Source organism: Macrotis lagotis, chromosome 3 (assembly GCF_037893015.1).
Source record: "Macrotis lagotis isolate mMagLag1 chromosome 3, bilby.v1.9.chrom.fasta, whole genome shotgun sequence".
Taxonomy (NCBI): domain Eukaryota; kingdom Metazoa; phylum Chordata; class Mammalia; order Peramelemorphia; family Peramelidae; genus Macrotis; species Macrotis lagotis.
In genome coordinates this window covers 40,192,994-40,337,172 of record NC_133660.1, presented here as the reverse complement: position 1 = coordinate 40,337,172, position 144,179 = coordinate 40,192,994, and the positions used below count along the sequence as shown (strand labels likewise).

The 144,179-nt window shown below is 37.2% G+C and overlaps 1 protein-coding gene and 1 pseudogene across 3 annotated transcripts; both read left to right on the top strand.

Moving 5' to 3' along the window:
* The first annotated feature begins 1,478 nt into the window (after positions 1-1,478).
* Positions 1,479-2,366, top strand: LOC141519096 (hypoxanthine-guanine phosphoribosyltransferase-like; annotated as a pseudogene).
* A 42,773-nt stretch (positions 2,367-45,139) lies between these two features.
* Positions 45,140-131,219, top strand: CNOT6L (CCR4-NOT transcription complex subunit 6 like). Of its 3 annotated transcripts, none has more exons than XM_074228550.1 (12): positions 45,140-45,159; positions 85,332-85,453; positions 86,517-86,703; positions 87,394-87,479; positions 92,083-92,172; positions 96,825-96,893; positions 99,788-99,945; positions 101,447-101,601; positions 114,500-114,651; positions 117,303-117,530; positions 122,807-123,009; positions 126,599-131,219. In XM_074228550.1, the coding sequence occupies exons 1-12, from the start codon at positions 45,143-45,145 to the stop codon at positions 126,809-126,811; spliced, it is 1,680 nt and encodes a 559-aa protein (XP_074084651.1). In that variant the 5' UTR covers positions 45,140-45,142; the 3' UTR covers positions 126,812-131,219. The 3 variants fall into 3 exon arrangements, with proteins under 3 accessions (XP_074084651.1, XP_074084652.1, XP_074084653.1); XM_074228551.1 differs by lacking the exon at positions 45,140-45,159 and adding an exon at positions 49,702-49,766; XM_074228552.1 differs by lacking the exon at positions 45,140-45,159 and having other exon boundaries at positions 85,365-85,453; positions 86,521-86,703.
* The last annotated feature ends 12,960 nt before the right edge of the window (positions 131,220-144,179 follow it).

Sequence of the window (144,179 nt, the reverse complement as noted above, 5' to 3'; positions counted from 1 at the left end):
TTGTGATGATCAGGCCACAAGTGGAGTATTTTGTATTCAATACTTGGTGCCACATTTTATGAAGGATTCTGATTGATTAGCATTCTTCTGGTGTCCAGAACAAAGTTATCAGCTTGGTCTGAGTCCATGGCATATGAAAATTAGCTGAAAAAATTGTGTTTTTCAGACTGAAAGAGAAGTCTTAGAAGATATCATCATGCTGAATGGATTCTGTTTATTTAGAAGACAGAGCCGGAAGTCATGGGTGGAGGTCAAAAGCAGTCTCATTTAGGTTTGATCTAAATTTAGTAGAGATTAAGGGGAAGATAGAGAATTTTGGTTTAGGAAGGGAACTAACCATTCTCTTTATGGTCTCCATCCTCCATGAGTAATACCTCTATTTCCCAAAACCTCCTTTCAGGTCTTCAGAAGATCCCTGCTGATTTTCATTTTAGTCAACACCCCCCATTCCAAGATATGGAAGGCATCAGGGTCCAAAGACTTTGCCTAAGAACATTGCCTCAAATTAAAATTTATTTTTAGTCCCATTCACCAAATTTATTCCCATATGAAAAGTGCCAGGAAGATCCAAATTAATTTATTCTCCTTTGCTTTGGGGGGGGGGTTATAATTATATGTATCAATAAAATCTCTTTGTCACTTGGAGCCCCAACTGATTTCTCTTCCTCTGTATCCTTGGTCATCCAAAGCATCCCTCTTATGGATATTTAACCCCACAGAACACCAACAAAATGTTAATGATGATAATAATAATAATCTTTATACTATAATAATAATAACTAGTATTTAATATCACTCTAAGATTTATAAAATTCATATGTTATCTGAATTGATTCTCTCCAGTATCCTGTGAGGCAGGTGCTAATGTGAGATACATTTTACAGATGAGGAAACTGAGGCTCACGGAAGTTAAGGATCTGAAGTGGGATTTGAACTCAATTTTTCCAAATTTCAATTCTAGAGCTCTTAATCTATTGCAACATGAATGTCACCTTAGAAAAATGTTATTGTTTTTCCCTAAATAATTGCTAAATTCAGAAAACTGACCTAATCTTCAGAAGTTGGGGAATACAGGCCCAGGTTGAGAGTTTCCAGTTTCATTCTCAGCAAATACAACAGCTAAGGCCCCCTCCTCATCACATCCCCCCAATGTGGCAGCAGGAGTAGCACCCACTCTGGGCAGTTTTCCAGTATAGACAGTATCTTGCTCTTTCTCAGTTCTACTTCATCTGAAGTCATTTGTCTGATCAATAAATCTAGGGCATCTCAGTTGAAAGAACTTGGCAGGGGAAGGTGGAGATAATAAGGAGAAGGACCCTTCCTGGCTGATTGGACACCATGTTTTGTTTCTCCATTTCTTCTTTTTCCTCCTTCTTCCTCCTCCATTGTCTCTCTCTGCCATCCAGATTCCCACACCATCATGGTGACTCTTAGTCCAAGATCATGATTGTAGATAATGAATCAGATTGTGCACACCTATGCATCTCACTGAAGATTTAGCAAAGTTATTCATCCCTTGTTGGCTCATCATGGGTAGGACCTGGTGGCTAGAGACTATATCATTACCCTTTGGGTCCTCAAGGGTAGCTATAAATTCTTATATGATTTGCTGAATGATATTAAGCCACTGAACAGGAACAGTGATAAATTAATTCCTAGGACTGTAGAACTGTTATAATGGCCAGGCAACAGAGGATATAAAAGCAATTGATGGAGATGATTCCAAATTTAACTGGAAAAAATATCCTGATTGTTGAAAATATGACTAATAATAAAAGGAATCAGATACGTAGTACTTTAAGGTTTTCAAAGAACTTTTACAAATATTCTCTCATTTTATCTTCATAGTCCTGAAAGGTGGGTGCTATTATTATGGTCATTGTACAAATGAGGAAATTGAGGCAAAGGTTAAGTGATTTTTTCCCAAGGTCAGACCGAACAGTTATTAAGTATTTAATTTATTTGATAAAGTCTAATCTGATTTGAGGCTAGATCTGATCTGAGCCTTCCTGACTTCAGGTCTAGTCCCTCTCCGCTGTGCCTCCTAACTACCTCAAATTGACACAGGTAATGTGGTATAAGTTTTATTTTCCCAGGTCAAGACATATAATCCCAAAATGGTGAAAGTAACCAGCTTATTGATGAAAAGGATACCTCAAAGTGTAGGCTTTGGGGGATTTGAGATTCCAGACACATTTGTCCCAAGACATGCTTTTGACTATGATAAATGTTTCAGGGATTTAAATCATATCCCTGTAATTAGTGAGACCATGAAGCATAATAGCATTCAAAAAAGCTTTAGGGGGGTCTCATCAACTTCATCTCTGAATCACCAGTTAAATTTGTTCAGTGTTCCAGTCCAGTGACCATCTGATCTGTTTTCTATCTTGGTTGTATATACCGTATCATCTCTTCTGTCTTATTTTTTAGAAATGTTGGATAGTTGTTTCAGTTCTCATTGCTAGACTAACATCCACCCTGGATGTATTATTATCACTTTAATTGCTATTTGATTCATGCAACACTGAATTTAAATAAAATATTGTGAATATGAGAAATGCTCAAGGAGGAGACACACACTGCTTTTTAACTGATAATTTAATTTTATATATTAATGAAAATTCAGAGACATACACTATTGCAGCATCAGATGGAGCAGTCAGTTTGAATCTGGGTTAAGTGACTTGCTTAGAGTCACACAGCTAGTAAGAAGAATTTACATTTTTCTTTCAGGAACATTTTACCACTATTGCTAACAAGGAGTCAAAATTGGAGCACAGAGGTAATTTTGTTGAGATGAATAATAAAACAAAAAACCAAAAAAAACATTTTCCCTGAGCTGTCTGTCTCACTCTTACAGATTTCCTTTCTCTCACCCTTGTCAGTTTCTTTTAACATATTCTGAAGGCTATGACATCTGCTTTTGAAGTCTCTGATTCAAAATATTAAAAGCTGTCTCTTTGTTGGGGTGGGGAGAAAGAAGGAGAGAGAGGGAGAGAGAGAAGGAGAAGGGAGAAGAAGGGAGGAAGAGAAAGGGAAGAGGGAGGGCAAGAGAGAGAGAGAGAGAGAGAGAGAGAGAGAGAGAGAGAGAGAGAGAGAGAGAGAGAGAGAGAAAGAGAATGAGAATCATAGTCCATATAGGAATATAGATCAGAATATGTTAAGAATTTGTGGTGGTAGGTTTTTCATTCTCAAAGAGGACTTTGACATCAGGGTTGTGGTGCCATAACATGGAAGTGAATTGGATTTAAAAGGGGGAGAACTGTGTAGAGTCACCCGACTCATTTTCCCCTCTGGAGTATTTGGGTCCAGTGGCCAGATATGAAGCAGGAGATTGGAGATGGTCCTGGATGCAGTGAGAGACCTTGACCTTTTTAAGCTAAGGTCTTTAGCTGATCTCAGTTTAACTGAGGCAACACCCATTCAGTGAGCAAGACTGAGTAAGAAAGAAATGAAGCAAAGAATGGCTTCTTTTACCTAGTCAAAAAAAAAATCAATCTGAGATCTCATCTTAGTTGAACAGCAACTCTGGGTAAAGGAATGCTACCTAAGTAAAAACTTCCTGATTTAAAAGTAGAATAAGTAGCCTAAACACTTAATGATTTCACAGTCAGGGAAAGCCTCAACTGGAAGTCTTCAAGAAAAAAAGGAGCAACCACCTGTCAGGCATCATGTAGAAAGAGTCAGGGGTCCCTTTTAATTTTGAGATTCTGTGATTCTCTGTTTCATGGACTATAAGCTTAATCTTTTTTTCTTTTCCAAGAGATTTTTTTTTTGGAATAAATTTTTACATTTCTATAATCCTTGAATTTACTGGTAATTTCCATTTTTTTTAAAAGATGACTTTTTTTATTTTTACTTATTTATTTACTTTTTCAATTATATGTAGAGATAATTTTCAATGTTCACTCTAGGAAGGCAAATAATCTGATATATATATTAGACAAGCAAAATTAAGTTACATATATATTTTATATTAGTCATTCTGTGAAAGAAAGAGAACAAAAGGGGGAAAACATGAGGATAAAACAAAAAACAAATTTTGAAAAGTGAAAATAGACTGCTTTGCTGTGCATTCAGACTCCATAGTTCTTTCTCTGCATGTGGATGGCATTTTCCATCACAGGTCCTTAGAACTGTTTTTGATCACTGTAATGCTGAGAAGAGCTAAGTCCATCATAGTTGATCATCACATAATATTACTGTATATAATGTTCTCCTGGTTCTGCTCACTTCACTCAGGGTCGGTTCCTATAACTCTTTGCAGGTTTTTCTGAGATTTTCGTCCTCATCATTTCTCATCAAACAATAATATTCCATCACATTTTTATATTACAACTTGTTCAGCCAGTCTCCTGTAGATGGACAGTCCCTCAGTTTTCAATTCTTTGCCACCAAGCTGCCATGAATATTCTTGTACACATGTCTTTTCCCAAAGGATGACTATTTTAAAAAACTTTGATAAAGAAAAGCTGAAACAAGAAGTAAACTATCTTTGGTATACTCAATATTTCTACATTAAATACTACATATTTATAAATATTCAGTGTTAAATCATATCTCTATATATTAAAGGGCAGGATATATTTCTTTTTTTTTCATTTTTTTGCAAGGCAAATGGGGTTAAGTGGCTTGCCCAAGGCCACACAGCTAGGTGATTATTAAGTGACTGAGACGGGATTTGAACCCAGGTACTCCTGACTCCAGGGCCGGTGCTTTATCCACTGTGCCACCTAGCCTCCCTGGATATATTTCCACAATAATAAAACGTATATATTAATAAATAAAACATTGGCTATTTATGGATTACTTATTAACATATATAAATGGTAAATTATATCCATGTTTTAAAGGATACTCTATATTTATACATAACTTTAAAATACATTTACATATAACATTAGTAGATCATATAGTATACATTTCATATGCATATTAAATTATATTTATTAAAGAATAGTAAAGATTTACAAAATAAAAAAGCATATAGAAATGAAGTATAATGTATATATTAATTATATGTAATATATTAAATATGTGTGGCTATTAAATTATACCTATATATTAAAGGATAGCATATATTTATATGATAATTTAAAATATATTTATATATTATTAGTACATCATATTAAATTTTAATATATGTTAAATTATACATTAAGGGATAATATATGTTTACATACTGGTAAAAGTATTTATAGTTATATATGATATACAAATATGTTAATGTTTTAGATATTAAAGACATTAAATTTCATCATCATCTTTTGAAAAATATCTGGCATAGGGGCAACTAGGTAGCGCAGTGGATAAAGCACCGGCCCTGGAGTCAGGAGTACCTGGGTTCAAATCTGGCCTCAGACACTTAATAATCACCTAGCTGTGTGGCCTTGGGCAAGCCACTTAATCCCATTGCCTTGCAAAAACCTAAAAAAAAATCTAGCATATATTCTTTTTCTTTTAATTATTTCCTCTTGATCCTTTATACAGTTTGTTTTTTATATATTTGATTCCACATTATCTCCTCCGTTAGGGCAGGGACTATCTTTTGCTTCTTTTTTTACAACCCAATGCTCAGCACATGAGTAGGCCCTTCATAAATGTTTACTGAATGAATGAATGAACATATATATATATATATATATATATATATATATATATATATATATATATATATATCCCCATAGCATAGAGACACACTGTTTTGTGACATTCCACTGCATTTGGTTCTATCAGTGTGATCAGAAGATGTTAGCATTTTACTCAAACCTCCCAACAAGGAACTTTTCCTTGCTGCAAGTCATGATTTCCAATTCATGGCCATTGATGTAAAATTTAAATATTTTGAATAAATCTGCAGTTGTGTTTAAGAGGGACTAATTCAAACTGTGTTTTTTAAAGAAAAGATATTTAACTTTGTATTGTGTAACTTTGTAAAATTGTATTCACCACTTCCTTCCTTCTCCCTACTTGATACTGACTGGCCTATTGTGTACTGTGGTGCAATAGAGTTAAACCCCATGGTCTTTGGGGGCTTCAACCCCATGATTCAACCTCATAATGTTTGCAATTTCATTTCCTAATAAAAGCATTAATGCATTCTAATCAAACTCTCATCAGAATTCCTATTAAAGTCCTCCAGATTTTCCCAAATACTTGCCAGATCAGATCTTAGTGCCTTCAGACAGTTCAAAGAACATTTAATACTTTATATAAACAATTCTCAAATAAACATCTTTTACACATCATGAAGAAATGGCCATATCCATCAGTTTTCCTAGCTCTTTTTTAGAACATAAAGGAAAAATCAACAAGAAAAAAAATCTTGAGATTTCTTACCTTTTGGCCCAGATGCTAAAAACTTTCCATTTTTTTCCAGCTTCTTGCTCACCTCCTCCAAGGATCCTCTCCCTTTGCCATCTTACAGAAGAGCTCAGTACTCTTTTTTTTTTTTTTTTTTTAGTTTTTAGTTTTTGCAAGGGGTTAAGTGGCTTGCCCAAGGCCACACAGCTAGGTGATTATTAAGTGTCTGAGACCGTATTTGAACCCAGGTACTCCTGACTCCAAGGCTGGTGCTTTATCCACTGCGCCACCTAGCCACCCCCTCAGTACTTTTTCATAGTGGTGATGATCTGTCTCTTTTCCAAATGTGAACAGTAGATTTTTTTTTTAAAGCTTTAAACTCATCTGAGAGTTTCTGTCTCTAGGTAGGGATTAGAGAATTACCAGGGAGCAAAGAATTAGGTCTTTTTCATTATCTTCTTCCAAGATGTCATTGAATTGTTTACTTTTTGTCCCCTGATTAATAAATAATAAAAACAAAACTGTCAAAAATAGCTAACAGTTATATAATGCTTACTATGTTTCAGTCATTGTGCTGTGTCATTATCTTCTCTTTATGGATCCTCACAAGAAACCTGGGAGATGGGTGCTATTATTATCTTAGGAGATGGGTGCTATTATTATTTTCCATAGGTTAAATAACTTGCCCAGAGTCACAGCTAGTATCAGAGTTAGATTTGAGGTCTTTTTTTTTTTTTTTTTGCGAGGCAAATGGGGTTAAGTGGCTTGCCCAAGACCACACAGCTAGGTCATTATTAAGTGTCTGAGGCTGGATTTGAACTCAGGTACTCCTGACTCCAGGGCCGGTGCTCTATCCACTGCACCACCTAGCCGCCCCCAATTTGAGGTCTTCTTGACTGTAGGTTCACTATTATCTATTACATCACCTAGCTAACCCCTTCCCTAGCCACTCCCCTCATAAAAAGGTAGCTAGGTAGAATAGTGAATAGATTTTTGATCCTAGAAAAATTTCCCCTCAGATGCTTACCCTAGGAAGTCGTTTAATGACTGCCTCAGTTTCTTCATCTATAAAAAGGGGCAATAGCAACACCTGCCTCCCAAGGATTGTGAGGTTCAAATGAGAAATAGTAGGCTCTTAATAAATGTTTGTTTCCTTCCTCATTCTGCTGCCCCAAACCTGAGGACGTAGCTCAACCTTATCAGAACCATCTCAGCACACCTTGTTCAGACCAGAACTATCTCTGGTCTCTGGAAAAAGCTAATTATTAAGCTTTTGACATTTGAATTTTCATTTCCAGGAACACAACTTCTATTAATAATATTGTTGCTATGGGACTATTTAGCCACTGCCACCCAGCTACCTAGAGCAACCAGTGAAAATGAACTAAATTATAAAAGAGAATCAGGCTTAGGGAACGTCACCAGTGACAGTGGCAGCAGATTACAAAATAGGTCTAATTTTGGTTGCTTTTTTGTTTTTTTAAGCTCTACCAAAACAAATGGAGGCAGGGATTAGAGAAGGAGGAAGAAAATGACCTTCAATCCACTGCTACCTCTCAGGGTCTTCCAGTCTGGTTGTGTGTCTTCTATAGAGGATGATGCTGGTGACCCCGAGGAAACCTGTTTGTTTTCTGTTTTCTTAAGTGATCTTTGTCCTATTTCTTGATCTACAAGGCTTCAGCACTACTTCTAACCATATTCATCATTCCTCTTCTCTAACTTCCTTTCTAGAGAAATATCTTATCTTCTCTTTATCAAACCCTAGACATGGCCTAACCATTATTTACATGTCTTTATTTCTGTAAATAGTCATATATGTAACAGTAATTATCATGCTTGAAAACCTGGACAGGTCCATTTCACCCCTCCTTCAGGGTTTACCAGTATCCCATAAAAAAGGTTTGAGAGTGACTAGCCTCTGCCATTGACTCAAGCCTCCACCAGTTGTGTTTGCTCAATTTTAGGGATCCTCCAATCCCAAGTTCCATTTAGCCACTTAAAAGTCAAATTAGCTTTTTTTACAAATGAACATTTTTGTCAAAGGTATGGCTAGCACTGGGGACAATTGTGATAATGGAAAATTCCAAAAGTTATCAATCAAATTTTAGTTTAATAAAATATTGCAAAAACAACTATATATCCTCCCCACTGTGGGAGCTGATTATTTATACAGCTTATTTCAATATTAAATTTTATTTTTATTTTATTTTATTTTTTTTCTGGTTACTTGTAAAAAACAAGTTTAACATTCATTTTTTAAAACTTTGAGTTCCAAATTCTCTCCCTCCTTCCCACTCCATTTTTCAGGGCAACAGTGTAGGGGGTAGCCCTTACTAAACACACTTGAGTGCATGGTACCCAGGCTGTGAGTGAATGAGGTCTTCAGTTCTACATCTGAGAGAGAGAGAGGGAGAGACAGAGACAGAGACTGAGAGAGAATCAGGGACAGACTCAGAGACAGAGATAGTCTTTCTGTACATAGCCAATGGTAAGAGGTTGTTCTTCCACTTTTGTGATAAGGAAACTCAGAATATCTTCTCCGAGAAGCAGGTAACCATGGCCTCTCATAAGGATGCTTTTATCTTAAATTAAATAATTTAATAGGCTTAATTTTTTTTTTTTTACCAAACTCTGTATATATGTTCAACCTTCCTCTGTCTGGTTCAGATGAAAGTAAGGTTCATGGGATAGCTGTCCCCCATCTTTTGCTCTATGTTTATATAATCATTTTCTTGCACACTTTATGTGAAACAGTAAGTTCTACTTGTCTCTTCCCTCTTTATTTCATAGTATATTCCTTTCCCCCTTCCTTTTTTTTTAACCTTAAGATCATCAAACAGAATAAAATGCAACCCAGGTCTATGTTTCTTGAAAAATTAGGGTTCTGAAGGATTCTTTCTTCTCCTCCCCTTCGAATGTAAACACTTTTTCATCATATAGCTCCTTCCAATTGTTCCACTGCATTTATTTTTGTAAGTCTTTCTTGACTTCTGTATTTCAAAAATTCTATTCATCTCTTCATCAGTAAAAGATAAAGTCCCTTGTGCAAGGAAGTGACAGTTTATCTGAGGCATAGGGTTGCTCAGAGTTCTAAGAGAAACAGTTTACTCTGATTTGGAGTTCCAAGACAGCAATTGTTCACTTCTGAATTAGGCACAGACTACTCCAGCTTCCAAATCAGGGACATTTTCATTGATTGACTTTCATGAGTGGAATTCTTCAGCTCTCTATCTTTGCTTACTGACTTCCTTGGCTTCCTTTAGCCTTTGCTAAAATTCTGCTTTGCAGGAAGTCTTTCCTGCATCTCCTCTGTTGATTATTTACAACTTATAATGTTCCTAGTTGTGTGCATGTTCAACTTCATTAGTCTGTGAGTTTTTGAAAGCAGGAATTATTTTTGTCTTTCTTTGCGTCTCCATCACACACATTGTGCTTTCTCATAGAATATACCTTAATAAATCTTGACTTGAATGTGACAAGCTATTGAATAAAGGAGCAAATGAAGTATACAGGATGTTCAAATACGGGAATATAAAGAATTAAAATAATTTTTAGATTAATAAGTGGGGAACTGTTATGATTATAGGACACAAAGTGATTTACCTAATTATAATTAGATGATGAGAATTTGTTTACTAACTGAAACCAAGGTGATTGCAGAGGAACTAGTGTCTGAAAGGACAAGTTTCAAAACTATATTAAAGAAGAATTCCAAAAATTTCTCCATTTTGTTTTTTGTTATTGCTGAAATGAATAAATTTGACTACAGAGGTTTGTGTGTGAATTGTGGGGTTTTGTTTGTGCTTTTATAAATATATATATATATATATATATATATACACACATATATCTCTATACTGTTGCTATATATTTTGGTTATTTAAAATAAATAATATATCATTTGAATAGCTGGGTCTGTATAATGTCAGGACCTTTGTTGGAGTAGTGAAGTACTGAATAGGGGGTGTATATTTCCCCCCACAATAGTTACCTCTAGAACTCTGAAAAAGGTGAGTGGGAATCTATACCTGTCCATGTGAGAGTGGATAAGCTTAAGGCATTGTCTAAGAGGTATGAAGCCCTGCACTGTGGATAGAGAGACATCCCATAAATATCCATTATTTTTTTTTCTGTAGGATTAGACTTGATTTTCCAGATAATTTATTCTTTATCTTTTACCTTTTGGAATATCAGCTTCCAACCCTTTTCTCTTCTTAATGGTGATAGTTATCAAACTTTGCTCTTGACTGTGGCTCTTTAGTACTTGAATTCTATTTTTTTTTCTGACTACCTTTCTTCCTTAATCTGAAAGTACTGAATTTAGACTATGAATTTCCTTGGAACTTTCGTTTGGGGGATTTCTTTTTTTTTTTCTGAGGGACTTCCTTTATTTTTTTTCCTTTTTAAATTTATTTTTTATTCTCATTTTGTACAAATTTTTTTTTACATTAATAAAATATTCTTGTTTACAAGTAAACAAAATACCCCTCCTCCCCCATGAATATAGATAGACTTGTTTGGGCGAAAAAAGTAAAGGGGAGAGAAAAAATTAAAATTAAAAAAATAATAATACTAATAATTGTAGGTATGGCCAGGTGGTGCAATGGACGAAGCACCAGCCCTGGAGCCACGAGCACCCGAGCCCATATCCAGCCTCGTAAACCCAACAATCACCCAGCCGTGTGACACGCAAGCCACCCAATCCCCACTGCCCTGCAAAAACCAAAAAAAAGAAAAAAAAAGACCTAAAATAAAATAAAATAGTAATAATAGTAGGGGTGGGTGGGTGGCAGACAGAGCATTGGCCCTTGAGCCAGGAGCACCTGGGTCCAAATCCAGCCCCAGACACCCAAAGATCCCCCTGCTATGTGGCCCCAGGCAGGCCATCCAGCCCCACTTGCCCTGCATCCTCCCCCAAATAATAATAACAAAAAATGTGCTTGAGTCTTTGTTCCAACACCAACAACTCTGTCCTGGGTGGATCTCATTCTTTATGATAAGTCCATCACAAAAGTTACTTCCATATTTTTCCACCATTGCCATTGCTGATCGCAACTCCCTCCTTTCTTATTTCTCCACTACCATGTACTATATTTTCTCTCTCCTTTCACTCTGACTCTGCTGTAGGGTCATTGAATGGCTCAGCAGACAGATCCCTGGTCCTGGGGCCAAGAAGCCCTGAGCCCCCATACCACCCCTTAGGCCCAGAATCCACCTGGCCCCATGGTCCCGGGCAGGACTTCCAATCCCAGCCCCTTGCAAGAAGTAAGAAAGAAAATGTGTTACATCTGACCACTCTCCCCCCATGGTCCATCCTGTCCTCCTTTACTCACATCCCCACCCCTTCCCCCTGCTCCCTCCTCCTTCTTACTCCAGATGTCTATACCCCATTGAGCATATATGCTGTTTCCTGTCCTAGCCATCTCTGATGAGAGCAAAGGTTCCCTCATTCCCCCTTGCCTCCCCCCTTCCATATCATTGCAATAGTTCATTGTAATAAAAAAAAATCTTATGTGAAATATCTTGGACTATTCCCCCTCTCCTTTTTCTTTGTCCCATTACATTTCCTTTTCTATTGACTCCATTTTTACACCACATTTTATCATCAAATTCAGCTTTCTCCTGTGCTTCAACTATAAAAGCTCCCTCTACCTGCTCTATTAACTGAGAAGGTTCATATGAGTATTATCAGTGTCATTTTTCTATGCAGGAATACATGCAGTTCATCCTCATTAAGTCCCTCGTATTTTCTCCCTCTCCTCCAATCTCCATGCTTCACCTGAGTCCTGTATATGAAGATCAAACCTTATATTCAGCTTTGGCCATTCCAAAAGGAACATTTGAAATTCCCCTAGTTCATTGAAAGTCCATCTTTTTCCCTGGAAGAGGACATTCAGCCTTGCTGGGTAGTTGATCCTTGGCTGCATTCTAAGCTCTTTTGCCTTCTGGTATATTATATTCCAAGCCCTACAAGCTTCCAATGTAGTTGCTGCTAAGTCCTGTGTGATCTGACTGCAGCTCCACGATATTTGAACTGTGTCCTTCTGGCTGCTTGTAATATTTTCTCTTTGACTTGGGAGTTCTGGAACTTGGCTATAATATTCCTAGGGGTTGGTTTTTTGGGATCTCTTTCTCTGGGGGATCGGTGGATTCTCTCCATTTCTATTTTGCCCTCTGCTTCTAGAATATCAGGGCAATTTTCCTGTAGTAATTCTTTGAAAATGATGTCAAGGCTCTTTTCCTGATCATGTCTTTCAGGTATTCTAATAATTTTTAAATTAACTTTCCTAAGTCTGTTTTCCAAATCAGTTGTTTTTTCAATGAGATATTTCACATTTTCTTCTAATTTTTCATTTTTTTGGTTTTGAAGTATTGATTCCTGATTTCTGGTAAATTCATCAATCTCCCTGAATTCTATTCTTTGTCTGAAGGATTTGTTCTCCTCAGAGAGTTTTCTTATCTCTTTTTCCATCTGGCCAATTTTGCTTTTTAAAGCATTCTTCTCCTCAATAACTTTTTGAACTGTTTTATCCATTTGACCTAAGCTGGTTTTTAGCATGCTGTTTTCTTCAGCATTTTTTTTTGGATTTCCTTGACTAAGCTGCTGACTTCATTTTCATGTTTTTCCTGCATCTCTCTCCTTTCTTTTCCCAATTTTTCTTCCAACTCCCTCATTTGATTTTCAAAGTCTTTTTTGAGCTCTGTCGTAGCCTGAGCCCAATTTCTGTTTTTCTTAGAGTCTTTAGATGCAGGAGCTTGTGCTTCCTCATCTTCAGACTGAGTATTTTGATCCTTCTTGGGCTCATTTGCAAAATATTTCTCAATAGTCTTCCTTTTGTTTCTCTGCTTGCTCATTTTCCCAGCCTGGGCCTGGTTTGGGGGTGCTTCCTGAGCTTTTGGGACACTCCCACAAGGGTCTCAGTGTGTGAGGCTCTGTCCTCCCTCCTAGTCTGTGAATGACCATAAGCACCCCCCTCTGCCACAGGGCTGAGGTGGGGGGCCCTGCTGTTCTATGGGGGGCCCTAGACTGTGATCAGGATCTGAATGTGGTCAGAGCCCCAGAGTCCTCTTCCAGGGGCAGAGGACCAAGCGGCTCCACCTGCTTTTGTTTCCAGCTCTGGGCTGCAGAAAGACCAAGCTGCTCCCTGTGTGCCCCGAGAGCTGGGCTCCATGTACTCGCTCTGTCAGAGGTCCCCTGCTGTTTCCCCACTTTGTGCCAGGTGCTCCTCGGGGTGCAGCTCAGGAGACTCCCCCGCTGCTGTGAGCTGAGACTCCCAGTGCCCTGGGGCTGCCTCCGGGAGGCTGAAGTTCTTTGGCTCTGGCGGGCCACCCCTCTGGCAGGCCACCTGTCCGATCCCAGGGAGCAGAGCCTTTCTGCTCTTTTCCAGGTTACCTTGAGTAGGAGAACTGTCTCACTGGGTCCCTTTGTGGGTTCTGTCTCTCAAAAGTTTAGTTAGAGTCCTTAGCTGATGAGTTTTATCAGAGAACTCCTAAGACTGGACCCCTTCTTGTCGCCATCTTGGCTCCGCCCCCTGGGGGATTTCTTAGATGAGATGATCAGCAGATTAATTCATTTTTCACTTTTCTTAGGTAGCTAGATGGTGCAATGGATAGAGCACTGGCTCTTGATTCAGGAGGACCTGAGTTCAAATTTGACCTCAAACACTTGGTACTTACCTAGTTATGTGACCTTGGGCAAGTCACTTTAACCCCATTACTTTGTAAAAACAAAAAAAAAAAAATTTCACTTTTCCTTCATGTTTGACTATTTCTAATAGGTATAAAATCACTTTTCAGGTATAACTCCTTGAAATATTACATTCTGGCCATTTTTGGGGGGTTGTTGTTGTTATTATGGTATTCAGAAAATCTCATGGTTCTCAGAATTTTTCTCCTTGAATTATTTTCCAGTTGTTTTTGTTAGGAGGTATATATGATATGGGGTCAGTGAGCTCAGTCCTTCAAATCTGATATAGAATATTCAGTCAATAAAATCTCCAATTGGATTTTGGAACACGTACAGATGTTGTGACACCAGTTCCAGCCTTTTGGCTATATGGTGAAGAGGACTCTTTTGATTATGAAGCTGGAACTGGAGTACATTCAGTGGGGTGCACAGTCATCAATGTGGCTCTGCTGTTTTGGTCTTTTTGGTTTTTCTGTGCTTCATTATTTACTCATTTCGGTATTAGGATTATTTTTGTCTCTAAAAAGGGAGTTTGATAGAATATTTTCTTTCTCAGTATTTGTGAATAACTTTTATGGTAAGCCTACTAATTTTTTTTAAAAAATAATAATCCTGTGAATCTACCAGGACCAGGATTTTTTTCTTTGGTAATTCCATTAGAGATACTTCTATTTCTTCTTTTGAGATTGGACTATTTAAAATCCCTATTTGGTCTTTTTTTCAGTTTGGATATTGTATATTTTTGAAAATATTCCTTGTATGTTTATTTTTGTATATACTGGTTTATATGTCCCCAGAATTGCACACAAGGCCTGGCACATAGTAGGCACTTAATAAATATTTAATGATTCATTGATTGATTTGAAACACACATATTAATATAGTATTGGTAGAGTTATGATTAGACCAACCAATATTCAAGTACTTTGGTACTGTTCCTCAAAAGTCACTAAATTGTAAATCTTTTGAACTAATGATACCATTACTAGGATTATGTCCCAAAAGATTAAAAAAAAAAGAAAAGAAAATGAGGAAAGGACCCACATCGAACAAATATTTATAGAAGTTCCTTTTTGTAGTGGTAAAGAATTGGGAATCAGCATTTATTTATCCAATAGGGAATGCCTGAACAAATACTTTTATGTTAATTAATGTAATAAAATATCATTACCTTGTAGGAAGTAATGAGAGAGATGGTTCAGAGACCCTAGGAAGACATGGATAAATGGATGCGAGATAAATTGAACAGAACAAGAACAAGAAAAAGAATAATTTATAAAGTAACAACATTGTTAAGTCAAACAACTTTGAAAGGCATAAGAATTCTATTTTGATGATTCAAGAGAACCTGATGACCTCCTAACAGAGAAGTGTTGGGCTCAAAATGCAGAATGAGATTTTTGAGCATGATCCATGAAAGATTTTGCTTTGCTTGACTCATTATGTTTGTTTCAAGCATTTTGCTTTTCTGTTTTTTCTCCCCACTCCCAGGTGGGAATATGTTTTCTTGTTTTTATACATATTGCATATATATATCTATATATCTATCTATATATAGATATATAGATATATTATGACATATGTACAAATTTTTTTAAAAATAGTGATCATTAAGTTCCTTCTCAGAAACTCTTGAGAGAAGTTTTCGGTTATATGGCAGGGCAGCATATTCCTAAAACTATTAAATACATTTCTTCCTTTTCTAGTATAATTAGTAGAAGAAGAAGTAGCTGTTGCTGGGACTCACAGGGGTTCAGGCTACAAGAAGGGGATAAAGTTCTCTGTACCCAGAATACAGGTTTTTTTTTTATACCCTATACTAATTTCATTGTTGGGCAGAACCTGTCTTTCAATAGAGAAAGTAGGCTCGTCATCATCATCTCAGGTGCAGGGGGAAAGTTGCTAGTTATAGTTACTAATTCTAAAAATAGTTATGGGTTTGAAAGTATAGGGTTTTCTCAGAAAGGGAGCAAGTAAAAGAGGCATCTAATGTATCATATGAATTGAGTATAGGGAAGTTCATTTTTTTTTCCTACGAATTGAGTATAGGGAAGTTCATTTTTTTCCTATATGCAGAGAGTAATAAAAAACACAAGAGTTATAGTATGCATCCTATTAAGATTAGAACAGAATTCAGTAGCTTAACTCATTATAGTGGGTATAGTCAGCTGGGAGACTAATATTTAAGTATAATTGAGACAAATAATTTTTACAGGATTAGGCATGTTATATTTCATTTTTCATTGTTCACCCTTGATCTTTCAAGTGGCTTCTCTCTATTGCAGACCTCTCTTTGACTACAGCCCATTCCTGATGCAGGTGCTTCACTATGTTCTTTGTTCAAGGGATAGTACTACTCCTACCTTATTGGTGGAAGATGTCTTCACAACAATTGCAGACTCCCAGGTTTTCCAGGCTCTGGTAAAGGGGCAGCTCAGTGATGTAGTGGATAGAGGACCAGCCCTGAAGTCAGGAGGACCTGAGTTCAAACCAGCCTCAGACAATAATTGCCTAGCTGTGTGACCTTGGGCAAATCACTTAACCCCATTGCCTTGCAAAAAAGTAAAAGAAAAACTGTATAAAAGGAAAGGAGACACAAAAAGGTAAATTCATTTCAGGCACCTTATGAGACTTGTGTTTACCATGTGTGGCTAGGTGAGGATTAGGCAACTGTCCTTCCTGACTCTCTAGTCATCCTCATGTTCAAAATGGGAAGAAAGAGAATGGTGATGGGCTAAGTATAAACATGGAATTTTGACTTAGCAAGCATCCAGGGAATAAAATTATCACTGAGTCACATAAGGCCAAATGATAACCCTAAAGTTCCCAAGAAATCTACTTAAAAGGAGTTTGGGTATGCACTGCTCCACTTTGTTTTCTACCTGGCCATCTGTGCAGGAAAAGGGGTTATCTTTTCTAAGTGGGCTTTGACATGAAAAAGAAATCTTTTAGGGATTTTCATTAGAAATTCCTTAATTGGGGTAGCTAGGTGGCACAGTGGATAGAGCCCTGGTCCTGGAGTCAGCAGTACCTAAGTTCAAATTCATCCTCAGACTTTTAATAATTAGCTAGCTGTGGGAACTTGGGTAAGTCATTTAACCCCATTACTTTGCAAAAACAACAAAAAAAGGAAATTCTTTTATTAGATCAAACTGTTGGTTCACAAACTACATGCAAGAGTAATTGTTCCATCATAAAAAACTGAAAAACATTACAAAAAATGGACATTAATAACAATCTATGATGTATTTGAGCTAGATGATCTGGTTATAAAACTTTATTCTGCCACTTATTACTTGTGGCCAAGCCCCTTAGTTTCTTTAGACTAAGGAAGAAATAGAGACATAGGCAAAGATGTTAAATGAGGCTGAAAACTACTGGGGAGGATCCCTTATGGGTTTGAGTTGGAATAGATGGAGGTTAGGTCCCTTCATTTTCTGTGATTCTGTGGGTTTTGGAAGAGAAAAACAGAGAAACTAGAAAAGACATTTATGTCATAAAAAGACCTGAAACCAAGAGAGATTAGTCAAAGGCTGTAATTTCTGTAGTACTGGTGTCAGCCAGCCACCTGCTCCCTGGGTTTAGACTGGGATAAGTACCCCGCAGAATAGTATTATCTGGCACTTATGTGTTCATAGCTTGGATTCCCGAATTTGCTTGGCTATGTAAAAAAGCAGTTTCTAGAATAATTGGGCTATGCACCTGCCATTTCCTTATTCAGATGAATAAGAAATTTTAAAAAATGTCCTTCGTGTTGCTAATGAAGAAAAGAGAGCTCATGGTAGGTGCTCAGTATTAATGGTTGTGGATTTCTTAAAGTTGGGTAAAATAATTGCTGCAAGTGATCAAGTTAAGCCCCATAGGCATTTTTTCCTTAACAATTTTATTTATTTGGAGTTTTACAATTTTTTCCTCATCTTAGTTCCCTCCCCCCACCCCCTACAGAAGGCAATTTGCTAGTCTTTACATTGTTTCCATGGTCCTATAGGCACTTAAAAAAACTGATGAAAAATTCAAAATAAAAAATAAACAAAGGAAAGAATAACAGATATAATAAAGTTAACAGAGTAGGAGAAAAATTATGAAGTTATTGATCCAGAGAATAAAGATTCCCTTTATTTTTATCTAAATGAGTAAGAAAAATAGAGGCTTACTATGTAAATGCTGAACTAAGATCTGAATATGGAAACTGAAAAGTAGACAGTTTGTGCTTTAGGGAGGTTTCAGCTACAAATCAGATGAAGAGGTCTCAAGGTCCTTAGGATGCTGTGAGAAAGAAGATGGCAATGAATCTTTTAAAATGGCATTTCCTCTGGTAAAATCACATCTGTTTTTGGTGTCAGGCCATTTGACAATGCCAACAACTTTGATGTCAAAAACTCTACTTTTTGGGGTTTTCAGGAGTTATGATTGCTGAGGAGGCAGGGGGCTTCAATGATGGCAGAAGTTTGCTAGATCCATTCTCCAGAAGTGTTGCTCTCCTGGACAATGGTTGCAGGACCTGGGCTGAGAATAGAACCAATGGGCAGGGGTTGGGAGCAGTCTGACTGCAGTTCCCAAGGCTCTTGTGTCCAAAGAACTACCTGTTTCTATCAGGTACTGATGGGGATGCAGTGATCCAGTTGATGGTGATGGGTTTGACACATTGTTTGAAGAATGCCATTCATTCTCCCAACAACTCTATGGTCAAGTTATATTTTGTCAGGAGACATCATTTGGTTTAATTACATGAATTTCAAAAGAATCTCATATCTCAATCAATCAAGTATTTGCTAAGTGCCAATTCCTAGAATATTTTCCTCAACTCCTCACTTTCTCTGTCAATTTCCAATCCATTGTCCAAGGACCATTGATCTCCCCTTTGCCACATTCTAGAATGTGTCCCTTTCTAACCATGATACCACACTACTTCAGGCCCTCATCTCCTCAAGCCTTGAATGCTGTGCTAGCCCAGTGGCAGGTCTGCATGCCTTTAACCTCTCCCCACTTCAATCCATTCTCCATTCAGACTGTAAAGTGATTTTCCTAAATTAAAGTTCTGATCATGTGCCACTCAAACTCCATTGACTCCAGTGGATCCAGTGCCTCCAGGAGCAAATACAAAATGTTCTGTTTGGCATTCAAAGTCCTTCATGACCTAGCTCTCTCTTGCCTTTGCAGTCTTCTTACACCTTACTCCCCAATACATGCTCTTCACTGCCATCCTGGCTGTGCCACCAATAAAAGGCTCCAGCTCAGCCTCTGGGCATTTTCTCTGGCTGTCTACCATGTCTGGAAAGCTCTGCCTCCTCCATGCCATCTACTGACCTCCCTGGCTTCCTTTATCTCTCATCTAAAACTCCATCTTCTACAGGAAGCCTTTACCAACTTCTTTAAATCTAGTGCCTTCCCTTTGTTTATTATTTCCTTTTGAACCATATATAATTTGTATGTGTATATATACATCTCTATCTCTCTATCTCTATCTCTATCTCTATCTCTATCTCTATCTAGCTATACTTTTTTTAAAGCTTACACTCTTTTTTTTTGGCAAGGCAATGGGGTTAAGTGATTTGTTCCAGGTCACACATTAGGTAATTATTAAGTGTCTGAGATCAGATTTGAACTCAGGTCCTCCTGACTCCAGGGCTGGTGCTCCATTCATTGCACTACCTAGCTGCCCCAGTATCTGCTTAATAAATTTCAGATTTATTGATTGATTACTATTGCCGGTTACCATATTAAGGATTAGAGATACAAGTCCAAGGAATGAGATAATCCCTACAACCAAGAAGCTTACATCCTAATGGGAGACACAAGTTCTAATATGTTACACATTATATTTATTATAGTTTAAATTGCACTAAGATTTTGGGGGCACTCTGTATATATATATATATATATATGTATATATATATACATATATATATATACATAATTAAATACACTAAAAAAGCTAAATAAAAGTTAGTTTGAGAAAGAGAGCACAAGTGTTTGGGCAGGACAGAAAGGGCATCATGAAGAAGATGGTGCTGCTTCTGAATGGAGGAAAGGGACACAATGAGGCAATGCTAGAAAGGAAGAGTATTCTAGGAGGACGGGATGGCCAGTGCAGACAGGGAGATGGGAGATGGAGTATTGTGTGTGAAGAAAAGAAAGGGTCAGTATTTGCTGAACTGTACTGTAAGGAAGCGGTAGGAATTTGTAATGAGGATAGAAAGATAAGTGAGAGAGAGTAAAGGTTCAATGAACCTGTGATGTCCTTATTTGGATAAATATAGGCTTCCTTGAGGTGTAGGAAGTGGTTGTAGTCAACTTTATCTGTGCTTAAGGAAAATTGTACTAGCAACACTAGTGTGTCCAGGATGGCCTGGAATGGAGAGAGACTGGAGCCAGGGAGACCAATTTCTAGGTGGAAGGAGATGAAGCCCTAAATGAAGGTGAGTGGAGAAAAGGATTCAGACTCGAAGGATGCTGGGAAAGTAAAAATGGCAAAATCTGGCAATTAATGAGATGGATCAAGAGGGACAGTGAGGCAGCTAGGACAATGTCAAGATGAGGAATCTGGAAACTTGGAAGATTGTAGTGCTGGTGATAGAAGTAGAGAAGTTTGGACAAAGGGAGGATTTCATTGAAAAGATAACAAATTCCATTGTTTTTTAGTATTTTTCATAAGGCAAACAGAGTTAAGTGGCTTGCCCAAAGCCACACAGCTAGGTAATTATTAAGTGTCTGAGACTGGATTTGAACCCAGGTACTCCTGGCTCCAGGGCTGGTGCTTAATCCACTACACCACCTAGCTGCCCAACAAATTCCATTTTGAACATACTTAATTTATTAATTGAAATTTTAATTTTCCAATGACATGCAATGGGAATTTTTCCATATTCATCCATTTGTACATTTATGATTTCCATATTTTTTTGCCACTCTCTCTTCCTTCTCCCTTCCATATGGCAGCTAAAAGTTGTACATGTATATTCCTGTTTAACATATTTGCATATTAGTCATATTGTGAAAGAGGAATTAGAACTAAGGGGAAAGAAAAAACCATGAGAGAAAAGAAAAACATAGAAATTTTTAAAAAGTGAACATAGTATGCTTTGCTCTGCATTTAGATTCCAGAGTTTTTTCCTCTAGATATGGAAGGCATTGTCCATAGCAGGTCTCTCAGGGGGTTTGGACATATTTAATTTAAGATGTAGCTAATACTTCTGTTTTGAAATATTCAGTAGGATATTTCCTGAGGCAGGAACAAAGATCTGGGAATCTTCTGCATAGAGATGACATTGAACTCATTGAATCTGAGTCATCATTTCCATTCATTAATGCTGCAGGTTTATTATATAATTCCTCCTCAGATGAATGACTGTGAACCAATTTCCAGATACTATTTCCTATCTGGATTTTTTTCAGTTATTTTCCAGTATGTCGCATGACTTTAGTTATTCACAGAGCATATCATTAGTAGGTACTCCTGACCTCACTTCCACATATATTTTTCTATAGTCTTCCAGTTTTTACTCTTGTATTGGCTAGAGGGGAGGGAGTGGAAAGGACATAGAATCCCTGGTTTGGAAGAGGTTGGGGAACCTGCTTCTGGAACTGCATGATGATACATCAAGGAAATACTCTGCTCCCCTGTCTGGAACATGATTCCCTAAACAGCTCATTGCAGTCTGCTGATCATGGGATGAGTCACAGAGTCGGCTGGCTCCATAGCCACAACACACTAACCTGCCAGAGTATGGCCTTCTTCTTGATTGATCTTTCCCCCCCTGCCTGGCTGTGCTCTTGTTGAATCAGTGATGGGGGGGGGGGGAGGCCTCTTGCTTATTAACTCAGCTCCTTACTTTCTCACTGTGCTCCCTTCCTCCTTATTCAGTCTGTTGCTGGATCCTGCCTTCCTAATACACCTCCCTCCACACCCTCTTCCTCTTTTTTCTATCTCTGACCATTTGGGGAGCCACACCCTAACATGGGTGCTGTCCATGGGAATAAAAATATTGATTGCTTGTACTTCCTAAGTTATCTTGGGGCTTGGGGGGTGAGGGGGGGGGGCTAGATTTTTTTCCCCTTATTTATTTATTCTATTGTTATTTTCCAAAAAAAAAAACTGGGATAATTAATCTCTTTCAAGAAATCACTTATGATCTCTTGAAGTATAGCTCTGGAAAACCAGGCTTTGTTAAAGATCATTGTGATTCAAACCCAAATCACTCTGGTTCTCACTGATTGGCTAATAAAGGGTCCCAGACTAAGCCTCATTTGCTTATTGTTTGGGTCTTGGTAACTCAGAATGAGGGTAAATAACTACTGTTTCTGTTCTGGCTAGAAATCCTGAGGTTCTTCCCCTCTCAAACTGATTCTGATACCAGTCAAACTAGGTCATCTTTTGCCTCAATTTTTACATCTTTAATTTTCGAATGGGCATTGCAGAGACCTAGGAAAGACCTTAGCTTAAAAAGACCATAAGTCTCCCACTTCATTTGGGGCCATGGTCAGTTGTCCTAACCTGTGCCTTGTCACTAGACCCCATAATTCTGGAAGAGAGAATGAGGTTGATGACTTTGCATGGTTCACTTAAATCCAACTCACTTGAAAGTCAAGACCTCACTCTCATGATGTTATTAGTCATTTTCTAGAAAGAAGGACAAACCACCACCAACATATATCCTGTCATCACTCTGGTGCAGGTCCTTATGCTTTACAGTGGGACTACTGCTACAGCCTGCTGTAGCAGTAGTCCTGTTGATGAGAAAGACTCTAGGCATGGATAACCTGCTGGAGGGGTATCCATGCCCAGATCTGGTCTTTCTCATAAACAGGACTTAGCAACTAAGGAGAAAGGGGCAATTTAAATTTAAATTACATTAAAAAATTAAAAATTACATTTAATAAATTAAAATTAAATTAAATTTAAAAAAGGAGAATGGGGTACTGTGAAAAGATGAGAGATCTCATTCATCTTCATACAGGTCTGACCACAGTCTTGCATGATTCAATTAAATTCCCTGGCTTCCTATTACCTCCAGGATCATATAAAATCTCTGTTGTTTTTAAAGGTCTTCATAACGTGACCCTCTCATATCTTTCCAGCCTTCTTATAACTTCCTCCCCACCCATGTATTCTGGCTTCCATCCAGGATCACCTCCCATTGTCCTGGTTCATATCCGGCCACTGGACCTCAATGACTCTAGAGAAGAAGATGAGATTGGTGACTTTTTACAGCCCCCCTCACTCAAATCCAATTCATGTGCTCATCATGGCATCATCTCCTTGATGTCATGGTCTTCTTTGAGAATGAAAGACAAACATCACAATTTGTATCACAATCCATTGGCCAACTTGCTGTTCCTTGCCATCTCTCAACTTGGAATCCCTTCCCTCCTCATCTCTGCTTCCTGGATCTCCTATTTGCCTTCAAGTTTCAGTGAAATTCTGTAAGAAGTCATTCCCAGTGGTCTCAATAATCTTATTGCTTTCCTTCTGAGATGATCTCTAACTTCATCCTTTATATGTCATTTTCATGTTGTCTTCCCCTTAAATAATGAGCTCCATGAGCTCATTTTGGTATCCTTTGGTCTAGTATAGTATTGCAAAATGAAGACACTTAAATTTCTTGTTGACTTGTCTTGGTCTTTGGCCTATGAAGAAAGGTCTGGTTCTTGGCCTCCTTAGCCTTTGTTCTTTCCTGTTTGAAGGAAGGAGATTAACAGCAGCTGTGACCTTAGGAGATTTGGGTGGTCAGGAGCCTGCAGACAGCAGAGTATGGAGACTGGTGTCCAACCCAGGATTTGTTAGAAGCCAGATGGTAAGGAGTGAGGTCCCAAGTGATTTGCTTCAAGTAACTAGCTCAACAGTAACAAAGAGGCAGACTCCTGAACATGGCAGGATTCTATTAAATCTGAATTTAATCTCCTCAGAACCTGAGGTGACATAGGGGAGATTTAGCTCTAAGTGTTGGGAGGTAAATAGACAGGTCATGATTGTCCTTCACTTCTTGCTATGACTCTACAGTAAAGAGTGAAAGCTAATTGGTGTTCATTGTTTAGCTGTAACTAGGGTGCTATTTGTTGGTGACTGAAGATGGGAGAACATACAGGAATGGGACTTTAGCCAATAGCAGTAGAGAAGAATCAGGTCAGCTTCTCAGGGAGAATCTTTTTTGTTTTTAGGTGTTTTTTTTTGGCAAGGCAATGGGGTTAAGTGCTTGCCCAAGGCCACACAGCTAGGTAATTAATAAGTTTCTGAGGCCAGATTTGAACTCAGGTCCTCCTGACTCCAGGGCTGGTGCTCCTAGCTGCCCCCTCAGGGAGAATCTTGAGCAGAAGATGTTGCTGGCCCTTCTCTGCCTCAGAATAAGCATTTATTTTATTTTTTAATATTTTATTGTCATTTTTTCCAACTACACACATTGGTAATTTTCAAAATTCATTTTTTACAAGGTTTTGAGTTTCATACTTTTCTCCCTCCTCTTCCTTGCTCTCTCCTCCTTATAGAAAACAATCTAATATAGGTTATACATGTACAACTATGTTAAACATAAATATATATTAATCATGTTGTGAAAGATGAATCAAATCAAAGTGAGGAAAAACATTAGAGAGAAAAAATAATACATAAGAAAACTTTTAAAATTTGAAGATGTTAGCTTTGATCTGTATTTAAACTCCACATTTCCTTCTCTGGATATGGATGGTATTTTCCATCACAAGTCTTTTAGAATTGTCTTTGATTATTGTGCTGCTGAAATGAAAAGTCCATCACAGTTGATCACCACCCAATATTGCTACCACTGTGTACAATATTCTGATTCTGCTCACTTCACTCAGCATCAGTTCATGCAGGTCTTCCCAAGATATTCTGAAGTTCCGTCTCTCACAATTTCTTATAGAACAATAATTCTCCATCATATTCATAAGCCACAATTTGTTCAGTCATTCCCCAATTGAAGGTAATTCCCTCAATTTCTATTTCTTTGCCACCACACAAAGAGATAGGAGAGTTTTGTACTTGTGGGGTTTTTTTTTTTACCCTTTTTCTTTGGGATACAGACCTAGTAATGGTACTGCTGGATCATAGGGTTTGCAATGTTTTATAGCCCTTTTGGTGTAGGAATAAGCATTTATGCAGTATTTTTTTAAGGGCCAGGGCCCCAGCTAAATGATTTTTGTAAATATGGTCTCATTTGATCCTTATAACAACCCTGGAACAGAGGTGCTGTTATTCATCTCCAATTTTAGAGATGAGGAAACTGAAGAAAACAGAAGTGGATTGACTTGCCCAGTCACACAGCTGGTAAGTGTCTGAGGCCAGATTTGATTCAGGTCTTCCTGACTCCAGGGCCTGTCCTCTGATCCTCAGTACTATTAACTGCCTCTTTCCCTGGAATAGAAAAGAGAGGCTGCTAGTCTTCTTTCTCAGACCATCACTCACTTTATTCACAGTCATGGACTATTAGTCCAAAAGTTCTTAAGATCCCCAGGAAAAGTAATTCCTCCCAACTTGGTCTCTTTGACAGTTATTGTCCAGTTGTTTCTGACTCATGACCTAGTTTAGGGTTTTCTTGGCAAAGATACTAGAGTGGTTTTGACATTTCCTTCTCCTGCTCATTTTACAATGAGGAAACTGAGGCAAACAGGTCACACAGACTCTAGATCCAGCATTCTAATCACTATGCCATCTAGCAGTCCATCTATTTGATAAGTGCTCAATGAATCAGAAGGCAAGGCTACAAGAAAAAAAATTAACATCAACTGATGGAATATTGCTAGGTGGAGAGCAATGCCTCCAAAGAGGGAAATATGTGTGTGTATATAGCATTTTAGATAGCCTAAGGGAGACAAGACTGGTGGCAGAAGGAATTTAGCTGTTGAAGCTTACTCTGCCATTTTCCTGGAGAGGTTGAATAACAGGTACTGGAGAGAAGCAAGTGTTAACCTTGGGGGTTAGAACATGTTAACACTGGCCTCTCAGGAGATGTTCCAGATCAGTTTGTTCTAGTGGGGTGTAGTTAAATGTATCAGAATATTCAGGTAGTTAAATGTATCAGAATGTTCAGGAAATCTCTTCAGATCTTAGAGATCTCCTTCCAGATAGAAAGTCTAGTTTATGCTTTTGAATAAAATACAGTCTGAACATCTTTCTCTATTTCCTGGAGCCTATAAGCTCTGTTTCTTTGATCTCTAAAGTAACTTCAGTAAACTGAAGTTATTTTCACCAAACTCTCTTCCACAACATACAATTTCTATCTCATCTATCAATAATGTCTTACAGATATTAGCTTTCACAAAATTACAACATTTTAAAGTACCACATTCATATTTTCCCTGTCAGTTCATAATGCAAATAGGACTTATCCAATTCGCAAAGGACAGCACCCCAAATGAACAAACAATTCCATCAATTCCAACAGAGAAAATGAGAAATAATAATAGCAGTAGCAACCATAGTTATGATTAGATTAGGGCAATTATAAAATAGTTGATGTTCTCATGCTTATGGAACAAAGCTAAAACTCTTAGATTAAAAATGCTTAAAATAAGTAGAGATTAAAGCATAATACTGGGGCAATAATGGAGGAAATCCTGTAAAAAAAAAAAGAAACAAAACAAGAAAAGCTTCCCCAGTTTTTCCATTGTTACCAGACAAAAGGGAAAAAAGAAAAAAACAATTATCCTAGACTAGGTTGCCACTTTGTTCTGGAGTTACTGCCACGACCCCTCTTTATACTGGCAAATTGGGTTCTCATAGTTTGGTGACTTTTTCTTTCAGGATCTAGGGCACTCTGAGGGGTCGAGGGCATCTTTTTAATATGGTTTACCAGACCTTAGGAGTATGTTTCTTTAAAGATTATGGATTAAAAGCAATTAGCTAGACTGAAGTAGTTTTTTGGAAGGAGTATTTTATTAAGGTGCAACAGGAAAATAATTGATACAAAATCCCCCCAAATGTCTGCAACACAGTCTTCCCACCAGTCCTTACCAATTCCAGGGACCAGAAGAGTCCTCATAACAAAAGGGTAGGCTCAGTTTCTGGTGGCCTTCCCTTCACAGGATACTCATGTTTCCCTTAAACAGAGTATACAGCTTTCCTTTTCTGTAGGAGAAATACTAAAGTGCATTTCTTCAGTTTCTTCTAGGGAAACTCCTGGAATGTTAATGACAAAGCCTAAATCCTCAGCCCTCTGAATTTCACAAGATCTGCCTTTAGTCTAGGAGAACTGGGGAGTAGGGAGAGTAGGAAGAGTAGAGGAAAAAGGAGAAGAAGACTTTCGTATATAAGAAATTCCTCCTGGGGGCTTAATTAGAATGACTGTTTTCTCTACTGCCACTGAAATTTTCTAGGTTGTGAATTTTATATAAATTCATCTATTTTATGCAAAACCAACTGGGCATGACAAAATTGTTTCATATTTCATCATGTTCAACTTGTATGTGGATTTGATATTGCCAAATACCCTTTTTAACTAATCAGATAAACAGGAACACAAAATTATTCTTCTCAGTTGAGGAACCTCCCATAAAAGTACTGAAGCTATTCAATATGGTCCCAATTTCCTGGTGCTCAAAATATCACTATTAATGATTCACAAACCTGAATTTTATGTCATTCAGTGCTTAGTGTTTGCAACAGAAAACCTTTTAGATCTTTCTTTTTTTGGAGTTCTAATCAAATATAAAGTATTTATTGAATAGCGAAACTAAAAGGAACATATGAGTTTCATGTTTCAACAACAGTACATGTTTCCCAGAGGCAACATCTAAGTGGTCTTTTCAAACATTGGTATTTATCTACTCACTCTCCCAATATATCCAGGGCTATTGTCAGTGGTCTAGGCCTGTGTCTAGCCACTGGATTCTGAGGACTATGGAGGAGAGAATGAGGCAGATGACTTTGCACTGTCCTGCCTCACTAAAATCTAATTCAATTGCAAATCAAGAAATCTTCCTGAAGTCTTGGTCCTCTTGGAGAGCCTGAAGATGTACATGCTACTGTTGTAGGCCTTGTAACAGTGAAACATACAATTTGGCCAACTGGAGAATTCTGCCTAGACATTAATGTGGTTTACCAGTCCATTTACTTGTGGGATTTTTACTCTTTTTTGTGATCCCTTTGGGATACAGACCTAGTAATAGTACTGCTGGATCAGAGGGTTTGCACTGTTTTAAAGACCTTGGGTGTAGGAATAAGCATTTATGCAGCATCTTTTATGGACCAGGGTTCCTGCTAAGTGATTTTTGTAAATATTGGCTCATTTGATGCTCATAATAACCCAGGAATAGAGTTACTGTTATTCATCTCCATTTTTACAAATGAGGAAACTGTAGAAAACAGAGGTGTGGTGATTTGCCCTGAGTCACATAGCTGTAAGTGTCTGAGGCCAGATTTGATTCAGGTCCTCCTGACTCCAGGGCCTGTCCTCTGATCCTCAGTACTATTAACTGCCATTCTCTATTTGATCAACCACAGCCAAAACACTTGGGCAAGTTTCCTCATTTGTAAAATGAGTTGGAGAAGGAAATGGCAAACCACTCTAGTATTTTTCCCAAGAAAATCCCTAATGAGGCCATTAAGAATTGAAATGGCTGAACAACAAAGGCCAATATAGTTGATGGATGGATGGAAGGCTGGATAGATAGGGTCATAGTAAAACAATAAGGTATTCTTGCCCACATGGAGCTGAGAAGCTATAAATGTAAAGATTCTAAAGAAGCAACCCTGCCTTGACTAAGACCAGGGTTCTGCTCCCTTGAATATTCTATAAGAGCAGATTGAAGTTTCTGAGCCTGTTGTTATCAGACCTTTGTTCTCCCAGAGGACCAAGACTTCAGAGGTATCTTGATTTGAAACTAAATTGGATTTAAGTGAGGCAGGACAGTGCAAAGCCATCTGCCTCTCTCCTCTACAATCATTTGAATCCAGTGGCTAGACATATCCATAGACATGGTGTGAAAAGACCATGGGAACACTATAAAAATTGAGTTCCATAGTATCCTGGGACAGTCATTCAACAGTGATTACTAGCCTTTAGGCTATCTGGCCTTCAGTCCTGGATACTCAGGGGTGTTGAATCTGATAGTGTGGGGCTAATAACTGTCTTGATCCTAGTGCTGCTGATGTGGAAGGTCTCTCCAAGTAGGTAATTTGATGAATGACTATCCGGCTGGAAGGAGCATTGTAGGTGAGCTTTTAGGGCCGATCAGCTCAATCCTTAAGAGCTCTGCAGACACCAGGCAACAAAAGTCTCCTCACTGGGCTACTGAGTGCACTTCTTGCAGATAATGAAAGACAGGAGAGAATCACTAATTATATATCTTTGTGCCTCGGTTTAAATTGCTCCTTCTGGGTTGTATAATTGAGAAGTGTTTAATTGCTTCAAAATAGCGGGGATTTTGAATGACACCCCCCCCAAGAAAATGGCAACGCTAGAATTCTTAGCTATTAACTGTCCGAGAGAAATTTTTTAAGCCCATGCTCAAGAGCATTTACCTTACAATGCTGCATGAATGATATCCTTCCAAAACCACATGGGGAAGGAAAGTATTGCTTCTTTAGAATGTTAAAGCTCATCTTTACAATATTTACAATCTTTACAATAGAGTTTCTCAACTCTAAGTGAGGAAAGAATACAGTTATCCCTTCCAGAACTTGACTTTCCCCATGGGGTTTCGATATATTGTAATATATTGGTATGAGCAATTAAATGGTAATTTGGGGGGAGTTTTGCAGAAGGTACAGCCAAGACTCAAAGACCAGTGTATGACAAAGGACTTATGACCAAATACTTAACCCAAATTTTATAATAAGGTACTGTAACTTTTTCTCTGGTATGGAGGGTCAAAAATTTTTATATAGACTTTACCAGATTGTGAGGACTCTGTGCTCTAATCCAGCACTATGAGGAAGGGATCTTGCTGTTGAATGATGAACCTATTTATCTAACTGGTTTAACCATTTGGGAGAATATTTTGGAATTATGCCCCAAAGGGCTATCAAACTTTATATGTTGTTTGACCCAACAATACCACTACTAAGTAGTCTATATCCCATAGAGATCAAAAAGGGAAAAGGACTTATATTTCCAAAAATGTCTATATTTATTGCAGAACTTTTTGTGGTAGCAAAGAATGGGAAACTAAGGAGATGCCCATCAATTGATCAATGGCTGAACATGTTGTGGTACATGATTGTGATGGAATATTATTGTGCTCTAAGGAATGATGAGCAGAATGGTTTCAGAAAAACTTGGGAAGACTTAAATGAATTGAAGTAAAATGAAGTGAGCAAGAGAAATTGTACACAATAAGAACAATATTATATGGATGTTCAACTGTGAAAGATCTAGTTACTTTGATTAAGATAATAATCCAGGGGTGGCTAGGTGGTGCAGTGGTTAAAGCACCGGCCCTGGAATCAGGAGTAGCTGGGTTCAAATTCGGTCTCAGATACTTAATAATTACCTAGCTGTGTGGCCTTGGGCAAGCCACTTAACCCCATTTGCCTTGCAAAAACTTAAAAAAAAAGATAATAATCCAAGTCAATTCCAAAGGACCCAAGGTAAAAAAATGCTATCCACCTCAGAGAGAAAACTGATGAATACTGAATGCAGATTAAAGCATACTTTTTTGCTTTATTTTCTTATTTTGTTTGCATTTCTTTTTTTCAACATGGTTAACAGGGAAATATGTTTTTTGAGGGGGGGTTCTTGCAGGGCAATGAGGTTAAGCAACTTGCCCAAGGTCACACAGCTAGGTGAGTATTGAGTGTCTGAGGTTGCATTTGAACTCAGGTCCTCCTGACTCCAGGGACGGTGCCCTATCCACTGCACCACCTAGCTGCCCCTCAGGGAAATATGCTTTACATGACTTTACAAGTATAATTGATATCAAAGTGTTTGCTTTCTCAATATGTGGTGAAGAGAACTCAGAATTTTAAAAAATGCATATTAAAATTTTTTATGTTTGGGAAGTATTTTACAAAATAAAAATATATTTAGGAAAAACAACCCCCCAAAAACAAACAAAAAGAAAAGTGCTTGTTTTTATCCCTTAACCATTTATGAATTAGATAACAATTCATATCCTCTATATAGACTGGAATATAGAATTAGATGGGCAATTTATTTCATCAGGGTACATTGTCTAGTAAGGTGCTACTTGTGGGCAATGAGTTAGACTTAGATTTATTGACAATAAGATTTTGTTATATCATTTCATACTTGGGGAAACTGCATAGAGCTTTTAAAAAATATTTGTATGAATTCAAATATCAAATAAAATGAGCATTGACATAGACATAGCAGAATAAAAGAGGATTACACAAAAAACTTTAGGTTTCCATTCTGTATAGCTTGTTTTTTAATTGCAGGGTGCTTTGAAAAATCCCTGTCTCATAAACGGTGAGGGAATGGTTTGGACAAAGAGCAAGCAGCAATGCTACTTATGCACAGCAGCCTACAAAATTTTTACTTCTCAATAAGAGAGATAGATAATGGAAGCCAATGGGCAATAGCGTCGGTGTGTGGTCTCTACTGTCTTCAGTCAAAGGGCAGCAATCTTATAGTTGTGTTTGTCCTGTATTCAAAGATCCAGAGTCCCTCAGGGCTCAAACTCAATATAAGTTTTAGGAAAAGAGCCCACATAATCTATTAACTTAGTTAGGACCAATGAAATGACAGCCTTTTCTAAACTACCTGATAAGGAATGAGGAATGAATGGGAGGGTCAGACCCAGGAAACTTAACTCTGAATGTGCCATTCCACCAGAGACTAGGGTTCAGTCTCTGGGTCTCTTAGGGTAGTTGAGGCCATACCAGTCAAACCAAACTTCTAGCTTCCACAAAACCCCATCTTTTAAATACTGGTTTTCTTTGTGTAAGGTAACATTGCTACAAATCATGAAAGTCTGGAGTATCAGAAGAATTTGAACTGCAAATTGACCAAAAAGGCAATGAAAAGACATAGAGTAGGTTTAATAGAGATGCTTTGATATAATCTTGATGATTTTGCATAAGCAGTGGCATAAAAGATACTATTAAGGGCATTTAAGAGTGAAAAGGGAAATGGGATAGGCTTGTAGCAAAAGACAAGCATAAAAGAGAAAATGCTATACTCACCTATCAAATTGGAAATGCTTAATATTGAAATAGTAAATTCTAAATTTCTGTTCATATCTCCATAGTTTTAGAAAAGCATCAATGAGATTGACACAGGGAGAAAAGACCTGTATACTGTAGAGGGAGTTACTACATCAAAGAGAAAAATTTGGTCCTCTTGTAGGTGGTGCAGTGGATAGAGCACTAACCTTGAAATCAGGAGTACGGAAGTTCGAATCTGGCCTCAGACACTTGACACTTAGTAGCTTTGTGACCTTGGGCAAGTCACTTAACCCTGATTGCCTCACATCCAGGGCCATCTCCTGGTCCTGATCCATATTCAGTCATCAGACCCAGATGGTTCTGGAGGAGAAAGTGAGGCTGGTGACTTAGCACAGCCTCCCTTCACTCAAATCCAATTCATGTGCTTGTTATAGCATCACCCCCCCTGAAGTCATGGTCTTCTTTGAGAATGAAGGACAAAAAAACAAAAACAAAAAAACCATCATCTGATAAAAAGGAGGAAGCCTAAACTAAACAAAACTTCTTTATCTGAACTTCCTTGGGGAATTATTACTTCATCACTAGCAACAACACCAGTTCCCTTTAAATATAGTGTTTAAAGACTGTCTACCTGTGTGACTTTTGAGAACCTGACCCAAATATAGAGATTTCTCTTTTCCCTGGCCTCTTGTACGTGAGATCAGATCAGACCATTTTCCTGACAATCCAGTCTGTCTGCAAGTTAAATTTTAGTAGGCTGTCCAAGGTGTAGCTTTCACCAAAGTAGATGGTATTGTATAAGACACCAGAGTATGAAGAGTCATAAGACTTGGCCTATACAGAGATCCATAGAATTACTTCATTTTTTAATAAGCTCAGTTTTAAAGAAATAAATGTCTAGAGTAAGAATGTTTATCAAATTGCCTGAGTTCTTTGACAGCAGTGCCAAATGGTATAATGTTCTTGCCTTTACACTAATAACTGTGCTAATAACTGGGTATTTTCCACTGGAATTCTATTGAGGACAAAGATATTTAAACCTCTCAAAGATGCCATGTTAAATAGATCCCATACAAGAAACTATGCATGCCCTTAGATATGTAGGAAAAGACCCACATATACAAAAATATAGCAACTCTTTTTTGGTGCGGAGATGCCCATCAGTTGGGGAATGACATATGAATGTAATGGAGTAGTTTTGTTCTGTAAGAAATCATGAGCAGATGAACTTCAGAAAGTAAAAATTGTACATTTTCATATACAATGGAACATGGATGGGTTAAAATTTAGAATCTAACAAGTTGGCTTACATAAGATATATATATATATATTCATATAAATATCAAGTGTGCCCATATATATTACATATGTATCCTATTCACAATTCTCTGAAACTTGTCATTTCATCTAACACATTCACATTCTACAGTTCAGAAAGCCCTTCTCCAATTGTCTAAGAGCCAATTGAAGGTAACCCTGTGGATTCCAGTTCTTTCAAATACAGATACATATGGAGAGAGAGAGACAGAGAGAGAGAGAGAGAGAGAGAGAGAGAGAGAGAGAGAGAGAGAGAGAGAGAGAGAGAGAGAAGAGAGAGAGTCATTGAACTATGACTAGTTCAAGGTCACACGGGTAGTATTAGGAGTAAGATATGAACCTGAATCTTCAAGACTAATGGTAGCTTGGAGGCACTTGGAAGACTCCTCTTCCTGAGTTCAAATCCAACTTCAGATATTTATTAGTAAATGACTTAATCTTGTTTGCTTCAGTTTCCTCATCTACAAAATGAGCTGGAGAAGAAAATAGCAAACCACTTGAGTCTTTTTGCCAAGAAACCCCCAATTGGGTTATAAAGTCAGACCTGGCTGAATAACAACTATTTCCTGACTCTACAACCAATTCTCTTATTGTCCTTCCTTTGACCTCAGTTTTATCTGAGGATGAGAGGGTTAGTCTAGACGGTATCTAAGGTCCCAGTTCTAAACCAAATGATTTTAATAAAGAGCAGAGAGGAGTAGTCTTTTTTTTAGTCGTTTTTTTTTTTTTGCAAGGCAATGGGGTTAAGCGGCTTGCCCAAGGCCACACAGCTAGGTAATTATTAAGTGTCTGAGGTCGGATTTGAACTCAGGTACTCCTGACTCCAGGACCTGTGCTTTATCCACTGTGCCACCTAGCCGCCCCAAGAGGAGTAGTCTTGACCATGTATCGGCTTTTGCTACATAGCTTTGAGAGTCACTTCACTTTACTGGATCTGAGTTTCTTTAACTATAAAATGAGTTAGTCCTTAAGTCCCCTTTTCACTTGTGAAATTCTACAATTCTAATTTGGTGGATATTCAGGCATTTTCCTGGATCCTTCATTGAATAGGAAGTTAGTCTGACACTGAAGTCGACTCCTTACACAAAATATCAAAAAATCCTCATTGTCAACCACCAAGGATAAGGCCTTCTTACCACTTATCACTAAAGACGGCTTCCTGTGTAAGACAAAACCATCTGACTAATATCAAATCTGAGCACGAGGGGGTAATGCACCTGAGCCAAGTCTTCCAATGTGGTATTCAAAAGGCAGAGCAGGTACAGAGATAAACAGATCAGAGATATTAAGACAAGAGAAGGACTACAGACTGATTTGAGATACTGGCATAAGGAGGAGCCTTAGCTGAAGAACAGTAAGAGAAGAATCTAAATAGGGAGAAAATCCAGACCAGGCTCCTCACTGATTGCTATAATTGTTCATTTTTAAGAGAAGGGGGTGTCACCCTCTCCTGATTCCTAGTTCTTCCTATAGGAGGGGTTTCAACTACAGTAGGACTGTAAAAACTGAGTTGGTCCTTGAGAAAGATGGGACTTGCTAAGGGCTTCCCCCCTGGGAATATGTTGCATTCCATCACATTTTTAGGTGGAGGGATTTTTTTTTAATTATTCTGCTTGCTTAGAAAAAATGAATAAATTTTATGCTTTATTTCCTAATCTGTCCTTTTAAACTTCCTTCTGTTCTCTCCTATAATCTAAAAAAAGTCTGAAAATATCTGCTTTTATTTTTAACACCCTTTGCTCTCCCCCTCCCAAATCCAATAGAAAGAGAATAAAAAGTCATATAAGCATAATTGAGTGAAATGAATCTACACAATGGTCATGTTAAAAATGTATTTCTGTTCCATGTATCCATTTCTTTGTCCGGAGGTGCTTAACATGTTTCATCCTTCCTCTTTTGGTGGCATGGTTGGTGATTACATTGATCAAAACTTAAAACTATTTTCTCTTACATTGTTGTTGGCCATGCATATATCCCAATACTGCTCAGTTCACTAATTTATTTCATCCTACTCATGATTCTCTGAAATTTGTCATTTCATCTATCACATTCACATCCTGCAGTTCAGAAAGCCCTTCTCCAATTGTCTAAGAGCCAATTGAAGGTAACCCTGTGTGGTTCTTTGCTTTTCTTCCTCCACTTTTAAGCTCCCATTCAGGATTGGGAAGATTGTTTTGCATGAGGCTGTTACCTCCCCATATGAATAGGTGTCTGTGTAAGTTCCACCCCTCTAGCTCTATGTCAACTTTCCTTTGTCCATTGTGAGGTTCATCTGAATGGGATTCCCCAGTCTTTCCTTCTTATTTCTATGTTTTTTCTTATACACCCAATTTATGAGAGAGTAAGTTCTTCAGCCCACTTCCTTCTTTATACATTAGTGCATTTCTTCTTGAACCCTTCTCTTTTATCACTTCAGACCTTAGAACAGAAATAATCTATCCTTAGGGCTTCAAAAAGAAACAATGCTAGGGATAAAAACAAAGAATTAACACTGTAGAAAGTCTTAGCAATAGTCTTTGGAGAGCTGTAGTCTCTCTTTGGTCTCCCATACACTTAACTCTACAAGTTTTGCTCTGTATGGAAAATTCCTTGCCTCTCTACTCAACAAAGTACAAAAAAACTTAATGAATCACTTGGGATGGACAGGCAAACTAATCCAGGCCAAAGAACTTGGGATGTCACAGGACACAGGCAAAGCACCAGTTCCTTTACTGAGGACACCTTCTGAAGCCACCTCTACAGCTTCATAGAAACATAGCTTCTTCTCCCTTCCCCCATTTCAAATCCATGAACCCAATGACCCAGAGACCAGCTGAAGACAGAATCAGTTTTTGTCACCACGCTCCTCTGTTAATGGATGCCAGTCTCTTCTTGTAGAAGTGAATGAACAGCTGGGGCCATTTGATATTGGGTTTCCTTGGCAGGAACACCACTTAATTTTTTTCTCTCATTGGGATGTTTGCCTGACATCACCACACAGCTCCTTCCAATTATTCAAACTTACCTTTTTTAAGATTTCTCTTGGCTTTGTATTTCAAAGTTCCTACTCAGCACTAGTCTTTTCAGCAGAAATGATTGAAGTCTTCTACTCATTGAAGATACACTTCTCTTTTAGGAGTAACACAACTTTGCAGAGTAACTGCTGCTTCTATGCTTTTTGCGATTCTTCTCTCATTTGCGATGGACTCTGCCAAATCTTGTGATTCTTTGACAGTAGATCTTTGATACATGAACTGGGTTTTTTGTTTGTTTGTTTGTTTTTAACTACCCGTGCTATTATTTCTTTGAAGTGGGAGCTCCTGTTATGGCTATGATAATCCCAAGACCTTCCTTTGTAAAGGCCCTTTCAGGAGTGATTAGTAGATTCTTGTACCCTTAATTTACTCTCTGGTTCTCAGGTCTGAGTAATTTTCATTTGTGATTATGTGATGAAGTCTTTGTAAAATGTTTTTGTAAAAGCTAGGTAAACTATATCTATAGTATTACCTTGATGAATCAGTCTATTAATTCAATAAATTAAAAAACTAAAATAAACTTAGTTTGGCAAGAACTGTTCTTTGTTAAAAGAACTGATCAAAGTCAGATAAACTTTCCTGGTAACTATTTACTTTAAAAATTAATTAATTTAAATGTGTCAAGTATTATGATAACTTTTTTATTCACTTTCCCTAAATTCCCATCAAGATTATTTTCTATGTTCATTCTTTACTTTTTTTTCCCTTACATGTTCATAGTTAGGGCTATTCCTTCAATGGGCACTGCTTTTTCTTTCATTTTTCATTACTTCATAAAGTATTTTTCTTATTTCTTTATAATTCTCAAATTTGTTGATTTCAAGAGCACTCTAGTATCTCATTAGATCAGTGTATCTCAATTTGTTTTGTGCCCTGTTCATGATCAAGTCACGCTAGCACAGATGATCATGAAGATACATAACCTTTTCTTTTTTCTTTCCAGTTGTTTGGATCTGACTTTATTTGTGTGAAAAGTAATTGTAATTGAAATTTTATTTTATTTTTCCAATTACATGCAATGGTAGTTGCTTTTTTTTTTTAACATTCATTCATTTGCAATTTTATGAGTTTCACTTTTTTTCTATGTGTGGCAGCAGCCCAAATTGTCTCTAGCCCACAATCATTACCATGTAGACTTGGTGGGATGGAATTGTTTGCCTGTAGGTGGTAAGGAATCTCCAAGTGTTTATGGCTTTAAACCTAGATGGAATTTTTGTAGAGAAGTGGCAACGACAAAGGTAGGCACAAATTGGGCAGGACTGCATGTAGGGTCAAGACAGAGAATTGTCTGTTTAAATGGAAAGCTCAGTAATGAATGGCCTGGGTGGGGTGCAACTGTACAATGTGGGGGGAGGTTTGCTGGCCAAGAACAGGGCAGTGGAGATATCCAGTTATGAATAGTCTAGGACTAGTACAAGGGGCTGAGAGCAGATAGAGATGATATGGGGTCAGTGAGATGCATGAACTCTGTCCATAACACCTTTTATTCCAGGAGTTGGGGAGCCACTTTGATCACTTCCCATTTCCCCCCCTCTTTTGAGTGTTGGAGGCAAGAAGCAAAAGCTATCTTTTCCTTTTTGGTTGAAGGAATTCTTTCTTTAATAATTGGGCTCATTTTTAAGCTATTTGAAATGGTTACATATTTTTTAAAAACACCAAAAATCTTGATGGATATCTAACATGAGTTTGTCTAACTATCAATGAGTGAAGTAAGTTTATGAAATGCCAAACCTAAATTGAGAAGAAATTTTTCCCAGTCTTGGCCGGGTGAGGGACAGAGTCATCAAGAGACCATTTGTTTTTAATATTAATTTTCCAGAGTACATATTTAATATATGTGCATCTCATAAACTAAATCTTTTCCTTTTGAACTTCAAGAGCCAGAAAGACTTAAAAGGAATGAACTGAAAAGTCATGTAGTGTAGGAGGGATGGTGAGGTTTTTGCCTGAAGGTGTTTGGCACTGAGTTGGCTGTAGCTGCTGGTAGCAATACTTGGTGTTGACCCCTGGTCAACTGACCCCTGACACATACACTGGTAATGTGGCCTGTTTCTCATAACTCTCAATCCATTATAGGTATTGCCCACCTTAACTTGGGACTGAAACTGGCATTCAGTAACCCTTCATTTAATAAAACGGTACAATATCGGGCTTATAGTTTATCTTTTATTCTTTGTAATGAGGTCTTGGAGACCGAATAATACTAGCCTATTCTTCACCTTTTCTGCTCTCCCACAGGCAGTTTTCATTCTTACTCCATGAATGCTTGCCCATTTAAAAACTAGTCTACCTTTGCCTGATTCAATTTCTTAGCACCAGGTTCAGACATTCTCAGTGTTTCTATTTCTCTTTTAAGTATGCTTTGAATTTTGCTCTTCTTTTAAAAAAAAGTGGCTTTCCTGGAGCCTTTCCTTTGATTGTCTTTCAAGTTTGCATTTTTCCTGTTTCTTTCAAGTTTTATAGTACTGCATGTTGCTCATTCTTTAACTTTTTGGATAGTGTCCAATCCCAGGTTTGCACTGGAAAGAATGCCATAAATATTTTACTAATAAAGGAAAACTCCTTGCCAATTGTGTTGCTTTTTTAAGAAAAATAGAAAAAAGTTATGAGACAGAATGAAGTCAGATTTCCTAAAACCAAGTCATATAGCAAATATCTAATAAAGTTGACAATATCTAATAAAGTTGCATATCATATTTTGAACTAAGAGTCTTAGGTGTTTGAAGATGATATCAGTAAAGCAGTTTTATCTTGCTGGAAAGGTTACAAATTTTTATTATGAACTAGAGAATCATCAATAAAAATGAGCATCTGTATAAATAACAAGACAAGAAATAGTCTTGCATATGAAACTATGATTTCTTGAATATATATGCCCACCTATACATATGTTACACTTAATTTGATAGAGCCATTACCTTCTTTATCTGTTTCCTTCTAAATTTTCTTCTGGTTTCTTGGGCATTTTTAAAATGTTTAAATGATGGGGCAGCCAGGTGGTAGAGTGAATCTCATAGGCCCTGGAGTCAGGAAGACCTGAGTTCAAATCTGCCTTCAGACACTTAATACTTTCTTAGCTGTGTGATCATGGGCAAGACACTTAACCCCATTGCCTTGCAAAAAAAAAAAAAAAGTATGTGAAAGTATACTACCTTTCCACCAGAGATAGAATTTAGTTTGTGCAAGGAGCTACAGAAGTTTCTTGAAAGTACAACTTAATTATAGTGCTCCTTTATGAAGATTAATCTGATGAACATGACTATTAATTCACATGATTAATAAATAATCATTATACTCATAGCTTACTTTTTTGAATTATAAAGATTTTATTTATTTTGAGTTTTACAATTTCCCCCCAATCTTCCTTCCTTCCCCCCACTCCCCACAGAAGGCAATCTGCCAGTCTTTACACTATTTCCATGGTATACAATGATCCAAATTGAATGTGATGAGAAAGAAATCATATCCCCAAGGAAGAAATATAAAATATAAGTGATAGAAAAATCAGACAATAAGATATCAGTTTTTTCCTAAATTGAAGGTCCATAGCTTATATATTTTAGGCATTCCTTTATGGTTTATAAAAGGTTTTTCCTCACAATAATCTTTTTTTTTTGTTTGCTTTTTTAGGTTTTTGCTAGGCAATGGGGTTAAGTGGCTTGCCCAAGGCCACACAGCTAGGTAATTATTAAGTGTCTGAGACCGAATTTGAACCCAGGTATTCCTGACTCCAGTGCCGGTACTCTATCCACTGCGCCACCTAGCCACCCCACAATAATCTTTAGGGGAAAAAGCACAAACACCATTCTATAAATGAGGAACCTTGGTCTGAGAGAAGCCAAAAAGTCTACTGACTTATAATCAATTTTAATTCTTGTTTAAGAGGTGAGGAGAGGTATCTGGTGACCACTTGACTTCTTTGCTACTTGAATGCCTCTTTCTAGATGGCTGCTGTATTTTCCTCTTTCACATGGGAGTTCTGGACCTGGAGCAAAGTCATCTAATCCCTGTTTGCCTTAGCTTGCTCATCTGTAAGATGGACATAATAATAGCACCTACCTCCCTGGGTTGCTGAGAGGATCAAATGAGTCAATAATTGTAAAGTGCTTGGTATAGTGCTCAGCATACAATGCTGTATAAATGTTAGTGATTATTACTATTTTATAATTAAGTCCCAGAGAATGAATGACCTGTTGATGGTCACATAGACAGCAAGTGATTGTTTGAAACTGAATTACATTCCAAGTGTTTGGATTCCAAGCCCAGTAATTCATTCTCATTATGTCATAATTGAAGCTTATGTCCCAGCAGATGATATAGAGAAAGTCTATAGAGAATTTGCCAAAGTAATAATAGCTGACATTTATATAGTGCAAATTTGGCCTTGATACAAGGAAAAAATTCCCCACAATTAGAGAAAACCCAAAGTGGAATAAGCTGCCTTAGGGAAGTGGTAGATTTTCCCTCTCTCAAAGGTCTTCAAGCAAAGGCTTGATGTCCACCATTTGTTGGGTGGTTACAGAAGGACTTCTCATTCAGAACCAGGTCAATTTGTTTTCTACAATCCTTCCCAATCTTGAGATGCACAGAATTCTCTGAAAAGTCCTTTGAACAGGAATATAAAATACTTTATACAGACACAGTCTCTGTCTTATAACATAGCTCTAGGCGCAATGTCCAATATGTGTTGGATGGCTAATTGACTGAGTCCAGGATTCCTAACAAATCTCATGAGTATGGTATGAAAAATAACATATCACTGGATATTTTCTCAATCTGAGCCCTCAAGGTCCAAGCTATATTTTCTGTGGAGAAATCTCTTTATATTTAATTCACTGGTATGTAATGTAACCTTGTGTTTGTCTGTCCATTCATCTCGACAGCCTTGTCTCTTGTAAGGAGAACAGTGACCTACATTGTTCTACAGGGTCCTGATGGAAGTTGAAGCAAATTTAGGTACGGGCAGGAAAATCTCAGGGAACTCCTTTTTTTTTCTATCTATGATATTGACTTAGGAGAACTCTGAGGAGAAGGAACAGGCTCCCCAAAGGCCTATCAACAGGCTCATGTGGGGAAGAGGAAAAATAGAAGCTTCCACTTACCAGGAAATCAGGAGATAGAAATAGCAGGTCAGTGGAGCAGTAGGAAAGGGCAGAGCAGCTGAGATAGTGACTGGGTCAGTGACATCAGCAGCTCACTGGAGAACACAGCCCAGCAGGTGACAGCAGGAGAAAGGTGGCTGATAAAGAATTAGGAAGCAGCAGCGTAGAAGTTCCAAATGGGACTTGGTCCCAAGACAATGAGTGGTTCAGGCTATACGTTTCCCTCTTGATGGCAGGGGGGCAGATCTATGGCAGAGAGTACCCCTGCTTGTGTGTGAGTAGTTTCTTTATCCTTTTCTTTATTACAGTGGAGGGAACATAGACCCTAAAGTTTGAGGACCTGGGTTGAAATCTTTCAAATATCTGTCAGGGTGACCTTGGGCAAATGCTTTAACTTAGCTTGACCTCAGTTTCCTCATCTGCAAAATAAGGGGGTTGAATTGGATGACTTCCATGGTCCCTAGCAGCTATGGATCTATGGATTTATGAATGTATTCCACACTCTTCTCTCACCTTTACATCTTCAAATTCAATTTCTTTCATGAGCAATTTTCTGTAGGGAACCTTTCCTAATCTTAGCAGCTAATGACCTCTGCCCCTCTCAAATCACCTTTTATGGATTCTGTATAGGTCTAGTTGTGTATGTTTTATTTCCTTCAGAACATCCAGGGCCATCTCCAGTCATCCTGATCCATGTCTGGCCACTGGACTTGGCTGGCCCCAGAGGTGAGGTTGGTGATACAACACCTCTTTCTCAAATATAACTCACTTGCTTGTCATGGCATCACCTCCCTCATCTTCTTTGAGATGCCATGGTCTTCTTTGAGAACTAAGAACAAACATCAGAATGTATGTTCATTGAAGACAGGGGTCATTTCACTTTTGTTTGTATCTCCAGTCTTGTGCCTGCTCAGCTGAGTTTCCTATGCCAAAGGAATCACAGTTCTATTACCTATCCATTTCTACTTGGGGAGTTTTTGGTTTATCTAAGTTTATAGATAAATTAGCTAATTTGTTTTGTTGTTAAAAATATTTTCATTTAAAAAGATGAATATTTTCCTTGAATAAACACTGTTATTTTGCAAGTAGGCTAATAATAATAATAATAATAATTAATAATAATAGCTCACCTTTTATATAAGGCTTTACCAAGTACTTTCCAGTATTCTGGTGAAATAGGTTGGTTAAAACTAGGGTAAAGCAGGCAGAAATTTGCTACAGTCACTGAAATTTAGAGGACACAGAAATTTAAAAATAATGATTTAAAAAACCATAAAATTTAAAAATGTGTTACATTTATGTTTTGACATCATTTGCACTATTTTAGCAGTGATAAACAAATGAGTTTAACACCTAGTTAGCAAAAATAGTTAAAAGTAAGGAACTAGCATATTGAATGCTTCTTTCTCTAGGAATCTATAGACTACGTGAGTTCCTTCTGACTATATCTTACCCCACTCCTCCACCCTTCAACCTTGGGCATTAGACACATGATCTAAAGTCTTTAATCATAGGAATTCTGTCTCAAGGTCTCCCTTACCCCATCCCCTTCCTCTACAGGCCAGTTTCCCAGGGTCATTCCCTACATGAGGTTTTGCATCTTGGAGTTTCTTTCCATGCCTGAAATTCTCCCCTTCTGTTACAATGAATTGGTCTTATTGTCTTTTTTTGGAGGGGTATATTTTTTTAACATCATAATTTCAAGGTTGACAAAAGGATGCCTTTCATGTTGATTTCCTCTTAGAAATAGGTTAGTAAAGTGGGTGTTCATAACCATTTTTACAAAGTTTGAAACTGAGGCAGAGGGAGGCTAATTATTTTAACTCAGATTAAAGGACCTATAAAGTTAGAATAGGGATCTGCATCCAGGTAGTCTGACTCCAAACTCAGTGCTATTTATTTTTTTTTAGATTTTTCAAGGCAATGGGGTTAAGTGGCTTGCCCAAGGCCACACAGCTAGGTAATTATTAAGTATCTGAGGCTGAATTTGAACTCAGATACTCTTGATTCTTGGGCTGGTGCTCTATTCACTGCGCCACCTCACCGCCTCTCAAAAATCTTCTCAAGATAAGTCCCAAAAATAATTTGATAGCAAAAACTCAAGGAATATATTTTTCAAGAGCAAAGAAAAGTCTCCTTCAAACCGTGGGATTTGAAAGTTGGGAGTGATCTTCGAAATCATTTGGTTCAAATCCCTTCATCAGTTTACACATAAGAAAACTGAGAGCCCAGAGAAGTTAAGAGAGATTTGTCAAATGTTTAGCATAGTGCCTAGCAATAATAGGTGATTAATCAATGTTTAGTTCCTTCTTCTCTTCCTTCCTTCTAGTTCAAGCTATCCTAGTTTATAACCTTGGGACTTTGGGGACACCCTCTACAGCCCACAACATTCATCAACAACAACATTAATAACAAAATAGAAACAACAACAAAAGCGTTTATAAAGTGTTTTAAAGCTTACAAGGTTACAAAGCTTACAACTACCTTGCTTTACTAATCCAACCCTCTGCTATGGTGCTTGGGAATGAAACTTAAAGAAAAAGTAATGAAAAAATTCAAGTGGCGTGCTTATCATCTTCCCTGCACAATTAAGGAAGTAAGCACATATTGAGGCCTGGCCTCAATTTTACTATTATGTGTCCTTGGACAAATTACTTAACTGTGGGGGAACTCAATTTCCTCATCTGGGGGGGGGGGGTTAATCTCTACATTTCTTCTAAATCTGAAATTATATTAATAAAGTTACAGTAAAGATGGAAAGAATATTCTAGTCTACTTTGAAAAAGAGAAATAAAATAAAAAGAAAACAGAAATAATCCTTCTCCTCTAAAATTCTTCTTAACCTCTAACCACTGGTCTCCTTAACACAAATACTCCAAGTATAGGCAGGAAGACTTAATATAATCAGGAAATGGTTTATTTTTTGCTGTTGTCATCTTCCTTTTTTTTCCTTTTAAAAGATTTTATTTTGAGTTTTACAATTTTTCCCCTAATCTTACTTCCCTCCCCCCAACCTCCACAGAAGGCAATTTGCCAGTATGTCATCTTCCTTTTTAACTCTCCTACACCACCTTAATAGAGTATCCTTTGGGCCAGTCCTAGAAGCATGTTAAGAACAACATATGGGGGCGGCTAGGTGGCCCGGTGGATAGAGCACCAGCCCTGGAGTCAGGAATACCTGAGTTCAAATCCGGCCTCAGACACTTAATTATCTGTGTGGCTCTGGGCAAGCCACTTAACCCCCTTTGCCTTGCAAAAAAACCCCCATAAAAAACCAAAGTGGGAGGCAGAAAACCTGGGTTTTATCCCCAATTTTGCCATTGACTAACAATGTAACCATTTACCAGGGCAAGATAATTATGAGCACTTTCACTTTGAATGTGTTCTTACTGATCAGAGGCAAACAAATATTCCAAGATGGTAGTGTGCTAGCAGCGATGTTGTGAGCTCAAAAAGCTCTGGTAGTGACAGCAGTATTGACAGGTATGGTGGTGGTGACTGGCAGCAGAAAGACCTGAACCAAGGGCTGACAGGTATAGGAAAGGAAAGGCCAAGATCCTGGAAGCCTGGCTGAAAAGCCCACCTGGTTAGGAGCAAAGTTCCCCTAAGTGGGACTGGAAGAGATCTCCCAGAAAGAATGGAAAGACTTCTCAGGTAAATGATTGGGGAATGCTCCTTTGCTCTATGTGCTCTCTCTCTCTCTCTCCTCCTGGGCCTTACTCATGGTTTACTCTGAGGGTGAGCCCCCTTTCTCCTGTATGATAGCTGAGTGGGAGATTGCTCCCTGGACTTTGGCAGATAGAGAGAATGCTTTGCACCAATTCTTATCACATTAGCTTGGTAAATGCCTTTACTAAAAACTAATAGAGGTTACTACTGGCTGATTATTGATGAGGAGAATACTGGTAGAGACTCTGAGAACAGATAGCACTGGATTATCTCTGGAACCCAAGGCAATAGTTTACTGACTGAGAACCCAATCTGCCCCAGTGACTGTAGATTTGGGGGAATGCTACAGCAGTAGTGGAAGAACCAAGGAGATTAACAAGGAAGGGAACAATATTACAGAGCTAAAGAACTGGTCAATTTAGTCAAACTATTTAAAAAACAACAAATTATTTTGGAAAAGAAATCATCAAACTCATAAAATTATATATTAATTTTAATCCATGAATCTGTGATTATGATTTTTAATTATTATTGACTTATTAACTAATATGAGATGCTAGGTGCTAACCTGGCAGGTAGAAAGTTAGTCTTTTCCATTGAACCAGTCAGCTTAGTCTCTTGTTTATTTACAGTTCCATGGGAAAGGTGAATTCTCAGGATCCTTGCTTTCTTCTGAGGTTCAGAAGTTGTTTTCTCTGTGAAGACTTCCCTAAATGCTCCAAAAACCCTTCTTCGGCTCTACTCTGGCAATATTGTTTGGTGTCTCCATCATACCCTTCTCCTTAAGTAGAATGTTAACCTAGTTGAGGCTAAGAGTTCTTTCATTTTGGTCTTTTTATCTCCATCGCTTGCTATACCCTCTAGTCTCTAGAGATTCTTCAGGGGGGATACATCATTTTATTCTTTACCATTATTTCCATTGATAAAGCCAGTTATCAAATAAGTTAACTGTGCCAAGGACTTTGGTTGGTGAGAACTTTCTTTTCTGAGTCTTTAGCTATTAAGGAGGAAGGGATGTCAGCCCTGGAGAGAACTGACTGGTCTGATTTTCACAAGGGTTGTTCTCCTGGATGAAGACTTTAGAGGTAGGCTGGTGGTATGGTTGTAAGGCTTCAGAGCACAGCTATTTCCAGGGTTCTTGGGCTTCTGCATATCTACCAGTGGCAACTGGTTGGTGGTGGGTATGTTGGGCCTCTTCTCCACTGGGATTGCTTCCCTTGATGATAATTCTGGGATTAGGCTGGAATTAGGACCAGTGGTATGAAAGTGGGAGCCTGCAATTCCCAAGACTTTTGGGTTCTGAGGGACAGGGGTGGTCAAAATGGTGGTGGTTGGACCTGCTAGGCCTTCACTAACTCCAATCTTTCTCTCAGGAGGCTCTGCTGAGTCATCAAGGTTAGTGTTTGTCTATCTCATCACAATAGGGATTTGATCCTATTTGATTCTAAAGAGAGGAAACCACTGGATTTTATTGAGTAGAATGAGACCTATCTTTTGGGAAAATTATTTTGGCACTAGAATTAGAGAGATTGATTTGAAGGCTTTTGTCCAGGGAAGAGGTGATAAACTACACTGGAGACCATGTGATCAGGGAGTAAGTTATTTCCATTTTACAGATGAGGAAACTGAGACCAACAGTTGTTGAGTACTTGGTTTAAGGTCTTTCCTTCTCCTGGCCGGTGGTAACACTGAGCCACCAGCTGCCCAGAGAAGAGATGTATGGGTAAAAAAATGACAAGATTTGTCAATGATTTGAGTATGTGGGGTGAAGGAGAGTGAGTAAGAATAAGACTAATGTCGATGTGGGCTAACAAGGATGATTGGGGATGTTAAGAAGTGGAATGCGGAAAAGTGATAGAGTGAGATGTGTGATATATTGAACAATTTCTCCATGCCTCATCATCCTCTAGTGACTCACTCTATTCCACTAAAAAGTGAAAAATGGGAAAGATATTCACTGATCACTGCCCTAGCATCTGGGGGGTGCCTACATGGGTAGGTTCAAATTACCCTGGGTAGCTAATGCCCATCAAAAGGGGGAAGAGCTTCTGATCTTGCACAGAGCAGGAAAGGGGCTGATCAGGGAAACATTCAGGGATAGAGAAAGGATGACTGGTGGGACTGTGTGGTCTTCCTTTTGGAGACCCCTGTCTAAAAGTTCCCCTTTGTGAATGACATGGTGATTTCATCAAGCCATGGAATATTACAGAGCTTCTCCACTAAAACCATGGACCATTTGTAAAGGATCAAAGCAAATGAATCGAGTACCTATAGTGTAGAATAGGACACGTGTCTGATGTTCAACCTAATAAGTCAATCGTGTCATTAAGTATCTGAGGGAAGCCTTCCTTGGTTTTCTTAGTAGTTGCTTTTAGACTCATTGTAGCAACTTCTATAACATTTGTATGCTAGGAGGGGTAGCCTGAAGGACAGGTCCACAATGTAGCCTTTGACTTCAGAATGGCTGAGAGACCTCAGAGCCCACAACGCTGCAGATAGCATACATGAAGGAGATATGACTTGTGATTTGTGGAGTGGCTGGATTCAGAGGAGAGATAAATGGAGTTTTGAGCCCCTGTTCTCAAGGAGGAATGTAATGGATATTGGCGGTTGCAGTTGGTTCCATCCGGCTGCCAGTTCATAGGGCTGGGTGGGCTGGATATTATAAGGTGAATGAGAACATTGCAAAGATGATATGGGGATGAGTAACTATTACTGGCAGGGTCTGTTTTAACTGATACAAAAGAATTACTTGAGAGTGTTTAAAAGTCAGATACTGTTACAATCTAGCTTTTCGGTCACATAACAAAATAAAATAGAAATGAAAAGTCGGATAAAATGAAACCATCTAGTTTTTCAGGTATGAGAGTTTTGTTTTTCTTTTAAGCAAGGTGCTCTATTTTGGGAGGTTAAGCAATGCTTTACAGAGAACAGGCAATGTGGTTCTCAAGTTGGAGAGTGATTTGTTCAGTTTTGCCGTCTGTAAATCCAAAAAGTAATATTTTTAAGTCTTTCAAACTAGATTGTTGGAGATTGGAGCGCTAATTTTCCTGGACTAACACTAGTATGGTCTAAGTAGCCCCAAGAGATGCGAAGGAACGCTATGAATCCCCTAGCTCAGTGCTGGGGTGGGGGGGAGCAGCCGCTGCCTTCTCTGTCCTGAGGGCTATTTCCATCACTCTAACAAATACACTTCCTGAAAGGAAGGCAAAATATGGAGCAGCTGGGCCTGTGCAACCACGGACAAGATATTCGTTTAGCCCTGGTTAATGATTTACCCCCTCTCCAGCGTGTTTTATTAATAGAGGCAGGCGGGCAGGCGGCGAGTGCGCTTTACAACCAATGATAAAGTTGAAGATTAACTGAAAAACACAATGAGAGCAGTGTGCTAAACAGCATCACAACAGTCACTGGGCATGCACTTTCCGCAGCCGGTAATCAGGGCTGAGTCCAAGGCAGGGTCTGGGGAGGGGGCTTGAATGGAGATCCAGGAATTGATCGTGGATGGGGTACTGCGTGGAATACAATGGGGGCGGCCCGGCCCCGGAGTCAGGAGGGCCTGGGTTCAAGTCCGGCCTCAGACACTTCATAACGACCTAGCTGTGGGCCTCGGGCGAGCCACTGAACCCCACTGCCTGGCAAAGCTGAGACACCGAAAACAGAATGGGGGGGGGGAAGAGCGAGGCTGGCTTCCACCGGGCGGCTGGTGCTGCCCCTTTGGCCTCTCCTGTGTGGGGGCAGGGGCGGCCGGGGCCCTCCTCTGGCTGCTGAGGCGGGGGGCGCCACCGGCCGCCGCCGCATCCCCGGGCCCGGCTCGGCCCGGCAGGGACTGCGGTAAAGGGTTCGCAGTAAAAATAGCCGGCGGGTGAGCTCAGCGCGCCGCGCCGCGCCTCCCCGCCCCCTCGGGGCGCGCGTCCGCCCCGCAGTGCTTGCAACCCACCGGAAGGTCGGCGTGTGCGTGTGCGCGTCTGTGTGTGCGTGTGGCGGGGGCCCGGCGCGCAGGCGCGGCCCCGCCCCCGGCGCGCAGGCGCGGCCCCCGGCCCGGCCCCGCCGCGGGGGCGTGGCCGCTTCCCGCCGGCCCCTCCACGTCAATCAGCCCTCCTTCTCCCACACTCGGCACCTTGTTGTGAACCCGCATCCGCAGCCCGCGCGGGGCCGTCTCCCCTGTGCCCCCCGGCCAGGCTCGGAACGCGGGCGGCGTGCGGGCGAGCGGGCGAAGCGGCCGGCGGCGGGCGCCGAGGCCGCGGCCTGAGCGAGCGGGCGAAGCCCAGCGCCGAGCTCCCTCCGCGGCGGCGGCGGCGCGGCGGCGGCGGCGGGCCCGGGCCCCGCGGAGCCGCCCCGGACAGTCCTCGCAGCGCGGCCGCCCCGCCGCGGCCTCCGCCTCGGGCCTCCCCACGGCCCGGCCCGGCCCGGCCCGGCCGCCGCGCGCCCCCCCCCGGCCGGTGCCTGTCCCCGCCGGCGGGCTGCCTGCATGTCTTGGCTGCCCTCAGCCCCGCCGCCCCCGCCGTCCCCGCCGCCGCCGCGCCGCCTGCCCCGCCCGCCCCGCCGCCGCCGCCGCTGCCGCCGCCCGGAGCCCGGCGCGCTGGATGCAGGTGAGGGGGCGCGGGCCGGGGGCGGTTTGGGCCCGGGCGGGGGCGGGGGCGGGGCGGCGGCCCCCGTGGGCGCGCGCGTGGCGCGTGAGTGTGTGCGCGCGGCGCCGTGGCCATGTGCACGCGTGTGCGGGCCGCGCCGGCCGAGCGCCCCGCACCCCCCGCGGGCCGGGTGGGAGGCCCCGGGCCTGGCGCGGCGGGGGCACCCCATGCCCGCGGCCGGAGCCGCGCCAAGAGGCCATTCATTGCGGACGCCGGGCCACGCCGGGCTCGTGTGTGAACTGGCCCCGGCCTCCCCGGGAGCCCCGGCCCCCGCCTGGCCCTCTGGGGCCAGCACGTCCCCTCCCTGCCCCCCACGGACACACCGGACTTGTTGCTGCCCCAGAACTTGGAGAGCAAACGACCCGAGTCATCTGCGGCATAAACACGTCTCTTAGTCACCCCTGGGAGCCGCTCTAAAACCCGGTGGAGAAACTGCCTTTTTACCCAAAATCTTCCCACCCCCCCCCCTTCCCCCAAAAGCATTTTTAACACTCGTTCATTTTACCTAATCTGAGGCCTGTTGTCTTTTTGGGGGACGTCAGGGAAAGGGAAGAGGACTTGCTGCTCATTTAATCCTCAAAACAGCTAGTGCTGTTATGCTCCGTTTACAGAAACTGAGGCAAGAGAGGCCCAGAGTCTGACTTAAGACCCAGCTCTCTTATCAGCTGGGCCAACCTTGTGTTAGATTGTATTATGTTACTGTTACTATCAGTGTGTCTGGCCTACTAAGTATCAAAACCAGTTGTAATTTATCCGGTTGTCAAGTGATAGATATTTTTGGAGGAAAAAAATTCCAGCTGTGCTGATTTTGTTTCTTTTTTTTAAGTTTTTGCAAGGCAGTGGGGTTAAGTGACTTGCCCAAGGCCACACAGCTGGGTCATTATAAAGTGTCTGAGGCCGGATTTGAACTGATTCCAGGGCCAGCACTCTAACCACTGCACCACCCCCTGATTTAGTTTTAAAGTCATGTGTGGAATACTATGTATCTTTCTGTATCTTTGCTTTTTTTTAGAAGGCCCAGTGTAAAGTCTCAGGTATAGTTTTAGTTTATTTTAACACCCTTTTTTCTCAAATGAACAGCAACAGTTTTAAACATTTTATATTTTTGAAGCCCCTTTTCCTGGTTTGGGTTTTGTTTTTTGACAAATTTTCCTTTGTTTATGAAAAAAATTATAACTAAAGTTATTGATTTTTAACCCAGGAGGTCCATGACGCCAAAAAACACTTCCCAGTAAGCCTGAGGCATTTATCAATACAAATAACCCACATAAGCAATATTTCTTTGTGGGGAAGTTCCTTAATATTTAAGATAAAGAGGTCTTGAGATAAAAATTTTCGAAAATTTTGCTTTTAAAGTATAGGGACAGGAACTGTGATTTCATTGGCTTTGGAAACACCCAGGTGAGGAAATTCCCTCTACCTATGCAGATCAGGTACTTTCTCTGCACCTTGCTCTTGGACAATTGTCTGTAGACTTTAAAGGTTTAAGTGCCTCTTCAGGGTCAGAGGGTGAACTGAAACTAGATCGAAATCCACTTAGAATGCTGCCTCATTAAAATTTTAAAATAACCGGGAAATTATTTTTACACACCCATAATGTACAAATGCATCAAGAAAAGAAATATGGTAGGTAACTATATTGTTCACTTTTGTGGTCATTTTGAGTGAGGAAATCCTTAAAGATTTTGGTTGTATTGAAAACATACCATCATTCGATTATCAGAGGCAGATGAGGTGGATTGAGTGCTGGGCCTGGGAATCCAAAGATCTGACTCCAAATGTGTAAGCTTGGATTAGGTCTCTTAACCTTTATTTACCTTAGTTTTCTCACTGTTAAAATGGAGCATAATAGCAGGATAGTCGTGTGAGGAGCAGTAGGATGGCAAAATAATTAGAATGCTGGACCTGGAATTAGGAAGACTCATTTAACTGTGTGATTAGCTGTGGGCAAAGTCACCTTAACCTGTTTGCCTCAGTTTCCTCACCTGTAAAATGGAGAATGAAATGGCATTCCTTATTTTTCTTAAGAAAGCCCTAAATGGGGTCACAAAAGGTAGTACAGGACTGAAAAAAAGCTGAAGAGAACACCAATAGTGGTGAGGTGCAAATGAGATAGTTGTAAAAAGTGTTTAAGCACATAGTAGGTGTCTAATAAGTGCTGATTCCTTTTCTCTTTTCACTGCTCCCTACTAATCAGGAATACCAAAAATGACATCCTTTTTGTTTATATTTAGTTAAAAGGAATGTGATGAACTTAATAGTTTCTGAAAATTATTAGCAGAGCTTAGGTGAATTAGCTGAATTTCAAGGACCTAATTTAATTATTTAATAGAAAAGTACTCCCCCCTAACAGGGGAGAAGAAAGGTTATCATTGTAGGAGGAATGTGAGGAGATTGTTGGGAAATGCCATTTCTTGAATGATTTTCAAATCAAGGCTAGAAGTAAGTAATGGTATGTTGGTTGTTAGTTTTTTTTTAATCCAGTAAACCATTGAGGTTTCAACACATCACTTATGTATGCACATTCTGACTAGTAATGGAACAGCTTTGTTTGTTAGAAAATGCAAGATGTCAGGTTTCTGTTAATCTAATTTTTTTTTTACAAAATTGACTGTAATACAGGGGTTAGTTGGATCCAGAATTGAGAATCCTTATTCAAAATCATTAATGATAAAGAAGTATAAATAAAATCTTTATATGAGCAAAAATTTTTATCTTGCAATTAATCACATATTAAGCCATTCTTAAACTCTTTCACTTAAATTCTTTAAATCTGTTCCCCCCCCCCTTCTACTTTTTTGGTAGTACATTTCATCATAGTCAGTGTGAATCTAGAAAACAAAAATATTTAAATTTTGGGAAAGGAAAATTCACTAAATTTATCCCAGTGTTACTGAACTATGAGAAAAATGTCTTAAATTTCATTAATGCAAACATCAGACACTTTTGTTAGAAATAGGGGGCTGGGTGGCATAGCAGAATGAGCACTGGATTAGTCCTCAGAAGACTGGAATGCTTTAGTTTTGAATTTTGCTATTGAACCAGCTGGGTCACCTTGGCAATCATTTAATCTCCAGCTTTAGTTTCCTTTCCTAGAAAATGGGCACCTGTTCTCCCTACCTTCCAGGGTGGTTGAAAGGATCAAATAGAGTCTTTCTACAAATGATGTCCTTCAGCAGTTATTATCTGTGTATGGGTCAGGAATTAGTGCTGTGGGTATCCCCAAATCCTTTGGGGGGGGGTCTGAGGTCAAAACTTTTCATAATAATACTAAACTATTTTAATTTTAAATATGTTATTATTATCAATAAATATAATAGCCCACATAAACAAAAGCTCCCTTGAGTATTTAAGTTTTAAAGGGATTTTGAGTCCAGAAAAGTTGAGAACTACTGATCTAGTCTTAACTGATTTGTTTTGTAGATGTTGAAATGGACCTAGAGAAAGTAAGTAACCAAGGTCACAGAGTGAGATCTGCAGAGTATGTCCTTTGACTTCAAATCCTATTTTTCTAAAAATGTCTTATTTTTGGCAATATTGATATATATTTGTAAAAATAAAAAAAATTGAGTACTAATCTTATTTTACTTAGAATTGTTTTTCTGTGGAATTTTGATTGCCATTGAATGAATTACTTTAATTCTGAGAGTTGAAAAGACAAATGCAGTAAAGCTTAGAGATGTTGTTATACAGAATTTACAGTTGTCTATACTGTGGGCTGTTTATTTTCTCTTAAGAGAACCAATGTGAGAATTTGTTGTACCCTGTTATCAGTTAAGACTTTGAATTAAAAAGGTGGAATTTCAAATGTGAGGGTGAAGTTTCTTCTCTTCCCCCCCCCCATCCTAAAGCTTAGATTCTCCTTTTCTTGCAGCAAAACATGAATCTTTAAGAATACACGCAGGGCCTCTCATTTTGGGTTGGTATTTTCACCTGTTGCTGTTTGCTCTTGTTCTCATTCTAAAATAGCAATTTGTGGGCCTCATATTTGAAAGGACAGTTTCAGAGATCAGATAAAATATACAAACATCTCCTCATTTATTCTGTTTACCAGATTACTATTTATTTATCAGATACTATTATAGTACTCTAGGGTGGAAGACCGGGAGACTGTTAAAAGTCTTGATAACAGCTAATGAGGTGATGACAGTACAGTTAGAAAAAGGGGAATGGATGGGAGAGAAGTGAATCAGTTGGAATCTAGAATTGGGAGGGTTTAGCAGCTTTGACTGGATTTGCCAGATCTCCAGGCCAGTGCTTTCTATTTTCATTTTTACCATACTCACTTATATTTTAGGTATTTGTGTAAGATGGCACACACTTATCCATATGGATATGCAGGAAGGCTGTATCCGGAGGTGGAATTCCTGACTTTCTCAAAGGGCAGCCTGGGGGCCATTTTCTCCACCAGGCCTTTTCTGAAGCCAGGGTGTTCTCCTTGGGGGCTGTCTCCCTTGTGAATTTACTTTGTATAATTTTGTGTATACTTTGTAATTATTTGTATACACGATGTGTGTGTCCTCTACCTCTAGTAAGAACAGAAGCTCTAAGGACAGACTGGTACAGAGTCAGAGGATACCACTGGGTCTATAAGTAGTTTTTAAATGCCTTTGATGGACCAGGCATTGTGTGTTTGGGGGCCGGGGGGGATCGAAAGGAAGTTAAAAGACAGGTCTTGCCTTCAAGGAACTCACAATCTAATGAAGCAAGCAACATGCAAACAAACTATATCAGGAAAAAATAGAAAATAATGGAGAGGGGGAAGACTCTAGAGGTGAGGGGAGTTAGAAGAAGCTTCCCAATAGGTGCCATTTTTGATGGAGACTTAAAGGAAGCAGAGTTGAGTAGATATAGGATCATAGATTCAGAGACAAAAGGCACTTAGAGCTATATAGGGTGTGTAACCCCCTCATTTTACAGCTGAAGGATATCTTTGAATGTTTCTCTGAGGTTTTCATTTCAATATTTCATTACATATATATTTTATATACCTGATTATGGGTGTGTATACAGCATTCCAGGTGTGTGAGATATCTTCAGCCAAGAGTATTAGGATGACCTTTGGTTTAGGAAAATCACTTTGGAGAGCAGTAGTCCACATGTGAGCAGGTGGTTGTGCACCGGAGGGACAGCAGAATCAGGACAGAAGGGGGCGTGTTTCAGAGGTGTTGCAAAGATGGAGTCCATAGGTCCTGGCAGCAGATTAGATGGTGGTGGTAGGGGAGAGGAGAGGTTGAGGATGAAGCTGAGGTTGTGAATCTAGAGGCCTGGAAGAATGGTACTGCTGACCACAGTAATAGGGAATTTAGAAGGATGAAAGATTAATGGGTTCAGGTGTTAGACATACAGAGTTTAAGATGTAGTACTGGACATCTAGGTGGAGATAACCTATGGTTAGTGGGAGATATGAGTCTGTGTGGGGGGCAGGAATTAGGCTTCATAAATCTGGGAATCCTTGGCAATAAGGTTTGTGAATCCATGAAAGCCAATGAGATCACCGAATGAAGTAGCCTGGAAGGAGGAGAGAAGGGGGCCTGGCCCAAAACCTTACTTAGTAGGTGCAACCTGGTATATAGAGGGAGAACCTAAACATTAGCATTACTACTGGCGGATATCCTTCACAGAACTCTCCATTGAAACAAAAGTAGGAAGGGCTTGCAACGTGCTCTGCATATTGAGCCTCCAAACAGCCATACTCTTGGAGAAACTGAGGCACGCAGATGAAGTGACTGATTCCAGACTTGATCCATGTGAACACATAGCAGCCTCTAAAAAAAACTTGTTGACAAAGCAGCCACATTTGATAATCTTCTCTCCTTGTATGTGGGCCATTACTTTGTTATGTATAGATAGAGAACTACATTTGTTTTATGCTTTCTTATCCCAACCAGTACTGCTCTTGGCCAGTTAGAAAGTGTAGCCCTTTAAGTGTTGTTTTCATTTGCTTTACTGAAATCACATTTGGTCTTTATGTATCTTTAGGGTTGTAGTTACTTTGAAAATGTTTGTTGATTGATAAGATTGCACTTTTGGTTCTGCTTTTTTTCACTGTTTATTATAGGATTACAGCTGAAGGATATATTTGAATGTTCCTTAGTTTCTCATTTCAATATTTTATATACATGGTTATGGGTGTATATACATACACTTAAATCTTTTGTTTTTGATGAACTATTGAAACCCATGTTGTGTTTTTTATTTTTTTAAATTAAAGTTTTTATTTATTTTGAGTTTTACAATTTCCCCCCTAATCTTACTTCCCTCCCCCCATCCTCCCCCACAGAAGGTAATTTGTCAGTCTTTACATTGTTTCCGTGGTATACATTGATCCAAATTGTATGTGATGAGAGAGAACTCATATCCTTAAGGAAGAAACATAAAGTATAAGAGATAGCAAGATCAGACAATAAGATATCAGTTTTTTCCCTAAATTTAAGGTAATAGTCCTTGGTCTTCAAATTCCTCAGTTCTTTCTGTGGATACAGATGGTATTCTCCATTGCAGAGAGCCCCAAATTGTTCCTGATTGTTGCACTTGATGGAATGAGCGAGTCTATCAAGGTTGAACATCACCCCCATGTTTCTGTTAGGGTATACAGTGTTTTTCTCATTCTGCTCATCTCACTCAGCATCAGTTCATGCAAATCCCTCCAGACTTCCCTGAAATCCCATCCCTCCTGTTTTCTAATAGAACAATAGTGTTCCATGACATACATATACCACAGTTTGCTAAGCCATTCCCCAATTGAAGTACATTTACTTGATTTCCAATTCTTTGCCACCACAAACAGGGCTGCTATAAATATTTTTTTACAAGTGATATTTTTACCCTTTTTTCATCATCTCTTCAGAGTATAGACCCAGTAGTGGTATTGCTGGATCAAAGATGGTCATTATCCTTTCTGGTCATATTGGCCAGTCAGAGAGGTGTGAGGTGGTACCTCAGAGAAGCTTTAATTTGCATTTCTCTAATAAGTAATGTTTTAGAGTATTTTTTCATATGGCTATGGATTACTTTGATCTCCTCATCTGTAAATTGCCTTTGCATATCCTTTGACCATCTGTCAACTGGGGAATGGCTTTTTTTTTAATCTGACTCAGTATTCTGTATATTTTAGAAATGTGTCCTTTGTCAAAAACATTAGTTGTAAAGATTGTTTCCCAGTTTACTACATTTCTTTTGATCTTGGTTACAGTGGTTTTGTCTGTGCAAAAGCTTTTTACTTTAATGTAATCGAAATCAACAAGCATTATATGCAATGGGGATAGGCTAGAGTCATTCCCAATAAGATCACCACTTATTATCATTATCACACCATTATCACCACCACTATTCAATATCGTATTAGAAATGTTAGCTTCAGCAATTAGAGAAGAAAAAGAAATCGAAGGAATTAGAATTGGGAAGGAAGAGACAAAACTCTCACTCTTTGCAGATGTCATGATGGTATATCTAGAGAATCTCAAGAAATCAGACAAAAAGCTACTGGAAACAATTAACAATTTTAGCAAAGTTGCAGGATATAAAATAAAACCTCATAAATCCTCAACTTTTCTATATATGTCTAGCAAGATACAGCAGGAAGTGCTAGAAAGAGAAATCCCATTTAAAGTACCTCAGACAGTATAAAATACTTGGGAGTCTATTTGCCAAGGCAGGCTCAGAAACTTTTTGAAAACAATTACAAAACACTTCTCACACAAATTAAATCAGATTTAAATGACTGGGCAAACATCAACTGCTCATGGATAGATCCAGCTAACATAATCAAAGACAATTCTACCCAAACTAAACTACCTGTTTAGTGCCCTACCAATCAAAATTCCAAAAAAAATTAATGAGTTAGAAAAAAGTTGTAAGTAAATTCATATGGAGAAATAAAAAGTCAAGAATTTCGAGGGATTTAATGAAAAAAATGCAGAAGAAGGGGGTTTAGCCTTACCTGATCTAAAATTATATTAAAGCATCACTCATCAAAACTGTTTGGTATTGGCTAAGAAATAGAGTGGTGGACCAGTGGAATAGACTAGGTGCAATAGAAGGAAATTATTATAGTAGTCTGCTGTTTGATAAACCCAAAGAGTCCAGCTATTGAGATAAAAACTCTCTCTTCAATAAAAACTGCTGGGAAAATTGGAAGTTAGTATGGAAGAAACTTAGATTAGACCAACACCTCACACCCTATACCAAGATAAGATCCAAATGGATACAGGATTTAGACATAAAAAACAATACTATAAGCAAATTAGAAGATCAAGGACTAGTTTACCTGTCAGATCTATGGAAAGGGAAGCAGTTTTTAACAGCTTCTCCGGATTTTCATCTTTGCTGATTTGAGTGTGAGAGAGCTTCAGTCTTGATTTGCATTTTTAGTGATTTGGGGGATTTTTTCCCCACATACTTTTGATCTTTCTATGTTGTTTTCTGAAAACCCTTCATCTCCTTTGACCCCTTATCTATTAGCAAAATGTTGTCTGTAGCATTGGAAAGGAGCAAAATTAAAATTTAGGGAAAATTAGTGGTAATGTGAAATTTCATGTTAAATCTAACATTAAGAATCTTTCACGTGACTATCTCCAATGCTATAACCATGATTTTGACTTTACTTTGTTTTAAAAGTTATCTTGTTTTGCTAGAGAGCTAAATTAGCTCTGTTTGGATCTCACCATTTACCTTTACCTATAACGTTCTGAACAATGAGAGACAGGATGATATATAACACATAACTAAATAACAAATTAAGCCTATAAATAACTTATGATAGGACCTCTGGGAGGACCTTTAAAATCTGAATGAATGTCCAACTATAGTTGGAAGGAATAAGATTGTAGACCCAATAAAAGATAGCTTTTATCACTTAAATGTTGAATGAGTCAACAGTTGATTAAGAATTCTGAGTAGGAAAAAAATTGAGGGTCATCGTTTCTTGGGAGAAATGAGGGAAATTCTGTTATTCCAGGAATAAGCCCACTAAAAACCCTCTTGATGTAGAATAGAATTTTCTGTCAGGAAGATGATGATGAACATGATGATTATCATTATTATTTTGCTTCTAAAATTGCTGGAATTGTTTTGTTGGACAGATTAGACCAAGGGCTGGTGTCCTGTTGTGTCTGGTTCTGAGCTATATTTTTGGAAAAACCAGGCAGATACATGGTAGAGTTTCCATGGAAGGGTGGCAAACAAGATGAGTGAATGGATATTGAGTCTGAGGTGATGGATTTAGGGCTTGTCAAAGTCATTTCTGAGGAAAGATGGGATAGGGGAATGCATGTTCTAAAACTTTCTATCTCCCCTCTATGACTTCTAGTTTCTTATCCCACCCCACTGGTTTTTTAAGAATCTTCTATTAGAAAGTCATCTCCTTGAGCAGAGACTGGCTTCCTTTTATTTGTATCTTTAGTGCTAAGCATAGCACTTAAATATGGTAAATGCTTAAATGATTTGCTTGGAAAAAAAAAGAGGTAGAATGAGGCTGGTGAGTCCTGTATAATTTATCAACAGTGTAACAAACAATAAATCAGACATTAATATAATATGTCATTATCAACATGAGATCACAGTTGAAGTTACCTCTGTCTCTGTTACTGCTGACTTCTCACTTCTGAATACCCAGGCCTAGCTTTCTGGGGATGCCAATTCAAGAGTCTCTTCAAGACTTTTCTTCATCATATTTTGCAAAATGAGAATTTCTCTCATGAAAGAAGTTTTTAGCCTTTTCTTCCCTCTCAGTCTTTCCAGACAGCACAATTGTCTCCAGAAAGATAAACTGCCAGTCTCTCAAGTTTCTATTCCCTTTTAAAGGTTCAGTCACAATATCTATTGTTTAAGACACTCTTGGAAGCTAGTGTTACATTTCTCCTTATGGCCAAACATTTTAAGCCTCCTAAAAATAGCTTGGGGTGCATTAAATCAGCATTAATATCATTTACAATGAACATTGCAATACAAAACATCATTTTGCAGAATGCATTGGGCAAAAAAGAAAGTCTTCTTCAATAATGACAATAAGAATAATTCTGTAATATTGAATCCACCTTAGTGCTCACAACTTTTCATCACTTGGAAGGTGAAGCCATGAATTCTGAATCAGAACTTTCATTTAAGAAGTCCACCTGATTACTCCACTTTGGACCTTGTGACTTCATTGGGTGCTGTCCTCCCCCCTTTTCAGCTTTCTTTGGTGTGTGGTTTTTCTGTATTAGAGGACAATAATGACAAACTTTCTTATTTTGAGAACCAGCACTTAGTTGGACTGCTTGGTACATAGTAGATACTTAGTGTTTATTGATTGTTGACTAAAGTACATAAAGGATGAAGCAATATTTATCAGTAATCACTTTTCCTTCATCATAATTTAGCCTTTTTCATATGTTGATTAGTTCTTCTGTTTCTTATTGACTTTAAAAAAAAATTGTGGGCAGCTAGGTGGTGCAGTGGATAAAGCACCAACCGGCCTTAGAGTCAGGAGTACCTGGGTTCAAATCTAGTCTCAGACACTTAATAATTACCTAGCTGTGTGGCCTTGTGCAAGCCACTTAACCCCATTTGCCTTGCGGAAACCTAAAAAAAAAATGTGCCTAAGACTATTGATAGCTTTGATTTCTTAATCTGAAAACTGCCTTTTCTCATATACTTTGACCATTATCAATTGGGGAATGACTTGTAGTTTTAGAAATTTGACTCTGTCCTCTTATATTTGAGAAATAATGTCTTCAATTATACTTGCTGTAAAAATTGTTTCCCAACTTTCCTTCTGTTTTTGGTTGCATTGGTTTTGGAAAACACAGGCTATTTTTAAAAATATTATATTTTGTTTATTTTTCCAACTACATGCAAAGACAATTTTCAACAGTCATTCTTTTGCAGGGTTTTGAGTTTCACCTTTTTTCCCTCTCTCCCCCCAGGAAGCAATCTAATATAAGTTATACATATATAGCTATGTTAAACATATATCCATATTAATCATATTGTGTAAGAAGAATCTAATTGAAAAGGGGAAGAAACTATATATATATATATATATATATATATAGTATTTTTTTAAAAATTGAAGATAGTAAACTTTGGTCCACATTAAACTTCATAGTTTCTTCTCTGGATATGGATGGTATTTTCCATCACAAATCTGTTAGAATTGTCTTTGTTTATTGTGCTGCTGGAATGAGCGAGTCCATCATGATTGATTATTGCCCATGTTGTTCTTCTGGTTCTGCTCACTTCTCTCAGCATGAGTTCACGTGAATCTTTCTAAGCTATTCTGAAGTCCCATCCCTCATGATTCTTACAGAACAATAGTGTTCCATTCATATATCACAATTTGTTCAGCCATTCTTCAACTGATGTACATCCCCTCAATTTTCCAATTCTTTGCTACTACAAAAAGAACTGTTATAAATATTTTTGAACATGTGGGGAAAACAAAGACTTTTCAGCAAAATTCTATCATTGTATTTCAATTCTTTATAACTTGGTCTTATGTTACTTTTTTTTCTTGAATCTGGTTCCTTGGATGTAATTTTTAAACCCAAAATAATTCGACTGAATCGTTTTTGTTGTATATGGTTATCATCTGAGTTTAGATTAAATCAGGAATTACTCTACTCTGAGCCTTGCCTTATTTCCTAATGAGGAATAGGGAAATCTGTCCTGAAAATTCTCAGGTTAGTTTTGTGATGTAGTAAATTTATACTCAGTACTTCTTATATGTGATATATCATGCTGTAATTTAAGTATACTTCTAAATTTTTCCACTGATAAACCTGCATACTAAATCTTACACATAAAAATATATAGGGAGTATTTTTGTTGGTATTGACACCCACTGTCTTTGAGCAGTAAAGGGGCCAACTCAGTCTGGTGACCAACAATCCTGATCCAGTAGTTGATCTCATTTTTGGCTTGCAAAATGATCACTACTTCTCCATCTCTTTAAACAGGCCTTAAAAAATTATTTATTCTTTTTTTTTTAGGGTTTTTTTTCCCAAGGCAAATGGGGTTAAGCTGCTTATCTCCAAGACCACACAGCTAGGTAAATATTAAGTGTCTGAGGCTGGATTTGAACTTAGGTATTCCTGACTCCAGGGCTGATGCTCTATCCACTGCACCACCTAGCTGCCCCCTTTAACATTTCATTTTAAAAATATTTTTAATCTTTTGTTCATCTTTGTCACTATCCACTAATCATTCCCTCTCCCCCTAAGTAGGTAACCATTCCTTAATAGACAAGTTAAGGTCCACTAAAAATTCTTTATTCTTAGAATCAGAATTTGTTATTTTTTTGCTTTAACTTTTTTTTAGTTTTTTTTTTTGCAAGGCAATGGGGTTAAGTGGCTTGCCCAAGGCCACACAGCTAGGTAATTATTAAGTGTCTGAGGTCAGATTTGAACTCAGGTACTCCCGACTCCAGGGCTGGTGCTCTATCCACTGCACCACCTAGCTGCCCCTTTTAACATTTTCATTTTAAAAATATTTTTAATCTTTTGTTCATCTTTGTCACTATCCACTAATCATTCCCTCTCCCCTTAAGTAGGTAACCATTCCTTAACAGACAAGTTAAGGTCTAGGAAAAGAAATTAGGATATTGGCCTGAGAATTCATATCTTGATTCTGTACCTCTGACCTTATTGCTTTACTACTCGTGGCAAAACTGCTTCATTCTCAATCATTGTTTGCCTACTGCTTATGTCAAAGTCCTGAACTATGATTTGTTGTTATTGGAAACAAAACATGGGGGAAAAGCCATGGACTACTAGCTGAACAATTGTGGCATGTGAATATAATGAGGTTTTATTTCACCAAAAGAAATGAAAACTACAACAGATGCTGAGAAATATGAAAAAGCACAGATATATGAACTGATTAGAGTGAAATAAGCAGAACCAGAACCATTTACTCAGTCACCACAATAACAAAGGGGAGGGGGGAAAAACTCTGAAAGACCACAGGACTACATAGATACTCTGTTTCTGACCTTTTGGATCAAAGAAAAAAAAATATATATAGTTGGCCTTTCTTGGGTAAAATTTAAAAATAGTTTTCTAGAACCCTTAAAATAATTCTTAGTTCTTTAAATAGTTTTCTCATCTACCTGTATTATACCACCTGCTCCAATGATTATTGTTTTCTTCTTTTGTCGACTTTTGTTAATATGATGAATTTAAAATGAAACCTCAGAATTGTTACGATCTTATGTTAGTGATCTGGAGCATTTCTTCACTTGACAAGAAATGCTTGTATATGTTGGTCACTAATCTATTGAGGAATGATTTTTAATTATTAGTTTTCTTGTATATTATCTTGAATATTAATGCTAAACACATCATTTGAACCTTACAACAACCCTCAGAAGTAGATGCTATCAGAGCCCCATTTTACATTTGAAGAAACTGAGACAATCGGAGGTTAAATAAGTGACTTGCCCAGGTCACACAGCTAGAAAGTATTTAAAACAATAAATGTTTATTGATTAAAGTATCTTGAGACTAACTTTGAACTAGCTAGCTAGCCTTTGGTGTTTACATGGACCTAAGTCTTTTGAGTCAAGAAGTCTATGTGTTTATTTTATATTCTAGGATTTATTGGAATTAAAGTTTCACTTAATTTTTAGTTGACTCTTAGGCTTCCTTAGGTTAACCATTATATTTTCTCCAATTAGTGATATTTTTTCCTTTTTTCCTATTGTGTTTTTAATGTGAATAGCTTGTATTTCCAAAGTTGTTTAGTAATAGTGGTGATAGTTTTTCAAATCCTAATCTTATTGGAAAGGGTTACTGTTTCTCCATTATAGATAATGTTAATTCTTAGCTTTTGGTTAAGAGGACTTATCATTTTGAGGATAGGGAACTTTATCTGCATGTTAGCTGGTGGTTTTTATTTTGCTGTATTTCAAGACATTGTTCCTATTTTGTCCAACTTGGAAGTACAGGAGCCACTCAGAGGCTCTATTCTAGTACTAATTGACCCAGAGCAAGCACTCACAAGGTGGTCAGAAAAAGGGTAAAAGCTCTCCATGTCTCCCAAGAACTTTGGAATTAATTGTACTGTATGACATGAGAGACACAGACTCCTGATTGTTCAGATGGTGCGTCCTCAGAACAAGGGTGCTGTGCTCTATGAAGAGCAAAGCAGAATGGCAGCTGCTCAAAAGCAATGTGAGAGGCACAGATTTAGAGAATCTACCCCAAATGCATATGGACTACCTGTGGTAGAGCTCAGCTACAGGCAGACACATTGTACCTAGAATCCAACAAGGTGATGGCAGTTTGATCTCCTCTAGAACAAAGGATAGCCAAGTTTTTGAATTGGATTATATCTGATTCTTATTTGGTATACTCTGCTGATAAAATTTCCTATAAAATAACCTGTACTATTTTTATGATCACTGCTGTATAATACAGTTTGGTGCCCAGATGCTCTATAGTAGTACTTTATTTCTTCTTGTCTCTCCCTACTTCTCACCTCCTCTTTCCTTCTGAGCCTAGAATTTTTGTTTCTCAAATTTTTTTATTAACCATAAAAATGACATCATTATTAGAATAGCACCAAATCTACAAAATAAACTAGATTATTCTACATTATATTGGCCTTTTTATTTTAGCGTAACTTATGGGTGAGAGAACTATTTGAGAAGATCTTTAAAGAAATTATCAATATTGGTTAATTAGTTGAAGACAGAGCATAACTCATATAATAATTTGTAATAAAAATTTAATGCAAATGGTGTTCTGTTGCTATTTCAGAAGGTCCTGAAGAAATACTAGGGATGAGATATCATTTCATTTTCTTCTCTTTTCTAGGTTTTCTGCTTAAGTCATTTGATGTACACTCTATTCCTTAAAACCAGGGCAACAGTTACTATCAACTTGGAGGACCAAGAAGCAAATAAGGCAGTTAGCATGAGAGCCAGGCAGTGGGTTTGAGTTTACAACAAAGGAAATTTACTCCTTTGTGAACTTCAAGTTGTTTGGTTGGCAGTGTGGTTAAGGTTTGAAATCCAGACAGGGCACATTGATTTTCTCTGTTATTTTGGCTGAATGTCGTAGCAGAAATCCCTATTTAAATGTTGTTTCTTCTGCTAAAAAAAAACCTGAATAATTATATTTCACAAGGATTGTTTTATGCTTTTAAATGAACCAAAACATCCTTTTCCTATGAATCAAGCTTCATTTATGGGTTTTAACATTTCTCTTACCTTTTTATGCAATCAGTGTATATTCAGCCCTATTTTTGGGAGAACAACTTTTCTGACTAACATAAAACACACCATGTCTTTGGTAATTGAATGCATGGGTGGTGGAATGGTTAGTGATTCAAGGTCTAATTTATGCCTAAAAGTTAGTCAACTGAATGTGATCAGCACTGGCCCTTGCCCTTTTTTAGGTTTTTGCAAGGCAATGGGGTTAAGTGGCTTGCCCAAGGCCACACAGCTAGGTAATCATTAAGTGTCTGAGGTCGGATTTGAACCCAGGTACCACTGACTCCAGGGCCGGTGCTCCATCCACTGTGCCACCTAGCCACCCCTGGCCCTTGCCCTTTTTAAAATTCATTTGTAATTTAGTTTTTGGAACTCTTAACACCTTTTTCTGGATGGAGCTTTTGTCTGCTCTCTTTCGGTTTGGTCTCAGATCATTTACTAAAGTTTATCTGATTTCCTTGTATATTTTGCTTAAATGGTATTACTTATAGTTAGCATTTATATAACCCCAAGACTGAGCATGGGCTTTACATGCATCATATCACTTGATTCTTAAAATCTTTTAAGAATATATGAGAGGGGCGGCTAGGTGGCGTAGTGGATAAAGCACCGGCCCTGGAGTCAGGGGTACCTGGGTTCAAATCCAGTCTCAGACACTTAATGATTACCTAGCTGTGTGGCCTTGGGCAAGTCACTTAACCCCATTTGCCTTGCAAAAACCTAAATAAAAAAGAACATATGGGAGAGGAGCAGCTAAGTAGCACAGTGGATAAATGGGCAAGCCACTTAACCCCCATTGCCTTGCAAAAAAAAACCCCTAAAAAAAAAGAATATATGAGAGACTGAGAGATAAAGTAATTTGCTTAGAGCCACACAGCTGAGGTTTACCTGATCTCAAAGTCAAACATCCTATTCATAAACAACCCAAGCATATGTTTCTTAAGCACAGTAAATTGTGAACCCTAGTTCTTGAACTGATCTCATCTACTGATCTCATCTTCTTCCATAGATTCAATGATCACTTCTGTGATTATTCTCACATATATTTGTACTACTCTGTCATACTCATATGTCATCATACTGACCATTATACTCCTATATCATACTTCCTGTTAGACCTCTTGAAACTGGATGTTTCCTGTGAACATCTCTCTCTCTCTCTCTCTCTCTCTCTCTCTCTCTCTCTCTCTCTTTTTTAGTTTTTGCAAAGCAATGGGGTTAAGTGGCTTGCCCAAGGCCACACAGCTAGGTAATCATTAAGTGTCTGAGGTCAGATTTGAACTTAGGTACCCCTGACTCCAGGGCCGGTGCTCTATCCACAATGCCACCTAGCTGCCCCTCCTGTGAACATCTTAACATCTTAAACCCATCTTTTCCCATTGACACTTTCTGTAACTTCTTGTTAATACCCAAATATCCATTTTCATAACCTAGGAATGTCCCCCTCAATTTTTCACTTTTCACCCCAATTTCTTTCTCCCCTCAAAGATAATGTCTTTCCAGGGACTGTTATTTTATTTTTGTAACATGGCTCCTATGCACCCCTTTGCCTCCTGACAGAGCCATCACCCTGGTGCAGGTCCTCAGCACCTGATATTTGGTTCATGGTAGTCATTGCTGGTGGGTGGGTCTGCCTGCCACAAGGCTTCCTCCACTCATCCTGAATTTCCTTTTCATTTCATTCCAGAATCAAATGTAAAAATCCAATTTTTAGTGTTCAAGCCCTTCCTATCTTGGTTTCCTCTCCACACCTCCAGTCTTCTGAAAGTTACCGTTTCACATACTCTGCAGAATAGTGACTCTGACTGGCAGCCTCCTAGCTGTTCCATCATCAGCTCCTGCTCTTCCCCATGATGAAATGTGCTTCCTTTTCTCGACTCCCTGGCTTGCTTCAAGTCCTAGATAAAATTCTACCTTTTACAAAAAGTCTTTCTTGATCACTCTCTCATCTGTTGAGTATTTCCTGTTTATTCTGTCTATAACTTGTTTGTACACAACAGCCTGCATGTTGTCTACCCCACCACTTGGTTAGTACAGTGCTTGCCATATTTATGACTGACCTAGTAATAACAAAACTAGTTTACAAAAATTCATTTTATTTACAGTTTATTTCATATGTTACTCTCTGGTCTCTCGAGCTTTTATTGTTAGCAGTTTGATTTTATTTTAGGCTAAAGGGAAAAAATATGGCTATTTTAAGATTATTTTACCTCAATTGGTGTTCTCAGGGATAACTGCATTGTTATGTTATTCTGGAAGTCTTTGATATAGATGTGTGTCTCTCTTCTCTCTCTCTCTCTCTCTTAAGAAATAGAAAATTTAAATTTAAATTTGTCACATTTATTGTCATCTAAAAAAAAGATTACTGAAAGTATTAGTATACTATAATATATAGAAAAGGAACCAAGCAATGTTTGGAACTTTGTTTATATGTTAAAATATTGTTTAAATTCATTATTCTTAGAGTTTTGCATATGTGATGGTTCTATTCCTATGAGCAAAGTATAAATATATGTATCTCAAAGCTTTTCTTCTCCAAATCATAAATCAAATTATATTTGCAACACAATTTTGTATTTTTAAGGAGGGGGGGGAAAGAATTTAGGATGACTGTGAGGAAATGTCTTTTTTTTTTTTAGGTTTTTGCAAGGCAAATGGGGTTAAGTAGCTTGCCCGATGCCACACGGCTATGTAATTAAGTGTCTGAGACCGGATTTGAACCCAGCTACTCCTGACTCCAGGGCTGGTGCTTCCGCCCCGAGGAAATGTCTTTTAAAAAACTAGTTTTTTCCATAATTAAATCTTTATACTTATTCTAATTTTTCTAGTGGATCCTTTGGATGATTTTGCACCAAAGGATGACTTTTGCTCTCATTATCTGTGATAATTCTACAGTTGCCCTCATAACTTGTCTCAATGGAAGGAACTACCTGGTACTGTAGGTTCTTGTTTGCCCATAATTAATACAATATTTTCAGTTGACAGAAAAGGTACCATTTGTCTCAAGTCCTTTCACTTGTTACAGCTAAACTGTTTGAGAATGATTTCTTGAGTTTTTGAATATCTTAATAGATTGTGAGTAAACATGGGAATAATTTTAATGTCCTTGCTCCACTTTAGGTTTTTTTTTGACTAGGCAGTGGGGTCATGTGACTTGCCCTAGGTCACGCAGCTGGGTCATTATTAAGTGTCTGAGGTCAGATTTGAACTCAGGTCTTCCTGACTCCAGGGCCAGTACTCTATCCACTGCATCCTTGCTCCACTTGAACTGAGGTCTCTGTTGTTGAATATACTGCAGTGGGAGAGAGAGGCAGTATTAAAAATTGAATCGATTTCAGCAGGCAGATGTTAGTTTGTGATTAATTTTTCTGGACATGTCATATGAAGCTTTGTTTTCTCCTTTGCTATAAATATAAAGTACCTATTAATGTTTGTCCTTCATTTTTGAAGAAGAACATGACATCAGAGAGATGATGCCTTGACAAGCATGTGAATTGGATTTGAGTGAGGAGATGCTGTGCTAAATCACCAGCCTCACTTTCTCCTCCTGAGCCATCTGGTTCCAGTGGCCAGAGATGAATCAAGACAAGTGGATGAATATGAGGTCGAGTTAAGTGACTTGCCCAAGGTCACACAGCTAGTAAAATTCAAGTGTCTGAGCTTGGATTCGAACTCCTGTCCACCTGACTCCAAGGCCAGTGCTCTATCTTCTGCAACATCTAGTTTACCTCAAGATAGAAGCCTTTTCTTAACTTCTGGGCAGTTTCTTAAAAGAAAGAATGGGAAACTGTCTGTCTGATTTCTTATCTGCTATGAAAATGAAGTCTAATTGCTTCTCTGAGTTAGGCTTGAGTGAACCTAGGTTCTTAACCTGTGGTAGACATGTATTCCTTTTTTCCTTTATCTAAGTAGTCAATAAGTAACAAGAGGAGAGCTTTCTGATCAGAGCCTGCTTGTCAGGTCTTGGGACAGTTCTTAACTTCTGGAGCTTTTTTCTCCTGTCCCCTTTAATCTTAGTCTACAACCTTATTTGTAAAAAGTAGGTGTATATAACCTTATTTGTAAAAAGTAGGTGTATTCAAGTCTTCCTTCCATTCCTTGTGTTCTGCACAACATTAGTCATTTCCTTCTGCCTGTTGACTAGTCTTGTGGATCTTAGACCTCCTGGAAAAGGAAACTCCACTAATTGTCCCTTTTGTGATTTTCTACCCTTGAAAAGTTCCTGGCTTACCAGGAACTTGTCATGGGTTCATAATTTTGATTGGATTTAGGTCAAGGAGAACTTTCCATTCTCCTTTTAAAGACATAACCAGAGAAAGTATCAGGGTACAGTCTAGGTTTACTGAGAATAGTAAAGTCAAATTGTCTTCCCTCTTCCCCAACCCAAAAAGCTTCCAACTTCTAAAAAACCAAGTATCTAGTTTATATTACAATAATTCCAAAATTAAACACTAATTGTAGTATTATGTTTCCTAAGTCATATGAATGAGATTCAAGAGTTCCTTTGAAAATTGAATCCACAGTATGTAAACACATTTTTCTCAGCTATTAGCTCTTTGACAGGTCACTAAATGGAAGTATGAGGGTAATATACTGGCATATACCCAAGATAATATTAAAGCTCTTACCAGTATGTGCAATTCTTTTTTTTTTTGACTTGAGATTATTTATTTGAAATTATAGATTAATACAAGATAAAGTTGATGGTATTTTTTTTTTGCCAGTAAATTTTCCCATAATTTTTTTCCCTCCTATTTACCAGTGGAACTGACTTCTGAAGGCCTGGTTCCACTTCTTTTTTAAAATTAAATTAAATTTTTTAATTTTAGAAAGGTTTTATTTATTTCGAGTCTTACAATTCCCCTCCCAATCTTGCTTCCCTCCCCCCACCCCCCACAGAAGGTAGTTTGTTAGTCTTTACATCATTCCCATAGTATGCATTGATGTAAGTTGAATGTGATGAGAGAGAAATCATATCTTTAAGGAAGTCACATAAAGTATGAGATAGCACAGAATTGCATAATAAGACATATAAAAAAAATTAAAGGTAATAGTCTTTAGTCTTTGTTCAAACTCCACAATTCTTTCTCAGCATACAGATATCCCAAAATTGTGCCTGATTGTTGCTCTGTTGGTATGAGCAAGTCTGTTAAGGTTTATCATCCAGTATGTGCAATTCTTTGTAGAAACAAGATGAACAACTTAGACCTAATGTTAAACATTTACATTTACATTTTTTCATCTAAAAATGGGTTGGTGCAGTTGATCTCAAAGATTCCCCTCCAATTCTAATATCTATTATTGTTTTAACATGGCATTGTCAAAGCAAACAAGAATGTCTTTCAAGCAAATCACTCCTTGGTGAATTATAAGGACTTCTTTTGAAAAGAATTTTAGTGGATATATATGTGGTTTAATCTGTGAATCAAATGCAAGAATTTCAGCTCTTATCCAACTAAGGTATGCTCCTGTATACTAGTGATCTTATTTGTATCCTCTCCTAGGAGTTCACACATGTAAGCCTATGAGAGCCTACATGTCATAGCTCTGATCTCTTCAGGTTCCTTCCTTGGGTGTTATCTCTCTTTTACCTCCCTGTACTTTTTTTTTTTTTAAGTCCTGGCCTAGGAATAGCTATTTTGCTTTAATTTCTTAGTTTTCTTTGAGGGGGAGATGGAGAACAGTTAACAGATTTCTTTTTTTTTTCTCTCTGATACTGTCACCTATAATACCTTCTTGCATGTTCTAGCAGGAGGAGCACTGGACCCAGTCAGAAGACCCAGGCCAGCCCACCTTATCTGAACCACAGTATCCTCCATCTGTCAGCTAGGGAATTCGATCTGGCTGTGTTACACAGACCTCTTGTGAGATGCTGAAGCTCAGCTTTAGCACAGTGCTAAAACTTTGGGATACATGAGAAATAAAGAGACAGTCTGCTCAAGTAGTTCACACTCTAGTAGAGGGAGCTATCAAATCAAAAGCTATCAGATGGAACTGCTCAGGAGTTTTGAGAATGCACCATATTGATCTAATGGAAAGGGCCAGGGGTTCTTAAGGGAAATTTAAAAAATAATTCTTTATAAAAATAACTTTGTGTCATAGTGTCATGTCCAAATTACTACTAATATAATCAAGATATTACCATAATCTGTTTATTGGATTTAAATATTTTCCCAGCTTCTTAATTTTTTCCTTTTAAAGATTTTTTATTAAGTTTTAGTTTTATAATTTTTCCCCTAATCTTGCTTCCTTCCCCCCACCCCCCACAGAAGGCAGTTTGCCAGTCTTTACATTGTTTCCATGGTATACATTGATCCAAAATGAATGCAATGAGAGAGAAATCATATCCTTAAGGAAGAAAAATAAAGTATAAGAGATAGCAAGATTACATAATAAGATATCAGTTTTTGGTCTATGTTCAAACTCCACAGTTGTTTCTCTGGATACAGATGGTATTCTCCATCGCAGATAGCCCTAAATTGATTGTTGCACTGATGGAATGAGCATGTCCATCAAGGTTGATCCTCGCCCCCATATCGCTGTTAGGGTGTACAATGTTTTTCTGGTTCTGCTCATCTCGCTCAGCATCAGTTCATGCAAATCCCTCCAGGCTTCCCTGAAATCCCATCCCTCCTGATTTCTAATAGAACAATAGTGTTCCATGACATACATATACCACAGTTTGCTAAGCCATTCCCCATTTGAAGGACATTTACTTGATTTCCAATTCTTTGCCACCACAAACAGGGCTGCTATAAATATTTTTGTACAAGTTATGTTTTCATCCTTTTTCATCATCTCTTCAGAGTATAGACCCAGTAGTGGTATTGCTGGATCAAAGGGTATGCACAGTTTTGTTGCCCTTTGGGTGTAGTTCCAAATTGCTCTCTAGAAAGGTTGGATGAGTTTACAGTTCCATCAACAATGTAAGTGTTTCAGATTTCCCACAACCCTTCCAACATTGATCATTGTCCTTTCTGGTCATATTGGACAGTCTGAGAGGTATGATTCTCTGAGTGGTACCTTGAGATCCAGCTTCTTAATTTTCAGAGATTATATTTATTTTTTTCTTGGTAACTATCTTGCATTTGAATTTTTTTGGTGCATAGAAATATTATCCTTGTGCTGTATTGTAACTTAGTCATCATTGGTGCTCTTGTGCAAGTATTTATGTTATCCTTTTTAAATTAATTCAGAAGTGCTTTTGTAAAGTTTATGATAATACAATTTTTAGTCAAATTTATCAGTATTCTAAAGTTATTTTTTTCTCTAGGTTGTAAATTATGACACCTTGCCTCCTTCCATTCCTCCACCCTGATGCTCTTTTTTTTAAGGGTTAGGTTGGGATATTAAACCTGGAAAAGTGAAATTTAAAGAAGTGATAGAAGAAAAATCTTTATTCAGAATAATGGACAGTTTTTATACTCAAGGGTAAAAGGTTTAGGAATAATATGAAACTCACTGCCCTGGTTGAGTCCTCAGGTATGATAGCTACATTTTTAATGATGTGGAAAAGGGGACAATCTTGTTCAAAGAAGGAAACAAAATGAAGCCTACAAAATCATAGGCTTAGTGGACTTCACTTTCTTACAAATTGCTAAATTAACTTTTAGGGAAAGGTAACTGATAAGTGACCTTTTTATTTCTGTGAAGTAGAAGGTGATGTCTGCTTAGAAGGAAGGCAGAAGAGAGGTGGTGCGTAGTAATCTTGGTGATCAGAAATTGTTTGGAATAACTTCGTTTCTCTAGGGATGAGATGTCAATCAGGGCTTAATAAATAAAAGTTACTTGCAGTGAGCATCCATTTGAGATTAAAATTTCGAAATTTGAAGCAAACCCTATGGGGTACTGTTGAATGTCTTTTCTTCAGCAGTGTCCCAAGAATAGGAGCTAGAGTAGGTAGTTGGTTTTGGTATTTTGGTGAATAGGTTTGGTGTTTGGCAAATTGTGATTTAAGAAGTTCTTTGTGACCTAGGGTGGGATTAAACTTGGTTTGAAAAAAATTAATTTATGTGCAAGATAGGGGAGGCATCATTATCTCATTGAAGGGAAAAACCTGGAAATTATAGATGCCTGTAATCAATGTGATATGGTAACCACAAAAAGTGGATACAGTCTTGAATTGCATTAGAAGCGAATAGTTATCTATAGTCAAAAAATGTTCTAAGTCACTAATGTTGTTCAGTTGTTTGTGAGCCCATTTGGAATTTTTTTCGCAGAAATACTGAAGGGATTTTCTATTTCTTTCTCTGCCTCATTTTACAAATGAGAAAATTGAGGGAAACAAGGCCTGATCCCAGATCTGGTGCTCTATCCATTGTGCCATCTGGCTTGCCCCATCACTAATAATTAAAGAAATGCAAATGAAAACAGTGCTAAGGTACCTCCTCATACTTGTCAGAATGACTGACATGAGAAAAGGAAATGACATGTTTGGGGAAATATGAAAAATTGGAACATAATGCATTAGTTGTAAACTGGTCTTTAGTTGTTTTGGAGAACAGTTTGGAACTCTGCCTATAATGTTGCAAATGCCCTTTGATCCAGCAAATGCTATTGCTAAGTCAGTACCTTAAAGAGATCAAAGAACAAGTAAAAGGACCTAGAGCTACCAAAAAATGTGTGCCAAAGAATTGGAAACTGAAAGGATGCCCATCAGTTGGGGAATGGCCAAACAAGTTGAGGTGTGTGATTGTTTTGAAATACTATTGTTAGAAGAAATAAGAAGGGGAATGGTTTCAGAAAAATCCCCAAAAGACTTAATGTGAACTGAGACAAAGTAAAGTGAGTAGAACTAGGAAAACATTGCAATGTTCAGAAGAATGTAGTGCTCTAAGACAATTCTGAAGGGCTCATGATGGAAATTGTCTGCTTCAAGAGAGAACTAAGAAACTTTGCATGAAGTATGTTTTTCCTTTGTCTTTTCATTTTTTTTTCTCCACATGGCTAATATGAAAATGTTTCCACAGGTATAATTAATATATTGCCTACCTTCTCATTGGGTAGGGTAGGGGAGGCAGGAGAGAGGATTCTGAAATTAAAATTTAAAAAATGATAAAAATTTATTAAAAAAAGGGGGGGGTTGCTTTTCAGAATAAAGTAGTGATTAGTCCTTCTGTACATTGTCCTGGTTAGGTACATGGTTCTACAGACTCTGGTTCTAATAAATTTGGACAATTTTCATTGAATATATTTTGAAATAGTATTCTGGGTTTTTTTTTCAATCACTGTTTTTAGGGAGTCCAAGTTATCTTTAAACTTCTCTCCCAGACCTGATTCCTAGCCCATTTCTTTTATATCAAATATTTTCCATTTTCTTTTTTTCCTTCAGGCTTTCGATTTTATACTAATATTTCTTGCCATGTCATGGATGGTTGATTTGTGTTTATTCTAGTTTTTGGGAATTGATTGTTTGGGTCAAGTTGGCCACTTTCTCTTCCAAATGACTTACTTTTTCTTCCAGTTCTTCTCTTGTTTTTATAACATTTTTATCTTACCCATCTCTCCTCCCCCTTTTCCTGCCCCCCCCCCAATTGATTATATAGTCCCCGTGGAAAGTTCATATTTTCCTTTGAGTCTCTCCTGGCAATTGTTATGAAATTACTTTTTTTCCCTTCTGTTAAAAGTCAATTTTATCTTTCATGTATATATGACCAAATTTTCTCACAGTATCTCTTTCCTCTGAAAATCCCTGAGAATCACAATGTGTAATAAAAATATACTAAACAAAATCTTCAGGGATGGGTCTGAGCAAAAGAAAGTTTATATTTGCTTTTCTCAAGAGAAGGGCACACTCCAAGTCTCACAAAGGTAGTGAAGATCAAGGAGCTGCATCTAAGGTTTAGTTAAGCAAGATTATATGGCCTAACGCCACCCCTGCCCCCAAGCCCCCTCTTGTCCAACCCAATTGGTTGAGTTTTCAGAGTTACAGTCTTTATGCAAAAAAATCTACCCAGTGACAAAGAGAAGAAGAGTGGTTTCATCTGTTTAAATGAAATAATGTCTGAGTATGCAAGGTCTTCTATGAAATGTCTACTCTCCTCCTAGTCAGTACTTCTCATCCAGCAGGAGGAGGCTTATGAGCTGCTTTGGAATGCATGGGAATATCTTCCAGTTTTATCCTAAGATAGGTGGCTACCTTAGAATGCAAGGTCTTTCTAGGAGCAGTCTAAGTAGAATAGTTTGTTCTTTTCTTAATGTTTCTTAACCTTGGGAGGAGTTCAGTAGGAATATTAACCCTAGGTTTATTGGGAATATTCCACTCAATCATTACGTAGGACAATGAATATTTTAAAAGGGGAAAAACTAACAACATTTTAACTATTGCCAAAAAAGGGCCAGTTTTAAGAAATGTGTGCAAATGGAACCTATAGGCTGTAGTAAACTGTAAGAGCTGCATTTTACAGTGTTCCTTATGTGCAAGGTGGTGTGCTAAGCCCTCTACAAATGTATCACTCATTTGATCCTCACATCAGCCTTAGCAGTTGGATGTGTTATTATTATAATTTTATAGTTCAGGAAACTGAGGTGATCAGAGGTGTTAAGTAACTTGTCCAAGGTAAGGAAGGGTCTGAGGCTGATTTTGAATTTAAGACTTCTGAATTAAGGCCCTGGGCACTCTACCCTGTACTACCTAAAGCCAAGTAAAACTGCAGGCTTGACTTTTAGACTTTTACAACTTTAGGAAGAAACTTCCAGCAGCCATATCTCTGCTCAGGTTTGCTTCTGCAACATCCTTTTGACTATGTACAAATAACTTTGTAAAAATTAATTTTCTTGTCAGTAGATTTATTTTATGGTTTGGGTCTACTGAGTTAAAAGATAAATCTATCAAAGAGATTCTTTGATTTTTTTCAGTCACTTGAATTGCTAGCTGGAGAAGCTTTCATGATTAGTTATTTTAATTACATTATATGTTAGGCAAGAAGTGTCACTGCTAGGGGGGGGTTCTGTTTTCATTCAAATGGGCCTGTTGAAGGATCAGGTTTTTTTATTTGTGAAAAGAGAATGTTTGAACTTCTGAAATACTATCTTAGCTACAAAGGCTGTGTATATATATATATATATATATATATATATATATTATATATATATATAATATATATATATATATATTTATGCACAAATGTTTGTTGGGGAGGTGTGTGTCTTGATAGTAGCAGCATTGCAACTCAATCAGATTTTGAAAATTTCAGATATTTAAATTAGCAAAATTTCACCTTTTCCAAGTAATATAATGTAGCCTGTTCCAAATGGCCTTAATTTATGGAACCTTCATCCTTGAATCCCTACTTAATTTTTTATATTTCTGGCTCATGATCGTCTGCTGTAATACTCAATTTCCAGCTCTGGCTACACAGTAAGATTCTGTTATGTGAGTTTTCTATTTCTATATTCTATTCTGAATTGTGGCAACCATAATTTTGTTATTTTCCTTAAGCTATGCTCTTAAAATCTATTCTGCAGTACATATCCTTCTATATATCTGAAAAAAGATTTCATAAAATCAGTAATAAAGAATACTATTACTAAGCAAGGAAGAAGCTTATATAGTTAACCTGTTTTTTAGAGTTGGTTTTCTTTTTAATTTTTTATTCACCTTGGTATCTATATAAGGAGACTTTGTTTATCTTCTTTGAAGCTTCTTTGAAGCAAAGGAAAAGAGAAATGACTTGGAGGCATTTTAAAACAACCTATGTAATGTATAATGTAGTCTTAGGAGTCCATGTTGGGTCCTTACCTGGAATTGAAGTTTGGAAAGTTATACATGCAGATTGTGTTAGAAATAAATTAAGTTGGGTGGCTAGGTGGTGCAGTGGATAGAGCACCAGCCCTGGAGTCAGGAGTACCTGAGTTCAAATGTGACCTCAGACACTTAATAATTACCCAGCTGTGTGGCCTTGGGCAAGCCACTTAACACCATTTGCCTTGCAAAAACATTAAAAAAAAAAGAAATCAAGTTGTACCAATAAGTAGGTATCAATAAACCAAGTTCTCTTCCTGCTACTTATTTGATCTTAATGTCTGTATTCTAGTCTAATCACATGAGAATAAATACGACTTTTAAAAATGAAAAGATTTATTGTAAATTCTGTTTTACTATACAGGAGAAGGCATATCATCTGCTTGAAATTATGGACATTCCCATCTAGTATAACAACACACTTCACAAATTTCAGTCAACAAGAAAATTCCTAGTTCTTTTTTTTAATTTTAGAAAGGTATTATTTATTTTGAGTTTTACAGTCCCCCCCCATCTCGCTTCCCTCCCCCCACCCCCACAGAAGGCAGTCTGTTAGTCTTTACATTGTTTCCATGGTATGCATTGATCTAAGTTGAATGTGATAAGAGAGAAATCATATCCTTAAGGAAGAAACATACAGTATGAGATATAACAGAATTACATAAGACAGTTTTTTAAAAATTAAAGGTAATAGTCTCCTTGGTCTTTATTCAAACTCCATAATTCTTTCTTAGGATACAGATGTCATTCTCTGTCATAGGTACCCCCAAATTGTGCCTGATTGTTGCCCTGTTAGTATGAGCAAGTCCATTAAGGTTGATCATCACTCCCATGTTGCTGTTAGGTTGTACAATGTTCCTCTGGTTCTGTTCATCTCGCTCAGCATCCCTCCTGGTTTCTTAATAGAACAATAGTGCTCCATCACATACATATACTACAGTTTGCTAAGTCATTCCCCAATTGATGGACATTCCCTCAGTTTCCTTTTTTTTTTGCCCCCACAAACATAGCTGCTATCAACATTTTTGTACAGGTGATGTTTTTACCCTTTTTCAACATCTCTTTAAGGTATAGACCCAGCAGTGGTATTGCTGGATCAAAGTCAAAATGCCGGACACATTTTTGTTGTCCTTTGGCCGTAATTCCAAATTGCTCTCTAGAAAAGTTGAATGAGTTCACAGCTCCACCAACAATGTATTAGTGTCCCAGATTTCCCACATCCCTTCCAACATTGATTATTGTCCTTTCTGGTCATATTGGCCAGTCTGAGAGGTGTGAGGTGGTACTTCAGAGATGTTTTAATTTGCATTTCTCTAATAATTAGTGATTTAGAGCAATTCATGTGACTATGAATTGCTTTGATTTCCTCATCTGTAAATTGCTTTTGCATATCCTTTGATCATTTGTCAATTGGGGAAATGGCTTTTTTTTAAATTTGACTCAGTTCTCTGTATATTTTAGAGGTGAGTCCTTTGTCAGAAACACTAGTTGAAAAATTGTTTCCCAATTTACTACATTTCTTTTCATCTTGGTTACAGTGGTTTTGTCCATGCAAAAGCTTTTTAACTTAATGTAATCAAAATTATCTAGTTTGTTTTGAATGATGTTCTCCATCTCTTCCCTGGTCATAAACTGCTTCCCTTTCCATAGATCTGACAGGTAAACTACTCCTTGATATTCTAGTTTGCTTTTAATATTGATTTTTATATCTAGATCCTGTTTCCATTCTGATCTTCTCTTGGTATAGAAAACTCCTAATTCTTGACTGCTGGCTATTGAGCATTTTCCCCAAACTCTAGATATTCTCAATTAGAAAAACTATGGAAGCTAAAAGAGAGTTCAAATGTAAACAGCTAGTACTATTAAATTTCCCTCTGAGTTTGTCTTTCTTGTCATAATTCCTTGGTGTTCACTTTTCACTTTGCGAAAATATTTTGAAAGACTTCTTAAACTGATTTGCCATGCATACTTGTAAATCGTATCCAAGAACCCAAATGTCAGTTATATGAATGTGATGCCAGTGATGGGTTAAAAACCTGACCTGGATGCAGCTAGGTGGCACAGTGGATAGAACACCGGCCTTGGAGTCAGGAATACCTGAGTTCAAATCCGGCCTCAGACACTTAATAATTACCTAGCTTTGTGGCCTTGGGCAAGCCACTTAACCCCATTGCCTTGCCAGAAAAACAAAACAAAACAAAAAAACAAAACCTGGCCTGGCATTTCAAGGTTAGAACTATTCTTGCTACATATTCAGTGAGGTTTTCATCCAGTGGTTCATTTAAAATTACTTATTTTTACAACAGTGCATGGGAATGTTAGGCAAATTGCTTACAGCTTCCTTATTTCTATCACAACATAATACATCATTTCCTTAAGGAAGTACCACATCCCAAGAGACATTCTAGGCAATAGTAACTGAACTGTACGATTTTGAACCCAGAAATTATACCTAAAGATAGTGAAAACTTAACCAGATCTGATCACCAAACCACAGATGCCATGACCTTGAAGTTAGATGAGATCATAGAATGGGTTAAGTACAGACATATCAACAAATATACAGTGGTGAGCAGTGACCTTAGCTGATAATTTAGTAGAAGTTATATAAATAGGGAAGGAAACATTAGTAACTTACTTTGGTCCATAAACCATGCTAGATTTCTTTCTTGAAAGGTTTGAGAGAGTGATAAATCAGGCATGTGCTTTTCATATATATACATATATATACATATATATATATATACATATATATATGTGTGTGTGTATGTATATATATATATATATATATATATATATATATATATATAATCTGTATTTCAGCAGGGCATCTCACTAAGCCTCTCATACCATCTCTCTGAGATCTGTCAGCAATAGCATGCTATTAAATGGGTTCATAAGTAGTTTAACTATACATCAAATATGTTGTGCTGGATCAATGGCAATCTTGAGGATTGCTTCAGGCCACTTAGATTTGTTGTTGAACAGTTTTTTCTCATGACTTAAATAAAAAAAGCCTGTAATATTTTTTAAAGCTTGTTAAATTGAATTTAAAAAGAAAATGAAATGAAACTAGAGGAAGAAAAAGTTTGTGAAGAAAATAAGTATCTTAAACGATGGAGCAAAACAGCCCCCCTCTCTCCAGAACCATAACAAGTGACATAGTAATCACTATGAACCCCTAACACCCAGATTTGTCCCTTCTAAAATCTAGAGCTTCTAATTCAAAGAAAAAAAAAAGCTGTAATCATCACAAACTGGCAAGCTTCAGAGGAACTGGTTAAGATCATTTAATACTAAAGAAAATCTTGGAATTTTTCAAAAGAGAAAACACAGTTGGCTTGTATCCAAGAATAATTTATCCAGCAATACCAAGAGTAATCCTAGAGAACTGTCATAGTTCTGATAAAAAGATCAGATCTTAGTGGAAACTTTGAAATCCAAGAGAGAAGAAATCTACAATGAATGGATAAGGGTACGACATTCAGATGGGGGGATGAAACAAGTGTCTCTTCAGAATCCTATGTCTTCAGGAATGTGACAGGTAAATTAAAAATTGAAAATTTAAATAATTTTGTCATTTTGTATAAATGTGGCAAGAAAGGTATGTAGAACTGTTGATTGAAATCAACATCTTTCCCTACCCCTATTATATGGAGGAAAATTAAAATGAAAGAAAATAGAAGAAAGGAATTTAACTGTGGAATTGAAGAGAGGACAGAGGAGTAGGAATTCAGATCACTTTTATTGGTAGATCTAGTACTGAACAAATTTACTTACCTTTCTCTATACCCTTCTTTGTAAATGGGGGGGGGAGTTAGCAGTTTATGAACAAGAGAAATATTAAATTAGAACTCAGATTATGAATGGAAAAATTACTAACTTAAAGCACAACCTGAATAGGAGCAAGAAGGAGAATAAATTAGAAGGTAAAATCCAGCACTGTATTGTTGACAAGAAATACTTTCTGCATGAATGTTAAAGACAAATTTTACTTTTACTTTTTCTTTTTTTTTGAACTGCAACAAGTTATTTCATATTTTTCCCTTTTTTTATTAGTATTTTTTCCTATTACGTTAAAAGTTTTTTCAACATTTATCCATATGCATAATTTATATTGCACAGTTTCTTCCATCTTTCCTTCCTACCCCTTTCCCTTCAGTGATGAACAGTCTAGTGAACACTTTATGTTTAACATGGGTTCTACACATGTTAAACATGTGCTTATCTTTGTGTTTTACATATTAGTCATTTTCTGTATGAGCAATTAGGATTAAGGGAAAAGAAAGAAAACATGAGATAAGGGAAAAAAATAAGAGAAATTTTCAAAAAGTAAATGTGTCCATTAAGATTCTGTAGGTTTGTTTTTTGTTTTTCTTCCTCTGGATATGGACAGCATTGTTCACATCCAGTGTCCTAGCTCTCTGAATTGTTAGAGGAGCTGCAATCATCAAGGTTGATCAACTCACAATGTTGTTGTTCATGTGTCCAATGTTCTCTTGATTCAACTCCCTTCGCTTAACATCAGTTCCTGTAATTTGTTCTATGCTGCTCTAGAGTCTGACCTTTCATAGTTTTTTATAGAACAATAGTACTCCATGGCATTTATATACATACAATTGTTCAGCCATTCCTCAATTGATGATCATCCCTTCAATTTTCAATTCTTTCCCACTTCAAAAAAAGCTGCTATGAATATTTTGGAAGATGTGGAACTTTTCCCATTTCTTTTATGATTTCTTCTAGATATAGGCTTAACATTGCTGGGTCAAAGGGTATATCAGTTTTATCGTTTTTCGGGCATAGTTCCATACTGCTCTCCACAATGATTGAATCAGCCCACAACACCAACAGTGCATTAATATCTCAATCTTCCCAAAACGTCTCCAATATTAATAGTTTCCCCTTTTTGTCATCTTAGCCAATCTGATGGGTGTGAGGTGGAACTTCATAGTTGTTTTAATTTTCATTTTTCTAATCAGTAATGCTTTGAAGTACTTTAGTAGGAGTTTCAATTTTAGTAGGCGTACACAAAAAAACAAAATATATAGTTAAAAGACACTATAAGAAATACATTCCATATATATAGATGCACATATGTATACATATACAATCATAAGCATTTGATGTAGAAACAGATAGAATTTCAGGGAAAAAAAGAAAACTAATAAAATTTGAAATCTTCAGTATTCATTGAAAATTTTTGAGTTTCAGATTTTTGCCTTTTCATCTCTCCCAATTTGATATATAGGTTATATATTTGCAATCATGTAAAACATTCAGGAAAAGTCTTGATGCAATAATATGTTAGGACCTGAATTAAAATTTTACAAAGTTTGATATACTAGATCTTTGATAACTGAAAAGTACACAGGATCATATTTGAAAGGCCTACCAGTGGCTAGAGTAAGGATTTATTATTTGATAAAAACTGCCAGGAAAATTTGAAAGCACTTAGGTAAAAATTCCTGTTAAATCAATATCATAATAAATTCCACATGAATATGTGATATAAATCTAAACTGTCATAAGCAAGCAGACCAGGTAAGATCTTTGTTATAAATACAGATGAAGAAGAATAATAGAAGATATAAGAAAAAATAGCCATTTCCCTGTAGATAAATATTGAATGCTAAGCTGTCATTTTCCACAAGAGAAATATGTCAAATTACTAATTGTAAGATAAATTAAAATAGCTCAGTTCCTATTTCTCAGATTTGCAAAGATAACCACAAAAAAGGAGAAATCTGACAATTATGGGAATTCTAAGGGGCCTCGAGGCACACTGCTGCAGAACAATCATTCTGAAAAACAGTTTGAATTTATCTCCAGAAATGAACAAACCCCACAAGAATCCAGGGTTAGCACTGTTCCTAGTCATCCATGTCAAATAGATCAGAAGTAGGCAAAGAGCCTCAAAATTGCAGTGGCATTTTTTGTCTTGAGGGGAAATAATCTTCAAATACCTCATCAATAGAAGAGAGAGAAAACAACCCCAGGGAACCAACAAGTCAAAATACTCTAATAAATACAGTAAGGAATTGGAAATGGTGTGGATGCTTATCAGTTGGAGAATAGTTCAGGAAAATGTTATTGAATAGTCTTGTACTGTAATATGGTATTTATATAACAAAATGAGTATAGTCAGAGAAACTGGGTAGTTAAGTGTTAGCATGGTGAAGGTCCTTGAAGACTCTGAGTAAGTTTAGCCTGAGAAAAGAAGGTCTCAGGGGGTTGTGAAAGCTAGCCTTCAAGTTGGGATTAGACTTGGATTATTTAGTCTAGAGGTTGGACTCAGTAGCAATGAGGTGGTGGTGGTGGTGGTGGTGGGGTAGATCATGCAGAGAAACAATTAGTTTGATTTTAGAGAAACTTCCTAGATATTTAAACCTGTCTAAAAGTAAAATGGGCTACCCAGAATAGGATGGGGTGTCTTCTTTCTTGGAGATATTCAAGACAAAGTTGGGCAGTCACTTGTTTTGGGGTATGATGAATTAAGGGCCCCCTTTTAAGGGCTGGAATAGATGGATCTGAGAATAGAAAGGAGGTTCATTGGCTCCAGATTCCTTGTGTTTTCTGATAGACTCCCAATGCTGAGCTCTTTCTAATATGGAAAGGGTGCTGTTCTGAAATGGTTGTGAAAAAAAGACATTGAGTCTTTAACAAAAACTTCATGTTTGTTGCTTTTAGGATAAAATACATATTCGTTTTAAAATCTGCAGTACTTTGGACTCTAGTGTTCCTTTCCCAATTTTTCCATTTTTCTTTTCAATTTGATCTTTTTTCTAGTCAAGTGGGGCTACTTGCTTTCTCCAAAACTAGCATTTGACCTTTAGATCTCTGCCCCTTAAGATGTCATGTTACTCAAAATTTTTTTATTGTTGGTTGTATTTCCTCCCTCTGCTTTACCTTTTAATGTTAAATATTGTATCCAGAGAAGGTAAGCACCTTGAAGGGAGTGATTGTTTTACAGTTCTTTTCTTTGAATCCATACCAAGGTGTAAGGTATAACTGTAGGTGCATAATTTCAGTTTAGAAACAGCAAATGTTTGAAATTTGTTTTGCCATAGGTAATGGATTTTGTATATCTTTGGAACTGAATCTGTTTAATTTGGCTATACTTAAAGAATTTAGTTCTCATAGAATGTAAAGCACTTAAAAAAGCTTTGTGTTTTACAGTTCACAACATATCTGAAAATTTTATCAATAACATAGCATTTTAAAAATATGTGAGGATGGGAAGTGAATAAGCATGACTGTATTTTACAAATATGCTGCGGCTTGTACATTTAGCATTTATCCATATTGGATATGATAAGATCTCTGGAATGAGAGTTTTAAACTTATAAAAGAACTGCTGTGAAACAAAAGACATGGATCTGGACAGCTGCCCCTTGACCCTTTAAGGAAAGGGAGGAAACTGTGTTCTGTAAGAATATTTGGCGACATTATTACTGTTGTCTTTGAGTGATTAGTAATAGAAGGGTTTAGATCTTTTCCTGGTATTTCTATATGTCATTCTAGGGCAAATTTCCTGATCCTTATCCCCATGTGTGCTACACTTTGAGCTGTTTCCTAAGAGTAGTTGCATATTAGTCACTCTGTGTGTGCATGTAAATAAACAGTTTGTCTTCTGTCACATGCCTTTTGGTGTGTTGGCTTGTCATTAGTCCTTGAACTTTTAGGGCATTATCTTCCTTGCCATTTTACCTGAAGCCTCTTTTTAAGGATTCAGCCAGTATACTTGTATTTACTTTATTCAAGGCACTGCATTAGGGAGAAAATTAATCAAAGAGAATAAAAATACTTGCTTCGTTTTAAGGAGCTTATTATTATTAAGTTCTTTGTTCTACAATTCATGTTTGAAGAGGTTCACAAAGGAGGGGTTAGGAGATTTGTATTATGAAAGGTTTCCAAATGGCAGGTGACATCCAGAAAGATTGTGTAAAGATTGAATTCTAAAAGGTGGAAGAATGTAGGAGAGTGAGCATAATAAGGATGAATTATATAAAGACAGAAAGTAGGGAGATAGTTTATCGAGGTGAGGAACATAGAAGGCATGAAAGAAAGTAGTGTGAAGGAAAAGTAGTTTGGAGCCAGATTGTGGAATGTAAAAAGACCCATTAGCTCTGATGACACATTAAAATCATGACCTTTATGGTAAAAGATTTGAATTTTTCTTTTTGAGCCAATTAGTTTCTACTTGATAGTTGCTGCCATTCTTTTGAATGGAGACCATCTTCCTGTGAATTTCTTGTTGTCTTTAACTCATTGGGTAGATTTTTAAATTTTTTTTTTGAGAACCAAATGTTATCCTCTAGCAGACTATTGCCACTACTTCTTGAAATCCCTGGCTCAACACCAATTAAAATTCTAGGGTAGCAAAGCCATATGTGAGAGAACATATGACACATCAAATGAATGTATTGCTTTAAAGTTTTCCAAATGTTTTACATATAGTATTTCACTTTTAAAGAACATAAAATCACCTCAAAGAAATTCATTTCCTTTTTCTTTTGTTGGAACTTTGAGAAGAAAAGCATTTGTATTAAAGAATATATTGTAATAATCCCTTACCTTCTTTCAGACTAACAGGGATGCCAAAAGAAAAATATGATCCCCCAGATCCTCGCAGAATTTACACCATCATGTCAGCAGAGGAGGTAGCCAATGGAAAGAAATCTCACTGGACAGAATTGGAAATCTCTGGTGAGTCAGATTTAAAGGATTTAAAAAAACCCCATGGGATGGCTAGGAGGCGCAGTGGATAGAGCACTGGCCCTGGAGTCAGGAGTACCTGAGTTCAAATCTGACCTCAGGCACTTAAATAATTATCTAGCTGTGTGGCCTTGGGCAAGTTACTTAACTCCATTGCCTTGCAAAAACTAAAAAAACAAAAACAAAACAAAAAAACCCCAAACATTGGCAAAGGAATGAACATTATGTATTTGTTCCTACATATTCAACCAGAGTAACTAGTCAGAAATTGAATTCTGAAATACATACATTTGTCTGTATTGTCAGTCTCTACCTTATAACTAAATAGCTTTCTTTACTCTGCCATTTTTGGAAACAAAAAAAGTAAAAGCCTGAGCCAGAGCTGGCTCTCTGGAATTCTAGGATACCCAAATAATGCATTTTCATAGGAGTTTTGAAATATTTTATTCATTTTTTTATAAATTAATTATTTAGATTTATTCCTAAACCAAATTGTGTCATGTCCCTAAGTAACCCATCATTGCTTTGTTTATATATGAAACACAGAGACATTTCTTACCTATGAAAAGTAATTGTGTGATTTATGGTTTCACTAAATATTTTGGGTCTTAAGTATTTTATGAAATACATAATATTATTGTTACTTCAGTGGACCATTGTGATACTGTGTTTTAATCAGAGATAAAATCTTAAAATATTTTCTTAGTTTCCCTGCAATTATAAGAAAATCATGACTCAAAATTGCATCAACTCAACCTTGACCAGAAAAAAGTTCAGACTTTTCTCTTGCTCTGGTAAATGAAGGAGTTATGTTTTAAAAATGAAGATTATGTCAAATAGAACTATATGTGCTGAAGTAATTTCCTTTCAGTTGTCTTCTTTCCTTGTTACTTTTGTGGTTTATTGCATAAGTAAACAGGAGACTACAGTGTTTAAGGTTTAGAATATTTTTATATAGTTTGTGTATGTCTGTACAACCTCATTTCCAAACAGACATTTTAGTCATTTGGATCTTGCACCTGAAAATTTTATCTTTAATCGCTTTGCTTTTTAGGTAGAGTGCGGAACTTAAGTCCATCACTTTGGTCATTGACACACTTGACAGCTCTGCACCTAAATGACAACTATCTTACTCGCATTCCACCTGATATTGCCAAGCTTCATAATCTGGTTTACTTGGATTTGTCATCCAATAAACTCAGAAGTTTACCAGCAGAACTAGGAAACATGGTGTCTCTCAGGTGAGTAAGCATAGAGGCATGTTCTACTAGCTAAGAATTGGAATTCACAAAATGGTAGAATTTTCAAGTTTGGAGATAAAATTGTTAAATATGAAGCAAAAATATTGGATATGCTATCTAGTTAAGTGCATTTCTAGTACATGACCTGAATGCTTTATTGAATTTTATCCAGATTCATATTAAATTTTATTTCCACTTTTAATTTTATTTTTGCAAGGCAATGCAGTTAAGTGATTTTCCCAAGGTCACACAGCTAGGTAATTATTAAGTGTCTGAGGCCGGATTTGAACTCCGGTACTCCTGATTCTAGGGCTGGTGCTCTTTCCACTGCACCGTCTAGCTGCCCCTTCATTGTTTATTTTTGTATACTTTTAAAGCTTTCCATATGTAAGAAAATTCTTATTACAAATTTTAACTTTTCCAGTCATGCTAGGGAATCAATAAGTTTAAATGTTTAACATTTTATACATTTAAAATGTGAAAAATGATTCAGTTTTAGAAAATGCTACTATAACTGTTTAAAATTTTTTATATTCATAATCATTTAGTTCTTCATCCCCAATTCTATATTAGCTATCCAACATTTAATCTTTCTTCCAGTATCTTGAGTGTTATATATTTATCAATAAGTTGTTGATATTTTTCCTTAAGGCCACATAAATACCTAAATACATTTGTTTTCATTAATAGGGAATTGCTTTTAAATAACAATCTGTTACGGGTTTTGCCTTATGAACTTGGTCGGCTCTTCCAGCTACAAACGTTAGGTTTGAAAGGTGAGGCATTTTTGTTTTCTATTTAAATAAAGGATTTGGAGTGAGGGAATGGAAGGGAGATGCTCTCTAAGCTTATGTTTAGCTGCTCTGTGGGATAAATGGATTGTCCTGAACTGGTGGTTAGATTATAGGATCATCAATTTGTCTGACTGCTTGTTTGAAAATATTCTTAGCTTTCTGATTTTCTAAAAGGATTAAAAACTTTTCCTAGGTGATATGTTCAAAATCTATTTTCAATTTTTAGTTATTCACATCTCTTTTTTTAAACATCCTTTTATTTATAAAGCTATAAAACACAAAGCTTTACAAAAAAGCATACATCACATTTTGATGTTGATAGATTGTACAAATAATGTGTTTACAAGGAGGACACGATGGGTCAAGTGGAGTTCCTAATTCCTATACCCATTCACAAAGAATCCTGTTAAGAGAAAACTATGGGCAAAATTAGTTCATCATGAGGTCACCCTAAAAGACTCATTTCCTTAGATTTTGGTATAAATCCCAAAATTTTTCTATGTTTATAATGAGCTGACTCTGGGAGAGAATCATCTTGTTCTGGAGTTCCATATTTGAAATTTATAATTTGGAGCCTCAGAGGATTGACTTGGTCTGAACATTTAGACTTTGAATTGTTAATGTTTTTGGTCTCCAAGACACAGTCCTGTGGGTAGTGGCTTAACTAATACTATGACGTGAACAAGAGGAAAAGTACTCAAATCAAGACAGTGAAATTATAAATAAACAGATGTGCTCTGAAAATTGGCTAAAAGAGCAAAAAATGGGATGTCAATTATTTTATATGGTAGTCTTAAGAGCTGTGTCTGTGCCCAAGTTTCTAGCCTTATTGAAGCATTCTATAGACCCCTGAATATTGAAGAAAAGAAACAGGTTGGAATGGTGGAAATCATGTGTTGAAACTGAAATGTCAGAATATGAACCATAGCATTGAAGTATAGCCCTGTACTCTTTTTTTTTTAATAGTTTTTTTTTTTGCAAGACAGTGGGTTTAAGTGGCTTGCCCAAGACCACACAGCTAGGTAATTAAGTGTCTGAAACCAGATTTGAACTCAGGTCCTCCTGACTCCAGGGCCAGTGCTCTATCCACTGCGCCACCTAGGCGCCCCCAACCCTGTACTCTTGTATATATTCCCATTAATAGAAATACAGCTCATATACTGAAGTTCCTTGTTAGATTTTTGTTTAAAAGCAAAATATACCCAAGATTTAATAATTCTTGAAATCCTCATTAAACACCTATTACATTTAATGTTTTATTTGAATCTAATTATTATACTTTTTCTCACATCCCGGCTTGCTTAGACCACAAATTATTTCTTCTTGTTGAGGATTAACCAAGGTAGCTGATAAACTGCCCTTTTTGTCACTGCAATGCATTTTTCTCTTAACACAGCATTATGCTTACCTTTTCTAGGTTTTTAGATTCACTTTATTTTTTGAGTTCCAAATCCTCAAATCCTCTCCTTTCCAGCCCCTCCCCTATCCATTGAGAAGGTTAGCACTATATCAATCATATGGCATAACCAGTTTTTATGTTATGTTGAGAAATGAGAAAATTCCAGAATTCAATGAGTAGGAAATGCCTAATGTTTTTAAAAAATTCTTAACTTTAGGGTCTTCAGAAAAATACTTTCTATTGTAGACACTTTGGGATCTTTTTTTTTAACCATTTACTGTTAGCTCATGTCAACATGTTAGCCTTTTCTGGTCTGCCAAAAGAAGGCCAGTTTTCAAACCAGTAAATAAAACACATCCTCCTTTCCTCTTGTGGAGGGAATGCAGGTAAGATATTTCGGCTACAGATGTGACTAGGTCATGCCCCCCCCAAAAGGGCAGTTTTGGACCAGAATATACTGGGGGAGAGGCTTTCTCTTTCTTTAACTTAAATTTCCTTTTTTTATTGTAGTACTTCTTTTCATTCTCCTTTTTAATAGTATTTTTTTTACCCAATTATTTATTGTGAAAAAATTAAAAATATTTTTTCCCAGTTACTTGCAAAGTTAGTTTTCAACATTCATCCACTTGCAAATTTGAATGCCACAGCTTTTCTATCATCTTCTTCCCCCCCCCCCCCCGCCCATGGCAGTGAACAATCTGGCAAAAATTTAACATGTACAATCATGTTTAACATATTTCCATGTTAGTCATTTTGTGAAAGAGGAATTAGAACTAAGGAGAAGAAAATGAGAAAGAAAGAAAAAACATAAAAGAAAATTTAAAGTATATATAGTATGTATGCTTTGTTCTTTATTTGGACTCCAATTTTTTTTTTTTTTTTGGTAAATGAATGTGGATGTCAATTTTCTATAACAGATCCCTCAGGGTTGTGTCTGTGATTACTTGACTACATACATTCCCAATTGTGTTTAGAAATTTGTCCTCCTCTTCAGGGAAGTAGGAGAGGGAAGGGGAAAGAAATGGGAAGAAGAGTGATAAAAGGGAGGTGGAAAATAAAAAGTTAAAAAGTAAACGGGGAAAGGAAAGAGGGCTGATAGGCAGCAGTCAGAAATAGAACATTGGTGGCGAGCAATAAGGGAAAAGGAAAGAAAAAGTATAAGCCAAAGGAAAGATAAGATGGAAAGGAAAATAGAGTTAATAATCATAATTGTGAATGGAATGAACTTTCCCATAAAATGGAATAGGGTAGCGAGTGAATTAAAAACCAGAATTCTATAATATGTTGTTTACAAGAAACACATTTGAAACAGATATGGGCTAGAGGTAGAAGACTAGAGCAGAATATGTATGCTTCAGCTGAAGTAATAAAAACAGGGGTAGCAATCCTGATATCAGACAAAATAAAAGCAAAATTTGATCTAATTAAAGGGGATTAGGATGAAAAACCAAGGTACCATAGACATGAAATAATATCAATATTACAAAGATATGCACCAAGTGATATAGCATCCAGATTCTTAAGCCAAATAAGTCACATGAAGACAGAGAACAAAAAAATTGATGAAATATTGTGAAAATTTAAGCATACATTTTTAAAAGATTTTTGAGCTCCACACTTTTCTCCCTCATCTCTGCTCTTCGGATTAGGCAGTTTGATATAGTTTATACATGTACTATCATCCTAACACTTCATTTTAGTCTCAGTTGTAGATGAAGAAACAGATCAAAGGAAAAAAATCACCATGAAAAAGAATAAAGTAATTGAAAACAATCTGCTTCGATCTCCATTTAGAGTCCATCACTTCTGCTTCTGGATGTGGTTAGCATTTTCCTTTGAGAGTCCTTTGAAGTTGTCTTGTTTTGGATCAGATGTTGCTGAGACGAGCTGGGTCATTCCCAGTTGATCATCAGACAATGTCACTGATAGTGTGTATATGGTTTTCTGGTTTTTGTTCATTCTAGGTTTTTCTGAAATCTGCCTGTTTATCATTTCATATTGCATAATAGGTAACTTCCTGTCCATTTTCTAGGAAAAGTGAATAATTTCATCAGTGAATGATTTTTTGTAAATGGCAACCTGTTTCAGGTTTCTCTTGTTGAGTTTAAGTCATTTTGCCATGGTTTTTTCTTTTTTGGCTTACTCGTCATAGGTTTTATTTATTTTGAGTTTTACAATTTTCTCCCTAATCTTACTTCCCTCCCCCCACCCCCACCCCCCACAGAAGGCAATTTGTCAGTCTTTACATTGTTTCCATGGTATACATTGATTCAAATTGAGTGTGATGAGAGAGAAATCATATCCTTAAGGAAGAAACATGAAGTATAAAGATCAAACAATAACATCAGTATTTTTTCTAAATTTAAGGTAATAGTCCTTGGTCTTCAAACTCCACAGTTGTTTCTCTGGATACAGATGATATTTTCCATTGCAGACAGCCCCAAATTGTCCGTGGTTGTTGCACTGATGGAATGAGCAAGTCCATCAAGGTTGATCATCACCCCCATGTTGCTCTTAGGGTGTACAGTGTTTTTCTCATTCTGCTCATCTCACTCAGCATCAGTTCATGCAAATCCCTCCAGGTTTCCCTGAATTCCCATCCCTCCTGGTTTCTAATAGAACAATAGTGTTCCATGACATACATATACCACAGTTTGCTAAGCCATTCCCCATTTGAAGGACATTTACTTAATTTCCAATTCTTTGCCACCACAAACAGGGCTGCTATGAATGTATTTTGCCATGTTTTCACCAAATTTCTCTAAATGTCAGCATTTTTAATGGACATTTTCACTTTGTGACCATTGTGTGTTTTAAGAAGTTTTTTATTCATACTTTTTGTTTTCCTACACCATCAAAGTTATCTCAAATTATCCCCTTACTTTCCTTAGAGCCCTCTCATATGACAGAGGGATAAAATCATCAGTTGAATGAATCAATACATTGAAAGTTGTGGAAAAAAAACCAGTCAACTTTAAGAATTGAAAAATGAAAAAATTTTAAACTTTTGTGACCAGGGTAATGAAACATTTTCCCTTTTGTTCTTATATACTGATTAAAGTGGACATGTACAAGAGAATAAAGTTTTAGCCACTTGTTATTTGATATTCTGTTGTTTAGGTTTCTCTTCTCTCTATTCCCCAGCCTTTGGAAGTCATGCCTTTTTGTTCTTGCTCTTTGTTTCAGGCAATCCTTTATCACAGGATATTCTCAGCTTGTACCAGGACCCAGATGGAACCCGAAAGCTACTGAACTACATGCTTGACAATCTAGCAGGTGACTTAACCCCATCTTTTTCTCTCTTCTTGGGTTTTATGATGATACAGACCTTTGGTTTCCTGAGGTTCTGATCTTCAGCTCATTTCTCTTATTTTGGCCCTCTTCTCTGGGGTAGTATCAAACGGTTCCTCCCTCCCTCTTTGCATTTCTGTCTTCTTCAGTGCTGTCTCTCTTGAGCCATCAAATGTTGTCTCTCGGGCTCTGTGTTCTCTTGTTCTACTAGACCATCTCAAGCCTAGCTGCATGACTCAGAGGATGAATGCTAGAGTCCAGACAGAAAGACTTGAGTTCAAATCTTGTTTCCCAGCTTTACTAACTGTACATTTCTTTTTTTTAAAGAAAGATTTTATTTATTTTGAATTTTACAATTTCCCCGAAGTTTGTTCCCCCTCCCCTCACCCCCCACAGAAGGCACTCTGTTAGGCTTTACATTGTTTCCATGTTGTACATTGATCTAAGTTGAACGTGATGAGAAAGAAATCATATTCTTAAGGAAGAAAAGTAAAGTATAAGAGATAGCAAAATTACATAATAAGGTGATTTTTTTAAATTAAAGATAATTGTCTTTGTTCAAACTCCACAATTTTTGGATTTTTCTGGATACAGATGGTATTCCTCATTGCAGTTACCCCAGAATTGTCCCTGGTTGTTGCACTGATTGAATGAGCAAGTCTATCAAGGTTGATCATCAGCCCCATGTTGCTGTTATTAGGGTGTACAGTGTTCTTTTGGTTCTTCTCATCTCACTCAGCATCAGTTCATGCAAATCCCTCCAGGCTTCCCTGAATTCCCATCCCTCCTGATTTCTAATAGCATAATAGTGTTCCATCACATACACATACCACTAACTGTACACATCTTAACAATTCACTTTGCTTTTCCTGTTCTCTATTCTTTATCTTTGCCCTCAATCTGTGAGCCTGTGATACTTTGATCTTTCCAAGTTTTTTCTGATACAATATTCACTTATTCATTCATGTAAGATAAAGCTATAAAAACTTAGTAAAGAATTAGGGTATTAATGCAATTAATACAATTCCTGCCCCCCCCCAAAACCCCACAACATTATGTGTATTATGTTGGCCATTTTCCAAATGGATTATACTTCAATAATATATCTTAAATATTCCTTTAAATTTCTCTTGTTTACACTGTTCAAAACTTAATTAGTTTTTACATTAGTCTCATCCAGTCTTCTGGGCCTCACTTCAATTTTTAACCAGAGTTCATTCTACTATAACATGTTCCCTTAAATTTTAACAATTCTCAGTGCACAAAAGGAGTCAATGGGCACAACACTGATGTGAAAAATCAGTGATACAATGAAAAAGGATAGGCAACCAATGAAAACAGTTTTATGCTTATAATCTATGTAGATAACTATAAATACAGAAAAGTAGATATTTGTGGAGGGAAAAAGGTTTCCTTACATTAAGATAAAAGATCATATAGTGATGATGATGATGATGATGATGATGTGTGTGTGAATACAAAATAGTTGGAGTTACTTAAAATGGGGTTTATAAAATTTTTTTTACTTAGTGATGGATTTGATTGAATAGATTAATAAGTTAAGAGTTGGCAATTTGTGATTCTTCAGAAATAAAATATGGGTATGTTGGCATCAATGTGGCCAGCACTGGGCAGATAAACAGTGGATTATTCTCTGTGGATTATAATCTGTGATTTTTTGCGCAATTCAGTTTCATGTAAAATTTACCATTAAACTCCTTGACTTTTAAGTTAATTTTGATGAAGTTGACTATTGATGACTTTTGTTGTTCATTCTTCAGTCATATCCTACTCTTTTACTTTTTACACATGCAAAGTTAGTTTTCAATATTCATCTATTTGAAGGTCCTCCCTCCCATATCCTACTCTTTTACTTTTTACACATGCAAAGTTAGTTTTCAATATTCATCTATTTGAAGGTCCTCCCTCCCTATGGCTGCAAACTATCTTATACAGTTTGTACATGTATAATTGTGCATAACACATTTCCATATTAGTCATGTAAAAGAGGAATTAGAACTAATGGGAAAGAAAAAATAGCGTGGAAGAAAGAAGTAAAAAAATATAAAAGAAGTTTTTAAAAAATGAGCACTTTGCTCTGCATTCAGAATCCAGTTTTTTATCTGGATGTGGATTGCATTGTCCATAGCAGGTCTTAGGATTGTCTGTGTTCTCTGTTCTGCTCTCTTCACTGGGAATCAGTTCAGATTTTCAGGAAGAGGGAGGACAGCTGACCCCACATCTGGCAGAGTTTTCTTCAGGTCTAAGTGGATCTAGAGGTCCTGTCCTGAAGCCCCTAGGAATTGTGACTCTGTAACTTTAGGACAGTATAGATAGTGAAAGGGCTCTCAAATTAGTATAAAGGTATGCTATTTTTTTTCTTCTGGTGTATACCTTCTTGGGAGTATTCTTTTATTAGAGTTAATTTTTTTCTATAATTTTTTTTTCAAAATAAATCTTTTATTCGGGAAAGTGAATAAATACTATGTCCTCATTCTATTCAGAGAACTGGATATTGGGCAGCTAGGTGGCATAATGGTTAAAGCACCAGCCCTGGAGTCAGGAGTATCTGGGTTCAAATCCAGTCTCAGACACTTAATAATTACCTAGCTATGTGACCTTGGGCAAGCCACTTAACCCCGTTTGCCTTACAAAAACAGAGAACTGGATATTGGGGAAGATGGGTTAATTGACTTTTTATTAATTTTTAAAACTAGTTTCATGAATTTAATCCTTAGTTATAAATTACATTTGCCAGTGTGTTGGAATTCACAACTTTTTTCTTTTTTCTCCTTGTTCCTTTTTTTTAGAATTATAAAGATTTTATTTTGAGTTTTACAATTTTCCCCCAATCTTACTTCCTTCTCCCTACCTCCCACAGAAGGCAATTTTCCGGTCTTTACATTGTTTCCATGGTGTACATTGATCCAAAATGAACATGATGAGAGAGAAATCATATCCCTAAGGAAGAAACATAAAGTATAAGAGATAGCAAGATCAGACAATAAGATATCAGGGTTTTCCCCTTAATTAAAGGTAATAGTCCTTGGTCTTTGTTCAAACTCTGCAGTTGTTTCTCTGGATACAGATGGTATTCTGCATTGCAGACAGCCCCAAATTGTCCCTGATTGTTGGACTGATGAAATGAGCAAGTCCATCAAGGTTGCTCATCGCCCCCTCCCCCCCCCATGTTGCTGTTAGGGTGTAAAGTGTTTTTCTGGTTCTGCTCATCTCACTCAGCATCAGTTCATGCAAATCTGTCCAGGCTTCCCTGAGGAATTCACAACTTTTAAGAAATATACTAGAAAAGTCAATAAGTGCTTTATTTTATGTTGGTGTTTTTGTTGTTGCCTCAAGTTCAGGTAGGAAGAAAATAAGGATAATTTTAGTCTTTAAATGGAATGTAAGGAAATAATTTTATTTATAATTCACAGCCTGAAATATTTTTTTTAGGTTTTTTTTTGCAAGGCAATGGGGTTAAGTGGCTTGTCCAAGGTCACACAGCTAGGTAATTATTAAGTGGCTAAGGCCATATTTGAACTCAGGTACTCCTGACTCCAGGGCTGGTGCTCTATCCACTGTACCACCTAGCTGCCCCCTGAATTTTTTTTTTTTTTATTTTTGCAAGGCAAATGGGGTTAAGTGGCTTGCCCAAGGCCACACAGCTAGGTAATTATTAAGTGTCTAAGGCCATATTTGAACCCAGGTACTCCTGACTCCAGGGCCGGTGCTTTATCCATTGCACCACCTAGCCACCCCAACCTGAATTTTTTTAAAGAAAATTATTAGTAGTATTTTGAAACTGATTAAAAAAAGTTATAATTTGGCATTACCTTACACCTTCCCAGCCCAGAATATTTATGACTCCAAATCACTGGAACATCTCAAAGCCAACTTGACAACAAAACACTTCATTGCTCTTGATACAAATTCAACCCTATCTAGATTACTAGCTCACATATCCCTGTAGCTAGTTTCCTGATTAACTTATTCTTAAATCACTAAATCTCTCATTTTACTATGACACTAGATTTAATGAATAGTTGCTGAATACTTATTTCAGGAATTCATTCCCTTTTAAATTTGCCTCTGTTTTGAAAGCCTCATTGAGTATTTTAAAAGAAAATTTCTTTTTCCAAAGGTAGCTTTTGATGTTTTTTGCAAGGTTTTAGTTTTACATTCTTCTCCCTCTCTTCCCCCTGACAGAAAGCAGTCTATTAATGCAAGGACTGCATGTATAACCATGCTAAACATATTTTCCATATTAATCATGTTGTGAAAGAAGAATCAAATTCAAATGGAAAGAAAAAGACATAATTCATGAGAAGATAACTTTTAAAAATTAAAGATAGGAAATTTTGATCTATTTAACCTCCACAGTTCAATCTCTGGATATGATGGTATTTTCCATCACAAGTCTTTTAGAATTATCTTTGATTATTGTAATAAAGAAAATGAATTTGTCACCCATATTTTAAAAATTACCCCTCACTGTTTGGGAACCTTGCATCTAAGCAGTAAATGAGAATCAATTTGATCCTGTATCTGTAATTTGCATTAAAGTGTATATTTAAAAAAAATATATGTGTGTGTGTGTGTGTGTGTGTGTGTATATATACACATTTTTTTTCTTTCAGTTCATCCAGAGCAGCTTCCTCCGAGGCCATGGATTACATTAAAGGAACGAGACCAAATTCTGCCCTCAGGTAAAAATTTTATTGTCCCGGGTGAATAGAATCACATGAGATTCTGTTTGGTCTTTGTGTTGAATAATTATTAGCATGCCTTTTCTTTTTCTCTGAGTTCATCAGCAAACCACATTGTGACTTCACTAATGGGGTATGCTTCTAAACCTCTCAGGGATTCTCATAAGAAAATGTCTTACTCATTGCAGTGATTTTCTTTGTAATGAGTATTTGCTTAGAGAAGCCAGCACAAGACCTGTGTCAATAAGATAAATAATAGAGATTACACTGATTGACAAATTAAAAAAATAAATTACAACCAGGAGGTGGAAAAACCTGGGTTTGAAATCAGCCTTAGACACTTAGAAGCTGTGTGACCCTGGGTGGGTCATTTAATCTGTTTGCCTCATCTGTAAAAATGAGGTGAAAATGAAATGGCAGACCAACCATTTTATTATCTTTGCAAAGAAAACTCCAAAAGGGATCTGGATCATGATAAATAAACAGGTCTGAATAAAGACTGAACAATAACTTTTAGGTATTCTCTCCAAAATACAAACTGTTAATATCATATATAACTAATTAAGTAACTTGAGATTAGGTTTTTAACTTCTCTATTCTCATAGTATTTTTTAACAGTACAGTAATTATATTCTTGGATTAATTGAATATAGTTTCTTGTAATTACCTTTTTAAAGAAAATTTTTAATAAAGTATTATTTCTCCAAATTTTGAGATTATTAGAACATTGGACTTGATGAGTACTTATTAATCATCTAATGCTATTGTTTCAATAAATTATTTGTAGATGACAAGAGATTGGAATTTGGAGTCAGAACTGAGATCAACATTTTCCTCTGACAAATGCTGTCTGTGTGACTAGTCATAGAACTTTACCTAAGCCCTCATTTCCTTATGTCTAAAATTGGGATACCAGTAGCAACTATTTCTCAGGCTTTTTTTTTTTTTAGGATCAAATGATATAGGAATTGCCTTTTAATCATATATAAATATTAGGGAAGATTAGTCTTATCTATAGTTATTCTGAAACTTTCTGATCAAAAGTTGTCTTTGTGTTTTAATAAGCAAGTCATTTTGCCTTGGTAGTTGGAGGTGGTAGGTGTTGTGAGGGTGGAAATTCAGTCATCCCTTTTTGCTAATGTCAGAAATGTTTTGCTTCTTCTAAAAAACACAGCTGTGCCTTAACTTTTGTTATCACATTGATTTTCATTGTACAATATTGTTAAAATTGTTCATTAGTGGGATTGTGTCAGTGTTTCCATTAATAAGCCCTGAATTATGGGGAGTACAGTTACAAAAAAATGCAGGTGCAGTAATGATATGGACCAAACAAAGGCACTTATACATTCTGAACTCACTGTATTTAACTTTTTATTGTTTTTTCAAACGGTGGAGAGAAACTTGTCTAAGTAATTCTTTTTTGAGATGTTAGAAATTGCAGGTTTCTTGGCCTTTGGAGGTCATTAATAATGAGAACAAGAATACTAGCTTGTTGACATCAGAAATAGTTAAATTTTTGATATTTTTGATTATGTTGGTTTTTTGGTTTCTCATCTATGGTCATGTTTCTTAGTTGGACATGGAGATTTTTGATGAAGTCCCATTGTCTGAATATGAAGAATTCATTGATACTTGGGATAGGTAAAAGTTTCTGTTCGTTCATAGTTCCCTTTGTGTTATACAATTGTGATTTTTAAAATTTCTATTTTTTTAAAAAAATGTGGTTAAAGTTTAAGGCATAATGTATAACCATGGAATAGGACTGAAAACCAAGTGACTTTTCCCAGGAATAAAATGTATTATAGTAAAATGAGAGATGATTTGAGTTAGCTAATCAGGAAACTAGCTACAGGGATATGTGAACTAGTAATCTAGATAGGGTTGAATTTATATCAACAGCAGTGAAGTATTTTGTCTGAGTTGGCTTTGAGATATTCCAGTGATTTGGAGTCATTAAACACTCTGTACTGGGAAGGTGTAAGGTATAGGTTGGTCCCCAGGTTTCTGAGGCAGCTTTAGGGTTTGATCTAGTTCTCATCTGATGCCTCTCCCACTTTCACCTTGTAACCCCTTCTCCCCCCCCCCCCCACCTCCCATAACCTCCAGACCTAGAGAGGGACAGCCTGTATTTGCCTGACTCAACTCTTTTTATTGTTCCATGATTATCAAGTAAATGTTTCATTTTTAGTGTAACAGGTTTGTCTATATACCTTTTACTTTTCATGGAAATTAGTTTAATTTAGAAACTAGTCATAGGAAGATAGTCTTGAGATTTTTGTTTTGGTGTCAAATACTTTATATATTCTGATTTCAGACCTCTAAGTTTTATGGATTTATTCTTTATACTTATCTACTGGAAGGGAGAGGGGGATGATAGGTGTCTTGAAAGGGAAAATGGGTTTGTCCATTTCTCTAAAATTCATGCTACTTAAATTTATGTAGGAAAATTTCTCTATGCAAATGAGTCGTAGAAATAACTCTGAAGTTTACAGATATTTGATATTCTGCCAAAAATGAAATGTGTCTATTTTAATTAAGAAACTGCTATAGGCTTGAGCATTACTAGCCTGATTCTAGGATAGTAGGACAAAAGGAGAAATTCTTTAACAAGATTCTATAATTTAGACTTTCTTACTTTCTTAGACTTTTTACAAAATCGGAGTATCCCATTAGTTCATGTAGTTAGTGTTTTTGATCTAATAGAAAACCTTGTTCTGGGTATTTCTCCGTTAACGATGAAATTCTTGGTTTTTCCTTGATAATGAAGTCTTGTTACGTATATGTATGTGCTTAGTGTATGTACATATATGTGCATATACATTATATTTCTTCACAAGCAAGCTGCCTAATTTTCTCCTTTTTGTCCCTTGTTTTTTTCTTCTTTTTCTTCCTAGCATCATTCACGGTTATGTGTTATAATGTGTTATGTGATAAATACGCCACCCGGCAGCTATATGGCTACTGCCCATCCTGGGCATTAAACTGGGAGTACAGGAAAAAGGGAATTATGGAAGAAATTGTTAACTGTGATGCAGATATCATTAGTCTTCAGGTAACACTAGAAGTTAAATTGAATTGTCTTTCACTTAAAGACAAACTGGTTAAAAAATCAGCAAAACTTCAGAATAAGCACTTTGTGTTTAAAAGAAAATTATACATAAAGGACTTTTTTCCTTTTTTTTTTAAAAAGCGGAGTAATTTTGATAAGGGTACTTTTCCCCATGGTAATACAACATTTGACAAGTCCTAGATAGGCCTTACTTCTCGATTGTATTTTGCTCTGAGGTTTAGACTCATTTGTCATAAATTTAAGCAGTTAAATTTAGGACCAAATCATTGATGAAAGTTTGTCAAGATAGATAAATAATTATGAATAATTATGAAATGATGCTTAACTTTCAACTTATATAAGTAAGCCCATGTGTTAAAGTGGCACTTTGAGGGAAAGTGGAGTGTCTGTACAGTTCTCTATTGCTTATGCTTTCTTTACTCCTTAATAGTCTTCAGTTGAGGTTTAGATTCTCCCTTGTTTTGTCATCCTTTGCTAAAGCAAATTTAATTGAAATAAAACTACATTGTAGTGCAGTGACTTCTTTTTTGTTTGCTAGTTTCTTATTTGTAGATAATTTCTTCTTGGTCAGGTATTATCAATAACTTTAAAACTGTTAGGGGTTTGAAGATATTTTAAAAACAATCTGTATGCATGCATAAGTTCTCTTAAGTCAGGAGATAAATACAGTGTTTAAGACTGGGGAGTATATAAATTTCCATTCTTATTCTTAAGCTTTTCTTTTACCTCCTCCCCTCTTGTCACACAAGCCACCAAATGAAATGCTCCTTTTGAAAGTTAGTTATTCTGAAAAGAACAGAGGCAGGGAAAAGCAGAATCAGCCATAGTTAAATGATAGTCATGTGTTTTCAATGACTGAAGCATCAGTCTTTACAAACCAATTGATTTGAATGATCTTGTAATTAGTAGAGACAATTTCTGATGTGTATTGGTTGCCTATAAATAAATCCCTTTTTTGTGTTGTGCTAATTTCCAGAAGAAAGCATCTGTTCTATATCTAGGTCATTTAAAACAATTCTTAATTAATAAAATACAGCTTGAATAGGACTTTAGTTGGAGTTAAAAAGGGTAGTGTCTAGGGCCCTACAGGCAGCAAGACTTGAACTAAAATCCTCCCTTAGTTACTCAACTGTGTGACCCTAGGCAAATCACTAAATCTCCTTATTTCTTAGTTTCCTCCTATAAAATTTGGTTCTGTTGGTGGGTGAGAATGGAAAATGAAAACTATTATTTAAAAAAAAAGTCCAACATTACTTGGAAATTTTTGTCATTCATTAAACATATGTATCTTGTAATAGTTTTCATTTTTTAATGTATCTCAGATTTTAATTGATTAAAAAATACATTCAGTAGGTATGGGGACCTTTTTGTTTTAAATTTATTTTATTTTAAATTTTAAATCATTTCATGGTCCTGAGCTCTCTGATATTTCTGTTAGAATTTTCTCAGTATCTTGTGGATGATAACTGTTCTTTTCTCTTAGGAAGTGGAAACTGAGCAATACTTCACCCTCTTTCTGCCAGCATTAAAGGACCGTGGATATGATGGATTTTTTTCTCCAAAGTCACGTGCCAAAATCATGTCTGAGCAGGAGAGAAAACATGTGGACGGTTGTGCAATATTCTTCAAAACAGAAAAGTGAGTAAAGGGAATAGTGACACAGATATAGTTTTTAATTCTCATATATTTGAAATTCCAAGGATATTAGAAAAAGATTGTCAAGTCAGTTATGCTCAGTAGCCATTCTGAGGATCTTCTCTGGCTTTCTGGGTACTTGGCTCCCATCAAAATCATTTCATTCATTCATTATTTTACTCCTTCATGAATACTGGGATCTCACTGAGGTCATGGTATTAGCCAGGAAAAAGGATTTTAGGGTCTGAGTCTGTAAAGGACTTGAAAAAATGAACAAATATGAACATTTATTACATGAATGATGACTATTAATGCAAAGCAGTGTATTCTAAAGTGCCGGAAATTGCAAATAGAAAATCAAAATAGTCTCCTTCCCAATCCTCCCCTTCCCCCCTGGAGCAGCATATAGTGTTCTATGTGAATTTTCTACTATAAAATCTATGGGATGGCCCAGAAGTTTCAGTGATAAGTCAGTTTGCTTCTTGGCATTTCCAGAATCATGCCTGTGTCTGATGTTGAACTTTATGATGGTGTGAACCATGGCATATTCCAGAGCATTAGTTTCTGGATTTTTCTTGTTGCAATTCCTGGAACCCTTCAGAGCAGAGTGGGTTCCCTGGCTGAGGCTGAGGCAGGGCCTATGGCCAGTGTGGTAGTGCCCTGGTCTTCCCAGGGCTCGAAGATGGTAGAGGGGTGATTGACCAGCTGCCTTCTCTTTCTGCACATCCGGAGGTCCACGACTGCTTGGGCTTGCTAGGCTTTCCTGCTTGCCCTTGTAACCAATGGCTTCATGTTGAGGCTTTTGGGCTTGACTTCACAGCGTTTGCCACCTTGGGTGATGGCAGCAAGAGGGGTGTCTTGGAGGAGCATGGTGTCCTTGGCTGTATACAACATGGTTTGAGGGGAATTCCTAACTAAAGTTGTGATGGTTTGTGAGAAGAAAGAATGTGAGCTGTGTATTTAAGCTATTTAATAATTCTGTGGAGAGAACATGGCAGAATAGGTAGCCAAAAGCAAGAGTATTGTTTATTAAAATAATTAATTCTTGCATTTGGATAAGGTGCACAAAGTTCTATGTACATAATAATTCTACGAAATTGGTGTTTTATTATTACTCTATTGTATTATTAAGAAACTAAAGTTCAGAGTTGCAATGGCACCCTTGGTTGAGTAAGTAGAAAGTAGAAGGCTAAAAACTTCATGGTATATGGGCATCACTTACTTGAGTTCAGCTGTCTGCCAGCAGGCAGCTTTCCTACTGGAGCAGTCTCTTTTCAGTATAGACACCTTCACTCGGTTTAGGAAGGATTTTTACCATTTGTGCCAAGACTGAGATTTCATTTGTGTCTCCTTCTACAAAAAAGAATGGCTTGGGGAAAGGCGGAAAGGCTGGAGGCTTGAAGGAGAGGAAAAAGAGTCCTGATAGACTCTTGAGCTCTATGTTCATTAGGGTCTATAAACACATTTTGGACTCTTTCCCAGCCAACCTTATTTTAGTATACTAACCAATATTTCTCTGAAGGAAATTCTGGTGTTAATGATGGCTGCTTCACTTGGACTAATTTGAAATGATACTTTCCTGTTGTTGCTATCCATTTCTGTCCGTCAGTGACCTCTTCAAAAAGCTTATAATACTTTTCCTTTTAAAATCTTAGAGAAGGGATTCCTAATTTTCTGTGTCTGTTCTTAAGTATTAACTTTTACTGTTTACTTGGTTGCATTTTTAATTCTCCATAGACATCAGCATTATGGCTGAATAAGTTAACAAATTCCTTCTTTAGAGACTTATGTCTACTCCTCTACTCAGCCTTTGTCTACTATACTCTGCTAATATCTCTTCTTCTTTCCTAATATCTCTTATTTCTTTCCACTTATGTTCAGTTCAGTTATATATTTGTGTGTGGGGTGTTTGGCCTCTTTTCTGAATTAAATCTCCTTATCATGGAGGGGCAAAGACTTCTATTTTGTTCTCTTGAACAGTACTCACCATAGGCATTTAAGTGAATGGTGAATAGAATCTGATTTGGACCTTCTCTGAAGGTTCTATTCTGAATAAAATAGCCATTCTCAGTAGAACTTGAATAGAGAAGAAATAGGATATAAATGGCTTTCAAGGTCATGATTAACAACTTATTTCAGTATTAATGAGCTAAGTGGCTATTGAGAAAAATGTAACTGGTAATTGCCATCTGCTTCAGACCCAGGTGTATCTATTCTTCTCATACATTTATCATCATGGTTAGTAGACTGAGCCCTGGATTTAAACTGAATTTTGATTTGGTCAAAACACTTCTTTGGGTCTCAGTTTGCTAATCTCTTAAAAACAGGTTTATACTAAATGTTTCTGAAGTATCTTATGACTTTAAACCTTTGTATCTATAATTTCCTCAAGCATATCTTTCAGCAACCCCCTTTCCAACCCCAAAGGGGAAAAATCCCTACAAACATGTATTCTTAACTAATGAGGTCATTTTCTTTTTATTTAAAAACTTTTTTCTTACTCACCTCTATTTTTTTTAAGAGGATATGTATGACCTACTCTGTGCAAGTTTGAGGCACTGTACTAAGAAGTGCTTTACCAATTATTTTCTTGATCTCCATAAAATTGCTGGGAGGTATAGGCTATTATCTCTATTTTACAGATTAGGAAATTTAGGCAGATGGGTTCAGTGAGCTTCAAAAATCTGGTGAATGCCTGAGATCTTCCTCTCTTTCTAGGCTCAGCATTCTGGAGCTGATCCACTAACACAAAGTACATTTCAGTATTCTCATGATTTCCCTCCTTTTTATAAACCCTCTCTCATTATGGGGACTGGGGAAGGTTACCTCTTGTGAGAGGAAAGGGGCTGCTTTTGAGATCTTTTTTTTTTCATAAGGGGGACTCAATAATCTTGGTTCTAAACACCCACCTTTAGAAATTTGAAGGCATCAGGATTTGTTTTCTCTTACTAGATAATTTCCCTGGGAAGGGAGCTCAGGACCATGGTTCATAGAATGGCTCTACTTTGTACACTCCTTGTATTTCAACATAACCATGTTAAATATATTTCTACATTAATCATGTTGGGAAGGAAGAATCAAAATAAAAAGAAAAAATCACAAGAGGGAGAAAAAGCCATAAAGCATAACAAATTTTTTCTTTTCTTTTTTTGTTTTTTTTTTGGTTTATTTTATATTATTACAATAATTTTGTTAAAAGAGTAATCCCCCCCCCCCCCCAAGAAGGTGAGAAATCTCAAGAATAGTGAGATAGAGGAAAAAAATGTACTTCAGTCTATGTTCAGATTGCAATGGCTCTGTCTCTGGGGTGAGTTGCCTTTATCGTAAGTCCACCAGAGTAGTTGCTTCAATATTTTTCCCACAGTTGCTATCATTAGCTGTATTTCCCTCCACTCTATTCCTCCACCCTTTCATTTATTCTATTCTCTCTCTCTCCTTTCATCCTGTCCCTGTCCAAATGTGTGTTGTATCTGAGTACCCTCTCCTTCATCTTCCCTCTCTTCTATCATCTATTCCCCCCCTTCCCTCCCCCATTCCCCTTTATCCCATCCCTTTCTTCCCATTTTTCTCTAGGGGTAAGATAGATTTCTATACCCTATTAAGTATATATGTTATTTCCTCTCTGAGCTATTGGGGTTTTTTTTTGTTTTTTTTTTTAGGTTTTTGCAAGACAATGGGGTTAAGTGGCTTGCCCAAAGCCACATAGTTAGGTAATTATTAAGTGTCTGAGACCAGACTGGAACTCAGGTACTCCTGACTCCAGGGCCAGTGCTCTATCCACTGCGCCACCTAGTTGCCCCATCTCTGAGCCATTCTAATGAGAATGAAGGCTCATTCATTCCCCCTCACCTTCCCCCATTCCACTCCATTGAAAAAACTTTTTCTTGATTCTATCTTAGCTCCTTCTTCCTCTCCTTTCTCTTCCTCCCAGTTACTTCCCTTTATCACCCATTGACTCCATCCTTTTACCATTACCTTATACCATTATATTCTGTTTCTTCCTATGTTCTGTCTGTATATGTTCCTTCTAACAGCTCTTATAAATGAGAAAGTTCATATGAGTTATCAATATCCTCTTCCCATGTGGGTATACAAACAGTTCAACATCATTAGTTCCTTATAGTTAGTCCTTCTTGTCCACCCCCTCTATGCTTCACCAGAGTCCTGTATTTGGAAACTTAATGTTCAGCTCTGGTTGTTTCAAAAGGAAAGTTTGAAAGTTTCCTGTTTCGTTGAAAGTCCATCTTATCCCCTGAAAGATGATGTTCATTTTTTCTGGGTAATTGATTCTTGGTTGTAAAGCAAGATCTTTTGCCTTCCGGAATATCATATTCCAATCCCTACAAGCCTTTAATGTAGATGCTGGCAGATCCTGTGTAATTCTATGGAGCCATGGTAGTTGGAATTGTTTGTTTCTGACAGCTTTTAGTATTTTCTTTTTGACTTGGGAGTTTTGGAATTTGGCTGTAATATTCCTGGAACTTTTTCTTTGGGGTTTTCTTTCAGGAAGTGACAGGTGAATTCCCTCAGGTTCTATTTTACCCTCTGCTTCTAGAATTTCAGGGCAATTTTATTGCTGTATTATTTCTTGAAAAATGAAGTCTAGGCTCTTTTCCTGGTCATGACTTAGAGGCAGTCCTGTCCCTGTCCAAAAGTGTGTCGTATTTTTAAATTATTTCTTCTGGATCTGTTTCTTGAGGTTGGTTGTTTTTCCAGTGAGATATTTCACATTTTCTTCTAATTTTTGGCTTTTTGGGCAGAGTTTTATTTTGTTCTGAATTCTTACAAAGTTATCAGCTTCCTTTATTTCCATTCTGCATTTGAAGGAGTTATTTTCTTCAGAGAGGTTTTTTAATCTCCTTTTCCAGTTGGACAATTCTGCTGTTTAAGGCATTCTCCTCATTTGCCTTCTGTGTTGCTTTTTCCATTAGGCCTAAATTGGCTTTTAACATATTTTCTTCAGTGTATTTTTGTATTTCTTTCACCAAGCTGCTGATTTGGTTTTCATGATTTTTCTGCAGTGCTCTCATTTCTCCTCCCAACTTTTCCTCCACCTCTCTTGATTGCTTTTCAAAGTCTTTTTTTGAGCTCATCCATAGTCTGAGCCCATTTTCTGTTTCTCTTGGAGGTTTTGGATACAGAAGCTTCAATTTTGTTGTCATCTGAGTATGTGTTTTGATCTTCCATGGGACCAAAGTAATTTTCTATGGATTCTTCTTTTTCTGTTGTTTACTCATTTCCTCAGCTTAAGACTAATTTACAGCACTTCCAAGTCTTAGGGGGTTTTTTGGGACACCCCACTGGGACCTTTATTCCTCCAAGGTTTTATGCCCTCTTCCTGTATTTTGATATGTAGATAGCTACAGGTGCTCCCCACTGCCCTGGAGCTGCGAGGAGGGTATGGAAGGCCAAACTGCAAGCTGGATCTGAGTGTGGGTAAACAGCAGAGGCCTGCCCCAGGAAGAGCAGAGAGATTTCTGCAATCTGACCCTCTTACTGTCTGTGGGCTGTGCTCTGGAGTGGCAGACTAGATTCCCCCAATTCTCACTTCAGGTTCTGCGGTGGCTAATGCTCCTCATTCTACACTCATTCTGGTGTAGCAGAGTTCTCTCACTGTGTCTGATCCCTGGGTTGGGCTGGGCTGGGCTGGGCTGGGCTGGGCTGGGCTGGGCTGGGCTGAGGCTGGGGCCTTTTTCCAACTCCCAATCCTGGTGAAACACAACTTTCCCATGGAACTTCCAAGTTATCTTGGACTGGGAAGATATATCACTCAGTCTTTCTATGAGTTCTACCCCTCTAAATTTTGGCTAGTCATCATTTGACGACTTTTGGAGTTTTGGGGGGGGAAGGAGTTTCCAGGAAATGCTACCTTCACTCAGCCATCTTGGCTCCACCCCCAACAGTAAGTTTTAAAATTGAAAATACTAAGCTTTGGTCTGCATTCAGACTCTTTAGTTCCTTCTCTTAATGTTGATGATTTCTTGTAGCAGAACAGTAAGATTCCATCATTCCTGTACCACTTTGTTCAGCCTTTGATGGGAATCTCTCAATTTCCAGTTCTTTGCTACTACAAAATAACTGCCATAAAGTTTTGTACATGTGATTTTTTTTTCACCATTTTTGTGATTGCTGCAGTATAGACCTTTGTGATTGCTGCAGTATAGACCTAAGTAGTGGTATTGCTGGATCAAAGGATATGCACAATTTTATTGTCCTTTGGGCAGAATTTCAAATTTCTCTCCAGAAAGGTTGGGTCAGTTTATGACTCCAGAATGCATCAGCATTCTGGTTTTCCCACATCTCCTACAATATTGATCATGTTCATTTTTTGTCATATTGGCTAATCTAATAGGTGTGAGGTAGTACCTCAGAGTTCATCTATTAAATTCTTGACTTGTCTTTCTGCTAATTTCACCTTTCAGAAGGTTCCTATTCTGGAATTTTGACCAAGTAGAAGTTGGTTTTGGCAGATAATGATTATGTAGCCTTGGCTTTTGTATAGTGAGGGAAGACAGTGCTTACAAACAGAAACTGCTTTCAGCTTAGAAGCTGAAATTCAGATCTAAGTTGGATTCTATCCCAATGTTAAGGTTGCTGAAAGGCATAAGATTTAAAGGGCATAAGAACTTTCATTCTGAATGTCAATTCTGAAATGTTAATCAGTTAACAAGAGCTAAACACCTACTCCAGGTTTAATTCGGTGGTGTTGATGATAGAAATCCTTTTCTCTAGAAGCCAGTCTTTTTTTTTCTTTTAGGTTTTTGCAAGGCAAACGGGGTTAAGTGGCTTGTCCAAGGCCACACAGCTAGGTAATGATTAAGTGTCTGAGACCAGATTTGAACCCAGGTACTCCTGACTCCAGGGCTGGTGCTTTATCCACTACGCCACCTAGCTGCCCCTAGAAGCCATAGTCTTGATGAGTCCTGTTAGCCATGGAAAGTACATAAATCATTAGGAGACAATCTCTTGGTTTCATTGTGTATCAGAGTAGTTGCCTCTTGGTTGATCTCATCCTTGTTCACAAGGTTTTGAGTCAAAAATGAAAGGAAAAAATAAGTTAAAATTTAAAGAAATCAATATGCCTACATAAGCAATATTTTGACTTCAACTTGAAAAAGGACCTTTAGAGAAAATTAAAGTAGAAGGAATAATTGTATTTCAATCATATTCTGATTTGGGGTTTTCTTGGCAAAGATACCAGAGTACTTTGCTATTTTCTCCAGTTCATTTGACAGATTAGGAATTTGGGAAATTGAGTTAAGTGACTTATCCAGGACCACCTAGCTACCTGAGACTGGCTGTGAACAAGGACCTCAGACTCTAGGTCTGATGCTCTTTCCACTGGAACCCCAAGGTGTCCCTGCAGGATGCATTAGTAAATACAGCAGCAAGAACCCCTAAGGGCTGTCAATAAGATCAAAGAATGCCCAGAATGGTTGGTGTCTGATCTCTTAAAAGAGAGAAACTCAGGGAGGACTACAAAGCCATTAAACATCTTGTTTAAAAAGACACATTTGGGAGCAGTAGAATAGAAGTGTGTAGAATGTAAGCTCCTAATTGAAATTTTGTCCTTTTCTCTCCAGTGCCTCAAATACAGAAAATGTTTATTTGATGTTTATGAAGAAACAATCTATTAAGACAAATGGTTAAATATCAAATAGACAACAGACAAAGAGGAGGCTCCTAAGTATTTTTCTGCCTTGTATCAAAAGGAATGATGTTCACACTAGTGAGGGACAGGCTAGAAGAAGTGAAGAATTCTGACCCCCAGTTCTGATGGGTTGAATGAATCTTCTTCCAAGGTATTAGAGCCTTCCTACATGTAGGACACAGTGACAGGATGGGTGTATACAAATGGGAAATGGTCCACAGTCACTGGCCCTTATCTCAAGGAGCTTCTTTGTGGAAAGGAGATTGAGACATAGCCTTATTATAAATTAGGCAGAAATACAAAGGAGATTGCCTTGATCAATTCTATAAAAATCCAGGGAGGGAAAGATCCATCTCCAGGTTTGAAAATAGGGAGTGTTTAATTGAAGAAAGTAAAGTCTTAGATTTGAAGAAAGGGTTTGGATTGGAAGTGGAGTAGTGTTAAAAAGACTGCGTTCCAAATGAGTAATTGTAGGAGCAGAGGAATGGAGATGGGAGAAAAATTAAAAATCAGTACATATCAGAAATATATAAAGATCTCTGTCCAAACTATAATAATTCAAATCATTCCCTGATAGATAAATGGTCAAAGGATATAAACAGGCAATTTTCAGAAACACTTTATAGTCTAGTCATATAAAATTGGTGAAAAACAATTGTGGTTCCCTAATTACATTGTTAGAGTAGTATAACGATAAATTCATTTGGAGATCCTTGAAAAAACCACAATCAGTAATAGAGTTAAACAATTTGACAAAAACATAGTCAGTTTAAAATAAAGCTGGAAAGAAGTTAGTTTGATTCCTTCACTGTTCAGGCTCAGGGTAGAGGAGACAGAAATAAAGCGGACCCTGGGAGAATCCAAGTAAATGTGCTTGACAGAATTGAATAGATAATAAATGATTTAGAAGAGAAAATAAAGTGAAATCTGAAATCTAGCATGTGTCATATTGATATCAGTGCTTCTGTGAGGCAGCAAGAAGTAATAGAGCATCATCAGAAAATTGGCAAAGTAGGATAGAGTATAAGATTAAATATTTAAAAAAAAAAAACCCAAACATTCACCCTCAAGAAGTAAAGGGATGATCATTTTATGAAGCATTGTTTGGATTCCCTGAAAAAGAATATGTGTACTAAATTTTAAGAGCTCATTAATGAAAACTGGTCAGATCTTTTGGAATCAGCAGGTAGAAGTAAAAATAGAATCCACCATTAACTGCTTAAAAGGAACCCCCAAAAGAAAAAAAAATTGGAAAATCATAGCCTAATTGAGAGCCCTCATCAAAATGAAAACTCTGCAAAGCTCCTAGAAAGAAGCAGTTCATAAACCATGGAACTAAGAAATTATAAAAGTCCTAGAGTCTTCTACTAGAAATCATAGACTTTCTTGAAATACAATATTGCAAAAGGCAAAACACTTATAATGAATAGTCTGTAGGGTGAAAATGGCCTTTAATGGACCAAGTAAATTTTCAAAACATTTTTATTCAACTAGAGTTGAATAGGTTATTTGAAACTTGAACACAAGACCAAAACATCTTAGAAAGGGTAAAGTTATTTGAGCAATTGGAAAGATAATGATGTAGTTGTTGCTTTTCAGTTGTGTTTGACTCTTGTGACCCCTTTTTGGCTCTCTTGCCAATGATACCGAAGTTGTTGACTATTTCCTTCCTCTGCTCATTTTACACATCTGCAAACTGAAGCAAATAGGGTTAAAATTTGTCCAGAGACACACATCTAGTCTTGAGGACTAATGTGCTATATGCTGTGCCACTTGGTCATTGATATGATACTGAGATTCTAATGAGAGAAGCAGAAACAAGTGTCCATTCAGATCTTTATATCTTCAAAGTAATCTCATTCATATCTAAAATGGGCAAAAGATGTTGAATATATACATGCATGAACAGTTTTTTTGTTTAAATACCTTATGTACAAGGAAATAAGGAATTGGGGGTCTTAAAAGATAAGATAATGCAAGAGAGTGAATAGTCAAGCAAAATAAATTTCATGGTCTGAAAAGGAGAATTATTGATTGAGGTAGGAGTAGGAAGAAAGTTGAGAAATGACATCTTAAAACCTCATGAATGTAAGTAATCGTAGGGCGGTGTTAGCTATCATAAGGGTTGAAATAGAAAGGATTCCTAAGTTGAATAGGAAGAAGCCATTCCCTAGTACAGGGCTGCCAATCTTACTTTTGAAAGTTTTTATTGAAACAATAGACAAATGTATTTTGATTTGCCATTTTAGTGAAGGCTCTGAGGTAGCTCGGCTTCCTTTACTAAAGCATTTGGGAAGCCCACAGCGGGCCCCATGTGGTGCAGACTACATTTTGGACAGCCCTAGTAGATAAAATTATCAAAGTATATGAGGAAACACTTTTCTGTAGCTACACAAAAAAAAAGTATTCTATATAAGTGCTAGCAAACTTGTAGCCCACCAAACTCCAGATACAATGGCAATTAGATAAAAATGTAATTGGGAAATGTTTAAAAACAAGTTGATATCGTGTTCATAAGTATCTCATTTCTCTTCAACTTCGTATCTATTGGATTGGCAAAGATGACCAAAAAAAAAAAAAGCAAAATGAGAATCTTAGAGGTAATTCATGAAAAAGGGCAATTTTGGAGTAGGTATTTGGAACCATATTCTAAAAATCACTAAATAATGTATATTCCCTTTGAAACAACTGTGCCACTATTAATTAGGCCCAATTACCTCCAAAAAGGCCTATATGAAAAAAGACCTGTAGTAGCCCTTTTTGTTTCAATGAAATGCAAACTTGGGAGATGGTAGAAAGATTGAATAAATAATACCAACATATGGGAATATTGTGACATAAATAATAAAGCAAATAGTTTTAGAGGAACCTTAAAAACCTTGGGTGGGCGAAATGAGCAGTTTAGCTGAATAATTTGTTCAATAAATAGCTATGTAAAGAAAACAACTTTGGGGCAGCTAGGTGGTGCAGTGGCTAGAGCACCGGCCCTGGAGTCTGGAGGACCTGAGTTCAGATTCGGCCTTAGACACTTAATAATTGCGATTTGCCAAACGTCACACAGCTAGGTAATTATTAAGTGTCTGAGGTCGGATTTGAACTCAGGTCCTCCTCAGTCCAGGGCTGTTGCTCTATCCACTGTGCCATCTAGCTGCCCCCTAGACCAATACTTTTGAATCTACCATGGTGAATGTATTTATTAATCAAGTCAAATAACATTTAAATTACTATGTGCTAGGCATAACATGATGTTTTAATACCTACTCAGAATTTTCTGTTATATGGAATGTTTCTGCTTTTTTTAATGCCTTTTAGAATTAGAAAAAAATAACCTATTTTTAAAAAAGAAAGTGTTAAGTCTTGCTAATATATATTTACTTATACACACATACATACATGCATATGCATGCATGTGCACACACATACACACATGTGTGAACTGATTAAATTAGGGTCAGTGTTTTGTTCCCTTTTACATTACTTGGAGAATAATAGTACATGAGAATAGTAGAAGTAATTTGAAGAGAAATGTCATGAATATTTTAAAAATGTTCATATGTAGTTTATGGCCTCTATTTTTCTGTTATGAAGTTTTGCTCTTTTAGAAAATAAAAACCAGTGAGGTGGCTAGGTAGCGCAGTGGATAAAGCACCAGCCCTGGAGTCAGGAGTACCTGGGTTCAAATCCGGTCTCAGACATTTAATAATTAACTAGCCATGTGGCCTTGGGCAAGCCACTTAACCCCATTTGCCTTGCAAAAACCTAAAAAAAATAAAAACCATCCACAGAAAATGAAGGTAATTTGCAGAAACAAGAAGAATTTTATAGAACAAGATTTCAGGCTTGGAATGTTAGGAGTAAACCATATCCATAATTCTATATATAGTATAAACCATATACATAATTCCTTCCTATATATATTTAATTCCTTTCTATATTAAAGAATATAAAGGTCATGTTGAAAAGTAGACTATAGTGGTTATAGTGAAAATTGATTTCTAATTAGTTTTTCTAATTTTACAAAGCTATATGACCACTTTTTAAACATCAAGGGAACACTAATTTTTTTTGAAACACAATTTTGAAGCACAATTTCCCTGCTTTTTTTTTCATATTTCATTTTTTTCTGTTTTCTCCATTCTAGATTCCAGAAAACATAAGTTTTCTGCCTTGCTTAGCCAAATGGAGGACAGCATGCTTTTAAAAGGGAAAGTCTATGTTGAGAGTTGGCTTAGAGCTACCATTCATCTGAATGTTATTGGTTTGTTTCTGTTTTTTTTTCTTTGAATGCCCATGAATACAAGGCACTATAGTGAGTGCTATGGTAAACAAAAAAGAATCATAAGCAAGGGATCATGCCCTTTTAGGTGGACAGACTAGGCCTACTTACAGGATAAATAACAGGAAAATACAAAGTAAAATGGAGTCTGGGAATGCAAATGAGTGGAGATACCACCCTGAAAAGGACTATTCAAAGAAGTCCTTATAGAAGAGGTAAAATTTCATTGGAGCCTTATAGGCTTGGATAGAAAGATAAATTGTTCTCATTTTAGTACTTGGAAAACATTTGTGTTTTAGGGGCCTGTAAAATGCTTCTTATAGCAATTTAATCATAACATCTTACAGAAATTGATTTGAAGAGATATCTTAATAAATCTGGTTAAGTATGTAAAATTTTAATTTATAAGGCAAGAAATCTGATTTGTAAAATCATGAAATACATTGTAAACTTAAAGGAAAAGATCATCCCTCTTGTTGATTGAACACAAAGTGTCCAAGTGGCAGATCATGTACCTCCGTTGGATTTGCTGTGACTTCTAACCACTCAGTACTCTGCCTCTTTCTTCTTTTATCTTCCCTAGAAGTGAACATGATAATAAGACATTTTCATGAAGTGACCGTGACCCAGGTGACTTAGCATGGTGTTTTAGACCTGCCACAAGCAGATTGCAGTTGAGGCAGTTGAAAGAACATAAATTTGAACTCAGATCATGCTGACTCCAGGGCCGGTGCTTTATCCACTTATGCCACCTAGCTGCCCCTAAAATAATATTTTTAAATGAACACAATTAGATATGTATGCTTCCAAAGAAAAGCGAACTATTTTGGAATTTAGTTGCCAAAATGACCCCTAGTTGAATCTTTCTGTCCCTAAAGCATTTCTCTGGAGTGGCCATGAAACTTGACATAGTTAATGTTCTCCTTGAACACAGATCATTTCAGCATCATACAAATGTATTTTGTGCCTTTCAGATTCACGTTGGTGCAGAAGCACACGGTTGAATTTAACCAGGTGGCCATGGCGAATTCCGATGGATCAGAAGCCATGCTGAACAGAGTCATGACGAAGGATAACATTGGTGTGGCTGTGGTTTTAGAGGTCCACAAAGAATTGTTTGGAGCAGGTGAGCACATGAGCACACCTGGAATTACTGGCCTTCAGAGGTCCTTCTCTCTCTCTATATATATACTTCTAAAGGAGCTTTTGAAAAGGATATGTTGATCAGGCTAATTCAGAAAACATGAGAATTCCTTTTTGTAAATACATTCTCTTTGGTTTTGAAATTTAATCCCATATCTAAAACAATCTCATTTTTTGGAGAGTCCCTGCTTAGGACTGGACATCATGCTCATACAAAACTTGTTGCTTACTTCTCTGGTACACTTATGATAAAGAAAGCAACCCACCCCAGAGACAGAGCCGTTGAAATCTGAACAGACTGAAATACAATTTCTTTCTCTCTCTCTCTCTCTCTCTCTCTCTCTCTCTCTCTCTCTCTCTCTCTCTCTCTCTCGGTTTCTCATCTTCTTGGGGGGGGGTTATGTTTATTCTTATGTTTAGTCTTATAACATTCAACTTACATCAATGTATGGCATGGAAACAATGTAGACACTGTCAGACAGCCTTTGGGGGGGATTGTAGAATTCAAAGCCTTGCAAAAAATGATGGGTACATATTACTATTGTACATAATTGGACAACAAATAAAATGTTAAAAAAAAACTTGTTGCTTTACTCCTTCTGCTACCTACCTTTTAGCACAAGCACTTGAGCACTTACTCTCTTGTAAAGATGGCTGCAAATGGTTTGGCAGAAATAGAGAAAAGATATGATCTCTATTAATTACTTTTATCCTTCAGAAGTTAAAATGTCCCCGTAACCTCTCTGTATAAAAGGTAGCCTGTCTCTCAGCTTAATTGAGAGTTCAACCTTTTTTTTTCTTGTTAGGTTTTTTGGTTGTTGTTAGGCTTCTTGAGCATTCTTTTTGCAAAGTTCCATGTGTTAAGTCTAACATGTTTTTCAGTAAGAGGAGTAAATAGGATGCATTTGAGCTCTGCTTATTGCATTTAATCTCATCTACTTCCATTGTAGTAGTAGTTGCTTATATTCTTCTAGTTTTATTTTCTTTGCTCTCTACCTCTTGATATCAGTCTTAACTTTTCTTTGATTTCTTCATATTCATTGACTGTTCTCTAGCACAGTGTTAGGCACTTGCTTTCATATAGCACAGTTCAAGCATTTGGCAGCAAGTAGGCAGGTCAAACTCCCGTTCAGTTTTATAGTGTTGTGAATTTAGAGCCAAAATTATAAGTTATCTGGTTCAACTCCCCCCCTCCCTTTATAGCTAAGGAAACTGAGGCAGGCCCATTGAAGTCAAAACTAAAAAATCAAACAGATGAGTCACAAAGCAGTAATTTGTATTTTAGAGCAGAGTTGTCCAAAATGCAGTTGCAGGGTGATTTTATGTGGCCCACTGTGGGTTTACTAAATGTTTTAGGAAAGAAGCCAAGCTATCTCAGAGCTCTCACTAAAGTGGCAAACAGAATATACTGTTTATTGTTTCAATAAAAGCTTTTAAAAATAAGGTTGGAGGGGTGGCTAGGTGGCATAGTGGATAAAGCACCGGCCTTGGAGTCAGTAGTACCTGGGTTCAAATCCAGTCTCAGACACTTAATAATTACCTAGCTGTGTGGCCTTGGGCAAGCCACTTAACCCCATTTGCCTTGCAAAAACCTAAAAAAGAAAAAAAAAAGTAAGGTTGGGCATCCATGCTTGAGAGTCAGGATTTTAATCCACTTTTCCCCACATACCAAAACTTCCTTCATTCTTAATTGATAGGTTTTTTGCTTCTATAAAAAAATGCTGCCATGAATCTTTGTTTAAGAGATCTTTTCTTTTTCCTTGCATTGACATAATGATGTAATAATTATAATTTCTCAAGCAGATGCAAACATGCTATCTGGTGAAAGAGAAAACAAATTAACCACCTCTATCATTTTGTATGACTGAATGGACTTCAGTATCATTAGTCTTATGGCACAATTTATGTTCTCATTTATGGGGGATCTTTTTCATTTTTCACAGAATTTGTATTAAAAATTTAATCTTTTTTACCTTGTTCAACTTATTAATGAATATGTATGTACAAGGACTTTAGGAGACCTTGTATGTTGGGATTCTTATACACATATATGCTTATGTGTATGTATATGTAGAGATATCTAGATACAATTTAAACATACACATCAATTTATGTATAAATATCAATGGAATTTTATGATTGAAGATGAATTCTTTATCTCTCCATTTATACTATGGAATATATGGGACCTTTTTTATTGTGAAGTGAATAATCTTATTTTGTCATTATATTTGAGTATTTCAAGACAGGTAGACTAAGAAGCTATGGCTGTATAAATCTATCTTCCATATTAATATTTCCATTCTGTGAATGTATGTTGACTATATTGTATGACTGGAGGAATGTAGATTATGTGACTTAACCAAAGTTAACTTTGAATTCTAAGATGGCATAAAGAAACCAATATTTCCCAAAGCAAAATGTCCTGGCCCTCAACAGTTCTGATTCCAGAAAATGTATTTTCTTTAAGAAGAAAGACATTACACAAACCATTAGTTGAAGGAGATAGATATCTAAAAGATTCTTTAGATGGTTTCAAGAGACAACCTTTGGATATTGTCATTGATTTGCATGCACGATGAATTGTGGCAATTTTGACATTTTTGTTTGTCTTTTTCTAACAATTGAATTTAGGTATGAAGCCCATTCATGCTGTAGACAAACAGCTACTTATTGTGGCGAATGCCCATATGCACTGGGATCCTGAATATTCTGATGTGAAACTCATTCAAACCATGATGTTTGTCTCAGAAGTAAAAAACATCCTGGAAAAAGCCTCTAGTAGGCCTGGTAGCCCATCTACAGATCCTAATTCCATTCCGCTGGTGCTATGTGCAGATCTTAACTCATTGCCGGATTCAGGTATTTAAAAAACCTTTTGCTTTAAACGTTGCCTTTACTTTTAGGTGAAATAGAGATGTCTATATTTGGAGAGAGAATTTTTGTCTTCTAGATCATTTAGATCTCTGGAATAATGTCAACTTTTGTGTACTTATAAATCAAGTGTTAAAAAATTTTTAAATCTAAAAAATGTTTTAAATTTATTTGTTGGAAAAAACATACAATGTTCACTACATATAGTGATAATTTTTAACCAGTCATTTTTTTTAACAAGCTTTTGAGTTGGATAATTTTTCTTCCTCCCTCCCTCCCTTCTTTCACTGCCCCCTCCCCCTGATAGAAAGCAATCTAATTAAGCTCTACATTTATAACCAAACTAAACTTAGATCCATATTAATCATGTTGTGAGAGAAGAAACAGATCCAGACCAAAGAAAGAAAATATTAGAGAGAAAAAAAAGAGATAATAAATAAGAAAACTTTTAAAAATTGAAGGTAGAAAGCTTTGTTCTACATTTAAGCTCCACTGTTCCATCTCTGTATAATGGATGGTATTTTCCATCACAAGTCTTTAGAACTGTCTTTGATGACTGTACTGCTGAAATGAACAAGTCCATCCAGGTTGTTCAGCACCCACATGTTATTGTTATGGTGTACAATGTTCTTTTGGTTCTGCTCACTTCACTCAGCATCAATTCATGCAAGCCTTAGGTTTTTCTGAAATCCTGTCCCTCATGATTTTTTATTTTTTTGGCAAGGCAGTGGGGTTAAGTAACTTGCCCAAGGTCACACAGCTAGGTAATTTTTAAGTATCTGAGGTCGGATTTGATCAGGTCTTCCTGACTCCAGGACTGGTGCTTTATACACCGTGCCAACTAGCTGCCCCCTTCCTCATGATTTCTTTTTTTTTTTTAACTAAAGATTTCCCTCATGATTTCTTATACAAACTTAGAGTTCCATCACATACATATACCATAATTTTTTCAGCCATTTCCCAATGGATGAATTTCCAGTTCTTTGTCACCACAAAAAAAAAAAACAAAAACCTGCTGTCAATATTTTTGTACTTGTGGGATTTTTATCCTTAATCATGATCTCTTCAGAATACAGATCCAGTAGTGGTATTGCTAGTTGAAAGGGTCTGTACATTTTTATTATTGCCCTTCGGGTGTAATTCCAAATTGTTTTCTAGAAAGACTGGATCAACTTACAGCTCCACCAACAATGCATTGGTGTCCCAGTTTTCCCACATCATCTCTTCCACCATGGTCAATATGACTAGGAATGAAAGTGATCACTCCGGGAGGTGTGAGGTGGTACCTCGGAGATGCTTTAATTTGCATTTCTCTAATCATTGATTTAGAGCAATTTTTCATATGCTATTGATAGTTTTGATTTCTTCATCTGAGAATTACCTTTTCATACCTTTAACCATTTAACAATCAATTGGGGAATGACTTTTTTTTTCATAAATTTGACTCAGTTCTCTATAAATTTTAGAAACAAGTTCTTTTTAGAAACACTAGTTGTAAAACTTGTTTCCCATCTTACTATATTCCTTTAATCTTGGTTGCAGTGGTTTTGTTTGTTTTTTATGTTTCTCTCTTCTTTGGACATAAACTTCTCCCCTTTCCATAGCTCTGACAGGTAAACTATACCCTGTTATCTTATAATTGGCTTATAATTATTTTTTATGTTGAAATCGTGCATTCATTTTGACCTTCTCTTAAAATAGGATTTGAGATGTTAATCTGTGCCTTGTTTCTGCCATACTGTCTTCTGGTTTTCCATACCTTCTTCAGTTGTTATTGAAGAGTGAGTTTTTTTCCAGAAGCTGGCATCTTTGGGTTTATCAAACAGTAGATTATTATAGTCATTTACTGCTGCTGTTTTGTACTGATATGATTCATTTATCCATCATTCTGTTTCTCAGTCAATACCAAACAGTTTTGAAGACTGATGCTTTATAATATAATTTTAGGTCTGGTATGACTAGGCTACTTTCTTTTGCATTTTTTTAAATTAACTTCCTAATGAATATGGATCCAAAATTTTTAAATAAAAATTTTAGCAAAGCAATTACAGCAAGTTATCACTAGAATAATATCCTATGACCAAGCAGGATTTATACTAAGAATGCTGGGTTGGTTCAATATTAGAATTATTAGCAAAATTGACTATATCAATAACAGACCTAACTGAAATCATATGATTATCTCATTTGATGCTGAAAGAGCTTTTGACAAAATATTCTACTTAAAACACTAGAAAGCATAGGAATAAATGGAATGTTCCTTAAAACGATAAGCAATGTCTATCTACGTCAATAAACATTATATGTAATGGGGGATAAGATAGAAGCATTTCCACTAAGATAGGGGTGAAACAAGGATGCCTGTTATCACCGCTATCATTCAATATTGTATTAAAAGTAAGAGGAAGAGGGCAGCTAGGTGGCATAGTGGATAAAGCACCAGCCCTGGAGTCAGGAGTACCTGAGTTCAAATCTGGCCTCAGACACTTAATAATTACCTAGCTGTGTGGCCTTGGGCAAGCCACTTAACCCCGTTTGCCTTGCAAAAGAAAAAAAAAAAGTAAGAGGAAGAGAGCAAAAAGAAATTAAAGGAATCAGAATCGGTAATGAAGAAACAAAACTTGCTCCCTGCAGATGATATGATGGTATACCTAGAGAACCCTAGAAAATCATCTTAAAAACTCCTGGAAACAAAGTTGCAGGATATATAAAAAAAAACTCCATATAAATCCTTAGCATTTCCATATATTACTAACAAGATACAGCAGCAAGAGATAGAAAGAGAAATCCCATTTAAAATAACAGACAACATAAAATACTTGGGAGCCTACCTGCCAAGGCAGAATCAGAAACTTTATGAAAACAACTACAATCACTTTTTTTTTTTGCAAGGCAAACGGGGTTAAAAGTGGCTTGCCCAAGGCCACACAGCTAGGTAATTATTAAGTGTCTGAGGGCAGATTTAAACTCAGGTCCTCCTGACTCCAGGGCCAATGCTCTATCCACTGTCACCTAGCCCACCCCTATAATCACTTTTCACACAAATACAATCAAATCTAAATAACTGGGCAAACATTCAATTGCTCATGGGTGGGCTGAGCTAATATAAAAATGACAATTCTACCTAAATGAAATAATTCTATCCCAATAAGACTTACAAAAAATTAATTTAGAGAGTTAGAAAAAATAATAACTAAATTCATATGGAGGAAAAAAAGGTTAAGAATATCAAGGGAATTATTGGGAAAAAATTGCAGAGTGCTATTAAGAAAACTGTGCTAAGGTAATGAAAATTCTCTGTTTATCTTCAGTGAAATAATTTAGAAGCTTTTAAAATAGTTTTACTGGATCTTTTGAATATATCAGTTACCTTAGGAATTAAATTTTAAATATTAAAAAATTTAAACATGAATGTTTTGCTGGTTAGTATAATAATTTAAATTTATGTCCAATACAACTGATTATATATCAGTACATTGACTTAAGTGTATTTACTCCACAATAAATATCAAAATTATTCGATTATCAAATGTTAGAGCCAAATATGGTACTAGTTCTTTTGTAACCTCAGCAGAATTGGGTTGGTTTTTTTTTTTGTTTTTTTTTTTTAGGTTTTTGCAAGGCAAACAGGGTTAAGTGGCTTGCCCGAGGCCACATAGCTAGGTAATTATTAAGTGTCTGAGGCCGGATTTGAACCTAGGTACTCCTGACTCCAGGGCTGGTGCTTTATTCATTGCGCCACCTAGCTGCCCCAGGAGGATTGTTTTTTGTTATTTAATACTTTATTTTTTCCCTTTCACGTGTAAAAATAATTTTTATAACTTATATACTGCTGAATTTACTTTGCTTTAGTTCTTGTCTTTCCAACTTTTTCTGGGGGGCATCTTGCTTATTATTTCTTTTAGCAGAATAGTATTCTATCTTAGCCACATACCACAGCTTGTTCAACCTTTCCCCAATTGATGGGCATTTCCTCCATTTCCAGTTCTTTGCCTTACTAAAAGAGCTGCTTTTAAATATAAGTTGTATGTATAGGTCCTTTTCCTAGGTCAAAGGGTTTGCATGTTTTTAAAACTCTTGAGCACAGTTCCCTTTGAGCATAGTTATAAAAGGGTATAAAGAAAGGTTGAGTTAGTGTACAACTCCAGTAGTTATATTGTTTTAATTTCTTCACATTCCCTCCAACATTTTAGCAGAATGTAACAATAATCATTCTTGGATGTAAATTTGACACCAATTTCAAAGTAAAAATAGTCACATATTTTCCCTATTTTTCATTTTGTTAAGATTGGCTTGAATCCTTGTCAAAGTTTTATTTTAATGTCTTTGATTCTAGCCTAATTTGCCTAATTCTATTTTAAATTATTATTTTTTTAGTTTTTTGTGACTGTCTAGTCAGTCAATATTTGTTTTTTTGAGGGGGCAAAGGCAGTGGGGTTAAGTGACTTGCCCAAGGTCACACAGCTAAGAGAGTTTTGGTTTTTTTTTTTTGCCCCAAACCAATAGTTTTTGAGGGAAATTCTGAGTTCTAGTAGTTTACTAAATGACCTGGTTTATAAAATTGCCCAAATAATGAATGATACAAGAAATGTTGCCACCTAACTTGAGTGATAAAGACTGGTTTTTTATTTTTAGCTTTTCATAGAAAATAATCCATTCTTCCTTGCTGAAGAATATTTTGAGGGGGGGAAACCTGATGGTAAGGTAGATAGAACAGCACCCTGGAGCCAAGAGGACCTGAGTTCAAATCTGGAATCAGACACTTAGCTGTGTGACCTTGGGCAAGCCACTTAACCCCACTACTTTGCCAAAATCCAAAAAAAAATAAAAGGAAAGAAAAAGGAATAAAAGGGGGAAAAAAGAATATTTTGAGTAGATGGTTTTTGGTTGTGTTCTGAATTTTTACATTTTATTTGCCCAAGTTTTTAGTGACAGAATATATACATACAAGGGAATAAAAAGGTTATTATGTCTTTTAATCTCTCCAAAGTCATTTCAACAAGAATTTTGAGATGAGAGCACTGAGATGAATGGCAAAGTAAACCTCCTCATTTTGATAGCCTAGGTGTGGAGCCACTCCCAGCCTAGAAGTCTTCTAGAAACCCTGGACTAGTTCCAAGCCTGCCTGGTCCCTGCTCTGAGACAGACAAAGCAGGCAGGGCACTGTGTTCATCCTGCTCACACTGGACCTGACTGGGACATGGGCGGGCCCTGGAGAAGGAGAGAAATGTGTAGTGGCAGCTCTCTGTGTCTTCTTTCCACAGGGGTCGTGGAATACTTGAGCAGTGGAGGAGTGGCCGACAACCATAAGGATTTTAAGGAATTGCGCTATAATGAGTGTCTCATGAACTTCAGCTGCAGTGGGAAAAATGGTACCTCGGAAGGAAGAATCACACATGGCTTCCAGCTCCAGAGCGCCTATGAAAATAACTTGATGCCTTACACAAATTATACCTTTGACTTCAAAGTGAGTGACAACTTGGGTTTGGGATGCAAATTTTTTTACTATAGCAAGAAGCATATCCTGAAAGACAAGACCTTGCATCTTTAAACAGTTTGATACTGTGTTTGGCCAGATTGCATGTAATAAATTTTAGGAAACTAATCTATTTTAGCTACATCCTCAGCCAGACTCAAAATATTGCAAGATATTACTCAAATTTAAAATAGCCCCAACCTCTATGGGACAACTGAAACCTCCAAATCGAGGGAAGAATAAATAGCTTAGCAATATAATCTTGACATAGTCTCAAGAATGTTTAGATATGACTCTCATTTAGCCTTGTTCCATGCTGATAGAATTTGGGAACTCAAACCCCCAGCTTCCTGACATTTTTTCCACCTTTGTATAATTCCTCTGTTCTTATTGAAGTATCTCCTTCCTTGAAATTTTAGATTCTTATTTTTCAATTAAAACAAGAGTGAAGACAGATAATTTCAAATATCCTTTCTAGAATATTTATGGATGGTTGAGGGACAGAGGGGTTCCAGATACCATTCTTAAGTAATGAACTTTGCATGGCTTTTATTTTTATTTTTTGAGACAAGTGAACTTAAGTGACTTGCCCAGGGTCACATAGCCAGTAAGTATCAAATTGAGGCCTGATTTGAACTTGGCTGGTGCTTTATTCAATGTACCACGTAGCATCCCATCTATGACCTTTTCTCATCCCTCCAGTGTTGTTTATCTTCCAGAATCCTGCAATCCTCCTTGATAGCACACTCCTAAGTCCCATGAGAAACTTAGAGATTGATCTATCGTGGTCTATCAGTGATTCTCCTTCAACCTGTAGATGACCTACTGACTCTCAGAACACATCTTTGGAAAGTGCTAATCTGGTCAGAAAGGGTTAAAAAATAAAAGTAGGAAGAGGTCCAGCATTTCTAGAGTTGAAAGAAAGGAGGAGAATGATTTTTGAATTGGGTGCTCTTTGTGGCTGCTTTCTTAGCCATTTTTATTCTTTAATTATCATTTTGCCATACTCGAGGATGTAAAATTCAATCCTGTCCTTATTGCTTCTTTCAACTTTGTAATCCTTCATGTGATAGATTTTTCTGTGAAAGAGGTACTTTCAAGGACTGTGAATCACAAAGACAGGTTTGACCCAAAGTATAACTGGATGAATTAGAAAAGAATTTTTAATGGCTTTTATTAGGATAGAATTGGGCAGTTTTTGAGCTGTTCCTTTTGGAAAGATAATTCATTGAAATCTGTGCATTATTTTCAATTTAAACAAAATGCTTCTTACTGATCTGAAACCAATCAATTAAGAAGCTAAATAACAAAAAGCACCAAAAAGGATGTTTACTGATTAAAAGTAGCTAGTACAGACTGAACAAGATTCTCAGTGAGTTTATTTGGTGAGAGTTTTTGTCTCCTCTTAGATCTTCCTGTATATAAGCTTAACCCTCCCCTCCCCTTTTCTTTCCTTTCCTTTTTTTTGTTAAGGTAACCTTTTTTTTAAAGTTAAGTGACTTGCCCAAGGTCGCTCAGGTCCTCCTGACTCCAGGGCCAGTGCTCTATCCACTGTACCACCTAGCTGCCCCCTTCCACCTCCTTTTACAACATCCATTTAAATGGATATATTTTTGGAATGTTGAGGACGTTCAACAGCTAGGAAAGCTTATAACAATAACAACTCAATATGTTAATAGATAATGAAAGTATTATTCTCTTTCCCCATTCAGTAGCTTTAGCAGATGATGTAGATTGAGATAACAGAGAGTGGTTAGGTGATTTTTATGCTAGAGGTGTAATATGCCCCACAGTTGCATTTTTTTTCTAGTTTAAGCAAGGTAATCCTTCATTTATTATTTAGGCTGATAATTTTAAAAATCTTCTAATAATTCATCTCAAAATTGAGCAGCTAAGTGAAGAAAAAGTTCCCTTGTTTGAAACTTCCTTCTGGATTCAGATTGCCATTTTGAAGCAGACTTCAAAATGTAGCTCTAGAAAGAGCACTCCATCATGCTAGGCTTCCTAGTCCAAACTCTCCCCATCTTATTTTATGGATAAAGAAGCATTACCCTGAAAGATGAAATGATCTGTCGAAGTTTGGTTTTTTGGGAACCTCTAGTTACAGGTAACCTGAATTCCAGGGAGTTTAGCTAAGTCAGGATTCCACAGGGTGATCGGATTCCAAGAGGGATTTCTAGGGGCAGCGAAGTGAGGCAGTGGGTAGAGAGCCCTGAGCTTCGCTTCAAATGTGGCCTCACTAACTTTGTGACCCTGGGCAAGTTACTTTACTCTGCCTCAATTTCCTCATCTGTAAAGTAAACTGGAGAATGAAATCACAAACCACTCCAGTATATCTTTGCCAAGAAAACCCCAAATGGTGTCATGAAGAGTAGGGCATACTGAGAATTGGAAAATGGAATGGAGAGTTACATCAGAAAAGCAGAGAAGCTGAGATTAGTTCTGATCTAGGTGTTTGAAGAAAGAAAAGAGAAGGGAGGATAAAAGGAATATATTGGTGTGGAAAGGGAGTAGAACTTACTGCTTTTAATAATGGGTTGCATGAAAAGAGCACAGAGGACAGACATGAATGAAAAATGACTGAAAAACAATAAAACAGTATTGTTGTTTGTGCTCTCACAGCCAGCCTCTGTTTTAGACTAGTCCTTCACCAAAATCTCCTCAACCACATCCCCCACCTACCAGCTACTTCTCAGGGACCACCTCCAGCAAGATACCTGGCTCTGAGCCCAGTCTCATGGCTCAGTGCTTGGGGCCATCTGAACCAGGGGTCCTGAGCATGTGACCTTGACTGTGATATTCAGAATCTTGGAACCTTTTTTGGTCCTAGACATTGGATTGCTGTCCCTAAGCTCATCTACAATCTCTGGCCCTCATTTGAGGTGAGCTAAAGAGACACTTTCTACATAGCATATGTTTAGGGAATGCAAAGCCATTGTGTAGCATTGCTTAGGCCTCCTTACATGTGTGCATGCATACATACATACATGATTTCAAATCCACATATGTTCACAGTACTGTCTTTGTTTTTAAATGTAAATTCAAAGCAAATTTGAGAAATGACTCTTTGTCATATGGTAAAGTGAAAAAAGCCTGCATTGGATGACAGGATGAGGGTTATACATAACCTCCATAACTTCCCTTTTCTGTGACAGACTTTGGGCAGCTAACACTTAGATCCCCAGACTCCTGAAGTCTTGTCTGTGTAACAGGAGGGAATAGGACCAGAAATGTCCTTTCAGTTCTAAATCTATGATCCAATGTCCTTTTTTAGAAAGTGTCTCCAGCTAAGCTGAGTGCTGAATGTATGTATTTACACACATCTAGGTATGCCCAGTTTCTGAAGATGATTTGCCCAAGTATAAAGCTTTGTGCTTATGAATCTGTGACTCCACAGATTTTTGTCATAGCTTATAGCTTCCATTGGAAAATTTGTAATTTTTTTGAGCTCTTGTTTTGAATAGCAGATGCCATAAATTCAGTTTTCTCTGTGAAAAGATTTTTAAAGAATTGTGGATGGTTTCTGTTTGTATCTTATATTGTTTTTATCTCCCCACCCCCTACCCCAATCTCTTTGCAGGGTGTGATTGACTACATTTTCTATTCCAAGACTCATATGAACGTGCTTGGTGTCCTGGGGCCTTTAGATCCTCAGTGGCTGGTTGAGAACAACATCACTGGGTGTCCACACCCGCACATCCCTTCAGACCACTTCTCACTGTTAACACAACTTGAACTCCACCCTCCACTCCTGCCTCTTGTCAATGGTGTTCACTTACCCAATAGGAGGTAGTGGAGTCCAGCCCCGCCGAGACGGGGATCTGTTGCTATGGACCTGTACAGTTGTAAATCAAAGTATGTAGGAGTGAAGTATGGCCATCCTTAAGCTGCTTCTTCAGGCTCCTTTCATTATGTGTTTGCTATAAGATTTTGCACATTTTGGTGCATATTGGTATCATTTGGCACTAGGGCTGGAACCAAAGTATTGCTCCCTTTCTGCGTTTTTAATTTAGTGTTTTAAATATTGGACCTATTTCTTATTCAAAGAGTTAGGCTTTCATAGTGGAAAAATGATCAGTTGAAGGTCCAACAATATGTATTTATTGCTCCAAGATGCATTTTCTGCCTAATTATCTAAAAATGAGCTATCCATCTTTTAAAATAAAATGTTTTCTTTTAATTATATTACAAAAATTTAAAAATTGAACGGTTTATCTTGCAAGGGAATGCTTGTTCTCCTTTACTAGAAACTCATTTGCCTCTCCAGATCACTCTGCACATTAGAAAATCATACATACATAATTACATCTGTGTGTGTAAGTATCTCTGTATATGACTGTAGAGCTATACACACAAGTACACGCTTTGAAAATAAAGCGCTTAATTAATAGTACAGTGTTTTTGTCGGGCAAACATTCTGGCATTTTGGGAAGAACACAAACAAGACCCTTATCAGTTCTAGATTTGTAGGTCTTTGGTTATTGGTGAGACCTAGAAAAACAGTGGGAAATACACATTGCCACATAGTTTGAAAATAAAATTTCATCTATTTGAAAATGGAGTGCATACTTCACATAGATGGCGGTTTTTGTCAAGTCCTATCCAATTTATTTTCCTCCTTGCTTTGCTGCATAGTAGACCTTGAGTAAAAATGTTGCCAATATGACCCACAGGCCATCTCCCTGACACAGCCAGAGAGCCCAGGTTCAAGAGGGCAAAGATACAGTCACAGGAATGTTGGGCATGTCCCAGGGTGGGGACAGCGATGGAGGCGCTGCCTGCTGACCTCTTGGGGAGATTGAGCACAGGGAGTAGCTCAGTCCCATTCCTTGGATGAGTGTTCCTGACCCTAGCTGCCAAATAGCCATCATATGCTTTTACTCCTTGTTTCTGTTCTTTGTCAGGGTTGAATTAAGAAGCTGCTGGTTCATTCCCGACTGTTGATGCTCTTTAAACATGTTATTTTATGCCCAGGCGGGGCCAGTGCAAAAAATCTGTGCCTCAGGAGGCAGTGAACATAATGCAATTGGGGGGAGGGGGGATTAGTTGGCTGCTTGATGTTAATTATGGCACAGTAATAGGAAAAGGTCGTGTCTGTGTTTTTAAGTTTTTCTTTATTCTGCTTTTTTGCTGCTATAAGAGTTTCCTGAAATTTATATTTTAAACTTTTCATGCACTTTACTGTTTCTAGTCTCAAAATGTGATATTTTTATTAAACAAAAAATTTTCCATTATGTGAGTAAAACTTTAAAATAGCCTATATTTGTCTCTCCGTATAAAAACACACAGGTCAAAATTTAAATTAATTAGTTTTAAATATATACAATTTGTTTCTTCCAGATCTGATCTTTTAGGCTGTTTTATTAGTCTTGAAATGATGCATTTCCTTTGTTTTATGATAATTTCATCCATAGTAAATTAATCAGGCTAATAAAATATTATTCCCTGGTGGGTTTATTTTTGTGGGAGGAGGGTTGTTGGGATTATGTGATGTCATCTATGGGATTGCATTGGATGGTTTTACTGAAGCCTAAACTCCCCTTTCAAAAGTGCCTAGTGATAGAGGCGTTGTCTGTCATCTATTAAAAATTGGACATCATTGTAGTTGAGTGAAGTTTGATGTAAATAAAATATTATTTTAAAAATGTTATAGCACCAAAAAAAAAAAACCTTAAGATAACAAATTTTTCCAGGTATCCCTTCTTATATACCTCAAGCATTCAACATCTTAGCCATGCAAGTAATTTGAGCGTTAACTAAAGTATAGTACTGGAAAGTAGAATAGCATGAAAAACTTAATTTTGTGGACATTGCCTTTTTTAATCAGCTCCTGTATCTTGTACTTTGTTTTGGGTGGCTTTTCTGCTCTGGAGGTATGCACTAACAAAACATTTTCCTCCTTCCATATACGCATGTTAATTAGCAATGTGAGCAATATTTCCTACCATACTTCACTCCCAATATTTTTGAGATGTTTGTATAAAATGGAATTTAACGTTCACCTATGATTGTATATGAACCACAGAGGAGCCCATTTATTAATAATAAACTTTTTTAATAGTTAAATGTTATGGGGAAAACAATAAAAAAAACTGGGAAACATTGTAAACAGCTTAAGTTTATTTTGTGTATGACCGAGGCACTCTGTTGCAGGAAGGTGTGTAATTGGGTTCTCTCTGCTTCCAAATGCACTCATTCAAACCATTTATTATCCTGTGTAATTTTTCACATGGTTTGAGTAGATGTGTAGCAACTCATGTTGAAATGGGTAAATGTATTATGTTTTTGGTGGCACACATGCCCTTGGGACCTGATTATCTCAAGCTTCATGTGTTATGGTTTCCCTTTGGCCCACTAACCCCAAAGTCCCAAACCCTTTGTCCTCCTAAATTCCCTTTGTAAAAGGAGTAGTATCTGTTTGAGCTACCTATTCAGGTGATCAGAAATGCTGCTGTCCTCAGTGTTGTCTTACTAAAATAAAACATGGGCCCTTTGGATCTTTGACAGTACCTAGCATAAAAAAGACAAAGACAAAATGGATGATCTCTCGAAGTAAGAGACAACTCAGATGCTTTCCAGTTTTTCAAATAAATGAGCTTTATGCCGTGGAGCTGCATCATCTTCTGAAGAGTGGAAAATTGGGGCATTTTTAGTTTGCAATTTATCCTTTTATAAGTTTTCAGAAGTGATTTCAAAATCTGTCTACTGTAACACAGTGTTCATTAATGACTCCAAACAGTGTTTGGGAGAGGGAAAAATGTCTCCTTTGCCATCCTCGGTCACTCCAGAGCATGTAGCATCATCTAATGTAGAGGGCGTCATCATGCCTATCTCCTCGCTTTACTCGTGGTCACGGGGGATCCTGCAGCATCCTCAGGACTGACATCTGAAAAAAGGCTCAAGTCCTTATACTGCTCCTTGCTTGTTGACTTTGTTTTCAAAAAATGTGCCTGGTGTCAACTTCTAAGCAACAGCACTGCCTAAAAGCAAGCAGAGAAGAGTCCCAACACCATTCTTGATAGGCAACTTTTTAAAATTCGATATTGAAAATCTGTTCGAGATTTACAATGTTTTATGTAAAAACAATTTTGTATGAAGTAGCTCAATATTTTCATTTCATTACTTTGATGTAAGGAGGGTGAGCATTTGATATCACACATTGAAGTCAGGTACGGCACAATGCGTTCTGAGACCAGCTCCTTTACCCCCTTTACCCGATTTGCCTTGCTCTAAGCTTCTCTTTTTCAAATTCCTTTCACAAGCAGATATTTAATTTTAGTAATAAGCATCCTTTGTAAATGTTTTAGAAACCACTGTGTGTTTGTGTTTTAGTTAATAGAAATATAAAACAATTCCAGTTCTTGGCCCCCTACTCCTGAAAATCTTAAATCTCCAAGAAACAAGGAGTGGAAGATGACAAAGGCTCATATCACTTGGTTTTGTTAGGTAGAGGATGTAGCAGATAAAACTGGAAGGCTTATAAATAGAATGGTCCATTTAAAAATTGTATCTAGCAGTTTTATATTTCTTAGATGATTAAAATTTGAAATGGACATTTTCAAGGTTTCTAAAATCACTAATACATTTTACATATATGTGTATATATGTGCGTGTATACATACATATATGCATATATACATACATATATATATATATATATACATATATATATATATATATATATATATATATATATATATATGCTTTGAATAATCAAATGGGTGTGGAAGGGGGAATAGCCTAGAAAGCAATAGATGGGACAGTGTTTATTAAGTGCATGGAAAGTGAAACCCCATCAAGTCATGCATAATTGAAGGTTAGCTTTATTTTTGTGGTTTTTAGCTTTTAAAGCAATATAACTTAGTGATTTATTTAAATGTTTTATCCAAAGTCTGAACTATTCTAGCAGTTTTTCAGAGTAGGCTAATGATTCAGGAGCATGGTCACAGGAATCAGGCTTACCAAATTCTGATGGTTTGAACATATCAATATTAATGGAGCAAAGAGCTTGCAAAATTATGTGGAAATGACCCTAGTGAATGTTTACTCTCATAATGTGTATTCTCATACATGCCTCCTTTGGGTTTTTTTTTTAATCACCTTTCTGACAATTGAAGATACAAACTTTTTCCAAAAGATAAGTAGGAGACTTCTCAGATAGTTGCATATATTTTATTCAATTTATTGGTATATATATATATATATATATATATATATATATATATATATATATATATATATGTTTTATATCTATCCAAATACTAATATAAAAATAAAAACTTCATATGCCTGCCTATATAGAAGCCTTCTTGTTTAGGGTGTTTAGAAAGTTCTAAAAATAGCATGATAAAATGAAAACGTTTCATTTGAAATAGATTTTTTTAAAGAGCTCTGAGCATCCAGTTTTTTCATGTTAAAAATCAAATTTGTGCTGTTCAGAAAATTTCCACTGGAGGTCCTATATTTGCTTTTTTAAATTTTTAAAAAGAAAATCCTAAAGCTCATCCTTAGGATTATTTTCTTGCCACTGTTGACAATTTAATAGAGTTTTTAAAAAGAAAACTATGGGAGACTGACCAAAAGATCCTTTTGGTCAAGCACGGCCGCAATGAAGAGCAATTCTTTGTCCCTTTATTTATGCCTACATATTACCTAGGAGTAAATTATCTATTCATTATGTCTTTCAGAAAAATAATAAAATATGAAAATATGAAAGAGTAAAGTTAGATGTAGGGTGGTGATTTCTTGTGGGTCTTTATAAGATTTCAGTAAGCATGAGCATATAGAAACAATCCTATCAGTAGCCGAACATTTCTGAGAGCAAATCAAGTTTCTTTTTCAAAAATCAATTACAGAGACCATTTGTGCCTAGCAAATATTAGCAGCATACATGATACAGTATAAAAAGTATCTGAAATTGGAGGTGGTGGATTTCATGGAAAAAAATTTAAATGCTCAGATTGGGGTATCAATTTATATTTTAGGAGTTTTTAGCAATGGCAAAATGTGCCAAGTGATATGATTCTTTGGGTTATATTGTATGTAAGCTTACAATATTGTTCATAAGTCAGAATAGCTCTTGCATCTTGTATTTTGTTATTGTTGTTAAATAATTCCCAAGCTTTTAAATGATAACCTACTTTGCCTTTTGTGTTTTCTTTCTAAAGAGTAAGAATCATGGTGGCCCTTTCTGAAAGTAACACTTGTTGCTTACCTCTTTTTGCCTTTTAAACATTTTTTAATTAATAGTGTGAGTTTTTATTTATTTCAAGTGTATTTCAAGCAGTTAGTGTTGTTTTTGTGCCATGTTTCTTTAATTTTATGTGATTTTTCTGGTTTTCTAAGGTTGGCGGTGGCAATGTGTTAATAAGCTTTGGCTTTGCTTCTTCCTGAACAGTCTTGATATTATATCACTTCTTAGTTTGTGTGTGAAATGGTGTCTGGTTTATATTCACTGGAAACTACACTATCTTTTCTCCTTGCTCAACTTGCAAAAAGTATATTTCCTCCCTGTGAAATCCCTAAGCTATGCTTTGCTGGCTGGGGGTGGGGGGTAGGGGTCACAGTTGCAGCCCCTGTAGCCCTGCATCTGGACTCCTGCATTCCTGCAGCCTGGGGTCCCAGATTGTGGAGGGGTGTGAGTGGCAAGTTCTTCAACACCAGCAGCACCAAGAAGTGCAACAAGGGCATTCGTACAGTTGTCCACATGCAGGCGGGAGAAACTGAAGTTTTAGTGGTAGATTTTTGAAAGCAGTGAACTTTTGTGTTTTTTTAAATTTTACTGTGTGGTTGGGTATTTGTTGTTTGTTTTTTGGCATGAGTGTGTGGTTTGGGGTTTCTTTGGTTTTCTGAAAAGGCCAGGCACTGAAAAAAAAATCATAACCGTGAATCAACTTTTTTCTCTGTTCTGATCTTTCCCAACTCTAATCCAAAAAAGTGCCAACAGACTGTCCCCCTTGCCAGCTTCTAACCCTTTGGCATGAGCAGAAAGGGGACCTTCCTTTGTTCATTGCCTCATTTTTAAGAATCCCTGTTGGGCACACTTGAGTCGTATTGTGTAACTGTGGGTAGCTAATGGTTGGAAAGCCAAGCACAGAAATTTAGAACTGCATACAGTTTTTCATTTGTTTTAAAAATTTTCAGAACTCTTGCAAATTCTACTGACTTAATACTCCAGAATAAAATATAAAGGATTTTAAAAGTTATGCTTTGATTTTTTTAGGGAAAAGAAAAATCCCAAGTGTGTCATAAAATGTTATAGTAATCTGGTTTCTGTTTTTTTTTTTCTTTTAGTTTTTTTTTAAGTGGAAATAAAGTTGAATAAAGTGCCATGTAATTGTAGCTTGCTAGTTTTCTCTGTCAAACAGAATAGTTCTGTGGGGTTATCATTTCAATACTTGGTGTCACCTCTGCAGGAACAGTGTTTTCTACTTTTTGTTGAACACTCCAACTAAATCACCAGCTGCTTTATTTTTCTATTTATTACATTTATCTGGTTGATAAGGTCTTGAAACTATTGACCATGCTGCTCAGCCAAGGTATTTTTCACAGTGGACACTGTACAACATGTGCGTGCACGAGGACACAGTTGGGTGTTGATATTTTTTTACTAATGTGAAAAATGACTAAATAAAGCAGTCCTGCCTTTTCAATCTTGTGGCAGCTTTGAAGGGAGGTGCTTATGAACCTTAACTACTCTGTCGAATGACAAAATACTTTTTTTTTTCCTTTTTGGAGATTGGGTACTGCTCACACATGATGTATAGGGCTAAATATCTGCTTGTTTCCTCGCACCTGTGTACTTCCCCTTCTGCCCCTGCCCTCTCCTCCCCTGTAGGCAATAAATGGCCATTTTGCAACCGCACACTCTGGGTCTTCATTCTTTTTTTTTTTTTTTGGCTTCTCTTTCTGTGTTGGTTTCTTCTCCTGTATAGGTCATGATCCAGTCCTCTTGAAAAATCCAACAGGAGAGCTTTGGGTAAGCATAGGAAATCTGGGTGTTGGGATAATATCCTGGTTCCTCCATTTCTGAATGAATCCTGTGATGGGTGGCTGGAAGGGGACAGGACTCTGCTAGACCCTGGAGACTGATGCTAATGTCAGTGGAAATCCCATTGGTTATTTTTCAACAAACCATTCCTGTTACGTAAAAGAAGGTGTATGGCAAGGAAGAAAGAACTAGAGTTGGAGACTTGGAGAACTGGGCTGACTTAACTATGCAGCAGAGTTACATTTCTTCAGTCTCACATGTAATGTGGGCCTACTTCACAACTCTCCTGAAAAAATGAAATAATTTGTACATGGTCCTAGGCAAAACTAACCTGCTATGTTAGCCATTTTTGTTAAATACCCATTCCATGAGCCAAATTACTTAGACAATTTATTGCAAATATGTACAGGATAGGAATTAAATTTTGTTGCCACTTCCAACACAGTGAAACACAAGCATGTAAATGTGATTGTTCAAATTCAAGTCTAGTGTAAATTTGGGCACCCTATCCTGTCCCATCTTGACCCTTTGAACCTAGGGCCCTGGAGTCAATGACTAAAAGTACTCTTGAATCAGGAGGGAGGAGCAGAAGGAGAATCCCTCGTTGCTGCCATTAGACTTCTGCCATAACATCTAACAAGCAACACACAAACCCTATCTTGCCATGTTTGTGTGGCCCTTTTTATTCATTAGTGTACCTCAGTAATCCTGTGCTATCTTTGACTATGATTAAGAAATTGCATGTTTTCCTGTTCAGCCTTGGTACAAAAAATACCAAATGTGGTGGAAGAAAATAAGGACCACAGCCTACAAAAGGCTCAGTGCTACAGACACTGGGCCCTCATTGCCAGATTCAGAACTATAGTCCTAAGACAACCAGCCTGTCAGTACCAAGAACAGGCCCCATTTAGGGTGATCTAGAGGAATTCCATTTGACATTCTTATCATCAATTTTGTATATTACTTTTGCAACAGTACTTCTATATGTTCAGATCAAGCTCTTGTTTCTAAACTTTTGGCTTAAACTGAGCATCACTCTAAGACGAGTGTTTTTTGGTTTTGTTTTTTTAGTTTTTGCAAGGCAAATGGGGTTAAGTGGCTTGCCCAAGGCCACACAGCTAGGTCATTATTAAGAGACTGAGGCTGGATTTGAACCCAGGGTCTCCTGACTCCAGGGCTGGTATTCCATCTAAGTGTGCCACCTAGCCGCCCCGAAAACCTCTTTCTAAAAGGTTTTTCTGTACTTTTCATTGTGCTTCTGGAGCTCTTTTGGTCTCCATGATGCAGTGGGAAAACCATTGGTTTAATCTATCTGATATTTCCTTTCTGTTGAACTGAACCCTCGGGAGCGTCATCATCCATGAACATGGCCTCTCTTCTAGTTCTAGGTCATTGATTTGTGACTTCTTTTCACTGTTGTACCTTTCACTGATTACCAAGGTTAGCATGCTTCTTGCTTCTCACCTCAACTATCTCACATTGAGGCTGACCTGTAACACAGACCTTTTTGTTTTTTACTGTCCCACTAGGCCAAAGCCCTTCCTCAAGTCTACATGCTGATAACGCCTCTAATACTGTCTTGATTTTTTGACCCCTGCTTTCTTGGCTAACCTCTCACCATCTATTCTGCATATTTTGGATGTATCTAGTTCTGGCTGTATCTAGTTCATTACATGTGTTTCCTAATAAAGTGTGAGTTTGAGGGTAGGAGTGATTTTTACCTTTACATTAGGAGTGCATGACAATACTTATTTGTGCATTCGTCTATACACATCCAAAATGTCATTTAAAGACTATTGACTGATATAAATCCAGTCTAACTTTGCCACCTCTGTGATTTGATGTAGGAAATTCCCTTAGTCTGCCCTTCTGCCTCTGACTTAATAAATCTCCTGACCTCACTGCAATCTTGTCTCTATCCTTCCTGTTCTGTCCTCTTAGCTCTTTTTTCTTTAAGGTCAGCCCTGTAGTTACCAAGCATTTGTTAGGTCCCTATGATGTGCTATCTGGTAAAGATACTGTGGACATACATCAAAGCAATACAAGTAGAAAAATTACTCTTAATACCCTTGTCTTGCTATTTGTGCTTTGAAAGCCTTGAGCTCAGGGTTGCTGCATCCTTAACTTTGACTCCTGGAATAAGTCCTGTTATGAAATCCTAATTAGGAGTTTACTGCTGTTATAAGGCACATAAATTCATTTCTCTATTGACTTTTTATTTCCCTTCAGCAATATTCTAGACCTTCGTTTCTTCCAAATCTTCCCCGGTCTCCTCCCTCAGCAGATATCCTTCCTTTCCACTTTGAGACAGAAGAGCACTTTTATTTTCTTAACGTCCATCAACCTGAATTCATAACAAGCCAACTGCCTTCATTCTCTCCTTTATACTTGTTTGTTAGTGAGAGGTGACTCTACATTTTTCCATAGGTTGTCTCGCCATTCTTTTTCCTTATTCCTTCTCCAGGACACTCTGACTTCTCTTTTGGTTTCTCTTTCCTCTTCCCTCCCTCTTGCCTTTCCTCTTAACCCATTGCCTCATCCCCAGGCTTACCCTTTTATTCACTTGATCCTGTTGTCCGTCAAACCACCATCCTATGTTCATCATACTTTCACTGACTAACTTCTGGATTTATAAAAAAGAATCCATACCATTTTCTGTCGCTTTTTCATTCACTTCACAGTTTCCTTTCTGTTTCTTTCTTTCACCAAAACTGCTTTCTCAGAGGTTACCAATGTTCTCTCAATTGGCAAAAGCTAGGGTCTTTTTTCAGTATTCATGTTCTCAATTCTGCAAATCAATGCTCCCCCTGCTAACCTCCCTGGTCCTACTTCTAAAATATCCTTTCTGAATCACTACTTAGCCTTCTTTGCTGGATTATGTATTGGACTAACCCTCAGGATGGCTGTTTGCCAGTACCCTTTTCATTACTTTCTCTTGGGGTATTTCAGCTCTTGGTTTTGGACATCATCTCTAGGTAGGCTGTGTGTCTATATGCACACATTTATATAAATGTGTATATATATGTGTTTTTGTATATCTGTCCGTAATTCTAGTCATCTTTCTGTAAGACATCTTTGGATGTCCTTTAGGCATCTCAAATCCAACAAGGGTAAAATATTGTTCATGATTCCCACACTCTGCCTACTCATCCCATGTCTCCAAGCTGCCCTTCCTGAAAACTTATTCTTAACCGAGTTTAAGGACACCACTACACTCCTACTAGCCCAGACTGCTTTCCCTAGAGTTTCTTTCATCACTGCCTGTATTTTTATTATATTTTGTTTAAATTACATTTGTTTTTAATGCTTTCCCTCCCATCCCCCTCTAACACCATTGAGAAACAGGATAACAAAACTCCCTTTACATAAATGTATAGTCAAGCAAAACAAATTGACCTCTTTGACCATGTTGGGAGATTATTGTTTCTAACATCTGTCTGGAGGTTAGTACAATGCTTCCTCATGAGTCCTGGATTCATAAATGGTTGTTTGCATTGATTAGAGTTTCTAAGTGTGTTCCTAAGACAAAGTTATTTGTTCACACAATATTGTTATTGTACAAGTAATCTTACTACTAAAGTCAACATCAGTTCATTCGATCTCTCAGTAAACATGCTCTTTATTAACTTATTCAATTTAACAATATTCTATAACATTCATATGCCATAGTTTATTCTAACTTTCTGGTAGATGGGCATCTCATTTTCCAAATATCTCCCACCTTAAAATAAGGTGTTATATTTATGTATATTTTCAGAATTTGTTTTGCTGAGGAATAATCTGTCCTTAATATCCCTTAATCTAACCTCTTTATTATTTCCCCTTTTCTCTGCTTCCCTTGATAAGTGAAAAATATTTTTGCAACCAACTCTACTCCACATGAGTGACATCATGTTGCAACTGTCCTCACACTTTTTTTTTTTGGTTTTGAATTCCAATTATGTATCATGACTTCTCCTATCCTTCCTTCATCTCCCTTCTCCCTTCATCACTTCGATGTCCTCCTGTCTATTTAGACTAAGACCTGCTGATGAGATAGGATTCTGAAGGGGATACATCATTTCCCCATATCAGAATGAAAAAAGGTAAGTCCAGTGTGATGAATATTTTTTCATTCTTTTGAATGTTACTTTATATTTTCAATTACATGGAAAGATAATTTTCAACATTAATCTTTTTATAATATTTTATAATGTTTTTCTACTTCCATCCTTTCCTTCCTCCCTCACCATGTTAGTGAGTAATCTGATACAAGTTTTACATAAACAATTATGTTTAGCATCGTTTCCATATTAGTCATGCTGTGAAAGAAGAGTTAGATCTAAAGGGGAAAAAAAACCACAAGGAAGAAAAGAAAAACAAAAGTTTGCAAGTGAGCATAGTATGCTTTACTCTGTAGTTTTTCCTCTGGAAATGGATGACATTTTCCATAACAAGTCTTTCAGGATTGTCCTTGATCATTGAACTGAGAGGAGCTGAGTCCTTCATAGTTGAACCTCTCACAGTGTTGCTTTAATGCATACAATGTTCTCCTGGTTCTGCTCACTTCACTCAGCATCAGTTTATGCAGGTCTTACCAGGTTTTTCTGTAGTCCCACCTAGTCATGATTTCTTCCAGAATAGTTCCCCAAATGATGGGTTTCGCCTCAATTTCAAATTCTTTGCCACTACAAAAAAAGCTGCAATAAATATTTTTTTTCTACATGTATCTCTTTTCCACTTTTTATGATCTCTTTGGGATATGAACCTGATAGTAGTATTGCTAAGTCAAAGTTTTTTATTTGTGTAGTTTTATTGCCCTTTGAGCATTGTTCCAGTTGTTCTCCAGAATGGTTGAATCAGTTCACAACTCTACCTACATTCATTAGTGTCTCAGTTTTCCTTCATCTCCTCCAACATTCATTATTTTCCTTTTTTGTCATGTTAGGAGAGCTGATAGGTATCTCAAAGTTTTAATTTACATTTTTAAAGCAATAATTTAGAGCATTTTTTCATATGACTATCTTCATCTGAAAACTTCATATCCTTTCTCCCTAACAATTAGAGAATGCTTTGTAATCTTATAAATTTGGTTCAGGTTTCTATTTATTTTAGAATATAGTCCTTTACCAGAAATGCTAGCTGTGAAAATCGTTCCCCAGATTTCTGCATTCCTTCTAATCTTGGTTACATCGGTTTTATTTGTGTAAAATTTTTTTAATTTAATGTAATCAAAAGTATTCATTTTGCACTTTATAATGTTCTCAATTATTTGGTAATAAACTATCTCCTCTCTCCATAGATCTGACATAAATTATTCCTTGTTCTCCAAACTGGCATATGGTATCACCCTTTGGGACTAAATTCTGTACCCATTTTGACTTTATCTTGGTGTAGGGTATGAGATGGGAGTGGTCTGTGCCTAGTGTCTTCCATATTCCTCCAAATGAATTTTATTACCCTTTATTCTAACTTCATAAAAGAGTAGTTTTTATCAGCATAAATAGATGCTGAATCTGATTGATTTGGCAATGATAAGTAGATCAACTTAGGAAGGATTGTCATTTTTGTTATAGTAGCTCAGTCTACCCATGAATAATTGACATTTTTTCCAATTGTTTAGATCTGACTTTGTGTGAAGTGTTTGTGTTCTTATAGTTTTAGGGTTTCTCTTGCCAAAAAAAAAATACTCCTAAGTATTTTATGTTTTCTACAATTACTTTAAATGGAATTTCTCTTTCCATTGTTCCTGGGTTTTGTTGGCAATATATAGAAATGTTGATGATTTATTTGATATCCTTCAACTTTGCTAAAGGTGTTTCTTTCAGGTAGCTTTTCTTTTTATTTATTTTCTAATAACATGCAAAGATAGTTTTCAACATTGATCCTTTTGCAAACTTTTGAGTTCCACATTCTTCCAGCACCACCCCTTCCTGTCCTCCTTCCCATGGTAGCAAACAATCTGATACAGGTTGTACATGTAAAATCATGTTTAACCTATTTTCACTTTAGTCAAACTAGAAAATATGAGAAAGCAAAAACATAAAAGAAGTTTTTAAAAATGAACATAATATGCTTTGCTCTGCATTCAGAATCCATACTTTTTTCCCCTCTGAATGTGGATTTTCCTTAACAGGTCTCTTTGGATTGTCCTGACAGCCAATCTGCTGAGAAAAGCTGCGTCCATTATAGTTGATCATCTCACAATGTTGCTTTTAATATGCGCAATGTCCTTCTGGCTCTGCTCATTTCACTTAGCATCAGTTGATGCAAGTCTTCCCAGGCTTTTCTGAAATCCTGTCTCTCATGATTTCTTATAGAACCATAGGGATCCATCACATATGTACCTCAATTTGTTCAGCCATTCCCCAGTTGATGGGGCATCTCCTCAATTTCCAATTCTTTACCACTACAAAAAGCTGCTCGTGATTTCTTACATAACATTCATATAGCATAACTTGTTCAGCCATTCTCCAATTGATGGACAATTTAGCATTTTAATTGCATGATTTCAAATTACTCTCCAAAATCATCTCGCTAACAAGTAATTGTATGCCTGTCATCCTTGACCCTTTTTTAGCATTGACTACTGAATTAGGGAATGACAAAGCACAGAAGACAAACTAGAGTCCAACCCATATTGGCCTATATTGGCTTACATTTTAAACAGTAACCATAGACTACAGGGATTTATTCAGGAAATCATTTTGAACAGATGCAAGGATGATTCAACATTAGGAAACAATCAACATAATTATAGTAAAATTCAAATTATCAAAGCTAATCATTTCAATAGTTGCTGAAAAAGACTTTGACAAAGAATCTTATGTTCTTTTATGCTAAAAATCCTACAGAATTTATTTATAGAAGTTATCTTTTTAAAAAGCTTTATCTCTCTATCCAATGTGTTTACTATTTATAAGTGATTTATAAAAATAGGTTAAACATGATTTTACATGTACAACCTGTATCAGATTGTTTTGCTGCCATGGGGAGGAGGAAAGGAAGGAGTGGTGTTGGAAAACTGTGGAACTCAAAAGTTTGCAAAGGATCAATGCTGAAAACAGCCCCCTCATTGTTTTTTCAGTGTAGTCATCTTGGGTTGTCACTAGGGAGAAAGTCACTGAAAAATTCCCAAGATAGACCCAATGTTAGAGAAAAATTCCCTAACCTTTCAATCCACATAGGACTGAAACAGGCCAGGCAAGAGAAAAGGTGTCATATAGGCTGACTGGACTAGCAGGGGAAGGTGTCAGAGCTCAAACTAGTGAAATAACCATTTTCTCTATATCCAGCTTCTCTGCCTTTGGGTCTTCAACCAATCTCTCATTCTCTTTCACCCTCATCAGAAGAACAATTATAACCTTTTAGTAATTGGACAAGCCTTTCCCAAAATCAATCCAGAACAGGATGTTCCATTTGTTCTCTAAATCAAATGTAGTGCCTTTGTGTGTAAGTAGGTAAGTGGGTAGACAGAGAGATCGAAAAAAATGAGATTTTATCACAGCTGCTGCTATCTCATGATTGCCAAGGGCACTGCCATGGCAACAGCTAACAATGGCACTAGCACCCTGGCAGCCAGAATACCACTTGGTTTCCCTTCTCTGACCCAAGAGGCCACTCTGCACTGGATTAAGTATTAGATCCTCATTCAGCATTTCAGAGAAAGTATCCCCAGGGCTTCTTGATGCAGCAAATTCTCAGGTTTTTATCTGGTATCCACTGATTAAATCCATTCTGATGTGCATGCTTTGCCCAGGGTCTTGGGTTCTTCTGACATGATTCCTCCATTGTAGGTGAGAAGAATGTAGGGATGCTCCTCATCTTTTACCTTTCAATGTTTTGCTTGACTCCTTGTGTTTGTATTTCACAGTTTTTATGCTCTTCTGATATTTTCAACCAGAATTATTTGAAATCGCGTAGAGGTTCATTTCTCCCCCAATAGGATTATATTTAGTTTTACTGGGTAAATTATTCTTGTTTGTAAGCCTAGATCCTTTGCCTTTTAGAATATTCTATTGCAATTCTCCATTTGCTAAATCATTTGTGATCCTAATTCACATGGGATCTAGCTTAACATCTGAATTGATTTTGCCTGCTTCAGATATCTTCCCCCCCTCATTTGGGAGCTCTGGTTTTAGGCTATAATGTTCTTGGAAGTTTTCATTTCTATTTCTATATTTTCCTCTGATTCTAAGAGACCTGGGCAGTTTTTTAAATTTTATTTTTTCAGTTACATGCAAAGGTAGTTCACATATGCATTCATAACAGATCTCTCAGGACTGTCCTTGATCACTGAATGGCTGAGAGCTTCATTCCTCACAATTGATCATCTCATAGTGTTGCTGATAATGTTTCCATTATCTCTCTCTGCTTCAGCATCAGGACATATAATTCTTTCCATTTTTCTCTAAAGTCCAACCACTCATGATTTCTTATAGAACAATAGTGCTCCGTAACATTCATCTACCATTACTTGTTCAGCCATTGCTCAATTAATGGGCCCCTCAATTTCCAATTCTTTGCTACAACAGTTTTTCTTGAAGTATGATGTCTCCCCCTCACTCTCTGCCTTTCCCTTCCCCCCTTTATTTTTGTCTTGATTTTCAGGTTCTCCAATGGTTCTTCATTTCTTTCTCTTCATCTGTTTTGTAGTTCCAATTGGTTTTGCAATTTCTTCTATTTTATAGATTTTTGACTTTGTTTTCCTCTTGGTGTTAGTAGTTAGGTGGTATAGCCTCAAAGACTTGTTATCTGGGCTAACCTGGGCAATTTCCTTATTCTTGTTTGCCCATCTGTAAAATGAGGTGAAGAAGTAAATGGTGAACCACTTTGCCAAGAGTACCCCCAAAAGGTCACACAGAGTGGGTCATGACTGAAATGACTCAACCACAACAAAATTTTTTCAGAGAATTTGTTGCTTTATTCTTCCATAACTCTTTTTTTCTTCCCGAAGGTCTAATTTCATTCACATAAAAAGATTAGAACAAAATTAAAATTCTTCTTCCCTTATCCCTTCCAGGAATTGTAGTGGAACTTGTGCCCAGGCTGTGTTTTTTCTTTGAGACTGCTTATAGTTTGTGAATTGAGTGTCCTTGTCAAATTAATCCCTTTCCTGTTGAGATTCTTTTTCCATTTGGATCTCCTCTTAGGGCTGAGCTCTGTCCATCTGCAGGGAATGTGTTGATTGGTTCTGTTCCTTTCTTGGGATATTGAGTGTTGTGTTCTAAGCTAGCTCAAAAGGCTAGCTAGCCCGTGGTGCTAGACAGCCCAGTCTCCCATAGAGGTCTGATCCAGCAAAACCTCATGACTACCCCGGACCTAGGTCTATAGGTTCATGATCTGAGTTTCAGTCTGAGGAGGAGGCCTCTGGGTTCTTTCTGCACTCAGGTAGCCAGTATCATGGAGCCAGACTGTAGGTACAGGGTGACAGCAGTGCAGGCTTCAGCCTGGGCTGGAAGCCGGAGGGGATGCCCCTCTCCATTCCTGGGGTCAGAGCTGATGATTTGCCAGTTGCTGAACTTTGTTCTTGGCTGGTATAGTGGGAACTTCTCACTGTGGAGCACTGTCCCCAGATAAAGGTTTCTCCTCTCCCTCCCCTGCAACCCCTCCTCCCATCGGTAACCCAGAACTGAGTAGTGAGCCCTAGAGCTGCCAGTTGTCACCTATTCCTGTACCAGGCTGATATTTGTGCTCCTTACTTCATTTTGGGGGGTGGGGTCTCTCCCTGACCTGGTATGCTCCATAAGCTGTTTGTGGCTAAACCCTGTCCCCATGTCTGTAGCCTTCTTGACCTCCCTTTGCTAACCCAGTCTGGATTAGACTCCCACTGTAACATTTTTTCCCCTTGGATTTCCTATACAGGATTCAGCCTCTGGTGCATTTTCTAGATCTCTGTGGAAGAATAGTGCTTGGCTGTATCTCTGCTACTCTTAGATCACCCTTCTTCCTCTATGATTTGGCCAAGTTTAGTCGGTGGTCTTCAATGTTTCTCTTTCCCTCTCTTTCAACTAAAGCAGCTACTAGACTAGGTTCTCAATAACTCATTACTTGGACTAATACATCCACAGCTTTCTCATTTATTTCTTATTTCCAGTCTCTACCCCTTTTCAAACCTTCTTCTATATAGTTGTTAAAAGAATGTTCCTGAATTACAGTTCTGCTTACATCACTTCAAAAATATGAAATCATT

Excerpts from the sequence above, each read along its gene's own strand:
- CNOT6L (XM_074228550.1), top strand. Across the intron at positions 96,894-99,787 it reads AGACCAAATTCTGCCCTCAG|CATCATTCACGGTTATGTGT; the intron begins GTAAAAATTTTA and ends TTTTCTTCCTAG. Across the intron at positions 114,652-117,302 it reads CAAAGAATTGTTTGGAGCAG|GTATGAAGCCCATTCATGCT; the intron begins GTGAGCACATGA and ends AATTGAATTTAG.